The 144,179-nt window shown below is 42.0% G+C and overlaps 1 protein-coding gene across 4 annotated transcripts; it reads right to left on the bottom strand.

The window, feature by feature from the left end:
* Nucleotides 1-23,796: 23,796 nt before the first annotated feature.
* STOX2 (storkhead box 2) lies at nt 23,797-130,701 on the bottom strand. 4 transcript variants are annotated; one of them, XM_050945318.1, is made up of 6 exons: nt 63,879-63,968; nt 63,418-63,489; nt 62,962-63,075; nt 55,898-56,050; nt 39,832-42,097; nt 23,797-29,639 (listed from the first exon to the last, which is right to left on the bottom strand). In XM_050945318.1, exons 3-6 carry the CDS (start codon nt 62,978-62,980, stop codon nt 29,444-29,446), a joined length of 2,634 nt encoding a protein of 877 aa, XP_050801275.1. In that variant the 5' UTR covers nt 62,981-63,075; nt 63,418-63,489; nt 63,879-63,968; the 3' UTR covers nt 23,797-29,443. The 4 variants fall into 4 exon arrangements, with proteins under 4 accessions (XP_050801275.1, XP_050801276.1, XP_050801274.1 ...); XM_050945319.1 differs by lacking the exons at nt 62,962-63,075; nt 63,418-63,489; nt 63,879-63,968 and adding exons at nt 101,809-101,972; nt 129,559-129,652; XM_050945317.1 differs by lacking the exons at nt 62,962-63,075; nt 63,418-63,489; nt 63,879-63,968 and adding an exon at nt 129,559-130,701.
* Nucleotides 130,702-144,179: the final 13,478 nt, after the last annotated feature.

Raw genomic sequence — 144,179 nt, 5'->3', positions numbered from 1 at the left:
AAAGAAAAACTCCAACAGGTCTTAAAAGAAAGCTTTATATAAAAAGAAAGAAAAATAAGTACAAATGTCCTCTCTGTATTAGATGATACAACACAGGGCAATTTCTTAAAAGAATATTGAATAAACAGCCTTATTCCAAAAGAATACAAATCAAAGCACTCCAGCACTTATATTCATGCAAATACCAAAGAAAAGAAACCATAGAACTTACTATCTGATCTCTTTGTCCTTACACTTAGAAACAGAAGACTAGAAAGTAGAACTACTTCTCCAAAGCTCAGAGAAAGCAGGCAGGCAGACAAAGACAAAGACACTCAATTCCCTCCACCCAAAGTTGAAAAAATCCGGTTTCCTGATTGGTCCTCTGGTCAGGTGCTTCAGCTGAAAGAGACATTAACCCTTAGCTATTTGTTTATGACACGCCCCCCAAATTGCAGACAGTGGGGAAGCTTACTGGCGGCGATTTTTTTTTAGAACTTGAAAATAAACAGATTAATACAACACATACACCTTTACATATACTTCTAAGTATATAACTAACAGACTTTTATATTTTAAGAACACTTTTTAACGACTGAATTTTGGGAAACTTTTACGGGAGAGTGCATTAGCTACTTTGTTAGAAGCTTTTGTGATGTGTTGAATTTTAAAATTAAAATTTTGGAGAGCTAAACTTTAACGAAGAAGTTTTTTGTTGTTTCCCTTGGCAGTATGAAGCCACTTTAGTGCAGCATGGTTAGTTTGTAGTTGGAACCGCCGTTCCCAAACATATGGGCGTAGCTTTTTTAGGGCGTACACAATGGCATAGCATTCCTTTTTACTGACTGACCAGTGACTTTTTTTTTTAGACAGTTTTTTACTGAGAAACACGACAGGATGGAAGTTGTGATCTGTTGCTTCCTGCATGAGCACTGCTCCTATACCACGCTTAGATGCATCCGTGGTTACTAGGAATGGCTTGTTAAAGTCCGGGGCCCTGAGCACAGGGTTAGACATGAGCGTTGCCTTAAGTTGGGTAAAGGCCTTTTGACACTTATTAGTTTACTTAACGGCATTTGGCTGGGTCTTTTTGGTCAGGTCGGTTAATGGGGCAGCGATTTGGCTGTAGTGTGGTACAAATCGCCTGTAGTATCCGGCCAAGCCTAAGAGGGATTGGACCTGCTTTTTTGACTTTGGGACAGGCCACTTTTGGATAGCATCCACCTTGGCCTGTAGGGGATTTATGGTTCCTCGACCCACCTGGTGCCCCAGGTAAGTCACTCTGTTTTGGCCTATTTGACACTTTTTGGCCTTAACAGTTAGTCCAGCCTGCCTGATGCGCTCAAAGACCTTTTCCAGGTGTAGTAGGTGTTTGGGCCAGGAGTCTGAAAAAATGGCCACATTATTGAGGTAGGCAACTGCAAATTTTCCCAGTCCCGCTAGTAGACCATTTACCAGCCTCTGGAAGGTGGCGGGTGCATTTCGAAGGCCGAAAGGAAGGACATTGAATTTATACACCCCCGCATGGGTGACAAATGCTGACCTTTCCTTGGCAGGTTCATTTAGTGGTACTTGCCAGTACCCCTTGGTTAAGTCTATTGTAGAGATGAACTGGGCACGTTTTAACTTTTTTAATAGCTTATTGGTACGTGGCATTGGATAGTTGTCCTATAGCGGCTTGGGCATGAGGAGACACTTGGTAGGGTGGGGTTTTGATTGGGTGAGCATTACCTGTATTAATGGAGTGGTATGCCCGTTTAGTTTGTTCTGGGGTGGCTGAGAACAATGGGGCGAAGCTAGTGCACAGCTCCTTGATTTGTTGCCGCTGCAGACGTTCCAGGGTGGTTGAGAGGTTGACTTCTTCCACGCCACCGTCTTTTTTCCCGTCGTAGTAGACACCGTCAGGCCACTTAGCATCATCTCCCTGGACTGTAAACTGACAAACCTGTAAGTCTCTGGAATAGAAAGGCTTGAGAGAATTAACATGGTACACTTTAGGCTTTAGTGAGGAATTGGGAAATGCTATGAGGTAGTTTACAGCTCCCAGGCGCTCTTGGACCGTGAAGGGCCCTTCCCATGATGCTTCCATCTTATGGGCCTGTTGCGCCTTCAAGACCATAACCTGGTCTTCTACCTTGAAGGACCGATCTCTGGCATGTCTGTCATACCAGGCCTTTTGTTCTTCTTGAGCATCCTTTAGGTTCTCTTTAGCAAGGGCTAAAGAGTGTCGGAGGGTGCTTTGTAGGTTGCTTACAAAGTCCAGAATGTTAGTTCCTGGAGAAGGCGTAAACCCCTCCCATTGCTGCTTCACCAACTGTAATGGCCCCTTAACCTCGTGACCATACACAAGTTCAAATGGTGAAAACCCTAAACTGGGATGTGGTACAGCCCTGTAGGCAAACAGCAACTGCTGCAACACTAGGTCCCAATTATTGGAGAATTCGTTGATGAATTTTCGTATCATGGCCCCCAAAGTTCCATTGAACCTTTCCACCAGGCCATTGGTTTGATGGTGGTACGGGGTGGCAACCAAGTGATTCACCCCATGAGTTTCCCACAGTTTTTCCATGGTCCCTGCCAGGAAATTAGACCCTGAATTTGTAAGGATGTCAGAGGGCCAACCTACCCTGGCAAAGATGTCTGTTAGGGCCAGGCACACAGTGTTAGCCCTGGTGTTGCCTAGAGCGACTGCTTCTGGCCATCGGGTAGCAAAGTCCACTAAAGTCAGTACGTACTGCTTTCCTCTGGGCGTCTTTTTTGGGAAAGGGCCCAGAATATCCACAGCTACTCGCTGAAATGGGACCTCAATTATGGGGAGTGGCTGGAGAGGGGCCTTGACCTGGTCTTGAGGCTTACCCACGCTTTGGCATACCTCACAAGACCGGACATACTTGGCAACGTCCTTGCCCATCCCCTCCCAGTGGAAGGACTTCCCCAACCGGTCCTTGGTTCTGTTCACCCCAGCATGGCCACTGGGATGATCATGGGCTAAGCTTAAGAGCTTCCCCCGGTACTTAGTTGGAACCACCAACTGTTTTTGCGGCTGCCATTCTTCCCGGTGTTCACCAGAAAGAATTTCCTTGTATAAAAGTCCTTGGTCTATAACAAACCGGGATCGATTAGAAGAGCTGAGAGGCGGTGGGGTGCTCCGTGCCGCCGCCCAAGCTTTCTGAAGGCTGTCATCCGCTTCCTGCTCAGCCTGGAACTGTTCCCTTGAGGCTGGGGTCACCAGTTCTTCCTCAGACTGTGGACTTGGGCTTGGTCCCTCTGGAAGCGATGTAGGTGATGGGGTTGTTTCCGTTGCTGGTGAACCGCTCTCCGCTGGTGCACCTGAGGGTATTTCAGGCTCTGGCTGAGCCTTTTGGGTATGGCTGTCTGTTGCTTCTGCCAGTTTTGGCTCGCTGCCGCCCTCTGGCGTTGAGTTTGAAGATGTAGTTGCACTTGCTGGTGCTGGTTGCTGTTCCAGTTCCGGGCCTGGGACTGGAGGTGCTGTGGCTGTTTCAGTGGTTGGCATGGAATCTGGGTCCACCACCTCTGTCTGGGTCTCTGGCAACACAGACGGGGCCTCTGTGGACGGCTCAGGAACAGGAATGGGTCTGGAAGCTTGCCTGGTTTGGCTACGTGTAACCATTCCCACTCTCTTGGCCCGCCTCACCTGGTTGGCCAAGTCTTCCCCCAGTAGCATGGGGATAGGATAATTGTCATAGACTGCAAAAGTCCACATTCCTGACCAGCCTTTGTACTGGACAGGCAGTTGAGCTGTAGGCAAGTCTACAGCTTGTGACATGAAGGGGTAAATTGTAACTTTGGCCTTTGGGTTGATGAATTTGGGGTCAACGAAGGATTGGTGGATAGCTGACACTTGTGCCCCCGTGTCTCTCCACGCAGTAACCTTCTTTCCGCCCACTCTCAAATTTTCCCTTCGCTCCAAGGGTATTTGAGAGGCATCTGGGCCTGGGGATCTTTGGTGTGATGGTGGTGTAATGAATTGCACTCGCATGGTGTTCTTGGGACAGTTGGCCTTGATATGTCCCAGTTCATTACACTTAAAGCATCTTCCATCTGATGGGTCACTGGGCCGAGGTGAGTTACTGGAGACTGGTGAGGTTGAAGGGTAGGGTATCTGTGGCTTTACTTGGGTGGTATGTGGGGTCTTTGGCTGTCCTCGGTTGTAGGGTTTATGGTCTGTGTGCCCCCTGGGGTAATCGTTCCCCTTGACAGTAGCTTTTTTGCTTTCTGCCAGTTCCATCCATTTGGCTCCAATCTCCCCCGCCTCAGCGATATTCTTGGGGTGTCCATCTTGTATGTACCGTGTGATGTCTTCAGGAACACCATCCAAGAACTGCTCCATTTGTATGAGGAGGTTCAGTTCTTCCAAGGTTTGAATGTTGTTTCCTGTTAGCCAGGCCTCATAGTTTTTTGCAATGTAGTAGGCGTGTTTGGGAAATGACTCCTCTGGTTTCCACTTTTGGTTTCTGAAACGCCGACGGGCATGATCTGGGGTTATCCCCATCCTGTATCTGGCCTTGGTTAGGAAAAGTTTATAGTCATTCATTTGGTGCTTAGGCATTTCAGCTGCCACCTCTGCTAAAGGTCCACTGAGCTGTGACCTCAATTCTACCATGTACTGGTCTTCGGGAATGCTGTACCCAAGACAGGCTCTTTCAAAATTTTCCAAGAAGGCCTCGGTGTCATCACCTGCCTTGTAGGTGGGAAATTTTCTGTGCTGTGGAGCAATAATTGGCGCCGGGTTGTTAGGGTTGGCTGGCACATGCAGCCCAGCTTTTGCCAACTCCAGTTCATGTTTTCTCTGTTTTTCCTTCTCTTCATTCTCTTTTTGTTGTTTTTCCATTTCTTTTTGGTGCTTTTCCATTTCTCGGCGGTGGGCCGCCTCTCTTTCTCTTTCTCTTATTTCCATCTCTGTTTGTTTTATTTCCAGTTGTCGCCTGTGTTCAGCTTCTCTGACTTGCTCTTGGGCCTCAATTTTTGCCTTAGAAGTCATGATTCCTGTTTTCTTGTGTTGGGGTGCCCTCCGGTGTTTATCTTCTGAACTGCAGGTTCTCTGTTGCCTCCTGAAGTCTGCCTAGCAACAGTGCTTTTAGCTAATTTTCCTTTTCTCTCTCTAGCTAATGTTCAATGAAGGGAACCCAGAAAAACCACTTTATTTGCATGCCTATAAGTGCTGGTACTTGACTCCTAATGGGAGGGCTATTGCATGACAAAAGACCCTTAACATGCAAGCCACAAACTGCCAGAGAGAGCAGAAAAAAAAATTCTCTCTGGTTCCCTTAAAAAACCAACTGCTTCTCTCTGCTAAAAAGCCCTTAGCAGAGAAAAGAAAAATATAATATTTCTACTGGCTTCTGGATTCTAATCCCACCGCTGCCACCATGTAATAACCTTAGTCCCAGATTTGGACCTTAGCGTCCAAAATATGGGGGTTAGCATGAAAACCTCCAAGCTTAGTTACCAGCTTGGACCTGGTACCTGCTGCCACCACCCAAAAAATTAGAGTGTTTTGGGGCACTCTGGTCCCTCTGAAAAACCTTCCCTGGGGACCCCAAGACCCAAATCCCTTGAGTCTCACAACAAAGGGAAATAATCCTTTTTCCCTTCCCCCCCTCCAGGTGCTCCTGGAGAGATACACAGACACAAGCTCTGTGAATCCAAACAGAGTGAATCTCCCTCTCTGTTCCCAATCCTGGAAACAAAAAGTACTTTCCTATTCCCCCAGAGGGAATGCAAAGTCAGGCTAGCAATCCAACACACAAATCTCCCCGATTCCTTCCTCCCACCAATTCCCTGGTGAGTACAGACTCAATTTCCCTGAAGTAAAGAAAAACTCCAACAGGTCTTAAAAGAAAGCTTTATATAAAAAGAAAGAAAAATAAGTACAAATGTTCTCTCTGTATTAGATGATACAACACAGGGCAATTTCTTAAAAGAATATTGAATAAACAGCCTTATTCCAAAAGAATACAAATCAAAGCACTCCAGCACTTATATTCATGCAAATACCAAAGAAAAGAAACCATAGAACTTACTATCTGATCTCTTTGTCCTTACACTTAGAAACAGAAGACTAGAAAGTAGAACTACTTCTCCAAAGCTCAGAGAAAGCAGGCAGGCAGACAAAGACAAAGACACTCAATTCCCTCCACCCAAAGTTGAAAAAATCCGGTTTCCTGATTGGTCCTCTGGTCAGGTGCTTCAGCTGAAAGAGACATTAACCCTTAGCTATCTGTTTATGACACTTATAAACATCAGAAATAAAACATCAATCATAACACCAAATTTATCATTTTGTTTAGAGAAACATCAAGTATAACAACCATTAAATCTCCCCTTTCACCACCATTTATCCCCATTCAACCGATCTATTATTTTTTTGTAACCTGACTGGTATGAGGTATTATTGAAACAGCACCTTGAAGATATTTTCTTTTATCATGCTACATCCCAAAGTTGCTGGTCCTCTTTTACAGATCACAGCCCATTCACCTTAGGTAACTTGTCTAACCAGATCCTTCTCTCACCATGTCATATACCGACATTTTTGTTAGGAAAGTTCTCTGCAAAGATTGATATCAATTAGTTATAATTTTTTTGTTTGTTTCCTTCTTGACCAGGATCCATCGCTTCTATTGAAGTTAGGTTTCGTTATAGAACTTTCCTAGATAGTTGAGAAACATGACAACTAACTTAAAGATATAGCTGCCATATGGATTGTCTTCACTACTGAGGTAATTCGACACAAGTTACAGAACTCCAGCTATGTGGATAACATAGCTGGAGTCAACGTAGCTTAGATCGACTTGCCCCGGTGTCTTCACTGCACTGCATCGATGGGAGACACTCTCTAGTTGACTTACCTTACTCTTCTCGGAGAGATGGAGTACCGGGTTCGACTGGATAGTGCTCTGCTATCGATTTAGTGAGTCTTCACTAGACCTGCTAAATCAACACCCGCTGCATCAATTGCAGTGGCATCGATCTCCCTGGTAGTGAAAACAAGCCCTTAAAGATACAGCTGCCATGGGACAGTGTCCCAGTTAAAAAGTTACTTTTGATTTCTAAATCAGTTAGAAAAGTTTTCTGGTGAGCAGCTGTCCAACTGTATATATTCCATGGCACTCCCAATCAAACTATGAATTTTAAAGCCACCTGTCTCTTAGAATTAACCTTTTCCCCCTCCCCATAGAAGGGATAGAAAAGATTCACTTTTATGGGACAGTTTCATCAACTTTTAGGCAATGTGTAAGCTTGAATTTCATGCAAATTAGACAAATTCATGTACCACATTTTCAAATTTAAGTTGCACAAACTACATGGAGCGAATTAAATGCCCAGTTGATGAAAATAGGTTGTTTTATTCCTATTTCAGTAGTGCCTATAGGCTCTAGCTATGATCAAAGCCATACAAACACGTAGTAACAGGAGCTTAGCGTCTAGGGCCCTGAAAGAGGATGATCTGGCCCTTTTAGAAGGTTGTAACAGGTGTAACCTGCCTCCCAGAGAAGGCAGTAAGTCCAGGGATCACATGATGGGAGCATATGATTCAAAATCAGGCCTGTTTGTAGACCTAGAGTGCAAGCCTGCAGGAAGCAGGAGCCAGCTAGGAGGCTGTTATGTTGGGAATGAGCCTGTTGTAGGAAAACTTCAGCAATGGCAGGATTAAGAACCCAAGGGCATGAGCCAGCTAGGAAGGCTGGAAGATGTGTTTGTTTTGAACTTTACATTAATAAACCTGAGTCCCAAAAGCAAAGACTAACTGAGACAACATTCAGAGGGGGAAGTGAGATTAACTAGGGAAGAAGGCATGGGCAATGCATGAACTGGTGGCTGGGGGAGGCAAGCCCCCAGTCCTGCCTCTTCCACCGGAGGCCCTGCCTCTTCCATACTCCCTGCCAGAGGCCAGAGCCCACCCTTCCCACAGCCAGCTAGTTTCCCCAGCCCTGAAGCACCAAGAGAGCAGTGAGCACGGCCACAGCTCCCCCAAGCCCCGGAGTACCAGGAGGCTGGGCAGCATGGTCACAGCTCTCCCAGACGTGGTGCAAAGGGAGAGTGGGTGGCACGGCCCCAGCCTCCCCAGCCCTGGAGTGCCAGGAAGGTAGGTGGTGCAGCAGCCTGAGCCGGGGCTACCCCACAGGGAGACTGGAGCCACGCCTAGTGGGAAACAGGGGGTGGAGGCTGGGGGGTGGGTGGGGTCACACCTGGCTGTTTGGGGAGGTACAGCCTCCCCCAGCCTATGATACTAGCCACCCATGGAAGAAGGGGAAACAGGCAGTGATAGGGCCTGCTGCCAGATCTGGCAAAAGTCTTCAGTGGAGGGGGAGGGGGTCAGATCCTAGGACATTCTGCTGTCACACAGAGGGGGTTCTATGAAGGGACCCAGGCATTGCAAAATTGAGCCTCATGGTGCCTAACTTTTTAGGATCTAGAAAACCACAAGAACAACATTGCAATCCACAAAGCTGAGTTAGGTACCTTGACCCCTTATACAATGACTAGGGAGAGAGAGAGGTGCCCTAGAACGCGATCCCAATAGCCAGCATGCTAGGCAGGGAGATGCATAAGCTAGTCAATTGGCGATGCCAACCAGTGGAGTATGTGCTAAGCCACACCCTTCTTACAGAGTCAGGCGCCTAAGTCTGGGCTGCAGGGAGTGGCCTATCTTTGCTTACCGATCCACAAATGGGAACCAGTGAGCCATTTGGAGTCAGGTAGCTAAGGCGTTCTTTGCATGGATGAGTTAGGTGCCTGCCTCACTTTACAATGTTTTGGCCAGAGGAGGAGGAGGAGCTGGAGCTGCTGCCACTGCCCACATTGTAAGTGCCAGCGCAGTGGGCAGAGCACTTACCTGGAACGTGGGAGACCGATGTTCAATACTGCCATCAAGCAGAGGGGGAGTAAAGATTTGAAGAGAGCATGATGCTTTCTCAGGACGTCCAAGACTGAAAATCACACTGTTCCGCCCTGCATATCAGCAAGTGGGAATCTTTCTTGTGATAGCTGGGTGTTAGCACCAACCAGCCCTTGGGCCACTCAAGCACTCTCCTCTGGGCTCTGCCAGCTTGTACTTTGCCTTGCAGGTAAACACTTGGTGTACGCCAGTCACCAAACTGCTCAGAAGCGTCTCCCTGTACTGTCCAGCCCGTCACTGGTCACTCACAGTAGTTACCAAGTTTGCTTCTCCCCAGGAAATAGTATACACACACCAACATGTCTGCGTCAACTGAGTATCAGCGCCAATATAACAACGCAGCACTGGAATCTATTTATAGTGAAAGCAAATATAAGTTTAACAACAAAGTTAAAGACTTAAGAGATAGTGAGCAAAGCACAGTAAGAACAGGTTACAAATTAAACAGAACTATAACATGTTTCTACTAGACTAAGACTTGCCTTTAACAGGCTAACCTAGTCTAAAGCAATTTCTCACCCTAAGCCCTTTCTTGCAGCATTTCAACCGAGTTTGGTTCAGATCTAATTTTCATGGGTAAAACTACTGCCCAATTACCCCCGCACACATATGCGGTGGGTTATATGGGCTCGAGGTGCCCGGGCTCCAGGAATATTCAAGGCCAGGTGCCCGGGCTCCAGGAATATTTGGAGCTGGGTCTCTCCCCCGGCCCTGCCTGGATTGGGCCCCGGCCTCCGCGGGTTTCCCCCCACCGCATCCCTGCCTGGAGCGGGTCCCAGCCCCAGCCCCAGCCCCAGCCCCAGCCCCCGCGTGTCTCCCCACACTGCCCCGCCGCATCCCTGCCTGGAGCGGGTCCCGGTCTCCGCCTCCCACCCCTCCCCCTGCGTCCCTCCTCCGCCGCGTCCCTGCCTGCTCTGCTCGTGCTGCCAGAGAATGGCTCCCGGCAGAACTGCTGTCTGCTGCCCCAGGGTCCTAGCGCCTGCCACCCGCTAATGGCAGGGCAGGCTGCCTTTACCCTGCTCTTCTGCCCTAGCCCTGAGCTTCTCCAATGCCCCAAACCCCTCATTCCCAGCCAGAGCCCTCATCCCTCTGCACCCTGATCCTCTTCCCCAGCCAGAGCCCTCATCCCCCTGCCCCCTGAGCCTCTGCCCCAGCTCTGAGTCCCCCCACATCATGAACCTCTCATCCTCAGCCCCAACCCTCATTCCCCTGCAGCCTGATCTTCTGCCCCAGCGTGCACCATCTCCCCCTTCCTACACCCCCACCCAAGCCTGCACCCAAACTCCGTCCCAAAGCCTGCACCCCTCACCCTCTCCTGCACACTCACCCCCTGCCCCAGCCCAGAGACTGCACCCAGCACCCAAACTCCCTCCCATAGCCTGCACCCCTCACTCCTTCCTACACCCCCACCACCAACCCAGAGCCTGCACCCAAACTCCGTCCCAAAGCCTGCACCCCTCACCCCCTCCTGCACACCCACCTCCTGCCCCACCCCGGAGCCTGCACCCACCACCCAAACTCCTTCCCAAAGCCTGCACCCCTCCTGCACCCTAATCCCCAGCCCAGGACCTGCAACCCAGACCTCCCCCCTGAAAGCCCGCCCAGAGCCTTAGTCAGGTGGAGGCAGAGTTTGAGGGGACAGAGTTGGGGGGGCCGGTTCTGGGCACCACCAGAATTTCTACAAACTTGCCTCCCATGCCCACACATGCAGACTAAAAGAAGGGTCCTTGTGCCTTCATCTTATATCTTGAAGTCCACTGTTTTTTCCCCTGGAGTCAGGATGACTCCCTGTGGTTTCCTGCCTGGGGTTCTGACTCCAAGGTGTCTTCCCTTACTCCTGTTTGTTTCACATCCCCCTGTTGACCTGTTACTTTCACAGTTAAATGGGGTTTACTTTGTGTGGACTTTACAATGCTTAATTTATGTTTGAACCAAAGCAGACAATTCCACATCCCTCTGTTTGGCAAAACCAGCCTGCCTGGGACACAGATTCTAAAACATATTTTCAATACATGCATACAACTTTTTAAACCTTACCCGTACATACATCTTGAAATGACTATGAGGATCACTATGGTAAGACACCTAACACAATTCTTTTTGGCTCAGTAGTCTGAAAACATCATGTTAGATGCAGTGAGTTAGTCAGGCCTGACAGGGCTTGCTGTTACAGAACAGTGAACCATCTGCCAGTTGGCATTGAGGGATTCTTAGGGTTACACAGGGTCTCCTGTCTCTCAGCAGAATGTTTGACCAACTGTGCTGTGGGATTCTCTGATGTGGGGCTCCCTCATTCTCTCCTGCAGAAGCTGTTCCACTGTGGATAACAAATGAAAGGTGACTAGAGCAGGGACCCTGGGTCTCCCAGTTCCAGTTGGGTGTTCTAATCCCCACACCACAGTCACTCTTCCTCTGGCCCAATGACTGTTCTACTGTGGAACAGCTCACTCCCGAGAGGTGGCAGATGCTTATCCAAACCCTTTCTCCCCCTCTGATAGAGAGGGGAGAATTTAACCTGGGTCTCCCATAGACCATGTGTGTACTCTAACCACTAGGATTCAAGTTAGAAGGTGGGCGGGGTAGTACCTCTCCTGCCTGCTCAATTTTGAATGGGACCCAATCCAGTAGGGTTGCTCAGAGGCTGCCTACCAGATCAAGCCCAACATACGAGTTAGGTGCCCCAAATGTTGCCCCAGTTCATGAATTGCATTGGCAGATACATGTCCAGACGCCTTGAGGCAGGCAGCAGTGTGCATTCCCAGAGGCACCCAGAGGACTTTTACCCTGAAAACATAGGCACCAGGTTCAGCAGGAATTTTGTGGATCATGGTGCAGCCAAAACTAGGATTTAGGTGCCTAAACTTGAGGTTTAGGTATCTAAGTCTGGGGTTTAAGTGCCTAAATACCTTTGTGGACCTGGGCCTCCTACATTCTGTCCCCCTCCATTTACTTGTCTCGTATCATATACATTTAATATTTCCTAAGCTATAAAACAGCTAAATAATCCCCAAATGCTAATAATGGCAATACATCTATAGCTATGATAACCTGTAATACTCTTCACTCCTCTTAGCTGACGCTTGTAAATTTCTCCATATCCTATGACTGTATCACCTGGTGTCTACCAGTCCTCCTCCTATCCCATCATCTGGTTATCCCAACACACTCCACGCTATTTCCAGTGCCTTTAGGTCTCCTTCCATATCAAGCTTCCCCAACAGACTCCACTGGTCTCATGAATTCCTCTCCATAATTTGAGACTAAGAACAAAAAATATCTGGTCACTGAAAGCCTTTTAGAGAACTCAGCTATCACAAGGGCGTGGGGCCTGCTCCTGCAAATCCTTAAGGCATGTTAGTAGTTCTTCCTCACATAAGTCGTGCCCCTGAAGTCAAGGGAACTATTCATACGCGTACGGCTTGTAGGATAAGGTCCCTATTCATTTGCATTAGTATTAACTATTTGAAATCCAATTTCTCCCTTATTTTTGCCTTATTTTTTCAAATAAGACCCTTCAGGCCTTCCAAGCGAGGACTTCACTGGCAAAAATAGAGTGTGTGAGAATTCACCAGTTAATGTTTGTAGAGCATTTGAAAATACAAACTGCTCTGTACTTTCTAAATACTGATTTCTTCCAGAATCCACACATCTCTCTTTGGGGGATGAGGATCGTATAGGCCTTTTCCTACAAAAGAAGGCTACTTACATGAGTACAGTCCCACTGCCATCAGTGAATTAGGGTTGCAGTACTGGACTCGTGACAACCACCTTTTCTATTTTAGATCCCATGTACATTTATCAGAAGAAACAGAGAGAGCGAGTGTGTAGGAGTAACACTTCTGATATTAGATCATTTCTAACTGCCGTTTCCTTGCCCTCCTATGTACTGCAGATGTGGTCATAAAGGTCAGTTTGGGGCTGATTGTAAGTATCTGAAGAGGAAAGTGTTCCTGTAAAACTTGTATGCTAGCTTGGAAGTTTTCTGTATTTCAGTGTCATCAGGAAACTCACATGACCCCGAGTTCCCTGTGAAAACCAAAATCTTCCCCAAATGCTGCTCGCTTCTATGACTGATGGTAATGACTGTCACTTAAATGTGAAGCAAAGGTTTCATATATCAACTCAGTAAATAAACTCAACCTCAAAACCTGCTGTACCCTTAAGGAGAAGGGGGAGGAAGGGAAAGAACTTGCTTTCTTATCATTTGTCTCCCTGATGTAATAATCTATTATGTTTGGGGACTGCTGCCATGTGCAGACATCTGGAATTCATCAGTATCTTCTGCTGCAGAAGAGAAGTTTTCTGGATACTAAACTAACATGGGGGCACCCTGCAGATTTTAAAAGGGAACAAATAGCATGTTTTTACATGTACTGAAGGAGTTTAGAAAGTTTTCATTCCTGGATGAAATGAGTCCTCAGGGCTTCCAGAAGCTTGACGAATACAAACCCCATGTGTCTGCAGTGAAAAAGAGGTTAGAGGGAACAATTTTCACTTGTATTTGTTTCGGGAGTCTGCTCAAGCAGAGAGGAAGAATGCTGAGAGCTCCAAATTTTTCATTGCTTTTGCAAGCTGGGACTAGTTCCAGGCCACACTGTTTAGAATGACAAAACGTTCCAGACCAAGGTTAACCAAAGCCAGAGAGGACCGTCATACTTTCAAAGTAAAGAGTGGGTGGCGATTTTTATTCCTCCTTTTTATAAATGTTATCCCCGCAGTCCGACTAATAATCAGCCTGACATTTTGAACTAACAAACTGAAGAGCTCCACTTACTCTTGGGTTTACTCTGCTGCTCAGTTGGTAGCTGAAGCTGTCAGTCTGATCTCAGAAGGCATGCTTCTCATCTCCAGCCTCCCAGGAAACAAATATTTCATTTTTAGGAAGACAAATATGCATTAAAATATATGCAAAGATATATTTATGTCTTGTATGGTTGGGGCTTATTTTGTCAATTGTAACATGGCAAGCTTTTAAATAAATGAAGTTCTATCTCCAAGTTACAGCTGTTCATCAGAGATCAGTTACCAAAAAGAATCTGATTTTATTGTTGCCTTGACCCACATGGGGTATCTGAACTATTAACCTGTCCCTGCTAAATCAGGACATTCCTTATTTCTAAAATTCAGCAATAGTCTAAGCAGTTTTACCTGATACCCTTTTATTACAATTTCTGGTTCAATGAAAGTACATTTCACTACAGGAGAACACTTTAAAAACAGGGGAGGAAGATTTTTGAAACTATTTATCATTGTACAAGGGTTTAGTTTTCTGTTAGGCTCTTACTTCTACCACAGAAAGTAGAGCCTCTCTTTCTCTTTTTTTTTTTATAAAGGCATTTTTGAACAATTTGTGATTTGGTGCAGCTGCTGTCTGCTGCGTATCACTGATGTATGAGAACATTTTTTTCCTATATACCAGGTTATTGGTAATAGTAAAACAGCTGCAGAAGAAAGAGATGGCAAATATATTAAGCTACATTAGGTCTGAGGGTTCTCAGGTTTCTTCATTACAAACGAATAATAAATCTGAGTCCCTCCAGAGCCTAGTTTAAAGGGACATTCAAGCAGTTGAAAGACACTAGTTATTTAAAAATAAATAAGAAAAAAGAAAAGGAAAGTGAATGCTGCGTGTGTTGGGGGAAGGGGTCTTATAAAACATAGGGATGTAACTCACTCTGGTGCAGAGCCTGCATGACTCACTTCCCCAGTTAAGTTCTGTCTTGCAGCTGTGTGAGGAGAGCAGCCAATAGGACAAACCTGTGTATATAGGCTGGTGTGGGAAAGAGAACAGAACCCAGTTACACCTGTGGCCCCACCAACCTGTACAGGTGACAAGGAAGAGGTAATATCTGTGGGACATGGGCTACAGCACAGGACACCAGTTTCTTTGCCTTTGTGAGAGTGAAGTGAATTTAATTGAGTACTAATGTTATTATTAGCATTATGTTAGCACCCAAAGACTGAGGTCAGGACTGGGCTAGATGTTATATAAACATGTCTACACGCACACACAGTTTCTCCCCAGAGACTACAATCTAAGGACAAGTAACATATGGAGGGGTGGGGAAGGGATATGTTCAAAATGTGTTTCCTTTATATTTTAGGCTGCAGAGGTCAACCTGGCTATAGTTGAAGTTACCTAACACTTTCCATGGTAAGGCCCTGTTTTCATTTGCTTATAACTTTGCAAACAAACCGTTTGGGCTTTATCTTTTCCATGCCAGTTGTCTGCTTGAGGATAAAAAAATTTTATGGCAAAGTTTCAGTGAAAATGGTTCCGCTCTTTCTGAAAATATTAGGGAGAAATACACTGTATTGCCAATTTACAACAATTCTTCCAACTTATGGAAGTGCTAGAGCTTCTCATCAAAACAGTTGAAATGGGAACTTGAAATTTGGCAGGGGGAAGGGGGAGTCAGGGAAAGGGGAGCAGGGAGGGACTCCTCACGTTTTTTTGCCATTCCTGTGAAAATCTAGTCAAGGTAAGAGTGCCTGAAAATCTGCACATGCTCAGTAAAGGTTTGTTAGAATTTGGCAACTGAATTCTTAAAAGATTCTGTCTTATAATAAGCATGCTCCAGCCTGATGCTGCAGGGGCTGACGACGACTTTCTTGTAATTGCTGCTCTGGTACTGTGCACAGAAACTGAAAGCAAGGGAGACTGTCTCTTCCAAATGCTCTGAAGCCCAGGAAATGTGAAGGAGGAAACAGCTCCCTGAATGGAATGCAGAAGGGCGAAGAACGGGGCCGGGGAAAGGATGCTTGGGAGGGAAAGTGGATAGGAAACTGGAGTTAAGAGCAGAAGGGGTCAGAAGGCAAAGAGGAGTAAGAACAAGAGGGAGGGGAGAGATAGGCAGGGCCTGGGGATGGGGGAATTTAGGAGCAGGGAATAGTGGGGAGGGAGCAGAGGGAACAGAATACAGGAGCTAGGCAGTGTGGGGACAAGCAGGAGCTGGGGAGGGTGTATCAGAGCAGACGGAGACGTGAACATGTTAGGGGATGGGGCAGAACCTGTATTTGTAGCCTTTGGACAAACCACATTTGTAACCACTAGACAATACTCCCCTCCCCTCACCCACAGAAGCTGGAATTAAACCCACTAGTCCTGAGTCTCAACATACTTCTGCTGTCTGGAAAGCAGCTTTGAACTCTACGGGAAAAGATTGGTTCTCCATCCCTCACTAGTGCCTGATCCACATAGCAGTAGAAGATAGTGGAGTCACTGACAGAAGATAACTAACTCAAGTGGAACAGGACTGTGCTATGCAGCTGAACCATGCTGATGAAGCCTATCAAGAGTCTATATGGTTCCACATGTTGGAAATGTTCTTTTTCCAGTTTAAATAAATATTCTTTTTTTCAGACCGGGCTAGCACATGTTTGTAATTAGGAAATTATATTGAAAAAACTAGATTAAAAAAACACCATTAAAGGTTGCAAAGTCAAGCTCTCAAAATGTTAGGGAATGACAGAATTAAAATTGCTCCTGCAACTTTATGTCAATGGCATGATTACAAATCTTTTTTTTCCACAGGACCCCTGTCTCGTTCAAGATGGATTTGCTCAGGAGATGAATCAGGGTTGTGTGGTAAAGTAGGCTATTGTATGTAGGGCTGCTGCCTTACTTGTTGCAGAAGCTGGAAGGTGTGCAGTGAATGAGGCAGAGAGTTCATGTATGATGCTGGGCATGTCACTTAAACTGACCTTTTTACAGGTGGTCACTGTGTGATCCTCTTTTTCTGGGTACCTGATTTGAGATCCTCTGGTCTGATCTGTGGAAGTGCTGAACACACATAATGGCAACTGAAGCCAAAAGATAAACATATGAAGTGCTATATATTGCTAAGTACTTTGAAAAATTGGGACCTGGGTATCTCAAATTAGGCAGCCAGAATTAGTGGATACTTTTGTCCTTACTTGCTTTCTGCTTTCATTCCCAACCTGTAAAATGGAAGCCTCACAGGATGTTGTGAAAACATATTGATGTTTGTGAAGTACTCATACAATATAGTGATAGGCACCATAGGAAAGCTTATGAGGAAATTAATAATTCTATCTTCAGAGCAGAATTAGAGTAGTGTGCAGTAGATAAAGTATCTGAACACAAACTAAAGCTGAAAACAAAATATTGAACAGCTGCTCATTACGTGACCACTGTCTATTGGGTGTGCTGAATGAGGGAGGGGGTCTTGTGGGGAAAAAAAAACACCGTGATCATGTCATTAGAGAGACAAGCTGGGTGAGGTAATATCTTTTATTGGTCCAACTTTCCCAAACCTGAAGAGCAGCTCTGTGTAAGCTCAAAAGTTCGTCTCTCTCACCAACAGTCAAGTTGGCTCAATAAAAGATATTACCTCACCTACCTGGTCTCTCTAATATCCTGGGGCAGATACAACTACAATAAGCACTGCATGCATGTAATCAAAGACAATCTCATAATGCATATCCACACAGGGGTTGCTTAGGCAACCTTAATTCTGGCATTTCCAAACTTTTGGGGTCTTGACTTTGCAATTTCAATAACGTTCTTTTAAACAGAGAGAGAGAGAGAGAGAGAGAGACTACAGACATTGTTGCAATTCACAGCCTAGCAATTAATGATCCCAGGCATTCTGAACAGGGAGCTGTATCACATACAAGATCCTTCTATTCAGTGGTAGCCCTGCAATTTCAGATACACTGGATCGTATGTCCCAACAAGCTGGCTAGTAGGACCCAGAAGGCACAGAAGGAGCAGGATGCTTAGAAACTAGTTTGATCTGACTGTTGCAGGCTGAGGTTCTGTCTGTGCAGGAGGAAGCCTGAACATAAGTGAGGCTGGGCGGCCAGTTCTCTCCGAGAGCAATTCAGCAGGCACTTGGCAGGCACTACAGGGCACCAGCACACAAGAAATGTAATCAAGTTTGAGAGATATCACTAATCTTGTCCCAAGGTTCCCTACATACCACACTAATTTAATGTCTCCTCACATTTATTTAAGAAAAGGAAGAAAAAAAGAATCATGAAACTGAATTTATGGAGACTGATTGACACTTAAGGAATGAACCCTGCAGCATTTTAAGTTTCTTGCATGAATAATTTGCATGTCTCTTGTGGGTTTTTGTCCCACCCTGTGTCCCACATTTGGGCCTTAGTAGGCTGACTGGCACTGACACCAGGGAGGACGTTAGGGGCCCTGAGAAGGCTTTATGGTGCTGCAACATTGGAGACCCACAAACACAGCAGCTAAAAGTGAAAGTGGTAGCAGGCTATTGAGATATAGAGACCTCTGCTATGAAGAGAGACTGATGCAGAAAAAGGCACAAAAGAAAATTGAGGGAAATCTTACACTGAGGAGAAAGCTAGGGAAGGAAATAATTAGCCTCACCCTACCACTGACAGATGTATAGAAGTTTCTGATGATGAACCCTGAGCCAAGGCAGAAATCTTAGAGAAACCTGCCTCTGAGAAATGGGGCTGGTGAGAGAAGAACTCCACACAATGACAGGAGATGAAAAGAAGCTCCTGTTGAACAAAAAGGACTGCACTTGCTGCTTGGTGAGCAGTGTTTTCCCCAGGAATTGAAAGAAAGGGGTGGTGTTCAAAAATACAGGTGTGGGGTGAGGACCGATGGGGGGTGAGACTGTGAGGGCGAAGGTGGGCTGTATGGCACCATAGTAAACACTGAAAAATGTTTCACAACCATTTTATTAGATTTAAATCATCACACACATTTAAGTTGGCTACATAAGCCTATTATGAAGCACTATATCTACATTCTTCTTGGTTTCTTCTTGTAATTTTGCACAACTCTGTTAGTGAACTTCTCGAATGCAGTGTATTCATTTTTGGTGGCTTCTCATATGTCTGGTACTTCGAGTCCTTCATGAAGGCAACTTCTTTCAGAACACAAAATTCTATTCAATGAGGAAAAAATGCTCCACTGTAGCTGTTGTGATTGGGGCCAGAAAGAGATGAATTCCTATTTCTTTCATCCCAGGAAACATAGCACAAAAATTGGGTCGAACCACTACTGATGATAAAAAAAAGTTGAAATCAAATCTTCATTTGTTCATCATATGATATTCCACTCTCTATTCTGTCCTGATCACATGGCAGCCCCATTGCTGGTAATGCCTCACTCCAATCAACCATCGGTGACAGGCATTTGTAAAAGCTACATAGATGTTGACAGACTCCAGAAGTTGGTGGTGTAGAGCTGTAAGAATCGAGTCTGTGTACTTTACTTTTTCAGCTAGCTTAAACAAAACCTTTTTGTCTTTTTCATTTAAGGAGCCAATCTAAGTGTCCTAATTAGTCAACTTCTGAACTGAAGTCTTTGCGTCCTCCAGTACATTTTCAACGGATCTCTCTTCGATTGATCCAAGTGTAGCTTCCATTGCTAGACAGACATCTACTACTGTTGCAGCAGATGCCTGGATGGCATTGTTTAATGACCCAAGTGGTTTCAGCAGTAAACTTACAAAAGAGAATGGTGTCTTCTCTGAACTTGGTAGCAAAAGTAGTTCACCAGCCTCACTACTTAGATCTCTACCATTTCGGTAGATACTTTCCATGGCCAATAATAATGGTTGCAGTAATTTTAAGACAATAGCCAAAGATCGCTCATGAGAAAGCCAGTGGGTTTTCCCGAGTTGGACTAATTTGAACTTCAGTCTCAGTGTATCTTCTATATTTTCCAAGATGTTCAGTCTTTTTGGACTCTTGCTGAAAAAAAAAAAGAGTATAATGAAGACATTAAATTTATGACCCTCTGAAGATTTTGTAGCTTGTACTAGTGCTAGTTGGAATAGATGGCATCTGCAGTGTGTATAGGAGAGATTAGAGTTATACTTTTCTCTGAGCAAAGCCTGTACTCCACTATGTCTTCCAGAGAAGTTTGCAGCTTCATCAAATGCACAAACAGCCATCTCTTTGGAGTTCAATTTACAAGCATTTGACTCTTCTAAGACATGGGTTGTCAGAGATGCAGCCCATGTGTCTTCTGTAGCTTGAACATCTTCTAGAAATTCATCTACCAGCCTACCACTGACATCGGTAACGTACACAGTGACTTAATATTTGACACCCATTTGCATCAGTTAATTCATCAACCATGTATGCACATTTTCTGAATGTGGTGAGATAGTTCTTCACTTTTTCAGCTGCTGAGACTTTCACTGTTCACTATGTGCTTCTAACCAGTCAGTTGAGTTTCTTGCAGAAAGATAGTGAGCATTTTTTGGTCTTTGTTGGAACCAGTGTCCAATTTCAGGATTAACAAATGATAATACACTTAACATTGGCCTCCTCTCTTGCTTAAAGAGAAAGTATGACGTGACAGCCATGTTTGTTTGAATAAACTCTGTCTCCAGCATTTTTAACCGCCTCATTAAGTATTTGTAAAATTGGCTTTGATAATGACTGGCTTATAAGGCTTTCTGCATGTCGATGAAGTCCAGAAGATTGGTGTTTTGCAGCCTTTTCACATAGTTGGTCAGCATTGGCTTTGCGGGTTGGTCTGGCAAACCAAGCTCCTCCACTTTTATTATATAAATCCAAATAAAGCTCCTGGGTCATTGAGATTGCTGCAAGACTTTCTGTACCTTGATGCTATCAGTTGTACCAAGCAAGTAGGTCTTAACTGTGAGCTCCCCATATCATAGTTCAGAAAATTTGTGAAGAGACCAGCATCCGGGTAGCAATTTTTGGAACACAACTGGGCTTAAACAAAACCCACTTACCTTCCTGCGAGGTGGCTTTAGGGTGACCAGATGTCCTGATTTCATAGCGACAGTCCCAATTTTTCAGTCTTTTTCTTATATAGGCTCTTATTACCCCCAACCCCTGTCTTGATTTTTCAGACTTGCTGTCTGGTCACCCTAGGTGGCTTGCCCTATTGCACAGAGGAAGGCGATGTGGTATAAACATCACAAAGCTCTTCAGAGACTGGGATTTTAGTCATCTTCACTCAGCTATAAATATACACAGAGAGGTTTGGTAGAAGAACATACTGCAGGAATAAAGGGTAGTGAGGGAAATGAGGGGGAGGATATAAATGGCAGTGCTGATGAAAGGCTGGGGTATTTAGACACCTTCACATTTTTTAAATCACAAATCCTGAACAGCATTTCACAAGACACCTAATGGCAGGAGCTCCTTTCCTGAAGCTGTTGTTCAGTTCACCTCCACTGAGCTATTTCAAATTAGCAGGAGGAGTTAAAAAGGGAAAGGGATTGAAGAAAGAGGAAGTTTGTACAAAGAGGATGAGATTTTGAGGGAGGGTATAGTAAAAAAAAACAAAACAACAAAACACAACATAAAGGGGGAAGTAGGGAACATCTAGAGCCAAGGAAAAGTAATAAATAACAGAAAATACTAATGGGGAAAATAAGATGCTAAAGAGAAGCAGAATCAGAAGATAATTTGGAAGAGTGAAGAAAATGGAAGAGACACATTATAGAAAAATTAGCTTGCAGGAAAACTCAGACAATGAAAAAGGTAGAGACTCAGATACAGGGGGACATGTGGAGAGAAGGAAGGGCACACTATACATTTAAAAAAAAAAAGTTATTGAGTTGAAACCACTGTGGCCAGACAAGTTGATTCTGAACCAGCTTAACTGAAATTATGTTTAGGCAGAGATCAAATCTCTTGATGAGATGCCAGCCAGAGTCCACATTTAAGCTCCTAGGCAGGAGTAATCTCCTGATATGGAGAAATAGGGAGACACGCTGTGCTACGTCTCTATGCTAAGGTCCATTCCGGTGGGTAATCTATGCTTAAGAGTCCAGGGGTCCAATTAAAGAGCAAGAGAACATAGTTGCTTAGCCCACTCCTGGCCATAGGCTTGGAGCTATTGTTAAAGTGACATTGGGCTATTTTAGCCTGGCCACATGGGTGGGCAGCAACCAGGGACCAGTGGCCAGAATCCTCTTTATCCCCACAACACTCCACTTGCCTCATCCCCCATCTACCCCTTCTCCAAACAGGCAGGTGCAGCCAAACAAGGAATAGTCAGAGCTAGGCAACCAGCTTCAGCCGAACCAGAGCACCCCCATCAAATGGCAGGAAGCTGTCAGATGGCTCCTTCAGTTCAGGCCAAGCAGCAGCCAGCATCAGCAGCTAGCAAGACAACTGAACCGCATCCCTCCACCCAGTCCAGCAGAAGCAGCAGCTCCTCAAGCTGCCACCTAAGTTCTCTCAACACCACGCCAGGGAGATGGCAGAGCATAGCAATCCCTTTGCTTCTAAAGCTCATTCCATGCTGCATCCTTGTCAGGTTTACAGTTCTGCTAATTGGGACACTGGTAAAGCATATTCACATATTCAAATTAAAACATGAAGATATTTGCATGAAGTCTCCAGATTTCTGAACCTTCAGCCTGAACAGGTATGAAGCCTGTTCAAACACAGGTTTCCAAATATAGTTCTAGAAGTGTGTATAAAGGGCCTGGAAACATAATCTAGGTTTCCTCTGAGACAATGTGCAGGTGAAATCACAGACTAAGAGGTGAAAAGCTATCCCGTGAAGTCCTCCAACACTACAAAATACAAACCACCTAAAGGAAAACCAGGAGAGATGTATTTGAGAAAAAAAAAAAAAGCCTTGGGTCCAAATTACTGCTGCGTAACAGTGATGGGGCTACCAGAACTTGACTGTAGGACTGATGATTGGTGGAATGATTCATGAGGTTGCTTTGCCGACAGGCCATTCAGAGCATTTTTCTAAACTTGCTCAATGTAGAGCATATCTACATACCCTTTTTGGGGGGAGAGGGATAGCTCAGCGGTTTGAGCATTGGCCTGCTAAACCCAGGGTTGTGAGTTCTATCCTTGAGGGGCCCATTTAGGGAAGTGGGGTAAAAATCTGTCTGGGGATTGGTCCTGCTTTGAGCAGGGGGTTAGACTAGATAATCTTCTGAGGTCCCTTCCACCCCTAATCTTCTATGATTTTATTAGATGAGGGTTAATTAAAATGTCAGCCAACCCCTACTGAAACATGACTTTTCCTAGTCTCAAACTATTCTTAGGAATGAGATTATGAAAAGCAATAGGGAACAGATGGATGGGTGAAAGGGTGCAGTTCTTCTGGCACTACAGAAAAGAGTATGTGTAATATTACAGTCATATGAATCACAGAGAATTGAAAAGTCAAGGAACAATGGGTGCCAGAACCCATTTCAAATAGAAACTCTTACTTGATATCCAAAACATTAATACATAATGCTTTATACCTGACCTTGGGGCATATGTGAACATTAAATCAGACAAATGGTGGTTGTTTTGGTAGTCAAGCCAACACTCCAGAGCCAAGCCAAAACGTTTAGGGTCAGAATCTCTCCATAACCCTTTCTCCTGCCTTGACTGTTAGAGCAGGAAAACTGCATATGTAAATCTTGTTTATGATTTGTCAAGTCTGTTTCCATCCACAATGTCATCTGCACTTCACCAAAACAATCACCTTGCTAGTGGTTCTTCCTCTTCACTGACCTTCTCTGGCCCACACAGATGGCAAAGGGAAAAAAAAAGGAAAATTGAAATTTGTCTCCAGTTGATTTTACAATGCTTTAAAGGATTTTGCATTTCACCAAAGTCTGATCCACCTCAACTATATTCAGTCATAAATATGTTCATTGTAGTTGCATTAGCCTGTATGTCCAATTCAAATTGGGAGTTTTAATTCTAATACTTATGTTTAGTTTTCATCTTTGCTTCTTTATTACTAGAAATGCTCATGGAGATTTCATTCAGTATGCATGAAAATATCAAGCTGCAATTACCTTTGTTTTTTGAGATGGCAAATTTGTTGCGCATATTTTACTAAATGAGGGCAAGAAACACTGGATGAAACTCAAAATATATATGTGCCCTCTATATCCCTTGAAGGTGCAAAAAAACCCACTGAAAACATATAACCAAATGTTATTTAATATCTTAAAAAGTAACACAATCCAAAATGGATATTTCACACAACACTACATAAACAACATGTACACAATATTACCATATGAAGGGACTTTCAAATATATAGACTTACAAAAATCCCTGTCCTTTTCTCCTTTAAATTATTATACTAAGCATGACAAGTAATCATCATTTACAATATGGTACACTGACACAATAAAAACCATGTTACAAATGTGCTGTTATAAATCAGTAACATTAGGGAAGACATTTTATGAACTGTAATTATTTCATATGAAATACTATACAATATAAACAGAACATCCATCTTGGATGACCTTTACAGCAACCAGAGACCAAGTAATTTTTAAAATTTATTTTCAGTGCAAACACATTTATACAAGGCAGTCTTGGCTGCAAAACTCCCTTCTAAAATACAGTAAGTCCCACTTGCATTTATTAACTCATTTAAACCTAATGCGACAGTCACATTCAGTCACTCACAGAAAGTTACCTGCAGAATTATGATCCCTTTAAACATAAGTCTCCTCTTTGTATAAAAGTAACATCTGTGCCAATTACTCTAAGAGCCCTGTTCAGACCTTTCATACTTTCACATGGGCATCCTTTGGGTGGCTCTTATCCACTGTACAGCTTGAAGAGTGCATTATACTGAACAGAGATTTGACCTTCCACTGTGCAAAACAGATGGCTGTGCATTAGCATCCAGGTGGGGGAGCAGGAGGCTTGCTGACTGTGCATTTCACTACAGATTTCATATATAGGCATGAGAGAAACACCTGTTTATTCAGACAAAGTCATATTTTCAAATCCAAGTGTGAGTGGCCTTCTGCCTCTTCTACATATTTAACCCAGGGAAAGGAAACAAAAACCCTCAGCTTAGAACAAAGCTTCAATGGAGTTAAGGACTGAGTCTGATCTCAGTGTAAATCAGTAAAGTTATTCCAGATATACACCTGTGTAACTGAAGTAAAATTTGAAATGCTGCTACCAAAAAAATAAATAAATAAATAAATAAAAAATTAAAAGAGGTGATAATCCCATCCTCCTTTCACACCAGTGGCACTTCAATAATTCCAGCTGGGCATGTTGTATATAAACAGGAAATTCTGATGCACGAATAAACTATAGACTAATTAAATTATGTATGTTATTTTGGGAAACATTTAAGTATATATGTTTAAAAGAATTAAGTAAAAAATTGCAGCATTTCTCTTTAAACTATATTGTCTTCTTCAGAGGAGCAGAGAGGATTGTAAACTATGGTGTGACACTAGATTAAAAGAAAACTCTCCACTTACTCAGTATAGCAATTTGAAGCATCACCTTGGGGAAAGCCCTGTAAAATGTATTTGAAAAACAAGTTTTTAGTTAAAATTGACTTTTCTGAAACCACTACTGGCAGCAGCCCTATTGCTGAAATGTGACCATTTTTGGCACTTCCAAAATCAGTCCAGTGCAGGACTATAAAGTAGTTTCTCTTGTACTTTAATAACTGTAACACCTCAGAAGAATATTGTTATAGTGTAAACATTAAGCACTTTGGTTAAATATTAAAACATTAAACCTATTGTCATGACTCAAATGAAATAAAGAAACTGATAATCACGATGTTGACTGTGTGATCTTGGACATGTCACTTTCTATGTTTCAATATGTCAGTGAGTAAAATAGGGGTAATGAAATTCGCTTACCTCACAAGTTTGAGAGGCTTAATTAATAGTTTGCGAAGCGCTTTGAGATCCTCAGGTAAAAGGCATGAAATATAAGTGCAAAATATCATCATAGTATATGATGGGCTCCAAATACTGTTTATAGCCTACTTTTTCAAAAAATAAACTACTACCACCAGCAATAAGGTCGACGTTTTCATCAAAAGCTTTGTTTTCAAATAGATTTTACTGTTTGAATGGGGATGAGAATTACTTTCTACCATGTGGGTGTTTACATTGCTCTGCGGAGTCAAATGGGTACTATTCTCTCTCTTTTTTTAAAATTTATTTCTTTATTTACACAGCAAAATTGGCTCATCTAGCAATTGTATATTCATTTACAGCTGAGTAATGGTATTGGGATTCTGTATGCTTGAATAAATTCAGGTTTTGAACAAACTTCCACTTAATTTCCTTGGTTTTTGAAAATTTTCTAGTTTTAAAAAAGGCAACTTGTAATTGGCTATTACTGTACAGCTAACCCTCTTTTTATTGGAAGTCTACCCAGGCTCTTTGCAGGATGGGCACCTCTATATACACTTGATACTAATCTCAAAAAAGTCAATTAAAGTATCATTAATTTCAATGGAAGCAAGCATCTGAGATGCATGGGATTTGGACAATGAAGTGCGCATCATTTAAATGAGAGCTGGATAGCACATAGCTCCTGCCATTCAAGAGAAGTTCTGATGTGATATGTTGGCATAAGTGAAGGCAGAATAGGGCCCAAAGTGTTTGAAGGTTGGCAAAAAAATACCTGGTGTGTCTTCTGTTAAACTCCAAACACCCAATCACATTTCATATACTGTAGGTGTTAATAATCTGCTAAATTACAACTATCATTTTCAAAGGGGTAGCCCTGTTAGTCTGTATCAGCAAAAGCAACTAAGTCTCTAAGGTGCCACAAGGACTCCTCGCTGTTTAATCATCATTTTGACTTTCTACCAAGTAAAAACTTTAGCAATAATAGCAAGACAATGGAAGGTATTAGGCTTCCGTTCACCATTAACAAAATTATGTGGTCTCATCAAAATCTCAAATTATTAAATTGAAAGCCAAATTTAATACAGTAAAAGGAAATCATGGCAATGAAAACATAATGACTTTGCATGCAAGCTCTGACACACAAGAGAACACCATGACCTAATGATTCAGAAATTTTTTAACCTTGCTTTTTACAAAACCCTTTTTTTAATGTTGCTGCATTTCATCAAATTCATGGAGGTAGTTATATATGTAAAAAAAATTACCAAAAAAGTAACGTTGTATTATAATAATACATATTAAAGTGTGCAAAATGCTGACAGACGTGTTGACCCTTTAAAGTTGACACAACACAGATTCAACCTAATCTAATTCTGTAAACCTTTAAATTGTAAGAAGAATGACAGATAAGCAACCATGTAATACAAGGCTATGATTTCATTGAAGGAGTAAGGTGATACAAAGCACTCAAGCTCCACTCCTGCAGTTTTTTTACCAGAACCTCACAACAGAATTTCTTTATATTCCCCCATTGATTTTTTTAAAAAAAGAATTCTAGATCAGAATGTTTCTACCTGAAACTTCTGTTTACATTCCATATTCTGAGAATCACATTAATACAGGTAGTATGCCATGTTAACATTAATATGACATTTTATGTTGTCTGCCGGTCTATGGGAACTTTCAGAAATCACATACCATACAGTTTTTAAGTAGATACTATGAAATTTCTCTGGAAAGATGTCTTTTGTACAGTCAACTACCTGTATACATTTTAGTAAGTTTATAACGAAGAAAACGTTTTCCCCAAAAAGGTAAAGTTTGTCTTTGCTGTTCACATTTTAATGCTGCAATTTGTACTTTCAGATAATCAGCTATAAGTTAAGATATTGTTCAAACATTTTTATTTACTGAATTGATACATACTACTAACATCAGAGCATATCTCAGAAACAAAAATCACAGTCAGCCACTGTATCATATATAATGACGCCTCACAAAAAAAGACTCGAGTCTGCATGTAATAAGCAATCCTGAAGTTACATATTTAAGCAATAAGATGGGACAGGCAAAATATTATTAGGTCATGATAGCATGGCTTGGAAGGCATGATAAGGCAGGAGGCTAAGAGCCAAGTGACTTCAACCAACCAAGAAGCACAATGATTTCCCTTATGTGCACTGAAAGGTCTTATTGCTCTGATGAAATGGAATTTATGCATTAAAAATAAGAAAACCAGTTAGATGTGTGCAGTATAGACATAGGTTCTGTAGGATATGCCTGACAGAATCAGAAACCAATTGCGTCCAGCGTTAGAAAGCCATTTCGTAAGTATGTAAGCTATATCCAACTGTGTAATATACAGCTGTATCTTTACTAAAGAATTCTGATGACAATACAGAACATGAGTGAGGCTCAAATGGTTTATACAAGTTATACATGTCACTAGAAACTTAAGAAAATGTTGATTTTTAATATGTACTGTTGGGTGTCATACTTGGGTCCCAAGAAAACATCCTTTTAATATGTTCATTTTTCTTCCAGTTCTGATAAAATAGCAAATGTGGGAACTTTTAGAGACAGTTTGCTGCAGTATATGTTTGCATGTGTAACAGAACAGAACTTGGCCCTTTATACCTACAAATTACTTGTGGAATTTGCCTATCTGTAAGAGTTACGCTGGAGTAATCAATTTAGCATAAATTACTTTGGAATAACAATTTAAGGGAGTACAAATAAGATACAACACACCTGCAGAATTAGGATTTCTTGATCAACCATATGAACACATTTAATTTCAACTCATAAGTAATTTAAAAAGCTATTCATGTCCATAAAATGCTGAATTGTAAATAACGCCCATTGACTAAAAGGCCTGAAGTTTATAATTCTCTAAATTTCTCTTTTGATAACTACTACAATGCACGCTATTTTCAACAGCCTAATTTAGGCACTCTACTTAAAAGCTATATAAAATAGAATTATGTCCTTCCATTAGAAAGAAATCAACTCTTCAGGCCATGCTTGTCATTTGTATCACAAAGAACTTCTCTTTTGTTCAAACAAATTTGTTATTCTGATTCTTATATCAACAGCACGTTGGAATATCAGATGTGCCACACCAATGAGATCACCTTCCTTAAACATTTGATTTATACTAAAAAAACCTGTTACGCCTTTTCTGTCACTATTTGCTTTGCCTCAACCATAGTTAGACTTCTCCTCCTTTCACCTGAATTCAAAGGCCTACAACTCTGTTTGCAATTACGGAAGGTTAAGTTTTAGACAAGCATCTCATATACTTTTGAAACAAAAAAATAAAATACAACAATTCCCCCTTACCCACCCCACATACTAAAAACATGACCTCTTTTGACTTGCTTTTATAGATTCTTGCAAAATCGTGTCATGAAAACTCACAGTGAAAATGACTGATATATAAATAATTCACAGATAGAGCTGAGGTCTTTACTAGTCATGTTTGGCTTTGTTGTCCCTCAAGGTGACCTGGCTGTTTATTTTTAGTGGTGGCTCAATTTCTGAAATAAAAGGATCAACTCTGTGGCGGAGTTTAACCCTCACAGGGGGCATCACACATCTGTGGCATTTTTAAATGGAGTTGGCAGCTGCATGGACATTGAAAATGCAGATTACACTTACAGTGTCTAGACTTTCATATATGTGCTCCGTTACAATTAAGGGAAGCAAAGGTATACATATTATCCCTACTGCTATTTTGTTGCTACAGAGCTGCAAATGTGAAAAGCAATACCTTGAAATAAAGATTTCTTTGTTGTCCCTACATAGCAGCACAGTTTAAGTAAACACCAAAACTGTGGATGAGATGCTCGATTTTTTCCAAAGATGTAAACATCAGTCCCAGTGTCATAAACATTGCTGTACAGGATGAAACAGAAGAGCTGAGGCAGAATGACTATCAAACACTAGTAACAGAAGCTTGTAGGCAGTTAGCAGGTTTCTGCAGCTTTTCAGCTTCACTTGTTGGAGGGTCTGCAGTTGCTCGAAAGTTGAACATTGGACCTGCGCCACCATGTGCAGGACTCAGGGCTGGGTTCTGACGTCTGTTACTTTCAACAATACTTGAAGTGTTGGAAGCCAGGCTCTCGCGAGTACTAAAAAGCAAAATAAATTAAATAAACAAAACAAACACACACCGCTACCCCTCATATATCTACCGAAGAGGAAAACTGACTGGGGTGTTTTAAAATGGGTTTCCTGTGTTTGCATGCAGTGTCACACCAATGAACCATATCAGTTTGATTATTCACATGTTGCTCCAAAAGAGATTGCAAATGTACTCACTGGTCAACAGGTCATCGCACAGGTATAGTACTAAACAGACCTGAAGTTGTCCCACAAAGTTTGTGAGTCTGAGCCAATATCAAACATCTGGATTATTCATTCAGGCAAATAACTTCCACGTGAAATAGATCACATTTTTTTCCAGTGAATCACAGAATAGTTTCACTGAATCAGCCGTGTGGGTGAATTGAGCTAGGAGAATTCTCCTCTGGGCAGTGTTTTTATGCCTCCCCATCAGTGTATATATTTGCACACAGAACATTTCTGGTAGTTCTGACAAAACTGAAGATACAATTTTCCATTAAAGCTGTAATACTTCAAATTATGACATTTCTTGGCATTTTTTCTAGCAGCTGGCATCTGAGCCTTGAGATTCTGAATGCCCTCCACTATTAGGACTATCAAGATGCAGGATTGGGTCCTTAAACAGCATTAGTGTCGTAATTTCACTTTATCTAATGTAGAAAGTTCTTTTAATTCAAGTAAATTGTTCATCTGTGGGATGACTGTGCACTCAGCCCTTCTGAAAATTAGGCCATTTAATGAGGTATCTAAATAAGGACATAGAAGCCTAAACTTGGGCCACCAATTTTTGAAAATCTTGGCTATTGTATTTAAAGTCAGTTCTATCCCTCCTCCTCCTCCTTTTATATTATACCTCCTCTTTTATGTTCTACTCGTGAGGACATTTGCATGAAGACAGACTTTATTTTTAATTAATCATTTGCTCCTGCTATTTATTCTCCACCTCCAGCCATAATTCTTTGTTAATGATAATTATTTCTGTGAAGATGAATACAAAACCATATACAGAGGAATTAATTCAAGTGTGGAATAAACAGAAACAGAACTACTAAGAATCACTGATGCCTTGCGGAAAACTTTGAGATATGTTATAATAGGTACATTTCTGCTTACCATTGGCCCTCTTCTGCCTTGAATATTGCCCATTTGCTCGAATGGACAATTTGCATACCACTCAAGGTGCGTATGACAGGCAGAAACACACCCTCTCTCATTTTCTTACGTCTCTTCCTAAACTTTTAGCTGGGGATGGACAGATGACTGAAAAACAGCCTTTGTTTTTACAATTCATGAGTTCCTGCTCTTTATTTCTCACATGAAGTCATATTAGTCAATTTGTAACCATCATTTCCAGATTTTCAATTGTTTTTAATTTTGATGTCACAAACTGACCATGACAAAATCTATATCCTGAGATTGCCGTCATCTTGCAATACAAGCTGTGTGTGCAGATTGATGGCAGGGTTAGGTATAACTCCTGAGGAGGGAAAAGCAGCAGAATTGCATGATCTCTTTTTTTATTTTTTATTTTATTTTTTTTAAAAGGCACCTGGAGCCAACTTGAATAGTTGTATCAGCAAAATGTAATGCAAGTCTGATAGAAGTTTTTCGAATATGGATATGTTCAAGAATTTTACAGATAAAATACCTTCAGTGTCTTTTGACTTTAGAAGGAATTCTTTCATTATCAAGATCCTATTAAAGTGTGTTTTTTCCAATTTGTCATCCTTTTAAAATATAATTTTCCTTTTATGGTGCTGAAATGATAATTTTGGTTACTCAGGTGTACTAAACACTCCTGTTTCCTAGAAAGGAACTCCAAAACCAACTTTTTTTTATTGTAAAGTGCGAAGGTAATAATAGTATTTTAATTAGAATTAAAGGGCCAAATTTACTCTCAACTCTTTACTTTAATGGAGTTACACTGGTTTTGAAATTGACCAGAAGTACCCATTTTAGTTATCTCACAATAAAACTCATTCCTTGGGCACATGAAAGCCCTTGAAATATCCAGAGTACATCCTGACTTAAAAAAAAGCAGCTTCTTGACTGTTGTATGTTACTCTTGACTCATTTTAATGACTCTTGCCAAAAAGAGATGTTAAAAAGTGGGTAAGTGAAGGCAGACAAAGAGACGGATTATACAATAAATCTAATTTTAAAAACTGCTATTTCTAGTTCCCATTTAACTTTATATAAAGCTAGTACAGCAGTACAATTCACTGAACTTATTTGTTCCATTATAAAGCTAGTTAAACTTTACGCTGGATGAACCATAGTTACAGTAAGTATCCATTTCTTTTACCTGTTGTTGCAGCAAACCAAGGTCATAGAATTTTGGAAGATTTAGGAATTGATCCATTTTATTGATCACGTGTTATGCAGATACTTAGCATCTTTCCACTATAACAGCCATGTGGGTATACTTGCATTGTATTCATACAAATTAATCTTTTATTTTTTAAATGGAAGTACACTTCCACTTATTCTTACTGTTGCCCATATAGCACTCTGCACCTCCCACCCAAACAATTAGATCTTATTTGGCATACAGAGCTTTTTCTTTCTCCGGGTTGGTTGCAGATGAGCCAGTTGTTATACTACTGTTTGGCTAGCTGGCAGGATTCACGCATGTGACTGTGTACCTCAAATTTGCAGTTCAGTTAGTTCTATCTGCTTTCATTCTTTGCACTGAAGCTGAAAGCTCTATTTCTTTGAAATGTGATGCAGACATGTATTCCACTTAAGTGTGTGGGCCTCAGCATGTCAGAGCTGGAGAATTTTGCCTAGCAATACATATAGAGGGCAGCGCTTGCACCTTGTGGCTTAGCTCCTCCCCATTCGGTTCCTTCACAGCAAACACCCAGAGACTAGACTCCAGTGCAGAGGGGAAGGAGGGTGGGCCATGAAAAATACTTTGGCATCACTCTCAAAGAACCACAGTTTCTCAAAGAAATTACATCTCAAAGAACCACAGCCATTTCTTCTTCTTCAAGTAGACGAAGCTGTGTATTCCACTTAGGTGACTCACAATCAGTACCCACCCCAGGAGGAGGGGCTCAGAGTCTGCCTATACAAGGATTGCAGGACCACCCTACCAAAACTCTGGAAGATGCTATAATGGCATAATGATTAGTAAATGTATGTGTGAATGACCATGTAGCACCCCTGCAAGTGTCCAATATTGAGACATCATTGAGGAAAGCTACTGATATTGCTTGCACTCTTGTAGAATGAGCTCACCGCAGCTGAGGAGGTGGAGCTGAAGTTATCTCATATGCAGTCTTGATACAGGATGTTATTCATTTAGAGAGAGTCTGTGAAGAGACTGCTTGACCCTTCAAACTATCTGCACACGACACAAATAAGGTGAAGCATGAAACAGTTTAGTCCTGTTCAGATAGATGGCTAGACATCACTTGACACCTAACGAATGGATACTCTGCTTCTCTGGAAATGAATGTGGCTTAGAAAGAACACAGGTAAATATACTCTGTGGTTCAAATGGAACGGAGAAACTACTTTAGACAAAAATTTTGAGTGTGGTAGTAAAATAACTTCGTCCTTAGAGACTTGTATATAAGGGGGCTCTGCCATCAGAGCCAACTCCTCACAGACTCTCCTTGTGGATGTTATTGCTACTAGGAACCAGTGACTCTGGAACTAGGGGGGAGGGGAGCGGTGGGCAGCGTGGCCATAGCCCTCCTACTTTTTGGAAGTGGACAGGCCCAGCCCTCCACTTTTCGCCGGGGCACTCTTCTCCCTGAGGCCCACCCCTGGCCAGGCCAACATGCAGACTGGCCAGGGAGCCCAGGTGCCCACCGTGCGAGAGAATTGAGAGCAGCCCCGGCCTGTGTTCCCTCCCCCCGTGCTCTCCGGCCAGCCCAGGGCAGGTGGAGGTGGAGGGTTTGCAACTCTGTGCTAGCTCATTTCAGCTGCTCGCACGACTCTCCCCAAACCAGCTCCTGCCGGGGGGGGGGGGGAGGAGAGGGAAGCGAGAACCAACCACATGCCTCGGAGCTGCCACCCGGCCATGTAGGAGCCGCACAGGCAGATGAAGGGAGCTGCAGACCATCTACTTGCCCTGGGCAGGGACATGGGTGGGGGGTCTACTCTCAACAGGCCCCCAACACCATGGGCAGATGGAGGGTCTGTTGCAGCTCTCCACAGCTGCCTACGTGGCTCTCATGGTGGCTGGGTTGTGGCTCTGAGGCCATGCACCCTGGCCAGAGCCACACGGGCAGCTGTGGGGAGCCTAGGTCCCTCCAGCTGCCCTTGGTAGAGGAAGCGGGCATGCAGGCAGGGGGCTGCTTTTGCTCCCCTTCCCCCAGGCAAGGGTAAGGTCTTGGGATGGCAGAGGCCTCCCCTCTCTGCCCCCCCATTCTTTTGGGAAGGCTCTGACACCCTTGCTAAGAACACAGTTTCATGACACAAAAGTGGAAGGGACAAGATGCAAGGGATTCAAGTGGAGGTCCCACTAAAGCCACTAGGACTGTATTAAGGTCCCACAGAGGAACCGGCTCTCGGACCGGAGGACGGAGACAAAGAACCGATTTTAAGAATCTTGCTATCATGGCATTAGATAAGACTGATCTTTTCTGAACGAGGCGGGGATGAAATGCTAATATCTCTGCCAGATCCCCTTCCAATGAACTAAGCGCAAGTCCAATGACTGAAAGTGCAGCAAGTATTCCAAGATGTCCTGGATAGAGGCAGCACTGCTTGAATTCTGCAAGCCAATGACCACACCAAAAACCGTTTTCATTTCATTGCATAGGCTATTCTGGTAGAGGGCTTTCTAATGTTGAGTAGGATCTATTATACAGCCACCAAACACTGCTATCCTGCCTCATTTAGCCACGAAGCAACCAGTCTGTGAGATGCAGGGAACTGAGTGTGGGATGCAGTGTGTGACCACGAATTTAAGAGAGTTGGTCAGGATGGAGAGGAAGGGGTATAGGAGGCTGAATTGACAGTGCAAGAAGGTTGGAAAACCAGCAGTCTCAGATGGGCTGGGGCAATGAGAATGAGCTTGGCTCAATCCACTTTCAGATTGAGGCTGACTTGTGGGATGACCTGGGGAAAAACATACAGGACAGCCAACTGCTAGCTGAGAAGGAAAGCGTCAGACAGGAAGCCCAGAATGAGAGCAGAACAGGTGATGTTTCCTGTTGTGTCTCGTAGCAAATAGGTAGATCGTCAGAATGCCCCAAGTTGCAAAGGTGACCTGGAGGATGTTTGTCTTCAGAGACCACTTGTGACACAGGGAAAAATTCCTGCAAAGATGGTTTGCAAGCTGATTTTGGACCCCAGGCACATAACCAGCTATCTGAGTAATGCCTTCCTCAACGCAAAACTGCCACAACCTGATTGCCTCTTGGCAGAGCCTCCTGAAGTGTGTTCCTCTTTGCTTATTCACATAATACAATGTGGTGGTACTGTCGGTAAGTATGTGAACCGCTGAGCACCTGATATGGTCCAGAAAAGTGTGACATGCATTGTAGATAGCTCAATGCTCCAGCACGTTGATACACGAGGGCTCCTGCTATGACCATACACCTTGAACTTTCAGCAACCCTAAATGTACTCTCAAACCCATCAGGAAGGCATCGGAGACCACAGACCTGGTTGGCAAAGGCCAGATGAAGGGAATGCCCTGGCAAACATTCTCTGGAGGCATCCACCACTGCAAGGAGTCCAGGACCAGGTGAAGACGACAGACCAATCTGTCCAGTATGTGACGGGTAGGACGGTAAACCATCCTGAGCCACATTTGGAGGGACCAAAGGCAGGTGCAAAATGGACCACGTGGCCCAAGAACCTCAGGCACATCCAAACTGTAGTGGAAGGCTGACACTGCAGACTGAGGCAAAGGTGGCAAATCACCTGAAAACAGTCAGTCGGAAGACATGCTCTCGAACCGGTAGAATAGGGCCCAGATTTTCTAAGTGGAAACCAAAGTTGACTTCAGTGTTTAGGATGAGACCCAGGCGGCCGAGCAAGCACAGTGTATTGTCAATGTGAGCAAGAACTTCCTCTCTGGATCTGCTGCTCTCTAACTAGTTGCCCAGACCCGGAGAGATGTGGATTCCTTTCTTCCTGAGGAACGCTGTCACGACAACCATGCATTTAGTATAAACCCAAGGGGCAGAAGAGAAGCTGTACAGAAGCACAATATACTGAAAATGGCATTCCACTATGACAACTGAAGGAATTTTCTTTGGCCCAGCAAAACTGCCACATGAAAGTAGGAGTCCTGAAGGTCCAAAGTAACAAACTATTCATTTTGAGACAATATAGGAGGATAGCTGATGAGTGATTATTTGGAATCTCATGTATCTGATTATATTGGTTGAGGTCACTAAGGTCGAGACTGAACCTTACCCTGAAAGTGGTATCGAAGCCAGTGTGCTCCAGAGGACCTTAGCAGGTCCAAGTAGCTCATTGTTAATGGGGAAGGCGACTCTCTGAGGGGCAGATGACCTTGGGATATACACTAACTTGTGAGCGTTCTCATGCAGGAGCTCCACCTGGATATCTAGGAAAGCAGCCACATGCCGCAAGAGGTCCTGGTACACCTTGAAATCCTCTGGTACTGAAGGGGAGAAAGAGACCAGCACTGTGGAATTGTCCAGGGACAAAGATGGAGTTGTTAGCTGTGCCAGACACGGATCCTGCTCCAGAACTGATAGGCCTGGGCGGAATGACTCTGGAAGCTCTGCAAGGGGAAGGCTCACTGGTACCTGGGCTTGTAGAGGATTGATGGTCCCTGTCAGAGACCTGGTTGGCAAGATGAGGGGTGGGACCTATGTGACTGAGGAGCATCCCAAGGAGACCCACTGGCATGGATAGGACATTGGTGACAGTAGGCACTGGACCAGAGGCCCCCACCTCGACTGCAAAACAAGTGACAGTCTTGGTACACAGAGAGCTCCATGAATGGCCACTGACTTGGTCAGATGGTTGGACAGTCAGAAGATGAAGATCCTGACCTGGATTCCAGCGACTCCCAGATTTCAGGGGATAAAGGAGAAGCCAGCCCTGAGGGTATGAGCAACCGCTCCAACTCGTCCACAGCCTAGAATGACGAGGGAGCTGGGGCCAGCGGTTGAAACAATACAGGTTGTTTCTGGGGTTGGAAGTGGTGTCAACCCTGAAGTCGACTGCAATACTAAAGTAACTGACAGTACCGAAATGGAGGGCAGTGAGTGCCAGTCACAATTCACAGGGCTGGAGAGGTCCACTGCACAGTCTGGTACTGATCCCACTTCTACTGATCAGGAAAGGGAAACCTCAGGGTATAGTGCCAACAGACTCCCAGGTTCAGTGGCCCACCCAGCCTATAAAAGATGCAGCCTTAGCAAAGTCCTGGACCAAGGATGAGGTCAGGACAGAAAGGCAGAAGAGGTCCCTTGTTGCCTGATATGCTGCTAGTGCAGGAACAGCTAGTGCTGGCATCCCCCTCATTGGTACTAGACTCAATGGATGCCCCAGGGCCCCATAGTCAATGGTATGGTGTCTCTGACTTCCTTGAATGGTCCTGGGAAGCAGTTGATGGACTTGCTCCATCCTGCACACCGGCTGATTCACCCTGTGCCGATCCACACCCCTTCTGGAGGAGGGAGATGAGTCCCACTGGGACCTGGAGCAGGCTTGGTTGGTCTTATGTTATCTTTTCCTTGGCACATTTGATGGGAAAACGACTCCTCCAGCTCTTCAGAGAGGAGCCAGCTACAGGAAGTGAAGCGGCAGCATTCTCAGAACCAGTGGGTGAATTCTGATCTGATGAGGGCCTCGGTGCAAAGATCCCTTGCCACTTTAGTCCGCTTGGTGAAAGATCTGCAAATAGAACACTGTTCCCTGATGTGACTTCACCTAGGCAAAGCAAGCACTGCATGTGGGGATAGTTGTTTGGGATCGCTCCCACACACAATGGACAATGTTTAAATGCTGGTGAGGGCATCATCAGGGAAATACTTAAACTACTGCTAACTAACACCGGGGTACGTCCACGCTACCTGGCGCATCAGCGGGTAGCAATCGATCTATCGGGAGATCGATTTATCACATCACATCCAGACGCAATAAATCAATCCCCAAATGCGCTCCCCATCGACTCCAGAACTCCACCAGGGTGAGAGGCGGAAGCGGAGTCAACAGAGGAGCTGCGGCCATCGATCCCATGCCTTGAGGATGGGAGGTCAGTCGAAATAAGATACCGTGACTTCAGGACTTCAGCTATGCTATTCTCGTAGCTGAAGCTGCGTATCTTACATCAACACCACCCACCACCCAGTGTAGACCAGGCCTAAGTATTAAAAGTACTAATTAACTATACACAACTAGAAACGTGAGCAAAAATAAAAGGTTTGTGATAGTAAAACTACACAGAACTCTGCCTTCAGCCACAGGTGGTAAGACGGAACCAAACGGGGAATAGGGCAGTGCAGTCTCATAGCCAGGGGAGAAGCTACGGTCACAAGGGGTGAGCGCTGCCCCCTTCAGGTTCCGCTTGGGAAAATACTCTGGCTCTGGAGTGCAGGGCTGCATACACTCAAGTGGAATACATTGCTGCATCTATTTGCAGAAGAACCTTAATTACGCTTTCTTCCTTTACAATTATATTTTTAAATGTACTGCTAGAAATAATTATCCCCATTAACGTGTCTTTTCAAAAAATAAATTACCCCAGTGATTTGGTCGATAGTGCAGCATGTAGCTGATTGGCGGCAAAGCAGTAGCTCTAAAAATCCTTGAACCAGGGAGGGATAAAAGTGCCACAGAAGAGTTACCCTGAGCCACGGAGCAGCAGAGGAGATGTGAAACAAAACTGCATTTCATTCCCGCAGTAAGGCAGCTTTCCTTGACCGGCTGTGCTGTGAAACACTTGCTACTGTTTAGTAAGAGGAGGGACAAAGATATGTTGAGGGATCAAGAGGCACAAAGGGCTAGACAGAAGCCTAAAAGTCAACCTACATGACTCTCATTTTGAGCCATTGAGTCAAACTCTGCTCTCAGTTTACACCATCATCATTCTGGATTAACTATCAATGCCAATGGAGTTTTCTCTAGACTGACACCATTTTAACTGAGAGGAGTATCTGGCTGTGTGTGCAGAGATGAGGACTCCTTTGCATACGTTCTGAGGCCCCCTACAACAAACTTTTTTTTTTTTAATAAATTAACAATTTTGAGAAACTAAATCAATTTAAAACAGAAAAAAATATAATTTCCGTTTACCTAACAAGATTCAGATTTTATTTGTTGTAAAAGTGAAGCTGTTAAATAACTTAGGTCTACAATAGAATATTGCGAAAGAACTACCACCTGTAAATTGTTACTTTGTCTTAAAAATCATTGGTCCGGATTAATTTGTTGGTTTCTAGGATACACGAGACTTAATATCCAGTCTACCAGGGCCATGGCTTCCTCTTGGATCAGAGAGGAGAAGCCTCAGTGAAGGATTATTAAACTGGAGATGACACTGTAAAGTCTTCAGGGTGGGCATATATCAGCAACTGTCTCTTCCCATATGTTTCTAAAACTTCTACCACCACATAGAATCCTTACACTTTTTTCCTAGACATTACAGGCTAGACACCTCTGTTGATGCAGTGTTTGGACATTCAGAGACCAAACATCCTTAATACTTTCAGGGCTGTGGTACCTTCCTGAACCTCCGTCCACTCTTCTTCTATGTAGAAGAGACTGCTCTTCATATCCTACCAGTCTGGACTGGTGAGAGACAGGCTTCAGAAAGAAGATTTAAAAAATACCAGAGAAAAGTGTAAGTGGTATCTCTACGTCCCCTAATCAGCTATCTGTAATGTCTCAGCCAAAGACTCTGCCATTACACTGTATCTGTTCTTCTAGTTAATCTTGTTATCTTTGAGGCCCCCCCCATTCTAAATACAACATAAATTAATCAGAAAAAGCGATACAGGAAAGTTTGGGGTGGAGGGAGAATGAGCCTATGGAAAAAAGGCAGCGGTAAGATTTGTTGCTTTTGCCTATCTGAGGGAAAGAAACTAAGCCATCGGTCTGGATAGAGGCTTTCTAAGGCTGTCTAAAATTTTTGCCTAAAAGAATGTCTGAAACAGTTTAACATATTCCCACAATCACTCACTCACATGAAACAGCAATAACTGAAAACAGAGCATTCTAGAGTGGTCCTTATAATTAATTTTACAGTCCTACCGTGGAGAATTGAACCCGCTGTCTACAGTAATGCTGCTGCTGTCCATGCTGTCCAGTCGAGCTGAATGGGTAGCTCTCTGGTTGCTGCTGTTTTCAGTTTCCTTGGGGGCGAGAAGAGTGAGATTCTTCTCAAACTTTCTTTGCAGATCCCTTTCTTTTTCCCGCTCAAGCAGCCACTGCATAGTGCCCACATCATCCCTGGTTTTTTCTTCCTCAGCATTTTTGTTTGTTCCTTCCTCTGAGTCATCATCATCAGAAACATTGTAATAATCAAAGGTGGCTTCCTGGTTCCCAACTGGCTCTTGCTGTCTCTGTGAAACAGGTAAAACTTGTGTAACTGAGGTTACTATAGCTTGTTCAAGTTTCTCACATCTGACTGGCAGTGTGTCAGAGGGTGTCTTTTGATGAGGTTTTAGTAGGGGTGCACTGGACTTGTGATAGCTATTCACAGAGAGTGTATTGTGCAGAGGTTTAAAAAGTGTATCTTTGCTAAATATTTCTTTCCTTTTGTCCAGGCCGCTTGAGTCAGAGTTATGTTGCTGAACTAGTCGCCCATTTGCGATCACCTCAGGAGTCTGGCCAGCAACAACTGGACCACCACTTGGCCCTTTAGGGGACTCCTCTTTGTGTACCCCAGGTTCTCTGGCTATGTGGTGGGACTGTCTTTCTGAGGGAGAGAGTTTTTTTATTCCATCTGTTAAAGTCACTGTGTCATTGTCCTCTTTATTCTTCCCCAGTGGTGATGGAGCAGTAAGTACAGTCTCACTTGAAGTGTTGCATTGAAAATAATCATCAATTGCTGATTTTGTTGTGCAGGAGTTGAGCTCACTATAAGATGGAAAATTCTCTGTAGGCTTGATTTGTTCCAATAAGCCACAGGAATTGGGGGTTTCCACATTGCCACTAACTTTTTCAGGTATACACACATCTTTATAGCTTGCAGAAGAAATAAGAGCCCTTTGATGGCTGAGTGACTGTGAAGGCCTTAAGGTACTGTCATCAATATATGCTTGGCTTGTTGTTTGGTCATCTGGGCTACATCCTTCAGCTACGTCTTCAGGTGTTCCTAAAGTAGCAGAACTCAGAGGTCCTTTAGAGTTGTCCATCGATCTAGACCTTTCCTTGGCTTTGTTAGACCTCTCGTTCCTTGACCTTCTATCTTGTGTATGGCTGTGGCTTCGATGGACCTTGGAGTGGGAGCTTCCCCTTGAAGGTTCAGGAAAAGGCATCTCAGTTCTTCTTTTGGCCAGTTCACCAGATACATCCCATTCTGGTGTCATGGGAAAGTGAGACTCAATCACGCTAGGATTGCTGTGCATGATAAAATTATCTCCTTTGTGTTCTATTATGAAACAGCCTTCCCGTGGGGACCTAGTAAGGGGATCGTAGAACTCATATTCTCTTTCACCTGGTATATCCAAATGAGAACCATCTGAAGGGTCTCCCTTGGACACCCGGGTCTTGCTGTGTGACCGAGATTTTCCATGAGACTTTCTGTGATTCCTACTCTTTTTGCTTCGCCCACTATGGTGAGCTGAAGATCCAGCTTTGCTTCTTTGAGCTTTTTCTTCTTCAAGTTTCTTCATTAGTGCAGTATGCCTCATCACATTTTCCACAGTCAAGTCTGGGTTAATGCGCCTAATAATCTCCATTTCTACCTCCCTAGGTATAGAGGTAGGGGTGTCTTCATCCCTCAAGGGCCATTCCTCAGGAGGAAACTGGGCAGAGAAATTGGCCAGCTGTTTTGCCTTGTCCTTTTTAAAGCTTAGCCGAAACAATTTTAGTCCAAATTTTTTAGACTGCTTTTCTACATCTTTAGGCTTTGAGAGTGTCTCTGCTTTATAAGAAAAATTTACAGTACTTTTACTTTTTTCAGTGGGTGGTACCTGACACAGAGAAGGAGGGCAACATGAGTCCTTACAGTCTTTTGCTGACTTCCTCTGTAGAGTGGATGCATGCATGCTGTGCATGTCTTCTCTGCAACAATGACAAGAGTCGTAGTGGTTTTTGGGTAAAGTTCGGTCCCTGACGCAGCCTGAGGTGGAGGGAGTTATTGTTCCTTGTTGTGGAGAGGTACACTGAGACCTGTCAGGTATCCTCTCATCCAAATGGTACCATTTACTGTTAGTTCTTATGAGGGATGGGGTTATAAAATAAGTCTGTGGGGTCACGATGAAATAGCCATCTGGAGTTGGATATATTTTCCTCTCTCGTACAAGCATGTTCAAGGTATGCCGAAGAATTTCAGGGCTGGGAGTTGGAACGCCTAAAACAACAGTAAATACATATGAGCTACTGTATAATCATGAAAAGTTTTTTGGCTCCCCTCCCACCATCCCAAACAGAGTTTTGCCAACACAAAAGTTACAGTATGCTGAACAAACAATTCAAACTGATAGGCATTCTGTATTCCCACTTATCTCCTACACTTCACTCACATGAATTATTAACTAAATAAAAAGAGGACATTAATAGAGTGTAAAAAAATAACACTCTAGTTACTTCCATTGTGTAGGTGACTTTAAACTACAAAATGGAAAGAATACAAAGAAAAGAGAATCAAGGGAAAAGATTTAATTTTTATTATTCCAGTCAAATATTTACATCCCAATCCATCAATATTTGTGTATTAATTATGATTTACAGCAATGTATAAATAGGTGCAAATAACATTTTTTTTTCAGATAAAAATGCGATAGAAACAAAGTACACCAGAGAACCATACCTCCAACACAATCCAACAGGCGGGACTTTCCCACCAAACCATTCCCCCATAAACAACTGTCCCCATCGGGCTCTAACTTCTTCAGCCTCTCCAAGAAAAAGACTATTTGAATTACATAGATCTATTTTATTCAAACAAACGTGTTGGTTATGCTGAATGATGTTATTTGTCTTTTAAAAACTTTCCCACAAGAGTTGCCTAGCCTTTAAGTGGAGTTTGATGGACCACATGCTTGAGTGCAGATATCAAATACATGCAGAGGGAATACTTTATACTGATTACATAAAATCCACATAGGTCATTTTGTGGACTGGGCCCTGGGGCCTGATCCTATGTTCAACATAAAAATTTCCATTGACTTCAGTAGTGCAGGATCAAGTCCTTAAAACTTCATTCAGCACCAAATAAGACCCTGGCTAATGTGTAGTAGAAGCCAATGGCTGGGCTGCTCTCTTCTGTGTCTCCTCCTGTATATGTAGAAGACACAGAAGAGAGCAGCACAGCCATTACGTACACCCACTCTGAAATGCATACCACATTTCAGAGGTTAGAGTTTGCAGTTACACTTTGCTACTTGTGTTTGAGTACAGCAGGAGGACAACATGGGACCAGCACAGTGAACAACATGCTGTACAAGAGCAAGCAGGCTGTTGTGGTAATTACAAACTGACTTTAAACACTGGCTGTGAGGGGAAAGGACAACAAAAATGTCCACATTTTGGAGCTTCATGTGCTAAAATGAAGAAAAGTATTTCTGATTCCTAAATGACTAAATTAATCTATAGTTTAGGAAGAGGATCAAAAATAAATAAAATAAAATAAAATGGCATGGAACCAACCCCTACTATTCACCACTGCTTTCTTTCAAGGCAAAATGGATGCAGCAAACTAACACACACCCCACAAATGAAATACAATAGTTGAAACAGATGTTTACACAACCACCAAAAAAGAAGAGAAAAAACTTTCACGCTTAATATTGAAGGAAACCTTTGTGACATGGGAATCGGTCGCTTTTGCTTAACGAACTGGAGACTGCTCAAGAACAGTTCATTGGTGTAAGTTAGTCAACTCATTTAGTACTAACAGGATGGGATCAGATCCTGCAGTAAAAGTTCTGGTTTCACCAGCTTACTCTTCAGGGAGATTTACAAAAGAGAGTCTTTTTCCACTGCTGAACAGATTACAGGATAAGCAGCACCAAGGTTTAGGACAGTCCCGAAGTTCTTGTTGCATGTACACCTTAGGGAAGAGAGGGTTTTCCATCTATTTGTTCCCAGGACTCTGAATAATCTAATCCCTGGTCTCATAAATGGGGAGAACAGAACCCTCCTCATCTCTAACCTTGAAAAGCTTTATTTTATTTTGGTTTTTTACAGGGTGTTGAAACATTGGCTTCTGCTAACCCACTGCAGAAAAGACCAGTTGGATTAAGCTCTTAACTGGAATTTACTTGGGAATAGGAGGTAGGGGAAAGAGGAAAGGCCCAGTTGAAGTCCGTTCCCCTTCTTCTTTGATGAACTCAGTGGGCTTCTAACCCATTTTCTGATATGCCCATAGCCTCACAGAAGAGCAACCTACTGGGGAGATCTCTCCTGCATAACTCTAGAGGAAACCTGCCTGTATCTGCCTTGCTGTGGCTCATGTTGGGGTGGATTCTTCTCTACTTCCTCTGCCGGCATCTTCTAAAAGGCCTTTCTAGTAGCCTGGCCAAGAAAGTGTTAATGCAAATAGGTTCCAAGCCTTCATTATATGTGTGACTGCTGCACTGCTTGCTGGTAATAGGCTTTAACCTTCCAAAGGCCAAAAATCTCCCCCACTCTCCACACTGGGAAGGTGAACCCAGATGCTGCTCTCAGTCGGCAGAAGGATTCATTCACTGGAGACACAGATAGCTCTTGCTGCTGAGAGCATTATGACTATGCTGCAGTCTAGGCAGTATCTCCCTCTCCTTTGCTTCCTCAGACAGCAGCCACCATACTGACCAAAGATGTGGGTGTTTGTCTGGAGACAGAACTTGGACTGCGGAAAATGAGGAGGGATGCAAAGAAATGAGTGCCAACATTTCTTTATTCCTCATTAGTTTTGTCTGAGTTAAAAGGACGTGTGGAGCAGTCACCACTCCAGAACTGGCAGTCAAGAGCAAAACAAAACCTTTTGGCATTCAATTACTAAAGGTAATTTAAAAAAAAATTAATATGGAAAAAGATGCAGTGTTTCTTTTTCAAGGTTTGACTGCTTAAAAACAACAAAAAGCAACAAAAAACTCTAGTTCCACCTGCACCATATCAAACCCTTTTGAGTTGCATTTTTCTTGTGGCCTTTTCAGTTAACATTTTAGCAAAAGGCAATTTTAAAATTTCTTTGTGAAGTAAATCATTATCCCCCTTTTTTCTTTCCAGTCAAAAGCTCTCTTACATAATACGCATTTCTTAATAGGAGCTTCTAGAGTGCATTTTACAAAAAATCGGAGTACAAAGTGAAGTGTTTTTCTCTCTTCCATACGTGAAGAACATTTCAATGAGAAAGCTAAACTATTGCTGTCCAAATTTCATTAGAGTGGATTCTAATGTATGCCAGTGTTTCATTATTTTAGCAATTCTAGTTCTATGTTTTTGCACACGCACAGCCCCGAGCCCTCTTAAGTTTTGACATAAGCCAATAGCCAAGATATAGAGCACTCATGCTAATCATTATCCCTAACTCACCCCATTAGTGGGTACTGTATTGCAGTATGTATAGTAACTACTCTCTTATCTGGCTTTCAGTGGTATTTGTATTTAGAGGTGTTTTTACTGGGTCAATTATTAGGAATATTTGTCAGGAAAGGTTTATAATGGACCTGTTAAGAAGTTGAATAGGAACAATATGGACACAAGAGTGAGAGCAGCAGCAAAAAAGAAGTGGGTGGAGAGGAGTACTCAGGGCTTGTGTATACTACCGCTTAAGACACTCAGGATTGTGAAAAAACCACTCCCCTGACTAAGTTAGATCAACTTAAAGTGGTGTCTACACTGCTCTATGTTGGTGGGAGATGCTATTCTGCAGACATAGCTTCCACTTCCTGTTCAGGTGGAGTATTTATGCTGACAGGAGAGAGCTCTCCTATCAGCGTAGCGTGTCTTCACCAGAGGTGCTACATTGGCGCAGCTACATTGATGCATCTGCGCTGACATATACTGCGGTAGTGAAGACAAGCCTTTAAGATTCCAACCTGTCTTCCCCAACCCCAAATTATGGGTCACATACATTTCATGAAATAATCATCAAGGTAAGGCAAGAGAACTCAGATTTCCCCTTCTCCCTTTCCAGTGAGTGTACCCTTGCTACCGGAGATCATCCTTGAAGTAGCAGCAGAGACACACATCATCACCCTGAATGAGCAGGGCACACAGGCAGTAGCAACAAATGGGAATGTCTAAAAAAAGTACTGGAAGGTGGACAACAAGAGCTTAGCACATACGGAGCTCAGAGCCTTGTGTTATCTCCCTGGGCCAACACAAAATAATAATATGCAACAACCCCCCTCCCCCCTGGACCTTAAGCATCTACAATTAAAGAACTTGAAAACTATATTCTCAGCCTGAGCATGCTCTTAGCATAGGGCAGAAGCGCCAAGAATGAATACAGTGCACACAGAGCCTGATATGTATTATCTGTTTATGTTTGGCTCATACTATCAAAGTGCATCTAAGTGCCTGCTTTGCTAATGCTGTCCCTTTCTCCTCTACCCTTAGTTTCGTCACCAGTGACAGAGAACCAGAAAGCCCGACTCTCTCAGCTTTTCTTTGTGTCTGTGTACAAGATTCACTGCACGATTCAATGTTATTGAAGTGCAAGGGTAGTGGTGCACAAGTCCCTTTTCATGCTCCCCTCTTCAGTCTAGAAATACAGTTCCTCATGGAGACACAGTATCTCCAAGCAGGACACCTCACCATTCCCTGTGAAGGACTTCCCTGTACGGGGAATAATGTAGACCTCAATCTTTAATTTTACTTGTTTGTTCAATACTTGTTTAAAAATAGGAAGAAAAGAAAGGAAAAAAGCTCTCTCCTGGGAGCTTTATGAAAGAGTTATTAAAAGAGATTGAAATGGATCTTTTGATGCTGTTATGGTTGTTATGTAAAAAGTATTGCAAATGCATTTAAAAAAATATGTATAACTCACCCAACAGACCAGAATGACTATAAAGTGTTGTGTAAAAGACTCTTTAAGCACTGGTTTAGCTGATGCTCTGTAGATACACTGGGAGACTAACTCCTATAGACACAGAGAGTGAGTAAAAATCATATGAAAATATAACTACCAGGCCTGGGCAGTAAGCAATTTTCCAAGTTAAATGTATGTCAGACTTTTCTTTTCCCCCTCCTACTTGGGGGAAGTTAGCTCCTTTGCATCTCTGATGTAGTCCGAAGATATCCCTTTACCAAATCCACCATACAATCCCCCATTTCTGCATCTCAGCAGCAAAAAACGTGGCTGGGATTCTTTAGAGCCTATCACTACACACTAAAATTAGCTAGTTGTTTTATTATGGTCAGCACTTCTCAGGTCCATTGGAACGAATAAGTAAGTGCACATAAAGGGAAAGAGATCCAGAATTGAATGTGGCTTGCCTGCCTGGGAGCATAAAGCACTGACACTAGGCTGGCTCCCACTACTGTTTTTTAAAATATTTTTGCATATCATACAGTTTAAGTGGTCCCATGATAGCTGGAGGGTGCTTCCTGTAGCCCATATTCTGGACTGAATAAAAACAAAGTATGAAGTCCAAAGGGTTTATTTACACCAGGAAGCACTTTGCACCACGTTAACAAGAAGCAGCCATGAGATATCATCATTGCTACTGAATTGTTTAATTTAATATACAAATGTAAATGATAGAAGGAAAAAATGCAAAGAACAAAACAGTCTGCCAAAAGGTATTTTTTTTTCCCTTTTAAGTTAACACTTTTCTGGTCCTTCTTTCCCATTCCTATTATTTTCTCTTCTTTCTCATCATTTTCCTACCTATCCACTTCCTTTCCACACTCCCTTTACTTCCCTCCTGGTCAGCCATGTTCTTTCCCCCAAAAGAGTTGCAATACATTTCTGTTAGCATTTGGTTTCACATCTGAAGTGGGGAGCATGGCTGAGATTCTCCCAGTGTATTATAAACAATGTCAGCAAAAATATATGACCCTGGGTGGTTAAAGAGAGCCCTCCATCTACACTAGGACTTTTCACACTGTGTAGCTCTACTGCTAGCACCAGATGATGTGCAGGTGGACACAATATTTGACAACAGTAGATAAAAATGTTTTTGGTCTACACTAATACTTTCAAAGTTCCTAGCAGTGACAGAATTGAATAGGGCTAGAGAAACAGTGCAAAAAGCCCTGGGGCAGACAAGGCCATTAGGTGGAAATAGGATCTATCTATTTAAGTTATGATAATGTGCTCATCACTGTCGTATCTGAGTACCTTCTAGAGTTAAAAAGATAAAGTGAGAAAAACCTGTAAAGTGGGGATGAGAAGGGCTCAGTCCTGCTCTGAGTCACTGGCAAAGCGCCCATTGACTTTAATGGGAACAAGACAGTAGTCAAGCTCTAAAAAACCCCATTTTTTCATGTTCCTCTCCATTTGATAGCTCTATTCACTTTGCCTTTTGCAAGTTTTGAAGCTTCTGCTGAGGAGAATGAGAAGCCAAGTTGGTCTTTTTGCTCCTGCAAACAGCTTGGTTATTCTGTGTGCAGAAGTCCAAGTATATGGATCTGCATATTCACTGTATGATTATTGAAAAATAATGGTACAGTGATTATACAAATCTCTGTTCTGATTCTAATAATACTTGTCCATCAAGAAGAGTACAGATATTTGCACATTAGTTTGAGATTAGCTATAGACTGATGATGCAAATCAGATACCCAGAACCAATCAAGTTGCAGAGCTGTTGGTATCGGAAAAATGTTACTGTTATGCTTTTATATCTGTACAGCATCCTGCCATTCTGACTGGTGAAAACAGTTCCATTTCAGTAAGATATATAATTGCCAAAATTCATTTTTTAAAGTCAAGCCCTTTCTGAGTTAGATCTATATCCTCACACCATAGGCTCTTCAGTCCCCATGTAGGTATTTATGATCAAGTCACCCATTAACCTTCTCTTTGTTAAGATAAGTAGATTGAACTCCTTGAATCTTTCACTGTAAAGGCATGTTTTCTACTCCTTTAACAATTCTCATGGCTCTTCTCTGAACCCTCTCCAATTGATCAACATCCTTCTCGAAACCAGGACTAAACATAGTATTTCAGCAGCGATCACAGCAAGGCCCAATACAGAGGTAAAATAACCTCTCTATTCCTACTTGAGATTCCCTTTTTCATACATCCAAGGATCAAATTAGCCTTTTGGCCACAACGTTGCCTGGGAGTTCTTGTTCAGCTGATGATCCACCAAGACCTCCAAATCTTTTTCAGAGGACTGCTTCCTAGGATAGAGTCCCCTATTCTGTAAGTTCAGCCCAAATTGTCAGTGGTGGTGAATCCACCATGACCCTTGGTAAATTCTTCCAATGGTTAGTACCATCACTGTTAAAAATATTACACCCAGGCTGAATTTGCCTTGCTTCAACTTGCCACCACTGACAATTTCTAAATCAAGATTGGATGTAGTGTTTTTTTTTAAAAAAGATTTGCTCTAGTTCAAACAGAATTATTCTGGGGAAGTTCTATGGCCTGTTATACAGGAGGTCGGACTAGATGATTACAATGGTCCCTTCTATCCTTGGAATTTATCAATAACCTTATTTTGCAAGTGGAAAAACTGAGGTAGAGGTTAAGTGACTTGCCAAAGGTGTCAGCAATAGACACTAGAGTCAGAAATAGAAACAAGATCTATTGGTTCCCACAAGATTATCCTTGCAGTGTAGACAATTTGGGCTCAGGTTGGAGCCTGGGCTCCGAGACCTTCTCCTCTCACTGGGTCTCAAAGCCTGAGCCTGAACATCTACACTGCAATTTTATAGCATGCCGCCTGAGACCCACAAGCCCAAGTCAGCAGACCCAGGCTAACCATAGCTACATTGCAGGTCTTTTATTGCAGTGTATCCATATCTTGTACGTTTGGGACCTGGAAGAAGCCTGAAGGCAAGAGAGCAGCAAGAGGGGTTTGCTAGCTAGTGTCCCCCCAACCAGAGAGCTAGGGCCAGAGGGCTCAAAGAAGGAGGAACAGCAGAGGTATTTCCTGCTGACTCTAGGCCAAAGAAACTGAGCTACGGTCCAGAGAGGGCTGAAGGCAGGGGAGCAGCAGAGGAACTGACATGCTGACTTTTTCAAGGCTGCAGAGCTGGACCCAAAAGAACCATGAGAGGGCCAGGGAGAGTGATGGATGTTCCCAGCAGAGAGATGGTGGGCGTGTGGGGGAACCTGCTGGAAACGCAGAGTTGTACTCCAGCTCAAGGGGCTGACATTATTGTCCTGGTACATGGATCGGAGTGGGTTGTGCTGAGCTGGGGCATGGTGAGGGATGCCAGGGCTATATGTTGCATATACTGTTAGGACTATGCTGGGGAAAATCTGGACTATGATTGTGAGACTTTTATTATGATAAATGTATGCAGAACATTTGCAATAACTGAACCCCACAAGGGCTATATTTATACTTGGGAAGACTCCGGAGACTAATTCTGGGGATTTTGAAGGAGGGAAATTGAGGCAGGTGTGCCTGTCATGACGTGGCCTGCCACAGAAGGATGCTCCTGTTCGGGCTGCCCAGTGACACCCTGACAGTGTCCTGTTTATATGTAAACTCCCCCACCATCTCCAGAGGCTGGTCGTCTTTCTTTCTTGTTCTACTCCCCGACTAAATAGAAGCACCGGTAAATATATATATTAGTTTAGAGAATCTGGCATTTAAATACTGCATGACAGCAGCAGTGTTATTTAAGATTATGTAGTGCTTTAATAATTCAAAAGCAGAAACTGTCTGGACATTGAATCAGACATGTACATTTGCTGCATCTCAAGAGAGTCTACTGTGCCTTCCACAGAGCTTCCAGACAGAAGATTATGTCTTGTTTGTTGCTCACAAAGAACAGTGACCCAAGGTGAACTCAGTTAATGTAAAGTACTTCTTTTCATTGCTGCATATACATTGGGCATTCAATGTAAAAATGAATGTACAGGAACTATATATTTTTGAAGTGGACTTCACCTCAGTGCAGCAGCCATCTGAATATCACTTCTTTACTTCACAAGTGAATATTAACACAGGGGCATGTATTCTGTTACCGAAATTTTCAACAGTGTAAGCTGATTTGGTTAACAACATTACAAAAAAATCTGTAAAAACTATTAAAAACAGCCAAGTCATTATATACCCATAAACTTTATCTACAGGCTTTGTTAAAGCCAGGTTCATATTCACTAGAGGGTAGATGCCAAATGCAGGAAAAGAGGTTAAATTCTTAGCTGTTATCCTGGATTTAATAGATTTACATTTAGTATATGAGATTTTAAATCTGGTCAATAAACATAATGCAGGATTTCATAAACATCTTCTTGCATGATTCCAAGTTAGAATATTACAATATTCAAAGTAGTAGTGCTCTCTCTTTAAAAAGAAAGTCTGACAAAACATAATATACATAAATAAGATGTTTATTATTACAACAAACATTTTTTCCCAATACCAGTGTATAAGTTTATGAAAAATACATTTTAAATTGTGTTTAACTGGTGTTAAATCTTCTAAAATGATTTTCTCCTGAGCTGGCACTATGGCTTAACAAGGGATAAAAGAAACACTCTGATTGGCTCATGAAATACTAGTTTTAAGATGTAGAGTGGTTGCTATGTGATGTTATAAATAATTAGCATACCTTACTTCAGATATAGCTGTGGCCCAGATTTATGTCTGCACATTGGCTCAGCAAACTACAGGGCTAGTATGCAACTGTAAGATCCTGCACTGAGGAAAGAGGTTTCTTTTTCCTCAGTCTGAGAATGGCAACTGTGGTTACAAAGTTTACACATGCCATAAAACCCAGGGAAGTACCTGTCTTTACAGCACAAGTGACCTTGTGACTGCTGTGAAGCCAGTACCTATGCCAACTGGAAGGGTTCTCCCCCTTGGTTTAGGTCAGTGGCTCCCAACCTTTCCAGACTACTGTACCCCTTCCAGAAGTCTGATTATTCTTGCATACCTCCAAGTTTTGTCTCACTTAAAAACTACTTGCTTACAAAATCAGACATAAAAATACAAAAGTGTCACACCCACACTATTACTGAAATATTGCTTACTTTCTCATTTTTACCATATAATTATGAAATAAATCTACTGGAATATAAAGACTGTACGTACATTTCAGTGTGTAGCATATAGAGCAATATAAACAAGTCATTGTCTGGATGAAATTTTAATTTGTATTGACTTTGCTAGTGCTTTTTATGTAGCCTGTTATAAAGCTAGGCAAATATCTAGATGAGTTGATGCACCCCCGGAAGACCTTTACGTATCCCCAGGGTACACACATTCCTGGTTGAGAACCACTGGTGTAGAACCAGTCTGAGGAGAAGTAGCTAGGCCTACAGAAGAATTCTGTTTACCTAACGCTATCTAAACCAAGAGTTGGTTGGCTTAGCTATGTCCCTTGGGGGGGTAGATTTTTCACACCCTTGAGTGATGTAGCTGAGTTGACCTAACTTGTTAGTGTAGGCCCTAGACATGCAAATGTTCCTACATGATGAGAGAAAGACAAAATTATTTGACAGTATAGAATTTAGAATTATGTACTCAGAAATGCTCTCCTCTCTCTGTTATTCACAATCCAACAGGGGAAGAGAAACTATTAACATATAAAAGGATATGGGATATTTTAAAACACCTATTGAGAAAATACCAATTCTCAAAAAGCTGGGACTCGTTAATTTTTATAAGGGACGAGGAGACAAATGGAAAGATCAGCTTGCACCAAGAGTGGTCCCCTTCATTGGATGATGTGGCTCTCCCTAAGAGAGCTAATACAGTGATATTCAATATTTTAATTATGTTATGACTGCAAGGGTGGAAGGGAAAGGAGTTCCTTTTTAACAGCAAAGTAGTAGAATGGTGACGGGGAAAAAAACAAAGCAAAAAAATAGTTTAGGACAATAAAGGCTGGAAGATTTTGTTTTTTAATTTGTTTTTTGGGGGGTGAGTGGGGGGATGGAGTGGGAAATGCAAGATAGGCTTTTTCTTAATCTCTGTCTTTCTAAAGACACATACTCTGTGCTGGAAAAAAGGGGGAGGCAGCAAGAGACTGTGCCAACTTGCCTGGGGATAATTGCAAGCACAGACTATAAAATATTCTAGCCCGCTGAATTATTTGTGTGTGTTTTTGTCTGATGGGAACAGCAGAAATACCAAACCAACCAATACTCATGTGCATAAGAAACTCAAGGGACGTATCTAATAATTTAGAATTTCACGTATCTAATCAGGTTTTTGCTAAATGATATGGATTACAAGCTTCCTCCCAATGCTTCAGTCTTTGGAACCTTCCCTATACTTACTAATGTAATGTAGTGTTACCGAACGAAGTAAGCCTGACTTGGAGAAAATAACTGAGACAAACTATACTAGAACTAGAAGTGTGAACTTTGATTTCCCTTTCCACCTTATGCCCCACATAATGGATCATTAACTTTGCAGTATGCAGAGATCACTGGAGAAACTTTATAAATAAAACTACAGGCTGAGACCGAAAACTAGTGTTTACAAAATACACAGTACTTACTGTACTCTCTCCAGATATATCAGATGGCAGAATTGAGCTTCCTTAAAGAACCCCAAGCACTGTAATTATTTGAATGGCAGACAAAAATCTTTATTTTAGACATAGTTCCAAATCCAGAATATTCTTCTCTTTTCAAAAATCTCAAGATTTACCATCAACCATAAGTGAAAGTTCTACATATTATAAGGCTGCACAACTCTATATGCTCCGTTATCCTACAGTCTAAAAAAAAAGAAAAAAAAAACCCAAACCCCAAAACCAAAAACATAGAGACATATATATCTAGCTGACTTCCAAGGCAGAGGAAGATATATATATTTTTTTAATATAGAAATTTAAGTAATTAATCTTTACACCAGCGATAGCAGGTAGGTTAGTAGTATCAACCTGTTTAAAGATGGGGAAACTGAGGCACACAATGACTAAACTTGTCCAAGGTCCCTGAGCAAGCAAGCAGCAGAGCTGGGATTAGAACTCAGGAGTTCCTAATGGCCACAGCTGTCTCCATTCCTTTTATATTACACTGCCTAGAAATGCCTACATAGGGTGCCTTTTGAATCATTCGCCAACCCCAGATATAGGCTGTTGGTATGGAGACAACATGCCCCAGCGCATTATTTTTAATATTTTTCTTTTTTTTAAGTGTTACTGTGTCTGGGATATTTCCATGTCACCATTTTATAAAGAATTATTAACATATACTGACATAAAAGCCTCCTGAATTTAACAAAAGAAAAATGCATTTTTATGAAAGGCCATCAGCAAGACTGGTTATGCTAAAGTGGCTGAATCTATAGCTGCTAAAGACTTTTGGTCATCGTGGGGAGAGATGTCAGCTCCAAGAGCAGACCTCCTGGCTTTTTAAGCTATGGAGAGTAGAAAAGGTAGAAGGCAAGACCAGCACCGGAAGTCTGAAGGTCTATGAAATATGAAAAAAAAACAAACTACTGATCTCCTTTAGATTTAAACATAAGCCCACTGAGGCAGACACTAATATTCTTTATTATTTGTATCATGCCACAGCAGTTTTGGCGGCCTGTCCAAACTGGCTAGGAGGGCCACTAATTCAGTAGGTGGGAATCCTGTTCTTGGAGACGGAATGATTTTGCACATGTACATGAAATGATTGCGTGAGGAATGGACAGTTCCTTTTGGTCTGTAAGTAAATAAAACTCTAAATGACCTAGTAAAAGCCAACATGGAACCTTCCATGTGGAGTAAGTGCACTTAGTTCCTGACACACACTTTCTGTCCCAGTATGCTCCCTTTCCAATTTTAGGGATTAAAAGGTACAGTGCAATCCAGTGCCACATGTACATTGCTGATTAGCTCGTTTGTGCACATTTAAGTGCTATGGTAAGCAGGCTATTTAGGGAATATTTAAGGAGCAGCTGTACCTATCTCACTAAATACAACACTGGTCCCTAAGTGCTTTAAACTACGATCCTGCAGAAGATTCAGATATTTCACAAGAAATATTGATCTAGCATATTCTGAAGTCAATTAAAAAACAGAAAAGAAAAAAACAGGCCAGAATATTATACTGATTTGTAAATGTTCAATATAACCTCCGTAAATTTCTTCAAATCCTTCATTGAGTTAGGAATCAACCCTATAAAGTTTAAATCACGTGAGCAAGCCTCTTGAAGTGAACATGATTACCAGTGAGAGTAATAACTCATGGCTGTAAGGGCTGCACAATCAGGTATTAGGGTTTCTGTCAATTTTGCTTCAAATCTCAGGATTAATTGGAGCTGCTATCTACAGCAGTGACTCTGGACAAGATTTGGGGGTCGTCGTGGATAACTAGCTGAACATGAGTTCTCAATGTGAAGGTGCAGCCAAAAAAACCAACCTTGGGATGCATAAACAGGGGAATCCTGAATAGGAGTAGAGAGGCTATTTTACCTCTGTATTTAGCATTGGTACGACCATTACTGGAATACTGTGTCCAGTTCAGATGTCCACAATTCAAGAAGGATGTTGATAAACTAGAGAGGGTTCAAAGAAGAGCCATGAGAATGATTAAAGAATTAGAAAATATGACTTATAATGACACACTCAGAGTTTGATCTATTTAGCTTAACAAAGAGAGGGTTGGAGCTGACTTGATCACAGTCTAAGTATCTATCTGGGGAACAAATATATGATAATACGCTCTTCAATCTAGCAGACAACAATATAACACAAGCGAACATCTGGAAGTTGAAGCTAGACAAATTCAGACTGGAAATAGGGTATAATTTTTTTAGACGTGTGGGTATTAACCAGTGAAAGAATTTACCAAGGGTCACAGTGGAGTACACATCCTGACAATTTTTAAATAAAGATTGGATGTTTTTCTAAAAAATATGTTCTAGAAATTATTTTGGGGAAGTATATTTTACAGGAGGTCAGACTAGATAATCACAATAATCCTTTCTGGCTTTGGAATCCTTGAATAAGCAAAGTTGGTTATCTACCAAGCTTCCTTTTCTAAAGTAACAAAAATTGTAACCAACCCTTTAGGAGGAAATCTTTGACGGTACTTAAAAAAAAAAAAATCCAGGTTCATATGATTAGTAATACATTAATGCATGGTTACCTGGGAAGCAGGTTGTTAGGTGTTCCATTAGTGCTTCTTGTGTGACTTGTTTTCGTGCAGAGTTCATTGCTGAGATAGCCAAGCAAAGGATTTCCCCAAGTGGAATAAACTGTGACTGACTGATGGGAGACATATTGATTGGTGAAACATCACCTGTAGAAAGAAAGCAGACATTCAATGAAGGATTTCATTTAAAAATTACTCACAGAACAAGTATACAGAGATGTGTCCATTACAATGTACACAATTTTGTATAGTTTATATCACTCTTGTGATAAAATCTTCAAAATAAGAACCACAACTTAATAGAGAAGTCAAAGACAATACATTTTTGACATTGAGGGTGCACTAAAATATTCAGGGAATATTTTCAAAGAACGATCCAATACTTGAACCCATAAAAATTCATGCACACCCATTGCAGCTGCAGAATCCCAAGTTTGCATGTGCAAAGCAACAACTGCACACACAAGCATGAACTTGTGAATGCAATGGGTTCATATACATTTTTGTAGGCACAGCCACAACTCTCTTTTCAAATCCTGGTTGTATGGGTCATTTACAGTTTGTACTACAGAGAATTTTGATTTTTTTTTAAATTGCAACAAAAATTAGAAAAAAATTCTGGAAATTCTGATAATGAGCCATATTTTTAGTTTGCTGGCCAGCTGTATTATGTCCTCTACTCAGTGGCACAAAGGCACCAACTATCTAAAGAGTTATGTTCAGAAGAGCTCCTTCCTTGGTCTGCAGATGTAATGACTTTGCATGACTTTTGTAGATTAAAGAGAGAATTTTTTAAGTTTTGTTGATGAAATATGAACAAGTACAGACTGTTGTGTTATCTGCTTTAGGTGAACCTTATTTTAACTTGCCAGGTTACTTATCAATTAATTTTTCCCATGAAGTCTTTAAAATATATTTTATTAGCCAATACTTTAAGAGTACTGAAAAACTTTTAAACTTAAAAGGTTACAGGATGAGAAACAATTTGATGAGATAAGTATACAGTGCATACACATTTAAAGTCTGCTCTTTATCTCCTGTTTCAGTGGTAATAGTTCCCAGATGGTCCCAAAAGTACGGCAGTGCTTCCTACGTAACCAGCGAAAAAGCAGAAGGATTGGAGGTTTCCTTAACCATAACAGAATACTAGATAGAAACAATGGGCTGAAGAGTTGGTGTTAGGATTCCAATTGGGTTTGCACTACGGTTCAGGTCACAGACCGATCAATCATTGGGTTGCAGGTTTAGATTAAATGGCTTTGAAACTTCATGAGCTGTTCTCATGAGATTTCAGCACATCTGAACAACTAGAATGCAGTTTTGGATCAGATCAGAAACCAAATATATGGAAGTGGGTTCAAATCTATGAATTCAGATCCAATCCACTCCTGAAATTCAAAGGGATTATTAGATGTTCTGAGTGTGGCCCCATTAATTTTAATTATCTTGTTTTTTACTAAGCAGATACAGTGTGCTCACACAGGGCTTGCAAATGGAAAATCAAATGCATCTAATCTTCAACAATACTCAGAATTGTTGTACTGAGTATTTTGTAAAAAAGTTTTCATAACTGCTTTAGGTTAACCCTATGTGTAATCTTTATTTTTCAAATATGCCAGTTGTATATTCTGTTAGACAGTAAGGACATCACAGAAAGATGTGAACAGAGATGCATTAAGGATTTTAAAAAACACACATACAAATATGGAAGTGGATTTAAAGTAAGTTTATTTGTGCTGCATCTCTCTGGAACAGTATTGCCTACCACCTAAATAAGTCTCCATTCCGCAATTGGATACACACTGGCACAGCTTAGAACCTATACAGAGCCCCACTGCCTGCAGTTGGACTCCGTGGGAGTGCAAAGATCTGCCCCATGTATATTTGACTTCAGGACTGGAGCCTTGAATTAGAAGCTCTTTGGGATATTTTTATTTTACCTGTCTGCAAAGTGATTGTAACGTTACTAGATTACTATACAAAGTAATAACCAACAACAATCTGGAAAATGGTGGACATCTGATTAGGAAGAATAGTAGACAGGGTTACACATGACAGAAGGCAAAAGCACGTAGGCGCAGCATTCCTAATCTTTTAAGAGGGGAAAAAAACTGAAGAGTTAATTATACTATTGTTAAGACAAACGAATATTTTATCTGTCAACAGGTAAAATTATTTATATAAACATATGAAGATAAAATCTTTAAAAATCAATGAGACATAAATAAGAAAGTCAGTGTTCAAATGTATCTAGAGAATACTTAGTCCTGCCATGAGTGCAGTGGACTGGACTAGATGACCTCTCAAGGTCCCTTCCAGTCCTATGATTCTATCTACAAAAATGACATTATATTGGAGAGAATACGACATTGCCCTAATAATTGGTCTCATACCTGAAAAGCATCAGAATTAGTGATTACACGCACAAACATGTACACACACTCCAAAGGATTACAACTGAAATACGAGATCTTCCTTTTTAAATAGGCCACTTAACCCGAGGAATCATTAGGGTTTAATAAATGATCTTTTACAATTTTTAATTAGTCTTCTGAAGGAAGAGATTGGATTCAGAATGTTGTGAACTGTTAGTTTCGGTTGGCTGCATACTAGTCATCAAGTAGTAAAGTTCTTTTTATTTTAGAAACACTTGGTCCTTCTTTTTTATGTAGAAATATCTGTGTACACTGTGCATGAGAAACTGTTTTATAACGTATGCAAAGTGCAGACGAGGCCCTGTAAGCCCCAATTTTCAAACGGCAAGTCTGCAAATATTGTTATAAAATTGTGAGCTTAATTTGCATAATTAGTTACCACTAAAGCATCTGGAAATTGGGTTTTTTATGTAAGCAAATCAGGTAAAATTTTCAACAGGAATCCATACACATTTTAAATTCAAAAGGAATGGCTGACATATATTAGTCTTGTAAAAGGCTATCATAATTCACTCCTTGCTAATTCCTTTGAGAGTTGGTTAACTTTGACAAGGCAACCCTCATTCATCTTCACTGCTGTCAGAATTAATTCTATAGTTAAACCTACAGATGCCAATAAACCATCTACTGGAGATAATTTGCAATTCTTCAAAAAGAGGAACAGAACATCTGTAAAACTTACTATAAACCTAGTGATAGAGAGCCACAGAGACCCACACTTATGGAGGTACTAATTTGCCAAGTTTTATCTTAAACACCCTTGGGCTCTGGGAAGTTCCAAGTACTCTGTGGTTGTAGGTAAGTGAAGAGATTCTTTGAACAGAAAGTATCTTATGTTTACAATTTAATTTAATACATTAACACCAATTATATGTATAAATAGCATTTAGCCTTTCGAATACAAGAGTTACAACAAATCTTTTTAGGGAAGATTTGTTTAAAAAAAATCAAATATTCTTTTCCTAAAAAATTTTTTTTTTTGGGTAGACCTCAACACTTTATAAAGGATTCAGCATATGGCTCCCATTAACTCAGACTGATGCTTGTTTCAAGAAGCTTTCCTTTGAAATCAAATTACTAGACTTGACTTTCAAATGTTTATGTTCAAAATTAAAAGGAAAACGGTGGAGCCCAGAAAGCAGCTTTCACCAGCTAACTGTATGTTTTATTAAAATACCATCAGCAGCTAGAAGTACTTGGTTTCAATTCCATTTCAGCTTCCAGTGGAAAGAACCAACAAACTTTTTTTTTTTTTAAAGAATTATAAAATTAAGTTTCCTGGTATTTTCTTATGTACTTCATAAGCATTTTGAAAATGTCTAAGCACAAAAGTAATTAATGGGATCTAGTCTCTCGTTGATGACAATGGGATTTACATAGATAATTACCCTTTTTAATGGCAGCTATTATTTAAAAATTAAAAGAGTCAGTTAAAAGTAAAATAACCACATGCTTAAATAGCATTTTTCTTCCATGGATCTCAAAGCACTTTACAGAGATGGATAAACAGTATTATTTCTACTTTACAGATGAGACACCACGGCACAAGGAGGTTTAAGTGATTACCCCAGGTTACACACAATCAGTAACAGAGCTGGAAGTAAGAACTCATGCTTCAGCGTCCTATCCACCAGATTTGCTATACACCATTTAGTTCAGTATGTCTGAATCTCATCTGCTCACTTTACTGACAAAAAATATTTTTAGTACTGATGCACTAATGACAAAACGTTATGAAAGAAACAGACTGCATTCTGCTCTATGCATTAACAACAAAACTGTCAGCTAAGTTCTGACAATAGAATCTTTATTACTGATTAAGCGGTTAGAAAGAACAGAGTTTGAATTCCAGCTCTCTGCCTCAGTTTGCAGGGACAGCAGTTAGAAAAATCATCTTTGACTTATAAATGGAGCCAATTCAATGCATCCACTGAGAGAGAAAAATATGAAAATACTACAATGTTTTTACAGAGTCACTTTTCAGAGTACAACCACACTTTATTAGAATTTATACACTTATTTCCTCACATATGGGGAAGAAACCCCCTAAGTGCACTTCTGCAGTGCAGTGAAATTAAGAAGCCCAAGTGTAATGAATTCCTCCCCTTCTCCCTGTCACTCAAAGCTCTTTAACCTTTTGTGGTACAACAGTTTTCTCCAGATAAACTTTAAACATATGATTTTATTAAAAAGGAAATTTCGAGTTATGACATACAGCCCTTTCATGGTATCTAAATACCACAGGGAGGGTTCGCATTAGAAATGCCTTAGACAGATTTCCATGCCAACAGACTGATATCTTCAGCAGATGATTGTGACTTCACTATGGGATCAAGCAAAAAGAGAAGCTTGTTTGTGATAATGGAGAAAGCTTTTCTTCAAACAAAAGATCGCTAACAGCAGCAGCTGGGGACAGAGAAAATTACAGACAGAAGAACAAGCTCCTCATATAAATATTCTCTTTTCGAGCTTACCTAAAATCCCGTTTTGAAGGGACAATTCCAAAATCACTTATTGTGAGCCTAACTAGTTAACACTGGTGGATAAACTGAACAAGTTATACATTTGACAGGGGTTACAGCCTCATCCCTAAATTTCAAGGTGAGTTCAATCATATTATTTCCAGAACAGCCCACATCATAGGCTAGCAAACAAACATTTAAAAAAGGCCAATTCAAAACAACAATCTACAAGCACATAGCAAATTGCCACTTTAGGCTATATGGCACCTTTTAACCAGATTAAACAATAGTGAGAACTGGAAGAACATGCAGCTTCTGATAGCATTAAAAATGCTAGAAACATTAGATCTATGATGTATTAATATATAAATGAACATATGAGTCAACAATGTAACACTGTTGCAAAAAAAAGGAAACATCATTCTGGGATGTATTAACAGGAGTGTTGTAAGCAAGACACAAGAAGTAATTCTTCCGCTCTACTCTGCACCAATTAGGCCTCAGCTGGAGTATTGTGTACAGTTCTGGGCATCACACTTCAGGAAAGATATGGACAAATTGGAGAAAGTCCAGAGAAGAGCAACAAAAATGATTAAAGGTCTAGAAAATATGACCTATGAGGGAAGATTGAAAAAATTGGGTTTGTTTAGTCTAGAGAAGAGAAAACTGAGAGGGGACGTGATAATAGTTTTCAAGTACATAAAAGGTTTTTACAAGGAGGAGGGTGAAAAATTGTTCTTCATAATCTCTGAGACTAGGACAAGAAGCTTACTGGCCTTAACTTGCAGCAAGGGCGGTTTAGGTTGGACATTAGGAAAAACTCTGAGTGGTTAAGTACTGGAATAAATTGCCTAGGGAGGTGGTGGAATCTCCATCATTTAGGATTTTTAAGAGCAGCTTTGACAAACATCTGTCAGGGATGGTCTAGTAATACTTAGTCCTGCCCTGAGTGCAGGGGACTGGACTAGATGACCTCTCGAGGTCCCTTCCAGTCCTATGATTCAATATTTTACTGACCATGACTGAAATTTTAAAAAAAAATTAGTTTGCCCAGTCCCAACTAAACATAAACAGCCATGATTGAGCCTTCCTTGTAAGTTAATTTATCATTTTTTTAAATCACATTTTCAGACTTACTTTACTGATATATACATAACATCAAAATGTGGTATCAAGAGAAGACTGCAACTGGATAGAAGGAAAATATTCTAGAAAACAAACAAACAATTTATCCTGTTTAAGTGAAGGCTAAACTTTATTTATTCATGTTTTAGAAGAGCAATCCTAACGGTTGATAAAAATTCCACTGACTACAAAATAAAAAGATATCCCTATGTCTCTAATCAGTTTCACAAACAATGATGGTATAGGCCTCTATATGCTTGCTAGCACAATGGAATCCTAGTCAATGACTGGGGCTCTTAGGGTGTATGATAATAAAATTATTATTATTATTATTATAACAGAATCTTGCATGTATATTTGCTCACCAGCTAGCCAATTTCACACCACCGAAAACGTATCCACACCAAAACATACCTTCTTCTTATAGACATAAGATGCTGTTTCTTAATTCAACTAATATTGCAAGAATGTAACTATACGATATGACCATTCAAACTATTTTTGGCCTTGGGAACTACACAGAAATCCCAGTGCTGACCTACAATATGACAAATATTTGCTTCATGTGTTAACATTCTTAGGGTAGCTTTTGAATGCTGGTAGTGATTAACTCTGTTCCAAGCATGTAAAATAACCTATTCCATCCTTTGGACCTGATTAAAAATGACACTACATATGTAATATACCAAATTTCAGTTACTTTATCAAGATGTGCTGAAGTGCCCACAGTTGTCAGACTGTTGCACGCACACACACACTCAACACATTGTGATCTAAATATTTCAATGTATTTTGCTCCATTCATTTGCCATGGCCAGATAATTCCTGACTCCTCAGCTATGCAATGCTATGATCACAAAGCTTCTTTGAAAATCTAAGAGACTATCCCAGAGAATATCAGGAAATTCCTTTTTTTATAAAATATATGTATATAGTGTGCTTTTAAAAAAAGCTACCCAAACAATTTTTTCAGTTTCTTTTTTCTGAATTACTGTTTTATACTTTCAGCACACAATACATTAAAAAGGGGATTTACCTGAACCCCTATGCTCCATTACAGTTCTATAGTAGCTGTGATGTCACAACATTGCCAGGGCATTACATCATAGTGGAATCTGGCTGGCTGCAGCAGAGATCAATGCCACAAGACCTGAATAAAAATAAAGCATGCTTTTAAATAATAATATGTTGAATGCTCATCTCTTACCAAAACTACTGGGGGCCTCCAGACCATAAATGCTAATGAATTACCAGTGCGAGTCATCTGTAAGGAATTCTATAATACTTGAATCTTCCCATAATTTTGCACGAGAGAGAGAGATACAAACATAGCTAAGAATTAGGGGGGAAAAATCTCTAAAGAACTCTGCAAATATACCTCCTACTCAGTGTTATGAAAACACGTTTTCAAAAATATCTCTTCTTTCACTCTATATTCATGGAACAGTTGGAATCACGCTCTATCACCACCCCCTGTTTTGAAGGCACTCACAGTCTTAGTAAAGCAACTCTCCACTGCAATGCCTCAGGATTCTGCAGTGTCACTCCTCTTCTGCCTGGTTCTCTGCAAAGTGAAGTCATAGGAATGGATCAGCCAACCTGCCTTTGCACTACCCTGCCCAGAATCCTTTGTGAACTGAAATGAGTCATCGTTCTGAGAAAAGCTACAGTACGATGTTCCAAGGTTTCTCCGTATGTCTGTGCATGCTTCTTTGTCTTTGCAACGGAATGTTGCTGCTTTTGTAACAGTGCATCGCTGCACTGTACAAGAGTAACAAACCAGTATCCTTACCAAGTGGGCAAAAAAAGCCACTTACATGCATTAGCAGAGACGAGTTAAAGCTTTAACTCCTAGACAACCTACAAAATTTACATCTAGCAGCATCATACAGACACATACATACACATGACATTTATTTCTAAAATCATTTGCAATTTAGCTCACACACTTACCCGTGTTTACTATAATCACAAAAAAGATTTGCTTTCCTTTTCCATGTCTGGAGAAAGCTGCAGACCTATGTGTAAAACAGATGGTTCTATTGTACACTGGATCAAAGTTGTGCAGCTGTGAACTGTTCGTCAAAAATTCACATTGGGGAACAAGTCCTTTCAAGCTTATGTCTTGTCATCCCATTCACCAGCTAGGTTCACAATAAAGCGAGCCCTGAAATCATGCCAACGAGCCAGCAGAAATCGTCAAACTGCTCCAAGTGCCGAGAGCCAGCGGAGCTGCTGCTGCTTCTGCTGACAAAGAAGGTAACGTTCAGAATGAGGTCACTGTGTCAACATCTCACTCTCAATGTGAGGATTCTGTTTGCTCAGTAAGTGCAGGCTAACTTAGGCTGTTTGGGTGAAGAAGGATGAATTTATTAGCTTTGAAGAAATGTTTTAATTTGGGGGAAATTTTATATCCAACTGTGATTTGTCAAAGAGACAGAAAATGCACAGGAAGCAGAAAAAACAAAACAAAGGCATTTTGATATGGGTTTTTCTTTAAAGGCGTATTTTATTCTGCATAGAATAAAGTGTCCTCACTTTAAAAGTACTTACACTCACAGGTCCATAAAATCCTGTAACACTACTCCTTGATCGTCATCAGACCCCATCTACACTGCAGTTACAACTATGAAAGGTAACACTACAAGACCAAGGTTAAGGCCTTATCTCAACTAGGAAAACAGGTATTTGGATATTGTCTGAGTTACCCACGTAAAGGTAGCTTATCCCATTGTAGATTCAGTTGACCACCTTTAAAATCATATTAGCTGATTTGGCTTAATGATGCTAAGGCCTACCCTGACCAACTAACAATTTTAAAGGCATTAAACCAAATCTGCAGTAGATGCCTACTGGTTTTCCTAATGGCATTAGCTACCCAGAAGTAGAGAATTTGATTAAACCAACCAACCAAACCAAACAATCTTTTCCTAGTCTTGACAAGGCTCTATACTGCCAATTTTTGTAACCTCTGTACCAGCTCATGTGACAACTGTGGGGTAAACTGGGTGTCTTGACACAACTGTAACTATAATGAAGCAGGGGCGTCAGAAGGTATTTGAAGCTCTAAGAACTGTATTTTTGCCATACTTACACCCAGACATTTTATACAAAAAAATCATATCCTGTGGTACTTAGCCAGGAAAACCATTGATTTTAAGAGACTTTTGCCTACTCAAGGACTGCGGAATCAAGCTCAAAGTTTCTAAAAGACAAATGAATCCACCATTGCAAATTGAATTAAACAGGTCTCCCAGAATCTTCCTGAAAAAATCTCTGCAGTTAATCCATCAGATCCACATCTAATTTTCTAATAAATTCTCTTCATGTTTCTGAAAAGAAAAGCTTACTGTGGGCAGTCTTAGAATGGAATTACAGCAGGACATACTGTAACAAAAACAAACAACCAGAGATTTTTTCCTATATTTTTTTTTCTTTTAAAACACAAATTACTATTTCAATAGCTGAAATGGACTGAAGTTGAAGAACAATCCAGGACTTCCACCAGTGATATTATTGCAGCATAAGCTAAGAAAAGGAAAGTCCAAGCAAAATAATATCAACTGAAGTCCAAATTAGTGAAGTGGTTCAATTATCAGGCTCCTCCCTCTCCAACACACACACAGGACAAATTGATAAGCATTCAGTAATAGCAGCAACAGCTGACAGTATGTATTAAATTGCCATTGTATGGCCACCTGCCATATCCGACAATGACATCTCATCTTTTCTATTATGGCTGTATAGTCAGATCTGTAAGGAGCAAAGGTTGTGAACAGACGCCACATAGGAATGTGTAGGCTCCCACTGAAGATTTGTCATGAAACTTGGCCCTTTTTTCAATCAGTTTTTCTTGTCTATCATTTTCAAAGAATTTACTACTTTTATTGATAATTGCTCTCCATTCAGGTCTGTCCTTGGTAATGTCTTCGAAGTTTTCATGAGTTCAGATTCTGTTTAAGGGTATCTTTGAAACATTTATGTTGACCAACCTTCCTGCACATTGAGTTTCAGCTTACCATAGAGGACTTTTTTCGGGAGTGTACCATCATCCATTCTGGTAACGTGACCTGTCCATCTAAGTTAAGCTTTGATAATCATTGCCTCAATGCTGGTTGGTGGTCTTTTTTCAAGGATGTTAATGTTTGACAAATTGTCTTACCAGAGAAACTTCAGAATAGAATGAAGACAGCACACGCAAAATTTTTCAAACTGCTTGATGTGTCTGAAGTAAACAGTTTACATTTCACATCTACATAAAAGGGATGCCATTGCTGCTGCACTGTATATCATCCATTTTGTTGACTGTCCAATGATACGCTGGTTGCGTATCTTGTGGCGAAGGCTTCCAAAAGCCTAGCTTGCCTTTTGTATTCTGTTTGATATTTCCTGATCTCACTTGAAACAGTACTGTCAAGGTATGTAAAGCAACTGACGTTCTTTAGTTTTGTAACATCAGTGCTGATATTTGTCTCAGTGGTGGTGACTGATGGGACTGTTTGGAAGAAGACTTAAGTTTTTTTCCAAGCTGGTGGTGAGTTCAAACTGTTTAGTTGCCTCTGGGACCATGTGAAGAATAAACTTTAGGTCACTTTCACTATGACTAGGTGGAGCACAGTCATCCCTAAAAAGGCCTTCACACACGAGTTCCTCACGGATTTTTGTCTTTGCAGTAAGCCTTACAAAACTAGAGAGACTTCCATCAATTCGGTTCCTTATGTATATGTCCTTTTGAAGGTTGTGAATTGCATAATTCAGAATGGCTGCAAAGAAGATTGATTCCAGCACACAGCCTTGTTTCACCTCATTGTACATGGAGAATGGGTTAGAGAGGCCACCATCTGAGACTACTTGACCAGTCCTGTCTTCATGGAATTGACGTATGATGTTAAAAAAATCTATTTTGAGTTGTCTCCTCCCTGATGGTAATCACTTATTCACATAAGATGGAGCCTAAAGAAAAGAGCCCTTTGTTGATCTTTACCCTAACTTGTACAACACATCCTCCCAGTCAGGGCTCTGAGATTTTATGGCCTTTATCACTGCCCTTCTATCACTAGAGGAAACTCAGAGAAGAAAAGGAATATGTTTGCCTGCACAAAGAGGAGAAAAATTAAAAATTAAAAAACATAAGTGAAATATGATGGGGAGGTTACCATTATGGATGAGACAATTCAAAATAGATTCGTATCACTTCTACTGCATTCCTACATTTTGGATGCTTAATTCAGCTATTATCACCTAGCATTAGAGTGGGTGCTGGAGAAATTGCAGCTCTTTTCTTGTAACTTCTTTTTGGTCCCAGAGATTCCCAAATCAACTTGCTACCTTGGTCACCTTATCCCTAGAGGGATGCTACCTGCTATATCATAACCCTTCCATGCGTCCTCTTCCTTCCAGCATAAACCCCAGTCTCTCCCACCCACAGCCTCCTTATCTCCAGTTTGTTTCTGGACCCTGAGTTTCATTCAGGGCTTTGGAGCAGAGCCTGGAGCAGCTCCGGGGCAGCGGACTTCAGGTTTTTGCCTGGAGCTTGCTCCGGAGCCGGAGCACAGCTCCAAAGCCCTGGTTTCATTACTTGCTGCTAAGCTCTCCCACTGACGGCAACTATCAGTAGCTGATAATATCTGATATGCTCTGAAGCTACTACTTCATATCCAATAAGTCTGGAAAAACATCCGTACTTATTACATATCCAAAAGGTGCCACGCAAACAAAGGAAAAATAATCACCAATCCTACCTAACACAAGGCAAAAAAACAATCGATGCCTCACTCACTAACAGTAACAACCTGGAACCATATGAAATGCTGAGGCACTAAGTTGTTAGTCTTAAACAGCAGAGTCTGACAAAGAAAGGGGGCACTTCTAGAAATGATTATCATCTCTTCTGTGTTTCCTTGACCCCTAAGGGTCTGTCCTCACAGCAAAGAAAAATCCACAGCTGGCCTAGGATTGCCAACCCTCCGGGATTGTTCTGGAGCCTCCGGGAATTAAAGATTAACCTTTAATTAAAGACTGCCATGTGATGAAACCTCCAGGAATATGAACTACCAAACTGGAAACCCTAGCGTGGCCATGCCAGCCGACCTGGGGTCACACCAACTGACTCAGGCTCACAGGGCTCAGACTGCGGGGCTGTTTCATTGCAGGGTAGATGTCTGAGTTTGGGTTACAGTCCAGGCTCTAGGACCCTGCAGGATGGGAGGGTCCCAGAGCTCAGGCTCCAGTCCGAGCCCAGAAGTCTACGCATCAATGAAACAGCCCCAGCCACAGCCCAAGCCCAAATTGGCTGGCCTGGGCCAGTTGCAGGTTTTTCTTTGTTGTGTAGACATACCCTAATAGCTACTTCTCCAAACAGTAGATCATTGACAAGAACTAAGGAAGAGCTATTATAAAATATCCAAGGAATCCTGTAACAGTGTCCTCAACTTCAATGGTAGAGAAAGGGGGTGATCTGCATCGCTCAACAATGACCTCTAAGGAGCGCTAAGTAACAGCGCTGTTGATCTCCAAAAATAATTCTGTCCATTTCTTTCAGTTGACAAAAAATGCAAGGGAAGAGGGTCAGGGGAATCATCTGAACTCCGGAGAGGGTGAAGTGGGAGAGGGAGAGAAAGCAACACCAATAGAAAACAATCACTAATCCATACTATGCCATGCTGTTTTGGAGCAGAAGTTTTATAAAGTACAACAAAAATATCCTTTTGCAAAAAATTTTGGAAACAAAATTAAACTAAACCAATGCAACAAAATGTGTGGGCTGGCTTAGCCACACACTGTTCAGTGTCTAAGGTATTTCCACTTTGGTTTAGATAGAACAGATTTTCAGTGCAGCTGGGGATGTTGTAACTAACAGAAAAGCAAGCCTGATAGTGATTAAAATTCCTAAAGGTGAGTGGTGCCCCTGAATTATCAGGGAGAAGGCCCAAATGAAAACCAGTGCATTTCCATTTCTAACAACAGTGATAAATGGGAGAATTTTCAGCCAAAAGATGGGGCTGCAATAGTTATAGTTTTAAAAACAAGTATGATGACTGGTGAATAACTTCAATTCAAAAGGAGAGTCTGCTACATGCAGTGAAAAGGATCCCCTTAGCGTGCGTCCCATGGCACCACAGCAGCCTTTAACAGCCTAGTCTTTCCTACATCGGAGAGCACTGATGAAAAAGCCAGGCATGGAATCAACTAAAATAGAGCCAAAGTGGTTTTTAAAAAATAAAAAAGGTTAGACACTCCGAAGACTTAGCAGTCAAGAGTTTAGTAGGTCTCTTTTCCCCCTCTGGGTGGAAGGAATAATTTTCATTTTGTCTGGAACTGATGCAAGAAGGAAGAGAGAGGAGCACTGCAACAGTTAGGGAAGCAATTCTGATAAATTATACTAAAGATTAGCTAATCTAGCATATTCTGCATGTATGGCCTACTGTTAGAGGAGGCAGGTCCACTGCTCATGTTATCTTGTGACACATTAAAATTCCTCCATTTAAGATACCCAGAGGCTTGAATCAATGATTGGACCGTGAACACAAGAAATGCTGTACTAGAACGGATCAATGGCTCACCTACCCCAGCAGGCCTTCTCTGATGGTGGCCAAGCCGTCAGAGGAAAATTAAAAAAAAACAACCAAAATGCACCTGGCCGACTGTGCTATAATGCACCATCAGAGGAAATGCCTTCCTGATCCCCATTAGGGATAAGTTCATTCCCTGAAGATCCTCAAGGATAGAAAGCCCTTGTAATTTTTATCCCAAGTAATGAGTATATAAAAATGGCATAGTATTATAAATACAAATGCCAATGTGGGAACCTTCAAAGCAAAAAATGAGTGTATTAGAAAGCCTGGCATTAGGAGGAGAGCAACATAAAAAAGACATTTCTCCTGGGAAGATTCCACAGCACACAGTAAGTCCTGCCTACCAGCAGAAAAGATACGTTATTCATACTGAGTTGAGAGAATATTTCTGGGTGGAGAACACCATTACACAGAGCCTGTATGATACAAATACCAGCTCATGAGAGAAAAAATAAATTCATGAGGGTTATATTTTTGGCTCCCTGGATCAGTAAGATCATAGTGAAGTCAGAATGTTGACAAGGATCAGAGAACACATACAGCAAATTTATATTAGAACAGTAATAATAGGTACCTCCAGCTAATATAAAGTGGTTGTATGCCACAGTGGAACATGGCTGAAGAACAATCTCTTGATCTAAAATATATATTTTTCTTGAACATCTTATTCTCAAGCATAAAATAGGAAAGACTACTGTTGATTCACACCTAAGTAACACATAAGAATTAGTTCAGGAAGTAGTGTGTGGAACCACTAAGAGACAGTAACCATATAATAAACATGATCAACATTCTCACAATGGAACATAATCAGTGGCAGTGTTAATCCCCTAGACTTGATTGTACCTTTAAAACTCAGAACCTGCACAGTGCCTTTCAGCAGCTCAGTACAGCATTGATTATACACAACCTTGTTTGAGGGTGCAATAGATGTACCTGGACAGCACCTTTTGGGAGATTAGAACTGGTGTAGGTGTTAGCCTTCTGAAAGCCCTGGAAGTGAGTCTAACTCTGATGCTGGGGTGCAGTGGCCTCGTGAAGTTTCCTTGTGCCATCTATCCCCTTACCAATGCAGTACCCAGCAATAAGCTGGCATGTAGAATTAAACTGGAGGTTGCGTAAAAGAAATTCATTCGTAATCCAGAACATACAAATGAAATAAAAGAAAGAAAACGGAGAAAACATATGGTATGACTAAATGGTAAAGCAGAAGGTCTTATTTGGGCCTAATGAATTCCTTTTAAAAATGGGAAATCCAGCAAAAGTCATGCTACTAGAATGGAAGATAGACAGGTAAGAACAACGGTTAAGAAGGCTAAGCCCTGGTCTACGCTGGGGGGGTGGGGAAGGGGAGGATCGATCTAAGTTACGCAATTTCAGCTACGGGAATAGCATAGCCGAAGTCGATGTACTTAGATCGACTTACTGTGGCATCTTCACCGTGGTGAGCCGACTGCTGCCACTCCCCTATCAACTCTGCCTGTGCCTCTTGCAGTGGTGGTGTACAAGAGTCGACGGGAGAGTACTCGGGGGTCGATTTATCGCATCTAGACTAGACACGATAAATCTGTCTCCGCTGGATCAATCACTGCCCACCGATCCGGTAGGTAGTGTAGACATACCCTAAGGGAGAATTGCAAGATTAACCAAATAAGACGACAACATAATTTTAGTACCTCAGAAGTAGGAAAGCTGTGAAAAGCTGGGAGTCCTTCTAGATTACTGGGTTTTGGTGAAGCAGAAGGAAGGCAGGTTTGAGTGGAGTAAAAAGCTACTTTGTGGAGGCAGAAAGCTAATCTACATGCACTGCCTGTGCATGTAGTGGGTGCTTTTGTTTTGTTTTCTTTTTGCCCTTATGCACTAGTCTGACCTTCACCCTCCAAATAGCTTATGGCAGCATCACTGTGATATAAAAGATTCAATAAAAGCCTCAGTTAAAAGCCTGACAGAACAATGTGCCTTGTTATTACACCCTGAAGCTCAAACTCTAGTGCTAACGAACCGCCAGAGGGAGCATTTTCTATAGGCAAGTCCTTCTCATGAAAATGCCCAGCTGCTGCTCCCAGCGAGTATTCATTCTTCAACGACTTTCAATGAGTTCTTATATGCTTTGGAGGGGCTTGAAGGCAGGATGGTTCAGAAGAAAATATCCAAACTGCTCCCCCCAGTGACTTATTCCCAAGTGTTCACAACACAAGATCAAAACTAGTTCAAGAGAATTTTCTAGGAAAACTAAAGAAACAAACAGCATGCATATTAATGACCACTTATTCAATACCATTACATTTAGATAGCATGCAAAGGGTTCAACAGTTTGTATAAATATCCAGGCAGCAAAGGAACAAACACTCAAGACAGTCTGTTTTAACAAGACATCACCAAGGCTGCCTTTAAAAGTCCACTGATTCATATTTATTAAAAACTCTTCCACAGAATGAAGGCGTTCTCCAAAACTATCTGAAAGGGTTGGAGAAACACAATAAGAGGCCTTTTCACAATTATTACTGGTATTAAGCCAAGTATCTCAGTAAAGCAATATCCTCTGGAAAATTAGCAGTGAATCTTTGTAATAACTGTTTTAATAATACATAACTCCACAAAGGTTTGGAACAACTAGTTAAGAATCCATGGTGCTGCTTTCTTGTGGGGCAACAGGAAAGTTTGAAGATCTGAGAATTCCAGTCACAGAGACTATAAAAGGTCCCTATGCATTATCGTCCAAAACAGAAAACTAAGTACTAGTTTCTGGCTATGACACCTGTAACTGAGCACTGAAAATTCATTGGGCTTGTTCTTAACAAGTCAACACCTGGCTTAAAAGTTTCACTGCATGTGTGCTATTGCTACCTTTCATTTAAGCGTCATTACTGATGGAAAAGTGCATGAGAATTTCCCCTGAGATTGTCAACCACGACTAACTGATCAGCACAGTCTTGATTTCAATTTGGAAGGGACTGAACATGCATACAATTATTTTACAATATATATTTCCTAAAATACAAAAAAAACCTTCAGAAACCCAGTCAGTCCCCCTAAACATCAGAGGTAAATGTGTTCATAACAGGACTCTCACTTTTTGGAAACTATAAGCTGTCAGTCAGCCTTAGCAGCATATTTTGGCTAAGGAACGCCATCCACCAATTTACTAGTTTTGTTTGAGACTACTGGGGATTAAGGCAAAAAACATTAGCATACCTGTCACTGTCGCCTCATGACAATGATCTACCAAAAGCATAAGACACTAACATCAATCATAAGAATCGATCCACCCTGAAGCTGTACTTTAGCTTACTGTTGTGACATGTACGCAATCAAGCTAGTTGAAACCCATGGTCATTACTTTAGAACTATGTTAGAGGAAAATTTTTCATACTGCTGAAAACTTTTAACTGTAATACTTAACCTTTCTTGCCATATTTTATAACTATTTGTGATGTGGGATTTAAGAATAATGTCTCCCTCTCTTTTGTTAATAATTTTCTTTATCATTCATTGGCTACAGGAGGCTTTAATTTGGACCAAGTTTGTACTGCACAGAAAGACTGTCGACTTGGGGCATATTTCTGAAGGGTATACTTTATAATCATATTGAATTTGTGTTTGCGCAGTCACTGCAAACTGGAATTTCTGTGCCAAGATGCCTGATTTGCACATGCAATCATCCATGGTAAATGCACAAGCAAATGGACGTTTATGAAAAAAAGATGCTTTTAAGAATGCACCTCAGTAGAAATACATATTGTGACAGACCCAGGCCAGTGGGGTGCAGGAGTCTGGTAAAGGGCAAATATACTGGTCACTGGGTGAGTAGTTTTCTGTTCCCTGAGTGACCAGAGCAGGGTCTGCACTAGAGTAGTCAGGAACTTGCTAGAACCAATTAAGGCAGACAGGCTGATTAGAACACCTGCAGCCAATCAAGGCAGGCTAATCAGGGCACCTGGGTTTTAAAAAGGAGCTCTCTCCAGTCAGATGGGGAGGAGCCAGAGGAGAGGAAGTGCCTGTGAGGAGCTGGGAGCAAGAGACACAAGGAGCTGAGACTGACAGGGTGTGCTGCTGGAGGACTAAGGAGTACAAGCGTTATCAGACACTAGGAGGAAGGTCCTGTGGTGAGGATAAAGGTGTTTGGAGGAGGCTTTGGGGAAACAGCCCAGGGAGGTGTAGCTGTCACACAGCTGTTACAAGAGGCACTATAGACAGCTGCAATCCATAGGGCCCTGGGCTGGAACCCAGAGTAGAAGGTGGGCCTGGGTTCCCCCAAAACCTCCCAACTCCTGATCAGACACAGGAGGAGTTGATCCAGACTGTGGGGAAGATCACTGAGGTGAGCAAATCTGCCAATAAGCGCAGGACCCATCAAGGTAGAGGAGGAACTTTGTCACAATATGGAATAACAATTTAAATTATCATGAAGTATTTTAATGTCCACGTGCAGTAAAAAAATGTAACATTTTAATGAGGTACAAAGGAGTTTTACTCAGGAAGAAGAGGGAAAGAGAAGGGTGAGAAGTCCTGGAAGATGTGATGAATAGGAAGCAGGAGGGGAAAAGGAGAGGAGATGGGGAAGAGAGATTCCACGTTAGAAAAATCAGTATTTTTAGGTAGATTGATTCTATTATTTGATGTCTCTCTTTACAAAGCATGAATATGCCAACGAATATGCCAACTAGACATGGATTTCTACTGTTCCTTGGGAAGAGTCTGCTGATGGCTGTATGGCCTACAGAAGAACATCAGAAATACACAATTTCTCCTTCAGACAGAGAGCAGCTTGTCTCCCTCAGCCCACTGCTGCAACCTACAGTGAAGTCACAATACTAGCTCTGTGATATCACTCTATTTTCCACAGCAACAGACTCTGAGGTCACAAATAAAGGATTATGACTTTACTGAAGGATTAAGGAAAATGAGAAGCTGGCCTGTCAGGGAGATGGGTCTTATTCAAAATAACAGGAGCTAAGGGAATGCTGAAAATAAATGGCTTAGTAAAATGTCTCTGCTTGAAACATCACCCCTTTTCAAGGGCACTATAGATATAAAGTGATTCTTCTAAGGCTTCCTAGGGACCCACTGAATTGGCAGCTGTCTCCAGAGCTACCACAAGAGAAACCGATTCTGGAGCAACTTGCAGAATGTTTGCTCCTCCTATCATTTGGTTTCATAAAATGTTTCACAGGTGTCAGTCATACTTGCTGAGAATCCTTTGCTGGCCAGTTTGTACACAGGCTTCAATGGCAGTTCAGAGTAAGTGCCTAATTTGAGGAAGTATCAGAGGGGTAGCCGTGTTAGTCTGGATCTGTAAAAAGCAACAAAGAGTCCTGTGGCACCTTATAGACTAACAGACGTATTGGAGCATAAGCTTTCGGGGGTGAATACCCACTTCGTCAGACGCATGTAATCTGAGGAAATGGCCCAAGATTAAAAAAGGAATGGGAAATTTGCAAGAACTCTGCCTCAACACACCTTTATGTGAGAGAGCAGCTTTGTGAGGGGAATTCCAGGTTAGGAGACAGTATTCCCTGAACAGTTTTATTAGATGCTTGCATCATGGATACAGAATTCATAGCGGATTTAAAATGCAAGAAACAGCAACAATTAGAAGGAAGTTGGAGAATGCACTGCACTTTTCCTGCAGTAACGGGAAGCCATATAATAAGAATTGCTGTTAAAGGAATACAAGAATCAGTTCACTATATGCCAAACGACTTGATTTACTTTTCAATGATAAATGATTTGCTGCTCGATAAATACTCTTATGTATGCATGTTTTCTAAATAAATTATTTATTCAGTTTTTCATTTTAAATTTTTCCAAACCCCCAACTCTTTCCATCTAAAGACCTGCTCCATCCTGGAGTAGATATAGAGCAGGTGAGTATAAGCTGACAAGCCAAATTTAGCACTGACTGGTACTCTGTGGAAACCTACTCAAGTCAGTTTATTAATAGTGACTTAGCCATAGGCCAATGTGACAAAACCAAAATATATTACAATAAAATGAACTAAACCCAGAAATTTAAAATATTAAAATCCATATAAAACCAAATTAAAAAACATAAACCAATTAAAACACATATAATCATTGTACCACTCACCTTCTCCTTATTTTAGCAGCTGACCATGCAAATAAGGCAACTGATCAGATTACAGATACTTTGTCAGTTCCTAACAAATATTCTCTTTTCTGAAAGGTTATAGAAAAAGGCATCCAGGACAAAACTACAGAAAGCCATCTTGACCTCAAGTGGCAATACAAATCACAATATTATAAATATTCCAAATGGACAAAGGCGATTACATTTCCTGAGGAAACCTGAAGGCTTCCATGAAATTGCACAGAGTGCAGAGGCAGTGAATTTGGTCTTGAGCTTTTAAAAGCACCTAGACTAAGAACTGGGCTTTTGATTCTGAGGCATGGTGAAAAGAAAATGGAGGACAAGGAGTCTAGAAAGACTGGTTTATGAGCAGTGACCTACATTGAGATGCATTCTTAGTGGAGTTTTATGGTGCGAAAATATCTTGCAACTTCCCCAGGATTGGGAGAAAAAGGTCTCTCTGTAGCTTATTCCTCCTCAAAGAAGTGATTTTTCACCATTACAAGTGCATGCGCTAGTGCCAATTTCCATTCCACAAATGCGAGAGGTTGTGGGACTCTGTAGTGTCTAATCAAGACTTTAATTGCAATTCCGTGTATGAAGTAGACTTGGTGCACTAGGCAGTAACTGGTTGATCACCAAGCCTCTTCTCTTTACTTCATTATTTTTGGCAAATTTATTTCATGCTTCTAAATATGTTCTGCATTTTTGTAACATGTATCAAAGAACATATTTTGTGCTCTGATCACTGAAAGTGCATCCAAAGATCCAGAGCGCTTCTAACAAGAAGTCCCTGAACTGCATCAGAGTTGCTTATTTCACCACTGAGACCTAAAACTTCCTAAGCCTGCAGACATGCAGACAAAGGGTTAAATTCATCCCCGCTGTAAAGTGACAAAGCTCTGTTGCCTTCAACTATGGGTATGTTTTCACAGCAAAAGCTGTGCACGAACTACCTTGAATCCAACTAGCACAGGTAACAAAAGCAGTGAAGACAGCACAGCACAGATGCTTGCTACGCACTCAGCTTATTAACTTGCTCTGGAGCCAATGCTGCACTATCTTTACTGGTGTTGTTATCCAGGCTAGCGAGACTCAAGCTGGCCCATGCACAACTTTTGCTGTGTAGACATACCCTGAGTTCTGGCTGCTTACTCCAGAGCTGAATTTGGCTCAGATCATCTACATTAAACCAGTTTTTTACCAAAGAGACTAATAAATACATTGTTCAACTAATGGACAACAATTAGGAAACCAAGTGTGCCAGCCTGCAGACAAAAGCAATAGGGCTATTTAAACTTCCCAACAGCAAAGAACAAAAAAATTGGCCTGCTCAGTAGTGTGTCTGATGCCAGTGCAACTTCAGAACCTTCACTATTCTAGAGGGTGCTGTGCACCTCTTCAAATCAGCCAACGTGCAAGAATTATATGAGTAAATTGTGTGAATGCAATTCCAAATTCTCTTCCCCTCCCCTATAACAATTACTCAGAGGCTAGCCCTTTATTATGGGGTTAAAAAAGGATTCAGCACCTTAACTTCACTCTCAGCATTACAAGATTATGCTAAAAACATCTCGTACAACATCATATCAGTCATTCTGCCTGCAGATACAAGTTAAAATGCTCACCTCCAATTCCTACCATATAAACAGAGACTGTATAAACCCAGTTACTGTTACAAAACTTCTTAAATATGACATAGTGGGTAATTAGTTCAAAAGGGAATGAAAACACTCTACACTACAATCTTTCAGAGCTCCAGTTCATAATCCCAAAAGATTCAGAAGCATTACCTCACTGCAGCCTTGAGACAAATTGAGCAATCACTCTGGGTCTTACCCAGCATACCCTAGTCTACACAAAGACAAGAGAGGCGTGACCAATCACATTGTGGATAGCAGGCAGGGTTTGAAAGCTCCCTCCCTGCATTGCCCATTGACATGCTAGCTGGCAGCCTACTGAACTTGTTGTCATGGCAACACATCCCAGCTGCTCTCTGTGGAGGCTTGTTACATTACTTTTTTTCTTTTCACCACTTGCTCTAACTAATTAAAAATTTAGACCTATGTTTTGCATGTTGGATGCAAACAGCAAAAACACAGTTTCCTTGTCTCGGCAGAGCAGAGCTGAAGACGCGCTAAAAAAAAAAAACAACAAAAAACCCTCTGTCCTATGAAGTCTCATTACAACCAATCAACAGAGACACAGCTGGGTAGACGTGGCCAGATGGAACTTGTCGCTAAAGCTAGTCTGCTACAAAACAAAAGCATGCATGTAGCAATAGAGACTCCTCCCCGTTTCTAACATACAAACCTACTCGTGCAATATGCTATAATATCCGCATTTTCTTCCAGGTCAACCTGTTATTTAAATATTCTTCCCTGATACACTACTATGTTACTGATTTAAAGACGCTTCACCCATAATTCCGTAATGTAAAACACAATAAAGATGCCAACATTTCTGGGCCAAAACAAAAGCTATCTAATCCCACATCCCTAATACAGAAGTTGAACACAACACATTAGATCTTTGCAATTCACAGCTCCATTGTTAGCAACAGTGGGCTAGAGTCATCCAGGGTGCAACTTATAAGAAAGTAAATTTACTTTGCTAGCATTAGGATAGGTTTTTTCATCAGCACTCTGCACTCATTGAAACATGCCATTCTCTCTGCCTGTGGCAAAGGGTTATGCAGATTCTTGATACTTCAAAATGCAATAAAGACATGAACTCTTCTCCCTGTCCGTATTACTAAAAACTTAGCAGTGAGATGGAACATTTACTGGAGATTCAGCTGATGCCAAATAGTTTCAATCATAAATCAAAGTGATTACAGAAATAAAATCATCCCTTCTACCCATTACATAAACACAAAATATTGTAATTAAAAATACATCTTTTTAGTCAAACAACTTCTGAATTATTTAGCCTATTTAAAAAAAAATTAAAGTCACAAAATACTCTCCCTAGTAGCAGTTAAGATGGGATCGGTGCTTGCATTAACACTGACTGATTTTCACTCTTGTATACGTTAATGTTTAAATAGGAAAATAGAAAAATAAAAACACATTTTTACACAAGAAAGTTTGAAACACAAACCTTTGAAAACCTGGTATACCAAAAGTTACAACTAAACTTCATCTTCAACTGATATGACTCTGTCCTTAACACACGCGGTAAAAATAGTGGTAAGTATACACACCATCATCCACTGAAAAGTGTGATGGTCTGACAGGACAAACTAGCATGTCAGGACTGTCGAAATTCTGTCTGCCATGCTGGAGTCACTTACCTGCTCAAGCATGCTTTTGCTTGAAGCTGAAAACAGCTTCAAAAGTGGACATAAGAATTTTCCCGCTTGTAAACCCAAAATGGTGTCCACATTGCAAGAGTTGAGGGTTTGGGACTTCACAGCCCACATGATGCAGGTATTCATAGCTGTCATGAGGGTCTGCTAGGCTAGATCTACACTTAAAACGCTGTAGCAGCACAGCCTGACTACTGTAGCGCTTCAGCGTAGACACTCACTACAAGGACGGGCTGGGTTCTCCGTCACTGTAGTTAATCCACCTCCCCAAGAGGCAGCAGTTAGGTCAATGGGTCTACCCTGTGGGTTAGGTCAGCATAGATATGTGTCTCAGAGGGTGTGGATTTTTCACATCCCTGAGAGATGTAACTATTCAGATGAAAATTTTCAGAATAGGCCAGTCCTTAGACAATATCACACTGACTTCATACTCCTCCAGTACCCAGACACAACAAAGGAAATTAAGAATGGATTAGCAGTCAATTAATGACAAATTCAGCCTGAACTTGAATACCCTTTCACTTCATGGGTTCACTTACCCTTTGCATGACTTAAATGGAAGCTGTGTAAATGTTATTAGGGCTATAATTTGATGCATTTAAGTTAGGGTATGTCTACATCTACAATTTTGCAGCGCTGGTTGTTACAGCTGTATTAGTACAGCTGTATAGGGCCAGCGCTGCAGAGTGGCCACACTTACAGCAACCAGCGCTGCAAGTGGTGTTAGATGTGGCCACACTGCAGCGCTGTTGGGCGGCTTCAAGGGGGGTTCGGGGAACGCGAGAGCAAACCGGGGAAGGAGACGAGCTTCGCCGCGGTTTGCTCTCACGTTCCCCGAACCACCCTGCAAATCGCAGGGAAGGAGACCTGCTTGCTCGGGGGTTCGGGGAACGGGAGAGCAAACCGGGGAAGGAGACCAGCTTCGCCGCGGTTTGCTCTCGCATTCCCCGAACCCCCCTGCAAACTGCAGGGAAGGAGACCTGCTTGCTCGGGGTTCGGGGAACGCGAGAGCAAACCGCAGGCAAGGAGACCTGCTTGCACGGGGGTTCGGGGAACGCGAGAGCAAACCGGGGAAGGAGACCTGCTTGATTACCAGAGGCTTCCTCAGGTATGCTGGGATACCTGCTTATTCCACGGAGGTCAAGAAAAGCGCTGGTAAGTGTCTACACTTGATTACCAGCGCTGGATCACCAGCGCTGGATCCTCTACACCCGAGACAAAACGGGAGTACGGCCAGTGCTGCAAACAGGGAGTTGCAGCGCTGGTGATGCCCTGCAGATGTGTACACCTCCTAAGTTGCAGCGCTGTAACCCCCTCACCAGCGCTGCAACTTTGTGATGTAGACAAGCCCTTAGTTAGGAAAGTTTTGAGAATCTATCTTAAAAAAAAAGATAAAGGTCTTCCACTTGAGTGAGGAGAAATCAAGGTAATGCAATACACACAATAGGCTTTTTATCTGATTGATTTTTAAAGGCTTTCTTTTAATTTCAGAACCATTCAAAACAATGGTTCTGAAGAAAAAGATGACTGAATGCCAAAGGGAAGCAAAATCAATGGAGGAAGGCCTCCAAAAACACACCATGAAGAGGGCGAGATCCTTGCCTCTGCTTCAGCCTCCTTATTCCAAATAAAAAGGTCCTGTGTGACATAAAGAGGCCCTAAAAGAAGAGATTATTTACCTGTAATTGGAGGTTCTTCAAGATGTGTGGTCCCTATTTGGATTCCAAACATGGATGCGCATGCGCACCAGGCACCGGAACAATTCTGTAGCAGTGTCTGTTGATCCGCCTGTGTGTCGCCCTCGTGTACAGGCCACAATGCAGCCAAGGACACAGACCTGGTAATGGGAGTGTCCAACCATAAAACAGAGGAACTTTCAGTGAGCTCGGTGAATGTCTATGTGGAAATAGGCATCTTTCATGGCGAGAGCCACAAACCAGGCTCCCTGGAAAAGGAGAGGGACAATCAAGGGAAGCATCACCATCCAGAATGTGAATTGCTTTATAAATCTGTTGAGCACTCAGGAGTTCAGAAGGGGGCAGGTCCCCCACTCTTCAGAATGAGGAAGTATGGGGAATAAAAGCCACAGAGCCTGTAATGGAAGGGAACTGGTTCTATGGTGCTGTTTCGGAGAAGAGAGTTTGCTTCCTGTCTGAGAAGATCACGATGGAAGGGATCTGCCTGGTCACCTCAGGGCAGGCAATGAGAGGGGAAAAAGAGAAATTTGATGGAGTACCCCTATCGGACAATGTCTAGCACCCAATGGTCTGTGATAACCTTGCCCCAATTGCTGGTGAATAGGGCAAGATGGCCTCTCGAAGATGACATGGGGCACCATGAAGGGGAAAAGAGGAAGTTTATGGGTCTCGACTTGGAAGTCAAAACTGTTGTTTAGACTGGCGGTGGTGGAAGGTTGAAGCGGTGGGGGCAGTAGTGGAAGAGTAGTGTGGCTGCTGGGAACGTTGGCGATGTCTGGGCTGCTCCTGCTGGCGTTGAAAATAGAGCAGACAGGGGGCACAGGGACGGAGACAGAAGGATGTTCTTTGTTGCTGACAGCTCGCGGCGTAAATGCCAAGTGATCTGAAAGTGGTGCAAGAGTCCTTGTGAGAATGAAGGGATTCACCAGTCCTGTCACTGAAGAGTTTGTGGGTGCCAAAGGAGAGGTACTCAAGAGCAATCTGGACCTCTTTAGGAAATCTTGACAACTGCAACCGGGAGTCCCGGTGGAGCATGACACCAGTCACCAAGGAGTGGGAAGCAGTATCGGTGACATCTGCAGCTGCCTGAAAGCCCACCTTGGCCATGAACTGGCCTTTGTCTACCAGGACCTCAAATTATTGCTGCTTCTCCAGTGGCAGAAATTCTTTAAACTCCACAAACTGGGAGTAAGTATGAAAATTGTATTTCGCCATAAGTGCCTCGTAGTTGGCAATACGAAACTGGACTCCCATGAACCTTCCTGCCCAAGAGGTCCATTTTCTTCACCGACCAGTCTGGAGGAATAGACTGAAGATGATGTTGGTGAGCACGTTCCATCTCTGTGTGGACCACCAGCAAGTGAGGGAGTGGAGGGCGAACAGTAAGTCTGCTCCCTTTGACAGGACAAAGTATTGCCTCTCTGCCCATTTGGGGGCAGGAGCACAGGAGGCTGGCATGTGCCAGACCATCTGCACTGGCTGCAGGATGGCCTCATGGATGGGAAGTGCAGTGCAAGAGGATCCTTGTGGTTGGAGGATGTCCAGAAGCTGGTGGTCTAGGTCTTAGACCTCCTCCATCGGGAGTCAAAGATCCACTGCCATGCACTAAAGCAGTTTGTGGTAGCATGGATCAGTGGCAGGGTCGTAAACTGGGGGATGATGTAGTCTGCGCCTGGGATCCAGACTGCAAGCCTGGGCAGAAGAGAAGGAGGTGTCCAGCTCCAAGAAACCCTTGGAATTGGAGAATGGATCCGGGAACAGCAGAACTGATGATGCCAGCGGTCCATGGTGGGTGGAAGGCACATGCCTCTTTGGGAGGAAGAGTAAAGGTTCATCCACTGGAGAAAGCAGAATCTAAGTGCCAAGAGGACCCAAATGTAGCACTGAACCTGGCTACGGCAGAAATAACTTCGCAGTGGGTAGCAGCGGTTCCAGGCAGCCCGGCATACAGAGGACCACTTGTGGCAGATCGGAAGGACCCCATGGCGTGGATGGTGCCAGCAGCTGACCGAAGTCAACTGCAGATGTTTTACTGCAGTGCAGACATACCCTCTGAGGGCAAGGCTGGGATGGATGTGCTGCGACAGTGTGGAGATTCTTTAAAATGTGTATCAATGCATCATGTCCTTGGTACTTATATTCACTCCAGAAGGACTTCGTAATTTCCAGCGTAACACTGTTTTGGATTGTTTACATTTTTATGAGGTCCCCAAGTGCTGACAATCAACTCTGCCTCTCTAACGTCATTGAATCACACCACTCTCCCAACCAGGTGCAAAGAATGATGCTTTATTGAGTGCCATCAGGGTGCATTGCTTGGCACTTTTCAAGACTACAAAGAAGATAGTCCCTGCCCCAAGCAGCGTACAGTCTAGTTCAGACACAGCCAAAGCACTTCAGACAAAGACAAAACATTTCACACCTGCAATGGGGTGTGTGAGATAGCACTTGTTTCTTGTCAACTACAATTTTACACATCCTTTTTTTTAAAATTGCTTTAAAAAAAGACTGACAATGTTGGCTTTGGGTTCAACAATTTAATATTTTCCATTATTAAAACTTCCATGTTTCCCCCCCGCCCTCAGGTGCATATGGAAGAACCTGGCAAACAACAAGAACACAAAATGATTGACAACAGCTTACAGCTAAACTAACAACTGCTTAACCAAATTGCATAAGTCCTCGAAGAAGAGCCACAATGGTTAGGTTAAAGCTAATGAGCCTACAGTCTGAAAATATGGTCTCTACTTGGCATCACTTATTGTATCTAAAGAAATTATAAGGAGGGAACTGTTGCACACATATTTATGCAATATTTGAACACAAGTCATCTTTTTTGTCTTTTCACTTTATGGACGAGTGCTTTTAAGGTACTCATTGTAGCTGGAAACCTAAGACAATCTAACTACTTCTACATAAAGGTCTTGCCCAAAACAACAGTTACTGAAATTTTAGTTCATCTCTGGAGGATTACACATTTTTTGTTTCATATTTTCTTCTTTCCCCTGTAAAAAGACTATTACTTTGACACTGGCAACAGTTCAGTCAAGTACTTCATTTATTCTTTCCTCCTACTGGATCCAGGTCCAGAGATCACACAAGACGGCTCTGATTATCAAGCAACAGCAAATATTACAAATGAAGCTTTGATCCTCCCTGCAATGAACAACAGTAAAGCCCTCAGAAGAGTTTGCCTGGCAAGGGGGACAATCAAATGGTATATTTCTATTAAGATACCCTTTCTCTGAGCACAGAGAGCATGGCTACAGAAAAGCTGTGCACCCAAAAACCCCTAGCTCCTGGAATGGTACTTCGGGGCAATTGGTGGAAATTAACGTAATCTTCACTCTGATCTAATCTGCACCAGGAGAACAGCCGGACATCAAGATCAAGGAGTAGAAAGGTGTTTTAAAGACACAATCTAGAACTCAGCATGCCCTAGTCCAGAAGTGGGCAAACTTTTTGGCCCAAGGACCACATCTGGGTGAGGAAATTGTATGCAGGGCAATGAATGTAGTACTAGGGCAGGGGTGCGGGAGGGAGTGCAGTGTATGGTGCAGTGTGCAGGAAGGGGCTGGCAATCTCGTGGTCCGGATTGAAAGCCCTGATGGGCCGGATCCAGCCCGCGGACCATAGTTTGCCCTCCCTTGCCGAAGTGACACACTTGCTCATTTGGACCGTTCATACATATTGTCAAGAAAATTTGAAACTGTAATACTCATCCTATTTTACAGATTAGCCCATACAAAAAAAAAAAAAAAAGTTAAATGTGCCATATCCTCCATTTATAATAGGACGCTGGGGTTAAAGAGACAATATGTATCTGTCTATCAAAATGTTATTACTGTTCTCACAACATGGTACCTAACAGTTTGTAAGGAAATACATACTCACAGGAGAGAAATATGCTAGAAATTATATGTCCTATATCTACATCTAAATTTTGTCTACACTAAGAAATTTGACCCATTGTCAAGATCACATCGGGTGCCTATAATGGATGCTGCTGAGCCAGTGCTGAAAACTATTTAACTACAAGTGTAGACAGGACCAAACCATTTAGCTCCACTTCAGAAAGCATGGCTGAGTCCTGCTCAGGAGACAGTTCAAACCATTCAGCACCAGTTCAGCCACATACATAGCTGATATCCACCTTTAGCAATGGGTAGATTTCTGAATGCTGACAAGGCTCCAGATACCGAACCACTCCAGCCTGCAGGGCTGGCTTTAGGCCGATTCGCCCGATTCCCCGGAATCATGCCCTGCACCTAAGAGGGCCCCGCGCCTTTTTAAATTTTTTTTTTTTTTTTTACTCACCCTGGCGGCAGTCAGCTCCACTGGGGTCTCTGGTGGCCCCGCGCCCCTGGCCAGAGCACTGGTTGGAGCATGGCAAGCCCTGCGGCCCCGGCCAGCAATCCAAAGCGCTGCCGAAGGCTGGGAGCGCCGCCCGGTGAGTACAAGCCCCACCCCCCCAGGAATCGAGCCCCACACTTGCTAAATCTGACCCTGCCAGCCTGCCCAACTGTTTGAAACAGAGACATTGCTAATAATTTATTTTCAGCAACAGGCTTTCCCTCAATTAATATTGAAAGTAGGTTAAGCACTATTGTAGACAAGACATAAGCAATTTTCTATACCATTTCAGAGGGTGTGTTTAGCATTATCTATACTAGAAACATTTTGCAAAAATTCCCCTTTGTTGCTAACATAGTTTTAGTTCCATCAGTGTTAGCAGCATTGGGAGTCCTAGTATAGACACGCCACCAGCTGTCCCTGATGTTTTAAGCCCAGTGTCATCTAATGTGGCTGCTCACAGCAAGTTTAATCAACATAATGATTAATACTCTGAGGGCTCACCTATCCTACAGGTGGGATTTTCAAAGGGGCCTAAAAGAGTTTAGTACCTAAATTCCATTGACTTTAAAACTTAAACCCCTTTGAAAAGACCCAGCCTAGATCTTCTAGCATTTGTCTTAGCAATGGTGAGTAACATTTGCAAAATCTCCCTATAGTGGACAAGGCTAATCATGCTCTCTTAAATGGCACTGAAACTGTTTTACCCTGTTTACCAGGCCACTGAAATGGAATGAATGATGCTCAAGTTACTCAAATGTATAAGCATATCAATAGAGAGCATGCTTTCTGTAAATATGTTTCAACACCTTTTTCCTGACTACACTAGGACATAACCAGTTTCAGCAGTCGTTCAAGGGGATTTGGTGAAAACTATAACCAGAAATGACCAAATTCCCCAGATATACAGGAATTTAAACACGCAATATTAATTATTATAATGGAGATCAATAGAAATTAACAAAAAAACTAAGATCCTGCATTTTTGTTCAATGAGAACTTCTACCGACTTCAGTGCAAGGAATATAGGATCACACTCTTAAATACACAAGACTATGGCTGGTTGGAAAACTTTGATGGAACCATTTTCCAGAGGAAATACAGTTCAGTTTAACTCAAAATGCTTTGTAAAAGTGTGCTGAGTTCACTGAAATTTTTATTTTGGAGGAAAAATAGGGGAAGTTTGTACAAGATAAAAAAAATCCCATTTGGCATTTTCAGAACGAAATGTTTCAACTTTTTCCTTTCAAAATGACTTTCTGTTCAGAAATGTTTAAAATTTTGTATTATAGATTATAAAATTTTAAAAGACGAAATCAAACCAAAATGTTTTGATTTTGTTTACGTTAAATGTTGTGAGTGATCTAAAATGAATTTTTGTTTGGAATTTACTTCACAGATAGTTTAGGTTTTGTTTTGAATTAGAACAAAATCTAATTTTGAAATCGTGAAAACCTCTGCAAAACAGAATTTCTGTTCTCAGCCCTATTCCGTACCATCTACTGATTTTTATGAGACATAACTTTCAATACACATCTTAAGAAGATAATCTAACATCACACTATTTCTTCGGGGGGGGGGGAACAGTCTTAACATTTTAATACTAAACTTTGATTTTACGTTCATAAGATTTGTGGTTTGCCAGTTGTTGCCATATTTCATATCCACATCATTTGAAGGTTCTTGTCCCATTAACTTTCTTTGTGAACTGAATATTCTGTTCATTTGTATGTTTAAAAACATATTGGCAAGTAACAGAATAGCAAGCTTATGATAATATCAGATCAACATAAATAGCTTTCTATTGTTTCTCTCCTCATTAATTTCCAAATTCCCAGCTTCATTTATTTCTCTACCAATAGCAGAAGTTACTCTAAATATGTTTGACAAATATATTTCTACCATAGCTGCAGCTACAGATCTTTAATAAAAACAGTGGAAATATCTAACAAATATTCTTTTAATTTTTGTAAAGCCATTTACCCTGCATGCGCATTTGTGTGGAAAACATTTAAACTGCTCCATTAAAAAAAACCTTCAGTCCTAAGGGAGCTTTTAGAGTTATATACAAAACAGTTTCACAGAGATCGAGGGCATTAAGCACTTCACGCATGCAAGGGAAAAAAAAAGGCTTGAAGAAATGTTCCAAAAAGAAAGCAGGAATATTTTAAGTCTGAGACAAAGATCTCATACAACAGTCACACTGAAAACAAACTGAGAAGAAATTAAAGGAAACAGAAGATAAACTACAGAACAGATCATTTCTAAAGCCTTAGTCAATATCTAATATACATGATTGTCAAAGGATTTTTTTTTCTAATCTAAAATGACATTAACCTTAAAAAAGTAAACCACACAACTCTTGCAGTTCTGCATTGAACAGGTTTGTCCACCCTTCAGAAAAGTTGATAATACCATAAGAACGGCCGTACCAGGTCAGACCAAGGTCCATCTAGCCCAGTATCTGTTTACCGACGGTGGTCAACGCCAGGTGCCCCAGAGGGAGTGAACCTAACAGGCAATGATCAAGTGATCTCTCTCCTGCCATCCATCTCCATCCTCTGATGAACAGAGGCTAGGGACACCATTCTTTACCCTTCCTGGCTAATAGCCATTTATGGACTTAGCCACCATGAATTTATCCAGTTCCCTTTTAAACATTGTTATAGTCCCAGCCTTCACAACCTCCTCAGGCAAGGATTTCCACAAGTTGACTGTGCGCTGTGTGAAGAACTTCCTTTTATTTGTTTTAAACCTGCTATCTATTAATTTCATTTGGTGACCCCTAGTTCTTGTATTATAGGAATAAGTAAATAACTTTTCCTTATCCACTTTCTCCACATCACTCATGATTTTATATACCTCTATCATATTCCCCCTTAGTCTCTTCTTTTCCAAGCTGAAGAGGCCTAGCTTCTTTAATCTTTTCTCGTATGGGACCCTCTCCAAACCCCTAATCATTTTAGTTGCCCTTTTCTGAACCTTTTCTAGTGCTAGAATCTCTTTTTTGAGGTGAGACCACCACATCTGTACACAGTATTCGAGATGTGGGCATATCATGGATTTATATAAGGGCAATAATATATTCTCAGTCTTATTCTCTATCCCCTTTTTAATGATTCCTAACATCCTGTTTGCTTTTTTGACCGCCTCTGCGCATTGCGTGGACATTAAACTGGGCATTTCACAAAAGTTGTCCAACACTTGATTTGAAAAATACTCTTTTTCTACAAGCCAGCAAAACATGAAAAGTGTGAAACTAGTAAAAGTAAATCCTTAGCAAGCTGCACATTTCTGTCATGAAAGAGAATGGGTTGCCCATTAAAAGTCAGTGAGGTAGTCACTCAGGGCAAAACTCTTGGTAAAAAAGAGTGAATGCCATTTAGATAACCCACCATGAATGTTATTAGGGCACTGCAACAGAGCACTGGGCCTTCAGTATGTATGCATCCTAGTAGTGCTCCTGTTATGGCCCTCGGGTCCTTTAAAACTGGGCGCTGTACTTGTTGGTCACATGCCTGCTCACAGTTGTGTATAGGAACTTCCTGCCTCTTAGGCAGGGATGCAGACAGCAGAGATGCAGGGTCACACACACAAGGGGAAGGGGTGGGGTGGGGATCTCCACATCTGCCACCTGAAAAGGATAAAATTTCAGGAAGGAGCCAGCTGGGAAAGAAGCCTCAACTGGGGAGAACTGTGAAGTCCTGGAAAAAGGGCTGTGAGAATGGTGAAGCCCGGGAGACAAAGGCTAAGACAGGGGTCAGCAATCTTTCAGAAGTGGTGTGCCGAGTCTTCATTTAGTCACTCTAATTTAAGGTTTCGTGTGCCAGTAATACATTTTAACGTTTTTAGAAGGTCTCTTTCTATAAGTCTATAATATATAACTAAACTATTGTATGTAAAGTAACTAAGGTTTTTAAAATGTTTAAGAAGCTTCATTTAAAATTAAATTCAAATGCAGAGCCTCCCTCCCCGGACCGGTGGCCAGGACCCAGGCAGTGTGAGCGCCACTGAAAATCAGCTCGGGTGCCGCCTTCGGCACACATGCCATAGGTTCCCTACCCCTGGGCTAAGACAAGACTCTTGGGGTCTTGAGGCTGTTTTCGGTTGCTTCATTTTGAATCATGGCTTTAAATTACTCAAGAAAAGCCTTGAGCAAAGGAACTGGGGCTGTGCAATTGTTTGGAGCATGATTTCATCTCTCCTGGATGATGGATCAGTTGAGCAGTTTACACAGGTATTGTGAGGCTAATGGCCCAGATCCACCTCAGGAAGACAGGAAGCCCCAGTGGAAGACACAGTGAGTGAGCAGAAAGAGTCTCTATGGGTCCCTGGAGAGAAGCAGAGGCAAAAAGATAGCTGGTTCTTGGGACAAAGGCTGGCATGCCTTATCTGGGAGTTCTGCTGAAGAGGGCTGCCTATATACTGTTTGTTCTTGTTGCTGTTTGTGGAATCAGGAAGGGTGTACATTTCTGCAAAGAAACAAGTTGTGCTAGGAAACATCCTAATTGTGTCACTCATTTCTCATCCAAATGAAAAACACCCTGCAAAGACCTGAATTTTGGCTACCCTGGGCCAAAGGGACAATAGATTCATAGATTCCAAAGCCAGAAGGGACCATTGTGATCATCTCGTCTGAACGCCTGTGTAAGACAGGCCATAGAATTTACCCAAAAATAATTCCTAGAGCATATATTTTAGCAAAACATCCAATCTTGATTTTAAAAAGGTCAGTGATGAAGCATCCACCAAGACCCTTGGTAAATTGTTCCAATGGTTAATTACTCTCATCATTAAAAAATTATATTTTATTTCCAGTCTGAATTTGTCTAGCTTCAACTTCCAGCCATTGGATTGTGTTATACCTTTCTCAACTCCACTGAAGAGCCCATTATTAAATATTTGTTGCCCATATAGGTACTTATAGACAGTAATCAAGTCACCCCTTAATCTTCTCTTTGTTAAACTAAATAGATTGAGTCTGTCATTACAAGGCATGTTTTCTAATCCTTTAACTATTCTCATGGTTCTTCTCTGAACCTCTCCAATGTATAAACATCCTTCTTGAATTGTGGACACCAGGACTGGACACAGTATTCCAGGAGAGGCCGCACCTCTCCCAAATACACAGATAACCTCTCTGCTCCTATTCGAGAGTTCCCTGTTTATGAATCCCAGGATCGCTTTAGCAATTTTGGACTTAGCATCACACTTGGAGATCATGTTCTGTTGATTATCCATCATAACCCCCAAATCTTTTTCAGAGTCACTGCTTCCCAGGATAGAGTCCCTCATCCTTTAAGTATGGCCTACATTTTTTGTTCCCAAATGTATCTACATTTACATTTAGCTGTTTAAAACACAGATTGTTTGCTTGGACTCAGTTTACCAAGCAATTTAGCATGCTCTGAGTCAGCCACCTGTCCTCTTCGTTATTTACCATCCCCCAATTTATGTCATCTTTAAATTTCATTCGTGATGATATTATGGTTTCTTCCTGGTTATTGATAAAGATGTTAAATTAGTGTAGGGCTAAGAACCAGTGTCTGTGTGACCCCCACTGGAAATGATTCCCTGTCTAATGTTAAATTTTGAAATCTAACAGTTAATCAATCAGTTTTTAATCTATTGAATGTGTGCCATATTCATTTTATATTGGTCATGGGTTTTTTTAAATCAAAATGTCATGGGACACCAAGTCAAACAGCTGTTTTATATCAACACTATTACCTTTATCAACCAAACCTGTGTACCTGTGTTCTCTTTTTAAAAAAACAAAACAAAACAAAACAGACATCAACTTAGTTTGACAGAATCTATTTGCCATTAATCCATCTTGATTTGCATTAATTACATTGCCCTCCTTTAATTCTTTATTAATAAGTCCTGTATCAGCCACTCCATTATTTTTCCCAGGATCAATGTGAGGCTGACAGGCTTATAATTACACTTGGGTTGTCCTATTAACCCTTTTTAAAAAATGTGGCACAACATTACCTTTCTTCCAGGCTTCTAGAACTTGCGTAATGTGCCTAGACTTATTGAAAAATCAACATTAATGGTCAAGCAATTTCCTCATCCAGATCTTTTAAAACCCTTGGCTGCAAAGTTATCTGGACCTGCTGATTTAAAAACGTCTATTTATAGACATCATAACAACTTTCAGATATATAAGCGGAAAAGCAAAGAGTGTTATCTCTATATGATGAGACTGCATCATCTGTTTTTCCCCCAAATACAGAACATAAATATTTATTTAACACCTCTTCCTTTTTCTGCATTATTGATAATTTTACCATTTTCATCTAGCAATGGCCCAACACCATTGTCAGGATTCTTTATGTTCCTAACTTATTTTTAAAACTCAGTCTTATTGTCCTGACCTCTGCTGGCCATAGATTTCTCCTTGTATCCCTTGGCTTCCCTTATCAATTATCTATAGTTATCCTAACTCCTGAGTTATATTAATTACTATCAACTTTCCCTTTTTTAATACCTGCCTTCATTTCCCCGCTAAACCAGGTTGTTTTTTTAAACAAAGCACAGCCTTCCTTCCTCAGTTGTGGGATTATGGATTTTGGGGCATGTAGTAAAGCGTTCCTAAATTATCCCAATTACTCTTCACACATTCTTCCCATTAAATTCTTCCTCCCAGCTGATTTGGCTCAGAATTGTTTTTAGCATTGTAAAACGGGCCCTATTAAAGCCAAGTATATATAGTACTAGAGCGGACTTTATTCTGCCTGCACATTATATATGTGATCAAGTTATGATCACTTATACCTAAGCTACCATTAACTTTTAGTTGTGTGATCAGTTCCTCTTTATCTGTTAGGACAAGGAAGGTCTAATTTAGAATTCCCTTCTGTTGCCTGGAACACTTGTTGAGTTAGGAAATTGCAATCTATAATGTTTAGAATAGCAGCAAAGAATCCTGTGGCACCTTATAGACTAACAGACGTTTTGGAGCATGAGCTTTCGTGGGTGAATACCCACTTCTTCAGATGCATGTGGTGGAAATATCCAGGGGCAGGTATATATATGCTAGCAAGCAAGCTAGAGATAACGAGGTCAGTTCAATCAGGGAGGATGAGGCCCTGTTCTAGTAGTTGAGGTGTGAAAACCAAGAGAGGAGAAACTGGTTCTGTAGTTGGCAAGCCATTCACAGTCTTTGTTCAATCCTGAGCTGATGGTGTCAAATTTGCAGATGAACTGAAGCTCAGCAGTTTCTCTTTGAAGTCTGGTCCTGAAGTTTTTTTGCTGCAGGATGGCCACCTGAAGGTCTGCTATAGTGTGGCCAGGGAGGTTGAAGTGCTCTCCTACAGGTTTTTGTATATTGCCATTCCTAATGTCTGATTTGTGTCCATTTATCCTTTTCCGTAGAGACTGTCCAGTTTGGCCGATGTACATAGCAGAGGGGCATTGCTGGCATATGATGGCGTATATTACATTGGTGGAGGTGCAGGTGAATGAACCGGTGATGGTGTGGCTGATCTGGTTAGGTCCTGTGATGGTGTCGCTGGTGTAGATATGTGGGCAGAGTTGGCATCGAGGTTTGTTGCATGGATTGGTTCCTGAGCTAGAGTTATTACGGTGCGGTGTGCAGTTACTGGTGAGAATATGTTTCAGGTTGGCAGGTTGTCTGTGGGCAAGGACTGGCCTGCCACCCAAGGCCTGTGAAAGTGTGGGATCATTGTCCAGGATGGGTTGTAGATCCTTGATGATGCGTTGGAGGGGTTTTAGCTGGGGGCTGTATGTGATGGCCAGTGGAGTCCTGTTGGTTTCTTTCTTCTTCAAGAAAGGATCTACAACCCATCCTGGACAATGATCCCACACTTTCACAGGCCTTGGGTGGCAGGCCAGTCCTTGCCCACAGACAACCTGCCAACCTGAAACATATTCTCACCAGTAACTGCACACCGCACCGTAATAACTCTAGCTCAGGAACCAATCCATGCAACAAACCTCGATGCCAACTCTGCCCACATATCTACACCAGCGACACCATCACAGGACCTAACCAGATCAGCCACACCATCACCGGTTCATTCACCTGCACCTCCACCAATGTAATATACGCCATCATATGCCAGCAATGCCCCTCTGCTATGTACATCGGCCAAACTGGACAGTCTCTACGGAAAAGGATAAATGGACACAAATCAGACATTAGGAATGGCAATATACAAAAACCTGTAGGAGAGCACTTCAACCTCCCTGGCCACACTATAGCAGACCTTCAGGTGGCCATCCTGCAGCAAAAAAACTTCAGGACCAGACTTCAAAGAGAAACTGCTGAGCTTCAGTTCATCTGCAAATTTGACACCATCAGCTCAGGATTGAACAAAGACTGTGAATGGCTTGCCAACTACAGAACCAGTTTCTCCTCTCTTGGTTTTCACACCTCAACTACTAGAACAGGGCCTCATCCTCCCTGATTGAACTGACCTCGTTATCTCTAGCTTGCTTGCTAGCATATATATACCTGCCCCTGGATATTTCCACCACATGCATCTGAAGAAGTGGGTATTCACCCACGAAAGCTCATGCTCCAAAACGTCTGTTAGTCTATAAGGTGCCGTAGGATTCTTTGCTGCTTTTACAGATCCAGACTAACACGGCTACCCCTCGAATGTTTAGAATGCTACTTCAAAATTTGGCATGCCAATTGGAACTGAAAGAATCTATGTGGGAGTTCAACCCAATTAGATCTTTATCAACTGAAGAAATTGATGTTTTTGGTGTAAATGCATGTATAAAGAGTATCTGTTTTAAATTAGCACCAGGAAAGGCAGGATCTGCTTCGCTGACAAATTCTTGGACATAATATTTTGTGTAAATTTTGGTGCACCTCTCTCACCCTTCATTCATCTTTGTCATTTATGACAAAGTTATTCTGGTCAAGGACTTGGCCTACCTTGCACATCTGCCCTGGACATGGCACATTCAGATGCTACTAATATACAAGAAAGAAAGACATTCTGCAGGGCGCTTCCTACTCAACTCCTAGGGAAATCAGCAGGAGTGAACAGTGAATGACAATTCATAAGGTGTAGTCAACACACTGCAGGATCAGGTCCAAAGGCTGCCTTTGTGCATGTATCCAGTAACAATAGAGGTCAAGACTCATGAGGCAACTATACTAAAAACTTCTCGGGTGGCAAAACAGACAGGGCCTTTTGGCCTGAAGCCTCAAATCAATGTGCGTATCTAATTAAACTTCACATCATATAACATGTTGCTTCTTCTGCAGTTACCACAGAACTACAGCAATCCATGAGGCTTCTATGGAGTTAAAAAGACATCATATAATGAGACACACAATTTCTCCAAAAATTCATCCAGAGACCTTTCCAAATAGCATCTAGTGCCACAAGCAACTGTCCTCAGGAATGCTCTCTCTAGTCCTGGGATCAAATTTTGTGCTCATTTACTTGTACAATTCCACTACATTTCATAGGACTGCATGGGTACAATTCAGCACTGAATGTGGCTCTGAGTTCTGCCAAAATAAACTGTCAGCTATTTAGATACACTGGCTTCCTCCATTTGCTGATGTTACTAGTCTGGTTCTCTAACAAGAGGCAAAATTTTGACCAAAAGTAACAACGTGACTCACGCCAGATATCAAAAGACAGAGTTAAATATGTTTGAACAATGCATTTAATACTCACATCCTATTTGCTTTCCTATTCAACTATACTTCACAAACAAGCTCAAAATGTAAGTAGGTGAAACTTACAAAGGTGGCCAGAGCTTGCCAGTTCTCAGGAGATAATGAATCAAAAAGTTAACTTTGCTTTCAAGAGGATTCTGGATTGCTGCTTCAGTGAGTTTGTTTTCAGTTTCACTCTGTCCCAGTCCTGGCATATACTGCCACAGAACACACACGGAGATCAGAAAGACTTCACTTAAGATTCAGAAAAGGAGATGAAAAGTAAGGATGATTAGCAGTGTTTTCCATCAAGAAGAAATGGGGGAGGGGGAACAGGCATGAAAAGAGGCCAAGAATACAAAACAGGGGGAAAAAAATAGAGAGTAGATGATATAATGAGAAAGGGAAAATATTGTTCCTAAACGAGAAGGGAAAATGAAGAGAAGAGAGATCTAAAGGGTTATGAAAAAAAAGAAGGCAGAGTGGCAGCTTTTGAATTTCTAAGAGAAAAGCAACTAAGAGTATTAGGGAAACAGAAAGTGTAAAACCAGGAAAAAAATTAAGCTGGAGGAAGAAAAGGGAAAGGAATAATTAAAGAAGGAAGTAAGGGATTCAGGCATGGGTTTTCTTTTAAAAAATACTTAACAGCTGCCCAATTGACCCCTATGCTTTTCTTCGTGGTTGCAGGTAGAGGCCCTGCAGTAGGGGGGAGCGGAAATGTCTCTCTCACGGGAAGTTGGAAATAGGGGGAACCTAGCAACAAAACAAAACAACAACTGTCCATTTACTTACATGGATCTTCACATTTAGCAAAGTGAAATAATTGTTTTGGATCTGCACTTGAATGCCCTCCCCGGAGCAGTGGCAGGATTGCACTCACCAGAAGTTCCTGTAGGACTTCTCCCAGCGCAGCCTTCCAGGGCTTGCAGCTGTGCAGCAGGACCTGAGCCACAGTCTCACCTGCCCTAACCCATCTTACCTGGGGGTATGGAAGACTAATGGCTGCACTAGCCAGCTTCCATCCTGCTTAGGTGGTGCAGATAGCCAAATATAGCTGCTCCCTGCCTTGGACCACCTGGAGGAACGGGGAGAAAGAATCTTCTTGTACTCTCAGCGTAACTCCCTGTGCAGAAATACTCTGTATGTGTGTTGCAGGACTTCCTCCTGGATAATGCAGTCTATGCTTGGTCAGCCATTATTTGTTCATATTCTTCTAGGACAGAATCCTGTTTAGTGTGGGTAGCAGGTAGATTAATACTAAGCCATTAGAGATGGGAAAGTTGACCTAATGCTAAAAACATGCAGAGAGTTCTCACTACCAATAGGACAATAAATTCCAGATTTTTTTTTAAACTGTTTCTCCATTTCTCTCTTAGTCAAGACAAAGATTTAATATTGAGACATAATCTTTCCTTGCACATTTTTTCTTTTAATATTTCTTTTCCTTGGAGAACAAAATGGTTTGACTTGTATCTGAGTCTGTGAGTATGTCTACACTTCAATCAGATGTCTGACTGCAGCATACCTGAGCTGGCTTTTATCCAACTAGTACGTGAGCATCACGCATAGAGAAGCCATGGCAGCACAGACTTCAGCAAGGACTAGCAGCTTAGCTAGGGTCCTAGCAGGGGCGGCTCTAGACATTTTGCTGCCCCAAGCACGGCGGCATGCCGCGGGGGGCGCTCTGCCAGTCGCCAGTCCCGCAGCTCTAGTGGAGCTCCCGCAGGCGTGCCTGCAGAGGGTCCGCTGCTCTCGCGGCTTCGGTGGAGCTCCCGCAGGCATGCCTGCAGAGGGTCTGCTGCTCCCGCGGCTTCGGTGGAGCTCCCGCAGGCGTGCCTGCAGAGGGTCCGCTGCTCCCGCGGCTTCGGTGGAGCTCCCGCAGGCGTGCCTGCAGAGGGTCCGCTGCTCCCGCGGCTTCGGTGGAGCTGCAGGACAAGCAGACCCTCCACAGGCACGCTTGCGGGAGGTCCACCGGAGCCACGGGACAAGTGGACCCTCCGCAGGCATGCCACCAAAGGCTGGCTGCCTGCCACCCCTCCCGGCGACTGGCAGAGTGCCCCCCCCCCACGGCATGCTGCCCCAAGCATGTGCTTGGCATGCTGGGGCCTGGAGCTGCCCCTGGGTCTAGGCAGGTTTGTACAGCCCATGCTGCTATGGTTTCACTGCTATCAATACCCCTACTAGTTAGCTTAAAGCTAGCACAGGTATGTCTACACGTGCCACAGTGACACCTCTGACAGCAGTGCAGACGAAAGCGTGGGAAGTGTCTCACAAGAAAGGGTTTGTAATGGCCCTTTTGCAAACAATGGAGAGAAGTTTCAAGGTCTCAACCCTCCATTCCTGTGCACTCAAAATTCCAAGTGAAGGTCTCATTTAAATTTTATGCAATGTTCTGGGTCTCCTTTGCTGTATTATTTCACTAACAAAACGTATAAGCATTACATATGGAAAACTGATGGGAGATCCCAACATCAACACCTACATGCCAACCACAAGAAACAAGACTTTTAAAAAAAGTGGTTGGTGCACAAAGATAGGACTTTTTGTGCCTACCACAGGACTGCAATTCCAGTTACTCCAGAGTCAGAATAAGGAAATTGTCTTTAAGAAATCATGGACAAATTTAAAAATGAAGCGATAAATTACAAAAAATAAAATAAATAAATATACTCTAACTTCACTGAACAGCGAAATCAAATTGCTATTTATTATAGTGACTGGGCCAAAAGGTTAATGGAATGGAAGGGTACCTAGGAAACACCAGACAGAAGTAATTTTGTTAAAAGAAACCAGTAACATCGTCTTCACTGTCCTAAATGGACTAGACGTATTCTAGGCTTCCCCCACTTGGAGCACTAGGACTCATGTAGCATTCCCCTCCCATTACTTCCTCCCTGCCCCCCAAACTCTGAGCCATGTGGGCCTGGGGAAGAAAGAAATTCCAGGGAGGAGCCAGACCCAGAGAAATTCTAGCTAACAGAAGCAATAGCAAAGAGCAGCCTCAGCAGTACCTCTGCAAGGACCATCAGACACTGATAATGTCATAAAACTATTCACTACAGTTTTCTCTCAGGACGCTGTCTCAAGGGACTGTTTGCACCAACCTTCACCTACCCCCTCTTACAGTCTCTTCACCTCAGACTCACTCCACCTGCCTCCTTATTCTTCCTTCTCCTATTGTCCCTTCCTTTGCCTTTCCAATTAGATAGTCCCCTCCTAATAAAACCATCTCAAGGTATTTTTAAAAAGAAAGGTCAGCCCTCACCCTATTTGCTCTGCTTGTCTGTTGGATCCCTTTCCCCTGTCCTGTGTCTATCTTGTCTATTGGGACTGCGAGCTCTTCAGAGCAGGGATTGTCTATTATTTTTTGTGCCTAGCACAATAGCATGCTGATCATGGCTTCGCCACCTAGGCAGTACTGAAATACAATCAATCAATCTCTGCTCCACACCAGGCCTGCTAAACTCAAGTGGGACCCTTCAGCTTATGGAGCCAAGGTTTGAACTCCTGTTCATGGCCAGGTCATAGCCAGTGAAGGGTCCATGTCTATGGAACTCACTCCACTAGAGGTCAGGCTGAGTTCACATCTCACCGTCTCTAGATAAAATCGCAAGATTAACTTGCTTTGGCATTTTTTCCCTAGGCACTCAAGAAGGCTCTCCTGGAAATTAACCACCACTATCTGATCACTTTAAGCAAGTGTTATAAGAATAAGAAGATAGTTTTTCCCTTTAAAGCATAAATGACGTATTTTAAATTCTGCAGATGCTATGATACAGGCTCATTATATATTTAATACAATAAAGATCCTAGTTCCAAGGTCCTTATTCGACGAACTCCCATTGGAGATCTCTGTTTACAGAGGAGCCGTCGCTGGTGCTGAGAACCAACGTGGAGGCTGCTTTGGCCTTGCAAGCAGTGAGCAGCTCTAGGGTGGGTGAGGGGGCAGCATGAGCCTGAGACATGGGCTGGGTGGACACACTCCTGCTAGGAGGAGCAGGGACCTGTCTGACTGGTTTGTCCTCTGCCCCAGCTCCATGAACTTCTGTCCCAGGGCCAGAGAGGGGGCTGCCCAGGACAACAGGGGGAAGGGACCGGTGAGTGTCACAGAATCTGCCAAGAAGAGCAGTCCCTGCTGCAGGGTCAGTATGACTCAGCCAGGGAGAGGCAAGGCTCAGGGAGCTGCAGACAGGTGCTAGAGCCCAGCTCTGTTACAGAACCGAGTCCAGGCTGAGCCTCAGGAGTGAGTGGATGGTTGCAGCTGGGTCTGGATGTGTATCTGGCAGGGTTCAGAGCAAGGGCTTTGGGGCGAGAGAAATAGCTGGAGCTGGGATTATGGGGCTGTTTGTGTTCAGGGGCTGGGGGCAACTAGCAGCTGGGACTTTGGTGTGTGTGGGGATTCAGAGCTGGGGTTTTGGGTGGACATTTGGTTTGGGAGATCCATGTTCAGATCCAACATCCTGGGTATGTTTGGCATTGGAGCTGGGGAAGTTGAAGGAATGTCTGAAGTAGGTTGTTTGGGATGTGAGTAGTATGTTTGGATCTTGGGGGTTGGATCTGGGCTGCACCCATCACTTCTCCCTGGGGTCCTATGTTTTCTGCTGGAATACTGTGTCCAGTTCTAGTGCCCACAATTCAGGAAGGATGTTGATACATTGGAAAGAGTTCAGAGAAGAGCCATGAGAACAATTAAAGGATTAAAAACATGCCTTATAGTGATAGACTCAAGAAGCTCAATCCATTTAGATTTACAAAGAGAAAGTTTAGCCGTGACATGGTTACAGTCTACAAGTGCCCATATGAGGAACAAACATTTAATAATGGGCTCTTCAATCTGCCACAGAAAAGTATAAGACGATCCAGTGGCTGGACGTTGAAGCTAAATAAATTCAGACTGGAAATAAGGCATAAATTCTTAACGGAGAGAGTAATTAAATATTGGAGCAGTTCAGCAAGGGTTGTGGTGGATTCTCCATCACTATTTTTAAATCAAGATTGGATGTTTTTCTAAAAGAGCTGCTCTAGGGATTATTTTGGGGAAATTCTAAGGCCTGTGTTATTTGGGAGGTCAGACTAGATCACCACAATGGCCTCGGAATTTATGAATATATTATTTGAAAAGAAATAATTCATGAAAACAATAAATAAGAGGGATTTTTTAAAATGACAGAATGATAGTTACTAGAGAACGGAGCTGCTTCAGGCCCGTGTCAGCGTGTGGGAGTGCCTGCTGGACCGGAGGATGGAGACCCAGCATGTTTCATAGTAAAGCTGACAACAGAAATACGGAGACTATATACAGTACCAATACAGTAATTGCAGTATATTTACAGGAACACCAGAAGGTTTCTTCTATAGTGTGCAACAAGAAGATAGAGATAACCTAGCTTCAAAAAACACAACAACATACTTATTTTCCTGATTTTGAGCACCCTCACAGAGGTTCAAAGCAAGGAAGTGACACAAAGAGAGGTTTTACCAACCAAAATGTGTAAACCTTATTTACATACCCACTCCCAGTTCAAGTTGTTTAGAAAACTAGCTCATATGTTTTCTGGGACACTGCCCTCAGCCAACACCTACTAAAAAAACTGTGAGAGAAAAATGAAGTGGCTGACTCAGTCTTTGAAAAATTCAATATTAGCACTGGAGAAAATACTGTGAAAGTATTTTCAGGCATTCATGTGAATAAAAATGCAAATATTCTTCTATAATATTCACATCACACTTTATTAGATTTTTGAGAAAATTAGTGACTAGATCTGTTCACAAAAATGTTTACAGAAAGAAAATGTGGTGAATGCTTGTGCAAATATGCATTTGCAAGAGTATTCATAATTGAAATGCTCACGGGGCCATCATGAAAGGTTTTGTGCATTTGGGAGTAGGGTTGCCAACCCTCCCGGTTTTGCTGGGAGTCTCCTGGTTTCACCGGGAGCCTCCCGGAATCATGCTACATCTCCCAGAGGCTACTGAAGCCAAACTGGGAGATTTTAGGTGCTGAAAGTCTGGCAGCACAGCGGGGCTAGGGCAGACTCCGCACCACCCTCGAAAGCAGCTGGCACGTCCCCGAGGCCCTGCAGGGGGCGGGGGGGGAGAGGAGGTGGCTCTGCATGCTGCCCCCACCCCCAGTACCAACTCCGCAGCTCCCCTGCCCCAGCCCTGAGCCCCCTTCAGCACCCAAACTCCCTCCCAGAGCTTACACCCCACACCCCCGCTTGCACCAGAACCCCATGCCCCAGGCTCAGCCCGGAGCCCCCTTCCACACACTGAACCTCTCAGCCCCACCTCCCAGCCCAGAGCCCACACCCCCTCCTGCACTCCAAGCCCCTGCCCCAGCCCAGTGAAAGTGAGCGAGCGTGGGGGGAGAGCGAGCAACTGAGAGAGAGGGGATGGAGTGAGTGGGGCGGGGCCTCAGGGCACAAGCAGGGAAGGGAGCGGGGCAAGGGTGTTTAGGTTTGTGTGATTAGACAGTTGGCAACCCTATTTGGGAATCAGTGGCTAGGAAGACAAAATATTTATGGCACATAGGTGGCCAAACACAGCACAAAACACAAAATAAGAGTTGTGAATATTCAAAGCAAGTCATGGAGAAAATTAACGAGCAAGTTAAAGTCTGAAATATGTCTGCAGAAGCCATTCATATTTATTTACATTCACATTCATAAAAAGGTGCCTATCCAGGATCCCAGCACTTCTCACATAAACCTGTGAAATCCATATGAAACCTAACAATCTAGTTCACATCTAGCAGCCTCACCATACCCAAGGATCAAAAGAAAGACACCTAACCAACCACAATGCTAAAAATAAATGAAATGATTTAGAAAAAACAATTCACCAAAATCACAAGTCTGTGAGTGGTTAATATACTAACACAAAAAAAGAATTACATTTGTTGAATAAGTGAATATCTGGAGATAGCTGAACCAGATCTCAACATTGACTGGAGCTATTTTCTGTGAGGGACAGGAGGACACCACACAGATATTTTGTTCTGTACCATTTCTGACAATGGCTAACAATATCTTGCCTCAAGATCATGCTAATTATGTAGCTCCAAGTAATTTACAGCTTTGGATGTGATCAAGCTATATGGTGCTAAGCGATGGCATATGTGACAATACTGCTAACATGACAGCTTAGCAATACATTTCACTGTGAGATACATTATAATCAGTATAATCATTATACAGTAGTTACCTTAGTTATGCAATGAAGCGAATTGCCTTGGCTTTTTTATATGAAGGTTACAAGTCCAACATGGTATCTACATTCTTGCCCTTTTTGCTTTAATGTCTAAAGAGTTTCCCATAGGAGCAGTGACATCTGGCATCTTGGGAGATGCTCCTTTTTCTTCTCCCTGCCTGCAAATGGAGAATGGTTAATATTTATACTGGGTGAGATTCTGTGCTGAGCTTTGAAGAGGCTGCACACAACTCACAACCCAGGAGGAGGTGGGCGAAGGTGGTTATATTAACTATTTAAGCCCTTCAGCCACCTTTGCACCCTCCCAACCTCAGGCTGCTCTGCAGCTCCCAACACAACTTAGTTACAGCAGCCTTCCCATGCTGCCGTATGGGCCGCAGCAGTTCTTGGAATCTCTGCAATGCAGCACACTGAAGCCTCACTTCTACACACTCTTCTGTCCTTGGTACTACGGCTTATGAAGCATTCTTGGAAGGCAGCCTTAGAGCTGTTCTTCATGGTCTCTGCACTGAAGGAATAGTCCCCCAGGCAGATCTGGGGCTTTTAATGCCCCTTGACACCACTCTGATCCCTTTGCTCAGTGTCAAGGGGCAGAGTAAGGATGGGACCTCCCCCCTGTATTTAAAGGATAATTAGGCATGTGTTTAGCATTAGTGGTCTTAACGGCCATACTTCGATATTTTCTATCAATTTAGTTATTTGACTGAAGATTGCTTTAAAGTGTTGACTGTGTGGATTGGTGATCTGTCAAAAAAAAATAGTAGTATTGACTTCAAGGACAATTTATAAAATGGTAAGAATGGAAACAGCCAAAGGTCCGGAACTATGGCTGCATTATTAAATGCTCCTGTAATAAATAAAGCAAGCATCACATTCACTAAAATGGACTATGGCCTTCAGGCCCTGGGGAGGTAAGAACACCTATGCGTTACATGTAAAGGATGTTGTTCAGGTGTTATATTTAATTCCCCCACAACTCCATCCCACATTTTTTTAACATGTAATCCTTCCTTCAGATGCGGAAATGTCCCTATGTAAAGTCTTAGAGATCCAAATAGGTTTCCAGTCACAAGTTGCATTTATGTAGCAGTCATCTGCAGCAGTGGCAGTGTAAGGGATGGTAATACCAAGAACAAAATATGTGGTGGACTGATTGGTAAAAGCACAACTGTTTCCCTCCCAACACGTCTCTGTAAAGTAAGCAAGAAGGCAGTAAGGTGCCTGAAAAGGCCATGCACAATCTCTCTCGTGATTTGAAAACATTCTATTAAAACTTGCAGCAAACTTGATAGGGAAACACATGTAAGACAGATACTAAAATGAGAGAGACATCACACCCCTCCTATAGACACATCCCATTCTGCCAGACAGTTTTGCTCCTGTCTAGTACGTCAGCCGCTCTTGTTCCATCTCATAGCTGGTGATTAATTACTCTTCAGCAGAGCAACTCATCCAAGACCGGCCTTGGAAACAGAAAAACACTGAGGGAATCTTACACATCGCTGGGAAGTTCTTTGCATTACCTCTGAAACTGAAGGTAATGCAACAAATCAAGTGTAAACGTTAAGGGCAACATGTTTGATTACTGAAAGTTTGTTCAAGTATCTAAGGCCTTGCAGCAGGGGAAAGTAAAAACAATTATGCTGGTTATATTAACTATTTAAACAGCACTGAGTACACTTTTTGCACCACGTAAATAATACAATAGAAGTTATTCTGATGGAAATGAAATTTCTTTTGAAATCAAATACACAAACAAACCTGTTCTATGAGCAACATGATATTCTGTGACACAGTGTTTTGCTATCCACACTTAGTCTGGGCTTTGCTTCAATAGAATATGAACCGGCCCCTCCACTGTTCTATTATAGCAGAACCTCAGAGTTACGAACACCTCAGGAACAGAGATTGTTCATAATACTGAAATGTTCGTCACTCTGAACAAAACATTATGATTGTTCTTTCAAAAGTTTACAACTGAACATTGACTTAATGCAGCTTTGAAACTTTACATTGCAGAAGAAAAATGCTGCTTTTAACCATCTTAGTTTAAAATGAAACAAGCAAAGAAATAGTTTCCTTACCTTGTCAAAAAAATTTTAAGCTTCCCCTTTATTTTTTTAGTAGTTTACATTTCACACAGTACTGTTCTGTATTTGAGAGAGAGAAAGAGAGACAGAGAGAGAGTGTGTGTGTGTGTCTCTCTCTCTCTCTACTGCTGCCCAATTGCACACTTCCAGTTCCAGATCAGGTGAGTGGTTGACCAGTCAGTTTCCAGCTCTGGCGTTCATAACTCTCGATGTTCTACTGCAGTTTCTTAAGTTGACAGAACCTGTAATTCATTGAATTGCTGCCATCTGTATGTTGTTTTCTTACTTCACACTATTTGTTACAGCTCTGAATAAAAACCAGACTTGCTGTAATTCTAATTTAGAAGACTAAGTTATCCAGATAACGCCATATATGAATGCAATCACCAAGCATCCCTCAGTAAGCTAAATAAAATGTACTGTAGTAATAAAACAATGAGAAGCATTCTTTCAGGCCTATGCAAAGTCTGGTAATAGCTACAATGTATGGAAAAATGTAATATCATTTAGTAACAGTTATGGATGTATGGATAAGCTCAGTATTATTTCACTTCTAGAGGTAAAAAATAGGATTTGGGAGCTGTTTTTCCAAAAAGCAAAATTTCCTTCTGCTTCCCTTATTCTTGATAATCAAGATATTTATTTTCTTTGTATATTTTATTAATTGGACACAGAACAGCATACAAATAGGACTAATAGTATTAAAGAATAAAACAACATCATAATAACTGCCATTCTTAAAATACTGAATGGTTCAGAGGGCTGCTAATGAGATATATTTCTAGATGACCTAGTCAAATCTGGCCAAAAGTCAGTAGCGACAGAAAGATGGGTGGGCTCTATGAAGTAAGCTGACAGTTAACACCAATAAGAGGCTCTGCTGAGCCCTTACTCAAGGCAATACATAATTTACACAATATAGCCCTTAATATGTATCAAGATTAATGCAAAAATAAAATTAAATGGAGCATGTGTGTGTACACAACATAAAAACTTTACAAGTCACAACATGTCCCCAAACTAGAGGGCTGGTTTGTGTTCCCATTTTGACTCTCCAATATTTGTTAGTAAGCCTGTGGGAACATAAGCACATGATAGTTTGTGCAAGCTAACTGAGATTAGTGAAGACAGAGCTTGGCATCCAAGTCTGCGAAATTCTGATTGTAAATATATAGACGTTTTCAATCTAGATCGCCAGCCTAAACTTAGAGACATTTTGTACAACAAATCAAGTACCGATTTAGGTCATGAGTCTGCGAACACTTACATACTTGCTTAACTTTACTTATGTGAAGAGTACTATTAACTTCAATGAGTTACTCACAGGAGTAAAATGAAGCATGCGCACAAGCGTGTGCTGGATCTGGGCCTAAGTGTTGTCAGCTTAGTTTATTTTTTTAAGAATATATTTAAAATTAAAATATAACAATAAGAAACCAGTCTGGCCATTTGTTGTCTTTTCCAATGGATTTTTTAGAAGGGGTTAGGAGGTACCAGATGAGTTTCTCAAAGTGGAAGATGTGAAGGACTAGCTAGGAGGGGCATGGATGTGTATGGAAAATGTGGAAGATGCATCATTTAAGATGGGTTGGCCTTTAATACCACATGGCAGCATATAATTTTCATGAAGGGAGCCGAACTTTCAAAAAAATGGAAAATGCAGCAGCAGACCTGGACTTTTACATACTTAACAGAACCCCTTTAACCAGCTGTTTCTGAAAATCAGGAAGATCTGGGTTATAAGGGACTATATGCTTATTCTCTGTCCTAAATCTGTGGCCAGTTGACCCCTTTTGCACATTTAGACCAAGAACAAGTGATCTGATTTTAAAAAGTGTTGAATATCCAGCTGTTCCCATTGTATTTAGAAGCCTAAATATGGATTTAGAAGCCTGACTTTAGTGTCCTATTTTTGGAAATCTTGGTTTGAATAGTTTTTTTGCTACAGTAGATAGTGATTTTCTATTCACTGTATGCCTATATATTTTAATTCAAATATTAAAAAAGTCTGACCACTCTCCCTAAAAAAAGTGAGGATACTCAGAATTAAAGCAAAAAACTATGAGCTCTGTTTCTCAAAGTTGGACCTACATTTTGCAGTGTAAGTGGCACACAATATAAATAAAAAAATCCAGATAAACAAACAAACCATCCAACAAACTTGTATCTTGACATGGAAGATCAGTTACCAGAAGAAGTTTCAGCCTTAACCGTGAACTTCCTTTTTTCCAGTTGACAATCTGAACCACAACTTCATTTATTTTTTTTTTTTAAACTCTCTCAGCTCCATGATTGCCCACTGGAAAAAGTTCCCAGGATTTCTGCCTTCAACTGCCCTGCCCATTGTACCCTCTAATTCCAATATCGAGCAGAAGTTAGGAGCTCCGCCTGCACAATTGTGGAGGGGAGGGAAGGTGCAGTGTGACACTCTGACTATTCAGATACAGTCCATACAATGAAAAAGTTTAAGAATCTCTGCCCTGCTAAGCCATACAGAGGTTGCACCAAACATGACCTTCTTTATAGCTACATGGGATCTACAGAAAAAAAACAACCCATACTTTACTATTGTGTCTCTTGCTCTTCACACAATAAAAACAATACCAAGAACCTACATGGGCACAGCTGGGTCCAAATAACTAACATTAATGATAGACACGCATGCCAGGCCTCACTACATACATGCTGCTACTCTCGTTTCAGGCGGGTTCTACAACATAGAACACAGTGAGCATGAGAGGACTCAAATTAACGGCCCTACTCCCATATGCTACATTTACGAAATCCTGATGAGGCAGTAGCCCAGTCCCAAGCACCTTGCCATGGCAGAGCAGAAGACATCACTGAAGATCTGGGCTTAGTGATATATGAGGCGCATACCCTCCCTATGCCAGCGTCCAGTCACTCTCCGCAGAGCAACAGAACTGTACCAGAACTGCTGCTGTCGGGGTGCTTTGCGGCTCCGGAGAAGGGGAAAGAATTTGCTCTCATAAATAATATATAATGTGACTGTATGATGTAAATCTCCCTTTTTTCCACTCCCCCCACACCCCCGCAAATTCAGTGTGTGGATGTACAGATGTTGGAGATGAAAATATATATAAACTACAAACTTCAACACTTTGGAAACTAAATCCAACAGGCTTTGGCCTTTTTCAGTTCTTTTGACTATCTATTTCTGTGTGTTGTCTTTTCCAAAGTAAAAGTAATCAGAACAAAAAAAAAAAACCTGTAATTCTAGGAGCTGACTCTTCAGAACCTCTTGCACAGAAAAGCCATGTGCTTATGATATTTCACTCCAACTCTAACTTCCTAAAATGCAAAGCAATTTAAATGTGTAAGTCTCTTAGCTTTTGCTGAAGATATGCGCATGCGATAAGACAGGTATAATTGTTCACAGCACTATCTTAGTGAAATCATTTAATGTAAACATTTGCTAACACTGCACTTTAAACACTCCATATCAGAGTTGTTGGAACTTTCAGTAGAAATTACACAGACATTTGCTTCCTTTGTGGTACATTCCTTGAATATTTACACATTCAGGATTATCACTGGTCCTGAATTAAACAAGTTATCCTAACACCCAAAGTATTGACTAGGCAGTTGCACTTCGCCATGGAGATCACTTCTAAGGGGTTGTTATGGGTTACACAAGTTATCCTCTTTTACCACTGAAGAAGTGGGGAAAAAATCTTAAAGAAATGTTCTCACACAGTTTTTCTGTTGGGATTAATACAACAAACTTTTTATTTGTAATTCTGAGGCTTTGTTTACTATGGTACAGTAGTTTTACCATACCCTAATTGTTTAATAAGTAAGTTAAGTCTTCTAGAAACCTACTTGTGACTTTTTCTTAACTTTAATAGCTTCATGGGAATAATTATTAGGGAAAAAATCCTGCTTGGAACAAAGTCCCACTAAACACTGGATTTAGCCGTTGATTGCCTCCAAAACTATACAGTTACTCTCATTTTACTCATATATTAATTTCTGGTTCAACCTGCCACCACAAAAAAATCCTTATTGAAATGAAGAGGGAGTTTTGTGTACAAAATCAATGGGAGGATATGGCTCATTCATAAGAGGGAAGAGTTATTACTTTATGGTACCATCTACTTATTTAAGGCCAGATTCTGATTAAGTAGTACCCTACCCTGAGAGCAGTACCATTCATTTTAGTCTGGGACTGCTCAATGTGAGAAATGATATCAGAATCTGGCCCTTAAAATTAAAATAAAAATGAGGAATGATCCTACACATATCCAGCATTAAAAGTCTGCTGATTTCAATGTTTGCAGTTGATCTTTGATCTTTCATGGTTTTTTGACCATGATCAAGTGAACTGTGAATTTGCTCTCTGGTACTTCGTCTGGGGGGGGGGGGGGAGCGCGGAAATATCCTGCATTTGCAACGGTACGGGCTCAGTTGGCCTGATTCTCCTATCACACTGGTGTAAACTGGGAGTTACTTCATTGTAATCAATGGCATTAAATTGGTATGCGAGTACAAGTCCTCTAATCTTAGTGCCATGATAGAAAAGCCAATATATGGAAAGAAAACATGAAAAATATTCACCCATGTATTGCCACTTCTAAGGTCAGCTGCTGAATTTATGACTCACTTCACTATCTAAGATTACAGAAACTTTAAAGAAAAAAAATCAGTAAAATACAAATAAGTAAGTTTATGGGTATCTGATATACTCTTAATATGAACCAGAGCAGCAAACATATTAAAAAACTTCTAATATGTATCAGAATGATGCAGGCCATTGAATCAGAATACACCTACGTTGAAGTCATTCTGTGTATTTAATTAAGTACATACTATGAAGACAGAGTTTTAAAAGTATGCAGACCAGAAACAGGAACATGGAGAAGTCAGCCTCCTGTGATTAATCTACATTTTATCATGGTGGTTAACAGAATTTCTACAGGTCAAAGAAACAGCAGCTGGTTTTCAGATTCTTGTGTTTGAATTCTTGTGTTTTCCAGTTACACTTATTTTTATATAAATGGCCTTAATTTGCTGTAATTTTTTTGTACTTTGTTTTGTACTCTGCATGTCATACTACTTTCACTATTTTTCTGAACATTCATGTTTTTCTTTTGCTAAGAAAATATTGCTACAACACTGACTGTAATTACTGACATCAACAAAGTCTAAATTAAACACCTGTGCATGTGCACAATCCATACATCAACAGCACATGTTCATGTCAGTTTCTTTTCCACAGACAGTATTTGATACACAGATGCTCAGATACTATGGTGATGAACATGATATAAAAAAAAACTAATCAACATAAAGGTGCAAGTTAAAGAGAGGAAGCCTGCACTTTTAACTTTAAAAAAGGATAAAATTCTAATTATATGAGTCATATATTGCATCTTTACCTCTGTTATGCACTTGCATTCAGTAACACTATTTACTTCAATCAGTGTTGTATATTTTGTATTTTTGCATCATCATTTATAGTCATACAGGAAAAGCCTGTTGTCATTTGACATATGGTTGTGCAACACTAGCAAAATTCAGTCTCCTCAGTTGCCATCAAACCAAAAATGATAAGTTCAGTTCATGTATCCCATGCAGAGTTTGAGTTTCTAGGTTCATGCTTACCAAGGAACAGTGCTGGAAAATTCTGGCCTATGGCAACTGAGGTGAATAATTACATCTCTCTAGGGACCCAATCCTATTAAGTACTCAGCACCTTCAGCATGATGAAAATAGTTCCTTTGGGGGAAAATGGGGAACAAGGCCCTCCAATCCTGCAGTCTTTTCACAGGAAATTTCCTAAGATATCAAAGGAAGTTTTGCATGAGGACGGATGAAGAAGTGGAGGAGGTGGAACTTGGCGGCATCCGGACACCAAACCCAATGCCCAGTATGAATCAGGAGTTAAGTATAATGTTAACTAGGAAACAAATTTATTCCAAGCCTTCCCTCTAAGATGAGACCTGGGATACAGAAGGGGTTGTTTTTTTTGTTTTTGTTTGTTTGGTTTTTTTAGGGAGAAAGGTGAGGGGAAGAAAATTGGATGGAGAAGGGGATATGTGGGAAATGAAATTGGTGATTGAAATAATAGAAGTTAAAATAAAACATTCCTTTGGGAATATCACAACCTGCTGTGCAAACAGAGAACGTGTGATGATCACCATGCTATTAATATGCATGATCAGAAGATTCTGGAATGTTATATGAAGAATTTGGGGAGAGGGCTGATAGCAGGCTATGAGTTTAAAGTGTGTAAAGCCTCTGATCTTCTTCAGCTCTGCATATTTTCCACATCTGTGATAAATGATCTTCAAAAGAGGTGTCGGGTGGCACCCAAAACAAGCAGATTCAACAAAAAGTAACACAGAGTTGCCACTCTGATTTTCACAGGATTGTGACATATCGTGTAAGGCTAGCCCTTGCACTCCCTCCTCATGCACACAAGTGCCACAATTTATTTCTGGTAAGAAAAGGCCCTTCTTTAAAGCTATCATCATCATCATCATCATCACCACCATCATGACAGAATTCTCTATCTTGGGATCTTGTGCTTCCACAAAGAACTCTCCTAGCTCTCAAAAGTATGGCCCTCCAAAGGACTAGTAGATAAATCCCTCCCCCTTTCCATCCATTTAAACTGCCACCAATTCAGTCCTACTTCGAACCAAAACATATAATGTCACATAATGATAAACTGTCACAACATTAACTTTCGGGGGAATAAAAACCATTTTTTATTTTAAATTAAATATATTTAATAATACATTAAATAAACCTATTTAAAATTAAATACGAAATGATGATGACCTATGTTAAGGCCAAAACTTACTATATTCTATGAAAATCATTTAAATTAAAAATTGATATATTAAAGCAGTACACGTTTGCTGTCAAGTTTTAAAGAAAGTCAGTCCCCTGAACTGAAGGAATTTACTGGCTAAGCACCTGGACCCAGAGTTTATTGGAAGTGCTCAACCAGCTTTGGACAGAAGCGGACTCTTCTGTAGACGGAGAGAGAATATTTTCTTAATTTCAATTTATTCAACTAGTTCAGTTTAATGGATAGTTTATTCAAAGTTGAGAAACCACCTTTGAAAAGGCAGGCAGTTTGTTTTCCTCTTTCAATCTATTAATAAAAATGGCGTGAGAGGATGAGATTCACTAGTTTTCAAATCTTGAAGGACAGTGACCAGAAACAATTAGTTGAATTTACTGACTTTAGATAATACTTCCTTTGTTTAATAAATCAGTTTCTTTTAAACAAAAAAAACAATGTTTTGATGAACTAAACTTTTTTTAATGTATCCAGTATATTTAAGATATTTCTATTTAAGTAATAAAAACCATATTAAGTGGATAATTTATGATTTATAATGGATTTCTAATTTCCATCCAAATGCAGCTGGACACAACTGAATAAAAAAATTAATCATCATTCACCTTTCTTTTAACAGAAGTGCAAAAATTAAGAATCTGAATAAATTTAAGCTATATAAATGCTTAAATGGATGTATACATATATAATGCATCACTCTTGGTTAGCAAAAAGTACCACCAAATTATACCAGCAAATGAGAACCAACCTTTCTTCAGAAAAATAACTAAATATTACAAGTGCAAAACAAGATTAAAATCAATGATTTAAAAAATAAGATTTTCTGCTTGCCTGACTTAAATTTGGATCACCTGTGAATCTCGATCCTCATGACAAAATAGCAACCCTAATGTTACCACCCCTTACATTAATATTAATATAATACACGTGTTTAATGCTTCTGATCTGAAATGGGCAGACTTGAAGCCAGTATGCTGAGCACAAATTAAAACTGAATTTAAGTGGAACGTGTTCTTGAGGTTCCTCAGGTATGTTGCCAATAGTGAGCTGTCTGACGATATTCAGCTGTATACAACATTGGTTTAACACCAAGCCAAATGTAAAAACCAGCAGCCAAGGTCACAAGGAATTTGTGGCATTCCTTGAAAGGCATTGCCCCTACCCCCCCATGAACCAATGAATGAATTAGGATGAAGCATAAAAGTAAGTGCTTTTTTTCTTGACTTCTTAACTAATTAATCTTCATTTAAATATTAAATCTTACTTTAAAAATTATCACAATATAACTGAATACAAGTTACTAAATTGAAGCATTTTTCATTTTACTCTAGTGCATTTCTTGAACATAAAAATGAAAACTTTAGGTAAAATGGTATAATTCTTAATGATTGGATATATTGTATTATTGGGCTATATGTTACTCTGACTGTAATAATCAATATTAGAATAAAATTGCTATCCTATCAGTATATTAGATTGAAGCATTATTTTACTTCCCAAACTTTGTAAAGCATTTAGAAATCCTCAGATGAAAGGAGCTGTAGTCCTGATGCAGATATGCCAAGTTGTCTTGGCTAAATCACTTTGGCTGAAATCTACAGGTGAGTTAGGGAGGCAATATTTCCTGGGCCCAGGACGCAAGGCTACAACGCTGCTCCCACAGCATCAGTAATTCTGCCTAGGACTCTTCCCTGACCCACTCACATTACAACCCTCCATGCCAACCTTGTGCTGGCCCTCGCCACTAAGGGGGAATGTCCTTGCCTCCGTTTCTTTATCTGTCTGCTGAATGACCCTCCTCCAAAAGCAAGCCTTCTGGATTTGAGTGGAAAGCTACTCACGTGTTCTATTCCAAGCTGCATTAACACCCCCCAGTAGCTTTTATTACCAACAGGAAGGACACAAGGTGCATGTATAAAAGAGAAGGCTAATGTGTACGGGTGGGGCAACAGCAGGGATGGATGCAGTATGCTTCCTAGGCCTTGTCTACTTTGCCACTTTACAGCGCTGCAACTTTCACAACTTTACAACTTTCTCGCTTGGGGTGTGAAAAGAACACAGCCCTGAGCGCTGCAAGTTTCAGCACAGTAAAGTGCCAGCTGGTAGCTCTCAGCGCTGGTAGCTACTCCCCTTGTGGGGGGGTGGGTTTTTTTTTTTTTACAGTTCCGGAGCTGTAACTACACAGCCATGTTAAAGCGCTGCTGGGGCAGCACTGTAATGTTGGTAGTGAAGACATATCCTTAGTTACAAGCCAGCCATAATTTTACTTGCTTGCTTTTCTTATCAAAGGGGAAGAAATTAGTCCTAAGGGGCCCCTCACACATTATTATTGAAAATGAAACCAAACATCCAGATTTTGCAACGTATGGGATTTAATAAATTTTCTTAAAATGTATTTTTAAAATGATAAATAGGCCAATATGGCAGATTATAGATCTGATGAACAGCTACTGCATATGGTTTTAAAATGAGCATTATTTACATAGCTGTTTCAGTCTCTCGTGTAAACAGATATTTAAGGATATGTTTAAAAAATAAATTTCCAAAAGATGCTTGAATTTTATATTAGGAGTTATCGGATCACATTTATTAGACTAATTTAATTCCTTAGATTGAAGCTAGGTCTGAATTAAACAAAAGGGAAAAATTCTCAAGAAAATGTGTTGCTAGACATTTGGTAGAGCCGGTTGGAAAACAGAGAAAAACTATTCATGAAAACATTTGCTTTTGTTTTTTGTCAAAATTTTCTTACCAGACTTACTTTTTATGATGAGCTCCTCTACGGGAACCAACTCCAGTCCTGCAATTTGATCCAAGAGAGAGACCCCTACATTTGTGGAGACCTACACTGGCTCTATGGGACCCCACATCAGCACGAGGGTCCCTCTGCAACGATCAGGGCCCAAGTCTTAGGCCCTTCTTAGAATTTGTCACCATTTCCATTGTAATAAATATAATACATAAAATATGTATTTATAATGGAAATAAATATATATTACAGGCAGGCCCGGTAGCCCTGCCCATTATTAAGGCTATCTGACACTTGCCATTATAAGACCCTGTTAAATTTTTTTGGTGATTTTCTCTTTGAAAAGTTCTAACTTCTTACTCATGCAGGGACTTAAAACTTGGCAGGAGACGACGACCTTTGTTCAGGGAAGGGACTTTTGCACTCCCAACTCCAAGGCTCAAGTTGATCTGCAGTGTTCCAAGGCCGGTAGTGTCATACAGGCCACTGCACTGGAGCTACTGAGCACAGACCCTCTTGCTGATCCATCCTCCGTCAGTACAGAAGGTAGGTTGATGCCAAATCCATGGGAAGGGGCTGTTCTCCTTAAGCCCCAGCATATTAAGGTTACGATGAGGCAGGGAACCTGATTCTATCTCCTACTTAGTTCTTGGGTTGAATCTGTGTTAATGAATCAAAATTGAGACCAGAACCTTGGGCTGAGCTGTAATTTAGGACTTGTACCTTTAAACTGGTGTATTTACCCACAAACTTCTAAAGGGTAGAGCAGAAGCAGTGGATTTGAAGCTGGCATTGCATGTATTTCAGACGATGTTTAGGCCACTAAACTCTTCTCTGCAGCTTTAATTTTCTCCCTATACCTATGCAGCTCTCACTCCTAAAAACGTTGATCATATGGACATCTTTGAAAAATACTTCAGTTTCACCCCAGACCAAATTATTATTTATACATGGGCTTATTGATGGTAGAGCAAGGTCATCACAATATCTAAGAACACAAATTCTCAGTTGGTAATCAGGGGAACAGAATTTAGTATCTATAGGCTTTGAAGGATTAGACATTTATCTGTAAATGTTGATAAACACTGATTTCATTGTATACACACAAACCAACAAAAATATTTCCATTGATGAGAATCAAAAATTACAGATAGGCAAAATAAGTTCTCAAGCAGCATTTTTTCTTATTTGATTTAAGGATATTTACTTTGTCAACATCACATCTCAAAATACACAATTTGTGTATTTAACAGTTATAAAGCTAACTTTTTGAATCTCAACATCTAGTGCCATTAGATAATTGTCTGACCCCCCCCCAAAATTCCTGCAACTGTGAAACTTTAAATAAATGCTTAAAAATGTCAAAAATTATAAAAAATAAAAATCAAATTCTATCAAGCTGCACTATAATAATGAGATTGATATTTCACTCTAAAATGCTGCATTTTTGGGGGGCAGGCAAAATGTGCATCACAACAAAGTTTTGTACATCACTTGTATAAGACAAAGTGAAGCAATCCAATTTATAGTATCTGGAATGTTCTCTATGTGGTCAGAAGTTCATTTTTCTGAAACTAGGTCACAGGCCATCAGCAGGAAGATGGGGGTGGGGAAGGAATGAAAACAACATAAGTGGGCATGCAAATTAGTTTAGATAATAGTTGTGATGAACTCAGATCTTTCGTACAGATCTTTGCCTTTTCCAGGGCAGCATTAAATCAATACTTTAAAATTGTCTATTAAAGTCTTTACTGCCCCAAATTTTAGAGACCAAACTTTTCACAAAGGTCAATTTATCTTTAACTGATCCTGCTGGGGAAGGAAATGAAAACAGAAAAAACAAAATGAAAATGTTTAGAGATTACCAAAAGTTTCTCCTTAGTGGCTCTTGCAATGGGTGGGATTTACCCAGTACCTCAAAGCGTAGTAGGTGCTCCACAACCAAGCTAGGAGGACTACATCTCTGCCCTGAGGAACATACTCTCTTCTTAATATACCCCCCAGGAAGGTCTCAAACTATTTCACCCTGAGCATCTCAATCAAATCAGTAACTGCCCTTGTGAGGCTTGAACATAGTAAGTGATGGGAGGAAGGTCAGCTTCAAAATAACTTTGCTATATTGATACAGTCACACCAGTGCCCTCTTGACATAATATTCAACGTAATTAACAGTTGATTAGAGCTAATTAGGAATAAATAGGGTGACCAGATGTCCTGTTTTAAAAGGGAGTCTTGTTTTTTTGGAACTTTTTCTTATATAGGCGCCTGTTACTCACCACCCCATGCCATTTTTTCACAGTTGTTATCTGGTCATCCTAGGAATAAAGCACTTTTATTCCAGAAGAAGAGTGTCCACATGGCACAAATCAGGAATAGTTAATCTGCTATAAATGCGCGCTATTTTATTCCAGATTAATTTTCACGTATAGCCAAGCCCTAAAAAACACCAGATAAAAACAGAATTTTCCTGTCTTTGCTCTCCAAACTTTATTTCTGTTCTAAAGAATCCTGCATCTTTCTATTGCATTGGGGGGGGGGGCGTAAAATAAATATGAACAATTTTCACAAAGAGGGCCTGACCCTGATTTATTTTGGTTCAAAGGGCCTGATTTTACTGGGAAATGCAGGTGCTAAGTATCCCCCAGAATCTGGCCCTTTGACTGCTATAAAGAAAAAAGAACTCCATATAAATACAACGTTATAGTTGGTTTTCTATTCAAATACATTCTCTCTTATTTTCAACTTTCAAATCCTATATCATCCAGCTATTAAACTATCAAGATCTATTTGTTTGGTACTCCTGGAAAATCATAACTGCAGATTAAATTTAAAATAAGTTACGTATTTGCAACTATTCCAGGAGTTAATGTTTCCTGCTGAATTAACAGGAGCCCCTCCTCACTCTTTTCAAATTACCGGAATCACATCATCTACAATTTGATGAAAAATAGAGTTATTTTTGGTTTGTGAAGAGTTGGTTGACATGGTAAAAGTGATAACAATCCTTAATAACAGTCATTCCACATCATTTACTGCTGGTATTATGAACAAGTAGGATTGTTTTTCAGCTAGCATGAAGGAGGGATGGAAATTTCTAATGTGCGCCACAGAATCCAGAAGTTGGTTTGAAGGATTCTATTTGCAGAACCTCAATTTTTCTCTGCACACTAAGGAACATATTCTGGCTGCTCATCATTATTTATATTACAATATCACCAGCTGAGATCAAGACTGCTTTGTGGGAGGCACTGCATAAGCACATGATAAGAGCTCTTGCACCAAAGAACATACTGTATATACTCATTCATAACCCGAATATTTTTGGTAAAAAAGGTGACGCATCAAAGAGCAAGGGTTGGCTTATAAAGGGTCTACACCAAAATTTGATGATTTTAAACTTTATGGAATCGTTGAATTGAATAATACGGGGATAAACAACCTATGGCACGCATGCCAAAGGTAGCAGGCGAGCTGATTTTTAGTGGCACTGAGGCCATGGCTATACTGGAGAGTTGCAGCGCTGGTGATGGGGTTACAGTGCTGCAACTCACTCTGTGTCCACACTTGCAAAGCACGGCCAGCGCTGCAACTCCCTGGTTGCAGCGCTGGCTGTACACCTGGTCTGCCTGGGGTGTAGCGATTCCAGCGCTGGTGATGCAGCGCTGGTCATCAAGTGTGGACACCAAAAGCGCTTTTATTAGCCTCCAGGGTATTAGGAGGTATCCCAGCATACCTTTTCAGCCACTTTGCTCATCGTTTCACACTCCACTGCCCTGGGCTCAAGTGACCCGCCCATTAAATGCCCCCGGAATTTTAAAAATCCCCTTTCTGTTTGCTCAGCCAGGTGTGGAGTGCAATCAATCAGTGACCATGCCTCCACGCCCCAAACGTGCCCCAGCATGGAACAGTTCCGAGCTGCAGGACCTCATCAGTGTTTGGGGTGAGGAAGTTGTGCAATCACAGCTGCGCTCCAGCCGTAGAAATTATGATACCTATGGGCAGATATCAAAGTCCTTGCTACTAAGGGGCCATGAACGGGACGCGTTGCAGTGCAGGGTAAAAGTAAAGGAGCTGCGGAGTGCCTATTGCAAAGCCCATTAGGGAAATCGCCGCTCAGGAGCTGCCCCCACGACCTGCCGTTTTTACAAGGAGCTGGATGCCATACTTGGGTGTGACCCCACTGCCAATCCGAGGAGCACGATGGAGAGTTCAGAGCAGAGAGAAGTGGGGGAGGGTGTAGAGGAAGCCGACAGTGAGGCTACTGGGGTGGGGGGAGACACCCTGGAGGCATGCAGCCAGGAGCTCTTCTCAAGCCAGGAGGAGGCTAGCCAGTCGCAGCAGCTGGAACTTGTTGGTGAAGAAGAAGCAGAGGAGCGTGTTCCCGGTAAGCAGATTTTATTTTTAGGATGGAACTGTTTTTGTGAGAGGAGGGTGGGGGTTATGGCTGCCTGCCTGCATGCCTAAATGTGGAATAGCCCATTGATTTGGTCTATCACGTCTCTGTAATCGGCCTCGGTAATCTCTTCAAAAGTTGCAGCCAGAGCGTGGGCAACGTGCTTGCGCAAGTTTATAGGGAGAGCCACTGTGGCCCTTGTCCCGGTCAGGCTAACTCGTCCACGACACTGTGCCGCGAGGGGTGGGGGACCATTGCTGCACACAGGCAAGATGCATAGGGACCAGGGCGGAATCCACATTGCTGTAGAAGCAGCAAAGAATCCTGTGGCACCTTATAGACTAACAGACGTTTTGGAGCATGAGCTTTCGTGGGTGAATACCCAGTTCCTCAGATGCATGCATGTGGGTATTCACCCACGAAAGCTCATGCTCCAAAACGTCTGTTAGTCTATAAGGTGCCACAGGATTCTCTGCTGCTTTTATAGATCCAGACTAACATGGCTACCCCTCTGATACATTGCTGTAGAAGACCCTCCCTCTCTTCCCAGGTAACACGCAGCAGTGATATATCTGGCAGTAGAAAATCCTGTTGAAAATGTAGTGATGATTGTTCAGTGCAGGTCCCCAACTGTCTGCCCTCTGCTTTCCCCACTGCAGGTCCCCAACTGTCTTCCCTCTGCTTTCCCCAATGCACAGAAACCCCAGCACTCAGGCAGTTCCCCTTCCCAGGTGAAGTCGTGGCAGAAACACCCCACTTCTCACCATGCCTATGCCTTCGCTGCCGTGGCCTCTCTGTGCTATGTTAGGTATGTGGGAATGATGCTACAAAACGTCTACAAACTCCTTCACTGTGATAATAAACAATGTAGCCTCTGTATTAAATGTTTCTATTTATGTTTTTTTAAGTGTCCTTGAATAATCCAGCCCTATCACCGCCTACATGAAGATTACAGAACTTGAGGAAAAATCCTAGAAAATCAAAAGAAGATTTGATCAAAGCAGTTATGAATCAGTACGCCAGAGACAGTAAGAGGCTGCAGGACTGGAGAGAGAAAATGCATGAGTGGAGACAAACACAGAGCAGGAGAAAGGAATTTGCTACCAAGAAAAGCACAAAGCAGCTGATAAGCCTCCTGGCTCGCCAAACTGACTGTATGCAGTCTCTCGTAGCCATGCAGGCAGATCAGTACCGTGGTAACCCTCACCCCTCCCAAAGCTCTCTCCCTTGTTCCTCAGTGTTTGCACAAAACACCTTTCTCCAGCAGCCTGGTTCTTACCACCACCAGCTGCCTCCAACACCTGTACGTTCACCTACCAGCCCTGATAACTACAACCCTTACCCTATGCACTCAACCCCCATCACGATGCAGCATATTAATCCTGAAGTGCAGCAGGCACTGAACAGCAATCCAAGCAGGACATATTCAAACCTCTGAATGTACAGTCCACCACCCTACCCCCCTGCCCTTTTATGTACTGTATTTGAATAAATGATTTCCTGGCTTTTAAAACATTTTTTATTATTGCAGAAAGTGATAAATACTGTACCCCAAGGGAAAAATGGGCACAGCAAAGGCACCAAACATTACTGTTGGCTTTCAGCCTCAAATTGCTCCCTTAAGGCATCCCTAATCCTTGAAGCCCTTTGCTGGGCCTCTCTAGTAGCCCTGATCTCTGGCTGTGCAAATTCAGTCTCTAGGCGTCAAACCTCAGAGGTCCATTCCTCACTGAATCTTTCACCCTTCCCTTCACAAATATTATGGAGGGTACAGCACGCGGATATAACAGCGGAGATGCTGCTTTCCCCCAAATCTAGCTTCCCGTAGAGACATCTCCAGCGCGCCTTTAAACGGCCAAAAGCACACTCCACAGTCATTCTGCACCGGCTCAGCCTGTAGTTGAACCGGTCCTTGCTCCTGTCAAGCTTCCCTGTATACGGTTTCATAAGCCATGGCATTAAGGGGTAAGCGGTGTCTCCAAGGATCACAATGGGCATTTCGACGTCCCCTACTATGATCTTGCAGTCTGGGAAAAAAGTCCTGGCCATTAGCTTCCTGAACAGGGCACTGTTCCGAAAGATGCGTGGATCATGCACCTTTCCAGGCCATCCTGAGTAAACGTCAGTGAAATGCCCACGGTGATTCACAAGCACTTGGAGAACCACAGAGAAATACCCCTTGCGATTAATGTACTCTGATGCCAGGTGGGGTGGTGCCAGAATAGGAATATGCGTCCGATCTATTGCCCCTCCACAGTTAGGGAAACTCATTTGTGCAAAGCCATCCACAATGTCCTGCACGTTCCCCAAAGTCACGGTTCTTCTTAGCAGGGTGCGATTAATGGCCATGTAAACTTGCATCAACACTATTCCAACGGTCGACTTTCCCACTCCAAACTGGTTCGCCACCGATCGGTAGCTGTCTGGAGTTGCCAGCTTCCAGATTGCAATAGCCACCCGCTTCTCCACTGGCAGGGCAGCTCTCAATCTCGTGTCCCTGCGCCGCAGGGTAGGGGCGAGCTCAGCACACAGTCCCATGAAAGTGGCTTTTCTCATCTGAAAGTTCTGCAGCCACTGCTCGTCATCCCAGGCTTGCAGGACGATGTGATCCCACCACTCAGTGCTTGTTTCCCGAGCCCAAAGGCGGCGTTCCATGGTGCAGAGCACGTCCGTTACTGCCACAAGCAATTTAGTATCTTGCGCGTCAGGCGAATCAATATCATCGTCTGACTCCTCACTGTCACTTTGGAGCTGAAGGAATAGCTCCACTGCCATGCGTGATGTGCTGGCAACATTCATCAGCAAGGTCCTCAGCAGCTCAGGCTCCATTTGTAACAGAAATCGCGCTGCAGACTCACAATGGCGCCAAACTGCTTGGAATGTGTAGCAAAGCACCACGGAGCATTGGAACAGGAAGCGGAAAGACCCGCACCCTTCCGTCCCCTTCCCACAAGCCACAGCGCCAAAATGGGACGAGGTGCTCTGTGGGATAGCTGCCCACAATGCACCACTCCCAACAGCACTGCAAATGCTGCAGATGTGGCCACAATGCAGCGCTGGTAGCTGTCAGTGTGGCCACACTGCAGCGCTGGCCCTACACAGCTGTACGAACACAGCTGTAACTCCCAGCGCTGCACAAATGTAAGTGTAGCCATACCCTCACACTGCCCGGGTCTTGGCCACCAGTCCAGGGGGCTCTGCATTTTAAATGAAGCTTTTTAAACATTTTAAAAATCTTATTTACTTTACACACAATTATAGTTTAGTTATATATTATAGACTTATAGAAAGAGACCTTCTAAAAACGTTAAAATGTATTACAGGCACGCGAAACTTTAAATTAGAGTGAATAAATGAAGATTAGGCGCACCACTTCTGGAAGGTTGCTGACCCCTGATCTAATTCATTTTGTTTACTGGGAGCATCTGCAGGCATGGAGCCCCTCACCCCCTGTGGCCACGGTTCGCAGCTCCCATTGAGGAGAGCTGAGGGGCTCCATGCCTGCAGATGCTCCAAGTAACCAAAATGTCTGACCCACCAGCGGCTTACCCTGATGCCCAGGAGCCAAAGTTTGCCAACCCCTGAAATATAGGGTCAGCTTATGAAAGGGTCATATAGTTTTTGCTATTTTTCCCTAACCATCTTGGGGGGTCGTCTTATAAATATACAGGCTAATATACAGTACTTTAAATGGACAAACAGAAGAGGGTGGGAAGACACAAATAGGTAAAAAAAAATTCGCCCCAGGTAACAAAGTCAGCCAGTGGAACAGATCGGAATAGAACCCCATCTCCTGACTTCCAATCCCATGCCCTATCCACTGGACCATGGTGCCTCTCACACATGAGGCCCTCAGTCAGGGGAAGAGGATAGGCACAGTGAGCCCTTCTTTTCCCACTCTCCCAATGTCCCTGTGCAGGGGCAGCAAAATCCTAGTGCTTATGCACAGACTATGAGGTGTGGCAAAGTGTTAGTATTCCTAACTGACTAGACATCCCAAAGTGGGTATAGTAGAGAATTGGCCAAGATCTCACCCCTACCAACTGGTGGCTATTGATAGCCCCCAAGAAGAGCACGCACTAGATCTTTTTAAAGGGTAGTTGTAGTTGCCGTCTCGGAGCATTCTCCCTCAGAGCCCCAGAGCTGCCTTTGTCCTCAGCGAACAGAATGCCACCAAAAACTTCAGCAAGAACACTGACAGAGATACACAGAGTTGCTGTAGCTTTAAAAAGCCACAACATAACCCTGTTTTTCCACCCATGTTTCATCTCTTTCTATAAAAACCACCCACTATTACAGGAGTTCAGGGTGAGATTGTGGAGATTTAGTTTTCAGTGTCAAATGTGCAATTTTTTAGGAAATTAAACCCAACTTACTTCATGTAATATTGTTCATCTCTCAACTGTTTTTTTACAACAAAAGGGCATCCTTCATTTCTATATGCAAATTTACCTCCACTCCACCCAAACCAGATGTTATCCAACTCTGATTATTTAAAAATTATTGTAATTAGTAACACACAATGATCAGCCGTTCTCCCCCCCCCCCCCCCACTCGATTTATGTATAATGTTCTTTAAGCGAGAAGTTAATCCTAAATTATTTTAAATTCCAGGCATGCTTTATTTTCTTGGTCTGCCTTCACTTTAGGTCTTGGTCTCACACAAGCCCTAAACTAGACCACAGTTTCTCAACACCCGTTTACCGTTGCTTGGCCTCTTCCAGCTAGCCAGACCATGTTAGATTTGAGTTCAGAGGAAGTTAGATTTGAACTCTATTTAAACATTCTGAATCCAATAAAAAATGGCTTCCTTTAAACGTGGACTGGGCCACTGCATCCCAGATTTTGGTATCAGGAGATTGCGATACCTGGAGTGTTATAAGTAGAGATAAACTGCAAATTTGTACAGACTGAGGAAACCTGCAACATACCTGTGCCAGTCTACAGAAACCTCCCAGAACACTGCAAAAAAAAAAAAAAAAAAAAAAAAAGCCCAACTCTTTGGATTTGGAAGAATGCCACAATATTCTTAGGAAAGTTTCAGCTTTTTTTTTTTCTTTCTTTTTTTTTTTTAAACCTGGTGCCCCAGTATTACAACTGTACACAGAATTTTACAGGAGAAGGTAGTTTAATTCTCCCTCTGACCCTCTGTGCTTTCTAAATGAGTGCATATATGAATTAATTCTCATTGTGGTGGCAATTAATATGGGCACTGGGCTGGACCTAAGGTGAATCTTCAAGCCTCAGATTCCTCCATCTCCCTTCACCATGCAACACATTTTGCAAAGATGTGGTTTATATTCAGTTCCAGACTGGCAGGTTCATCAAATCTGAGATTTAGTGGACATTAAAAGAGAAAAATCTCTACAAGAAGGCAGAGTGTAGTTTCTACTTGTGATTTTATTTGGAGCTGACTGTAATCTTTTATGAATACTTTGTGTTTATATTTTCTCTGATTCTTGGGGCAGGGGAAGGTCTGTATACTGATGGGGTTATTGCAATATATGCATATATTGAGTTAATTTAATAGCAGGATTGAGAAGAAATGCACCTTGGAGTGGTGTAGAAACAGATATACACTTCCCAGAGTACGCTTCAAAGACAATGCAAGAGCCATTAATTTGGATGCTCTGGCTTTAGGCCCACCCCCACCGGCTCCGACCCCCTGCAGTGCTCATTAAAGATGGGGAACGTGAGCTGGGAGAATGAGAACTTCGGCTGGATTTAAAGAAAGGCCATTAAAAGATAGGGGCAGCGGGAGTTAAGGACAACAGACTAGACTCCCAGAGGTTATGGGTCTGGGTTAGACAGATGTGTCTAGGACTCTAAGACAGACAGGAATGCATGTAGACCATTTGTTGTTTTAAAATCCACTAATCAACAGTAAAAACTAAGCATAATTTAAAACAACATTTTAGTTGTTTTCGTCACTGTATTCACAAATGGTCACAAGCTTTTGAAGGGAAGAGCCACGGATATCCAAATCCAGTCAGACCTGTTGCACAGGCATGCTTGATACACAGGTAACTATAGTCTAGGGCCTGGTCTAAGAGTGGAAGAATTCACTCTACCCGAGGGGAAGGCATGAAGCCTGAGACCTGAGAGAGTGCACTCAGAGATACCATAGAAGAGGTCAGAGATACACAATCAGGGTGACCAGACAGCAAGTGTGGAGGGCAATAGGTGCCCATATAAGACAAAGCCCTAAATATCAGGACCGTCCCTATAAAATCCGGACATCTGTTCACTCTATACACCAGGGGTCAGCAACCTTTCAGAAGTGTTGTGCCAAGTCTTCATTTATTCACTCTGATTTAAGGTTTCGCATGCCACTCATACACTTTAACATTTTTAGAAGGGCTCTTTCTATAAGTCTATAATATATAACTAAAATATTGTTGTAAGGTTTTTAAAATGTTGAAGAAGCTTCATTTAAAATTAAATTAAAATGCAGAGCCCCCTGGACCAGTGGCCAGGATCCAGGCAGTGTGAGTGCCACTGAAAATCAGCTCGTGTGCCACCTTCGGCACCCGTGCCATAGGTTGCCTGCCCCTGCTATACACGATGTAACAGTGAATAGTGGCATCAATGTTGTAGGATGGTGACAGTGGAGAACTTCCAATAAGTGAGCACAGCAGTAAAAACAAGAATTGTAGAAGGAAAAATCTAGAGAAAAAATGTGTTGTGCTCTTTTCAGGAAGAAACTAGGAAAAGATAGGTAAGAAAAATGAGCTACGAGCAGCTCAAGAAAGATTAGCTAGCAGAGTTATAAGAGAAAGGAATCTTCTCTAAAGAACTGAAAAAGTCAGAGCTGGTGGCTTTGCTGTTTGAAGCTGACCAGAGGCAGAATGGGTACCAGACCAGTACACGGTAGATGGTCCCAGTTCCCTTGTGGGGCAGGTGGGTTCTCCAGAGGACAAAATAGATGGGTAGGGCCAGGGTGCTGGAACCATTTGTACAGTGGGGGTGCTGAGAGCCAATGAACCGCAGTATAAACCCTGTATACAATGGAAACCATTTCAAACTAGGTGGTACAACAGCACCCCCAATACCCCTAATTCCAGCACCTATGGGTAGGGCCGGGAGCTTTGACGACAACTTTCAGAGGAAAATGAAGAAGAGGGTGTCAGGAGTGTAGGCAGTGAACAAAGGAGCAATTGGGCCACATCCAGACTGGGTTCACCGATCCAGCAGCAGAGGAGGAAAAACTAGTTTGAGAGAGAAAAGCTGCACTTGGAGGCCACACAGCTTGCTGTTTGGAAGCCAGAGAGACCAGAGATGAGGTCAGAGGTGCAGCTGGCCCTGCAACCGTATCATTAACAGGTTCAAGATTTTTACTGGTCCATTAATGGGCTCAACTTAGATCATTTCAGAATCCACGGAGATTGGTACAGTGCATCACTATAAAGCAGCTGGGTTGGAAAGTGCCTTAGTTTCAAGCTTAGACAAAGTAGGTGATGTAATGCTGTTTATTTCGCTAACAATTACAGTACAGAAAATTTCAGGCCAGTATATGTACCTTCAAATAATCAACTGAAGAGAGACACGTTAGCAAGCCCCAAAGTGTTCTCTATTGTGCAGTCCCTCAGCTACAGTAACTTGTGTATTCTTTTGACCACCAAGCCTCTATGGACATCTCCCATTCGTTATTAATTTGGAAGGGTCAAGCTTAAGAAAAGATCTAGGATTCTTCAATTCTCTCAAATAACTCCCAGGCTCCCTCTGTTAAATGAAGCTGAAGAGACAGTACTATGCTTTGTGTCAAAATGTAATCCCTCAAAAGAAGTAAAGAGAGGAGCAAGCTTTTTCCTTCAGAAGCGAAGTTTGCACTGGGCAAAAACTGCTTGAATTGTGTCCAGTTTTTTTTTTTTTTTTTTTTTTTTTTTTTTTTTTTTTGCTAATAAACTTTTTGTAAAGATAGTGGCTCATAATGGAACACCAACTGGCTTATACCAGAGCTAAATTTCATCCACTATGCCATTACTGTTAACTTCTGAGCTATGAACTAACTGCAGACATCTCAGAAAGTAACCCCTCTGTAGTTCCAGAAAGTACTCATTTAAAGTCCTTCAGACATGCTCTCATGCTGTTTACATTAGACTGTTTCTTTATGATGAAATGGGATAGGTTTTGCCAACCTCAAATTAGTAAATTACCTGGAACCCCAACAAGCTTTAATTAAAATAGCACAAAGAGTTGGAATGGTATTCATATATAACAAATATAAAAGCCAACCCAATCCAATTTTGGTAGTCCAATATAATAGCTGTGTAATCCACAGCACATGGATCATCTCTCCTGATTAAACAAAAACCAAACAAACTCTCTTTACAAAAAAAAAAATGCTTCTGACACTTGATGAAGTATATACATTACCCTATGTGGTTTTTCAGAGTCCCCCTTCCTGAATCTAAGTAACTTTCAGTCTGCTTGGGGTTTTATAGGACTTTATTTTCCTTTTGATTAAGTAATAATCAATAAAAATATAAAAAGTAAAATCTCTTTTTCGGTGATGTGTGCAAAATTTATTGCACCCATTTGTTCAAAATCTCTCATATGCAAGGGCAAACACCTTTATTGTTATAGTTTTCTTTTCAGCAATAGAAAAGCTTTTTTCCTTAGTCAGTCTTTCACTGGCAAATTCATATTCAGCATAAACAATGAACACATTGCATGGCCTTTGAATCCAGTGGTTGCTAGGAAGCCTGAAGAAACTCTGAATTACAGCAGATTAGATAGCCAGCACTAAGAGATTATTCACCATAAAAATGTGAGATTTTTCTAGATTTATATAATTTTAAATTCATTCTTCATTGATCTGCCAATCTCTTTGTGGGCTTCCCGACATAAATTTCATCCATATTTGCAATAACTGCCACAGTTTATGGGCAGTTTGCCCTGAAGGTACTGAAAATGCTAATACTAAACATCAATGTTTCTTACTATAAATCAAATTTCAAAACTGGTTCTTCTTCATTATCAATGAAAATATTTTTTTTTAAATGGTGCACCATCACTTCTCTAGTAAGGAGTCTGCATTTTTCCAAAACTTTACTTGTAGCACACAATTCTTCATAGCACCACCTATTTTGTATTGTTTAAAGGAATAATGTGTACATACCGGATTTTCCATAAACCAATTCAGAGTTATATTTAGTGTTTATTTGTTTAAGATTTTTAGTGTCATAGTAAAGAGTCATTTGCTCATTTGCCTATCCCTATCTTATATCCCTGAAATAAAGCAATCAAGCCAGAAAACAAGCTTTCCCTCTCCTTCCCCCACTCTCAAACAATGCAGCATTTAATTGAAAAGGACAACAATACTAATGGTGATTAGGTTAAATGTCTGGACAAACAGAATGCAGAAGTCTGAAAAGCCTATGCATTTCAGGCACTTTCTCCTGTACAACATTTTGGGTGACAAAGAATGTATTTGTAGTCACAGTCACAACTTTTATGCAAGATGACTTCCTATGGATTTCCTGTGAGGAAGAAATTACTTTAATAGATCTGCTTATATATAGTACCCTTTCCTCCCAAACCTACTATTTGGAAGTGCATTGGACAGTGCTCATTTAAAAAAAACAAAACAAAAAACAAAAAGCAAGCCACTCACAAAAAGACCACAATTACATTTCCTGCTAAAATTCTACCTACTTAATTAAAAAAAAAAATTCTGGTTTTCATGTCCATTTTGCCTATAATAACTTTAGGAGATCACTCATACTAGATGTGACACCTGCTTTTCTTCCTCCATTATTGTGTTATAACATTAGAAATCAGTCTCCTGTATAGTCATAGCTGTATCATGACTTTCTGGGATTATTTTATAACACATTTATAATGGATGTTACCCTTCCACCCGCATCTCTCACACACAGACACCTACTCTAAAATACACATTTGATCTTAAGGACGACTCAAATTTGATCATACAGACCCTGTCAGGATAATGCTTTTGTGCATTCAGACTGTTTCCAGGAAGAATGTATCTGAGTTGCACTCGTGTGTTAAAATAAATAAAAATAACCCCCCCACCAACTGTCAGAAAACACTGCTGAAAGATTCTTTAGCTTCAGAACTGGTTTCCATACTAAAAGAAAAGCTTAAAAGTATTGTTTGAGATAAAATTGACAAGGTGCATCTCAAACTAAGAATATCAGAAAAGTCATAAAGAATAACTGTTTAGATTTTAGAAGTACATGCTGGAGTGAGATCTGGCTTGCATCACCACTCAAAATATATACAGTACCTACCACTGTAGCTTTCTTCAGCTGCTTAACCATAAGTTATACTTGCTTTTTCCTTAAATATGAACCGTTCCACGACAGAGAAAAATCAAGACGACTATTGCCAAAACAGCACAATATCCTTATGAAGGCAAATTTGCAACTTAATGCACATTATTTCCTTTAGGTTTTGGGGTTAATTACAGAAAAATCATGAGACAATTTTTAAAACACGAAAAACCACTCCTGGCTAAAAGAGACATGTTTATTAGGAAGAACAATAATAAAGTAAGAATGTAACTGAAAACCACAAGCTTTGATTCAACCTTTCCAGCATAGATGGGATTGGAACTGTTTTCAACTATGCATGGTAAAATACCTTCATCTTCTTTCTCCCTCCTCTTTTTTCCTTTTAAAGGAATCTGCCTACTCAACCTAAATTAAGCCTTAGAGGAAAAATGTGCCTTCATGATAAATTGGTATTTGACATCATAGTAATGAAATGTTCTGTCTCATCAACACAATAATCAAACAGTTGAACAACAAAGACGACTTCCAGGATTCTTCTTCCCCCCCACCCAGCATTCTCTCAAGCATTCTTCCTGTGTTTATCGAATTTCTGAATTACACGGCTGATCAGATACATTTCAAAATGAACAGGCTTTCATTTAGAAATATGGAGGCTTTTTTATTTACATAAGACACTAATTTGAAGAGTAAACCCTTCCTTATTTTTGCCTCTGTTTTTACATTTTTGTGCTTCTTTTCTGCCAAGCACAAACGTTTTGATTCAGGGTCCATTATTTCCATACAACTTCTGTTTAAAACAACGAATTGATGAATAAACACGTACACATGTGCATGCACACACACATTCTTTATAACAAATACGGCATTTATATTCATTTTCACTATGGATACACGTCTCTGTATGGAAATATGCTTCTGAAACCTGACGAGCTTGGAACAGGGCAAGAGCATTCACAATTACAGGTGACACTTCTTTAGAAAATGCAATATAGATATGCCCCCATTGAGATAATTGTACCTGACCAGTTGGAAAGGGAATGTTTGGTTAGGTAGTAAATATTCAGCACATACTTATTCGTAAGCACAAGAGCAAAGGGGCTGCTCTGATCATGACACCCAAGTCATTTTTATCTATTCTGAGCTGAAAATATAGATACGAAAATTACTTCCTTTCATTTATTTTATTTTTTACTAATAGATTTTAAACACCATATTGAGAGGGCCCTGCTGTGAATCTTGCTGAGGTACAAAATGGTGGATATCTGTGCCTTTTTTTTTTTTTTTTTTTTTGCATTATTCACAACTTATGCTATCAGTCATATTATATCCTTTTACCTATCAACACAGTATTTTATAAACCAGCCAAATAAACACCCACCATTGAGCCTTGCAATAAGCACAAAAATGCTGTTACAAACCTGATGTCATGTAGCCCCGTGACGCCTGGGCAATAAAAGCTGGTGGGAAGTGTTTGTGCAGTCGGTAGTCCTTTTCACTGCGGGACCTCATGCGGTCTGAGGCCCGGTCGGAGAAATCTGAACTAGGCCAGGCTCGCCGTAAGGTTGTACTCCGTGTCTTCTTCATTTTGAAGCTACCTGCAGTCTAATCCTCCAGCAGCAGTGGCATGAGTCAGGCCTCACGGTGTGCTTGCGACGCTTCGTTTCATTAGTCTACTACAGGCACAGCTTGGGTAGAATCTGCAAACATTTTGTCACTACCTCTTCTGTGAAGCAAACTGCAGGTCTGTTCCTTTTTTTCCCCCCCCTCGAATGATCCAATTTTTACACACGTCCCACAATGCATTACACTTCATTTGCAATCAGTCCAGCTTATAGCTTCCAGATTCATGTGGAGGAAAGGCACATTATGTGGCTTCTCGGGCAAGGAGGGTGAGGGGGTAGGGGATTGCAGCATGAAAAGCTCTGGGATCCCAAACAATAGCTCGATTCAGCATAGGAGTGCTTAGTCAAGTGTGAGCCAGAACACAAAAAGACCCAAACAAATTAGGAAAGCCCCACTGCCTTTGGTTTTGACCAGAAACAGAGAGCGCCCAGGAACTGTAAGAAGCACGGTCAGATCTCCAACTGCACAGGATTAGAATGACGCTTTGATAACAGTGAAAGTCATTTTTCTTCACCTATCAGAATCCAAGACAAGACTCCATGGAAGCATCCTAAACCACTGCAGCAGTAATCATTCGATCAATCTTCCTGTTAGCAGCACCCACCGCTTTTCCATACACACTGGATGTACATGTGTCTCATTCACACATCTAGCACATATGACCTACAAGAAGCAGCAACTGTATTCTTGTAGAATCCGGGAAACACAGATGGTCATAATGGCTGAGGCGTCTGTCTTATGCCCTCCTTCAGCAGTTTGCCAGTTGTTTCTTTTGTGTGTGTGGTTATTTGTTTTAAGGGACAGATGTATATTCCTCTCTAATGCACTAGCTCCTGCCGGCTTGGGAGGATAGGCTGCAAATTAATCCAAACATTTGCTTTCAGTGAGTCCACCGTGTATAGTCTGCTCAAGTTGCCACAGCTCCTCCGCTGAACAGTTCTCCGCCTTGAAAACAGTGAATAGCTATTGAAGGGCAGGAAACAAGGCAGCCACCCAGTCTCATGCTAATCAAGAAGCTGTCTTAAGTTAGATCCACTGATCCTGTCAGGCTTCACATTTTAATGTGAAACACCCTTGGGCTCACTCAAACCTTGGCTTGTGCCCCAGCCTATAATCAGCTTGCATATATTTTCATACAAAGCTGTGTGTTATTAGGATAGTCCATCCCCCCTGAGAAGGAAGGAAAGAAAATCTGTTGTTTGGAAAGAATATTTGCTGCAGAACTTCTTCCTCTGCACAAACCCAATGGATTGCAAGTCAAAATGAGGACAGCAGGAATCGGTTCATCTGACAGCTGCAAACACATTCCATCGTAGAGGAATCAAGCTGTCTTGAAACTATAATGGAAACAGCTACTTCACTCTCTCTTCTCTAGTCGTTAACCACTACCAACTGGCTAAACAGCAGGAAGGCCTGCAACCTCTTTCAAAATCAAGGCTCAATACAGCTGTTTCTAGTCCCACAGCCAATCATTATAGGACAACAATGCATGCAGTGGGGGTGGGGAGCAGAAAGACAAAAACAGATACATTTCAGCTTGGGCTACAAGTCTGGAAACACCCAAGTTGCTGCTACGTGAGAGTTAAAACCCAGTTTAGTGAGAGTTGTGGTCTTTTGAACTGCACACTTTTTAGCTATGATTCTCAGTATTAGGAGTTTAACTAAACTTCACTCTGATTACAAAAGATTTTAAGGGTATTATAAAATTTAATACTACTTAGCCCTTCCATAGTGCTTCACTTCTTCAGAGTCCTCATATACAATTATGACCCTCCCTAGACTGCAAGGCCAGCAGGGACTACTGTGATCATCTAGTTTGACCTTCCCCAAAATAATTCCCAGGGCATGTCTTAAGAAAAAATATCCAATCTTGATTTAAAGCCTGGCAGTGATGGAGAATCTACCACAACCCTTAGTAAACTGTTCTAGTAGTTAATTACCTTTTTTTTTTTAAACAATAAAAAGTCTCATTTCTAGTCTGAATTTGTCCAGCCATTGGATCATGTTATAACTCTCTCTGCTAGATTGAAGAGCCCATTTTCAAATATATGTTTATCTACTGTTGGATTGCTCCACATCTATTTTTAAATGAACTTTTATAAATCACCAATTCAAATAAACTGAATTCATTTGTTTATTTTTTTGCATGGAACCAAAAGGGTTAACCCTCACCACCAGTCATAAACACACACACCCCCAGACAACGCCGCCACACCTACGGACTAATCAATCTTTCGGGGGTTTTTTCTTTGCTGTGCTTGTAGGTCATGAGGAAGCTGCTTCGCAGTACTGATGAAGAACTACTCTCTGACACAGATGGATTCCAAATGATCCACCTCTCCCCTCCACACCCCCAGTGCTGTTTCCTGTAATTTAACAAAATGATATACATTAACAATTAAAACCATATATCAAAGAAGCAGGAAATGCTCCAATAGTTTCCTATTCTATAGATAACATAATATTCACCCTAACACAGAAATTCCAGGTTTCAGAGTGGTAGCCATATTAGTCTGTATCAGCAAAAAGAACGGGGAGTACTTGTGACACCTTAGAGACTAACACATTTATTTGGGCATAAGCTTTCGTGTGCTAAAAACAACCCACAAAAGCTTATGCCCAAATAAATGTGCTAGTCACTAAGGCGCCACAAGTACTCCTCGTTCTTTTTTACAGAGATTCCAGTTACTGTATCTGAATTCCAGATGCCATCTTGAAGAAATATTTAGGCTCAGATTTTCACTGAAATATGAATTTATAGACTTCTAAAAATATATTAAACACAGAATTACTCCTTAGTGAGGCTTTTATAGTGGACATATATTTGTAATGGGATAATGTGAAGAATCTGCACTGTCATCTGAAGTTCACTATAATGCAGCGTTTTAAAAAGTTACTTAAATTAAAACTCAAATTAAAATTTATTATTGCAGCTTTAATTTACTTCTTTAATATGTTACTCTTTCCTCCTAAAGGTATTTCACATTTTCAAAGGATAGCTAATTAGAGTTCTGTAACTTTGACTGCAACTCCAACTGTTTTAATAGTATTAAAACTCTGAGGGCTGGAATAATAAACTGAGCATCGGGAGTCAGTAAATATGCAGTTAAAATCTCACATCTAACTTGTGTTGCTTTGGGCAAGTCACTCACTGCCTCAGTTTCCCTACCGAGGCAATGCAAATAAGAATTATTTGTAGTTTATATGCTCCTCTCCTCTTGACACCAGTAAGAGTTACATGACTAAAACTCCACATATAGCTTTCAAAATGAAACACTGGGGGATTCTTTCCCATTCACCCTTATTTCCCAACAAATACGTGTAAAAATTTAAAGGACGACATTCAGGTCATTTTTCTATACTGCTACAAAGATGCATGTTTCCTTTGACACTTCTCCTTCATGAATTGAAGGCAAGTGAAAATGAAGATCAGCAAAGATATGACCGAGAGCTCCATTTAAAAAAAAACAATTAGATAAGATTTTTTTTAAGCACACAATTTACTAAACAGTCTGGGTTTCATCCCCTATAACTGTATGATGCTTTTGCTGGCCAGTGTTTTCAACCTAAAAGCAGAAGCCATAATAATTAGAACTCTCCTCAGAACTCTTAAGCTTTGTGTAGCCTAGAAAGTGGCGGGGCAAATGGGATAGCTCAGTGGTTTGAGCATTGGCCTGCTAAACCCAGGGTCGTGAGCTCAATCCTTGAGGGGGCCCACTTAGAGATCTGGGGCAAAATCAGAACTTGGTCCTGCTAGTGAGGGCAGAGGGCAGGACTCAATGACCTTTCAGGGTCCCTTCCAGCTCTATTTAAATAAACAAAAAAAAATAAAAAGGGACTGAGTTAAGGTCGGGATTAGTTAAGACAAACTAGCTAAGTGTGATCTAAAAACAGCCACTTTTCCTAGTGCAGATATAGATCAAGTCATAGCCAAAATCCTAGGCTGTAACTCTACCAGCTAAAAATTGAGCTAAAGATGTTCCCTGAATCTACATTAGGAAAAATATGTTTGAGTTTAGGTCAGAGTTAGCCAGTTCACATTACCTATCCCTAGCCTAGACAAAGCCTTAAATGCCAGTCTGATTTATTATATAAGACTTCATAATGTGCTTCTGCACATGAGAATGGAGCTGCTATTCTACTGCTCCTAAAAATAAAAGGATGGCTGGACAGATGAAAAATAAGATTAAAATAAAAAGACATTAGGAAAAAGAGACAGTCTGAGGCAAGGGTCTAAATGGAGTAAGTGACAAGGGGGTGGGGGGAAACAAGGTAAAGAAATAAGCTTAAGGGCTTGTCTTCACTACCAAGGTAAGTCGACCTAAGTTACAGTATTCCACGTAGCTGGAGTCAGCGTAGCTTAGGTCAACTTACCATGGTAACTTCACTGTGCTGTGTCGAGGGAGACGATCTCCGGTCAACTTCCCTTCACCTTTCCAAGAACAGTGAGTAACGTGGTTCACCAGAGAGGGCTCTGCTGTCGATTTAAGCAGGTCTTCACTTCACTGCATTGATCTCCCCCTAGTGAAGACAAACCCAAAGTGAAGAGGAGAAATAATAGACTAACAAGTAGGGCCATACAAGCAGGGATCCTGACATTGGCTTCCCGCATAATGATTCCCTACTGAAAATTACTGAGTTGAATTTTAGAGTCTACCCCAACCGATCAATTTTTACAAGAATAGGGATATAAGGAACAGCTATATTAAACACAAAGGCCTGCGTGCTCATGCCACTGATAAGCAGAGTATTTAACTCTAATTCTTTACTAATAGCCTGAGAAATACATGGACAGCAATTAATTTCATTTTACTTTTGTTTACCTTAAACAGTACACATATCTTACATGGTAACCTGACCGTTTAATTTCCTGATAAGTTCTATGCACAGCAGATACAGGATGTTTTCCTGGTAATATGTAATTTATATGGTTAATATAAGATCACATCTTTTCTTCTGAATGAGTATGTGTGTTTTCATGGTTACTGCTATTGGTACAGAGTATGACATGAGCTGCATTTTTGTCCTGGTACAATTTAGAGCAAATTAATACAATTGTCCCAGAAAAAACAGTCAAAGTCAGATTTCTGTTAAAATAAATAAATAAAACCATCACCAAACTTCTCCTTCCCCCCCTCCCTCTGGTGTTTTAGATATCTGTCTGAAGCATGTTTTAGAGGCCATCTCTCACTTGCAGAACCCTTATTAGAGTGGCCATCTATGCCTCCCTCCTCCTTGTATTCAATTTCTCAGTCTTTTTCTAGGCCCAAGCTGAAAAGAGTTTTCTGACATATCTGAAAGATTTCCTCTTTTGAAGAGAGAAATCCAGAGCAAGTTTCCTCCTGCTATTGTATCTGTTTGAAGCCAAAGGGTGTTAACTAGAGTGAATCAAACATATAACTTGAACACCTAAGTTTAAGTTTTGGCTGTTTCGTTTGGGGGGTCGAGGGGTTGAGGAAGAGCTTCAACCAAACTTGTCATGACCCAATTCAGCTAAGGATGGGGGAGAGGGGAAGCCCCCTGCATATGGATATTAAAAAGGTAATGGAATTTTGCTATTTGCTCTAATAGATATAGAGGATTGTCATAGTATAATTCCCAACTCTGGACCTTAGCGTCCAGGATATGGGTACTAGCCTAAAGTCTTCTAAGCTTAATTACCAGCTTAGATTCTGTAGCGCTGCCACCAATCAGGAATTCCAGGGCCTGATACCCTCTGGTCCCCCCAAACCCTTCCCTGAGGACCCCCAAGACCCAGATTCCTTAAGTCTCAAAACAAAGGGGAATAAACCATTTCCCTTTCCCCTCCTTTCTTCCTCCCAGCTCTTTCCCGCCCTGGGTACACTAGGAGACCCACCCCAAGAGGAATGTTACCTTCCCCCTCCCTTCTTCCCTGGAGAGAGATACAGAGGCCATGGCTACACTAGAGAGTTGCAGCGCTGGTGAGGGGGTTACAGCGCTGCAACTTAGGATGTGGCCACACTTGCAAAGCACGGCCAGCGCTGCAACTCCCTGGTTGCAGCGCTGGCTGTACACCCGGTCGAGTCTCGGGTGTAGGGATTCCAGCGCTGGTGATCCAGCGCTGGTCAGCAAGTGTGGACGCCCACCAGCGCTTTTATTGACCTCCGGGGTATAAGGAAGTATCCCAGAATTCCTGTCCACAACAAACCGGAAGAAAGGGAGAGCTCGGAGTTCAGCCAAACTGCTTATTTAAAAAACAAACACAGTTCCTGTTTGCTGAGCGAGCGGAGGCAGGCAGGGGAATTACTGTGGAATGTTCACAGCTGTTTGCTTGAAGAGAGAAACAGCACTCTCACACGGCAGAGGGGGAGGGGGAAGCCCGTGTTGAGCAGTTGCTTATCTGGTCTGACGGGTATTTAGAAGTACATAATTTGCATTTAGTGAATGAGAGAGCAGTGGGGGAAGGGAGTTAGAACTTTTAAAATGATTGAAGGTAGGCACTGTGTGTCTTCCAGTCCTTAGAACTTGCAAGGCAGGGAGCTGAGAACAGTGTCAACTCCAAAAATCCATTCTGTCTGTCTCCTCCACGCTCCCTGTCACATTCCACTCCACCCCCCTCTTTTGAAAAGCACGTTGCAGCCACTTAAATGCTGGGATAGCTGCCCACAATGCACCACTCCCAACAGCGCTGCAAGTGCTGCAAATGTGGCCACACTGCAGCGCTGGTAGCTGTCAGTGTGGCCACACTGCAGCGCTGGCCCTACACAGCTGTACGAACACAGCTGTAACTACCAGCGCTGCAAAACTGTAAGTGTAGACATGGCCAGAGATTAACGCAGAGAGCAGATTTTTCTTCCCTCCTCCCTTTCCTTTCTCCCACCAACTCCCTGGTGAGTGCAGACTCCCTTCCCTGGAGTCTTACAAAAGATAACCAAAAAATCAATTAGATTCTAAAAAAAAGAGGAAAACTTTAATAAAGAAGGAAAAACATAAAAATTGTCTCTGTAATCAAGATGGTAAATATACAGGGTTTTTTAGCTTATAGACAATAGAAAGAAGCTTTCTCCAGCAGAAACACAATTTAAGCTACTTCCAGCAAGTACACATCTGCAAATAAAGAAAAACAAGTTAAAAGACTATCACCGCCTTTGTACTTACTCACTATTCTGAATAGATAAGAGACTGTAGCAGGGAGATTGGCAGAAACCTGGTTGCACCTCTAGTCCCATCCAGGACCCAGAGAGAACAACGCACAAACCCAAAACCCACAAACAAAGGCTTCCCTCCATCTAGATTTGAAAGTATCTTGTTTCCTGATTGGTCCTCTGGTCAGGTGTTTGGGTCCCTGTTTGTTAGCCCTTTACAGGTAAGAGAGACATCAACCCTTAACTATCTGTTTATGACAAGGACAAAGGGTCTGGTTCTGATTCATGACTCTAGGCCCTTTCATTACTGAGAGAGAGAGAGAGAGAGAGAGAGAGAGAGAGAGAAGGCCTTGACCAGGTTCAAGTAAAGTTGTTGTTCTTGATAGTTACTGTTACTGCTGGAGTCCCTTACAATGGCTCAGCTGGTTGGATCTCCCACACACAGCATTAAAGAAAGAGGCAGAATCAGGGGTGCACTGGCCACAAAGATCCCGAAGTGTTTTGAATTGAATCAGAAGAAACCGACAGCCTTAACATCCATTCCCTCACTTAATTTGTGTAATTACCAGAAGCAGACTGCCTACAAATGGCCACTTCAAAGATGCTGGCTTGGCATTACACATTTAAAGAGAATGACTTAGAATACCTTTAATATATCCTAAAGCAATTTTTTTTATTATTAAGTAAAAAGTGTGCTAAACACCTCGAACTCCTGGTGAGTTTACTGGGAGTTAAGGAAGCTCAGTAACTTGCAATAATTGCATAAAAGTTTCAGATGCTTTCATGAGTTATCTGTTTTGGTCCTCCTTCACATTTAAACAAAATGAGCAAACAAGTATTCCTAAGCATTTCTACTGCATTTTTGATCAGAGTCCTTTACAAAAACTAAATAATCAACCCTCTTTGACAGAATTAATTATTACGATCCCTGTTTTACAGATATGGAAACTGAGACAGAATGAAAAGTGTCTTGCCAAAAATCAGAGAGCAAGTCAATGTCAAAGTTGTGGTTAGAAATCAAGAGTCCCTGACTTCCAATTCACAGACCACACTTTCCTTGATTTATGAAACATGTGATCACTCCCATATGGCATGGTGTGTCCAGTGTTGGCAAGATGCGGATTTTGAAGTAACATTATGGTCCTCTTTGAAATTAAAAAAGTAAAACCAATTTGCAAATAGAAAAAGGACAGACCTTTAAAATAGCAGAGTTGGTGGGTGCTGCCATTTTAGCTTTTGAGGCCTAAGGGTCAACTGGCTCAGATTCTAAATGAAATGAGAGTTTAAACTGACAAGACTCCATCTTGACAGTAAAATCAAAATGGGGGAAATAATCAAGACACACATGAACGGCAGCTTTACTCCTCATTTTAGGGAAAAAATGAATCTCAACGTTTGTATACCTGTACACTCAAGGATTCATTTCTACATTACTACCTTGCCTTGCTCATTGCATATAGTGAATCAAATGTCTCACAAGGAGGAAATTGAAGCAGCTTTGCTTTATTACCATTGGCTGAGTTTGATAGCTGACAAGCTTCCAACACAATCACAGGAATCAGTTTTGGAATGGTGCTTAATTCCCTGCAAAAAATGCTGACATTTCAGTCTCTATACTGTTAGCATGTAATGAGAATCCTTTCAAAGCCTGTAGAAATAAGCAAAGAAGAATATGAGAGTTTGTGTTTGTATTGCAAAGGAGATGGCAGTCTCTACCAAACAGGCAATATAGAAATAGGGTGACCATGTTTCCTGGAAAACTACAAATAGCTCCAATTTTCAGGGACAGTCCTGGCCTCCTGGTTGTATTTACAAAACTAGGGATTTCCTAAGTATTTCAAGCTGAGATGTGGCCTAGGTTTGTCCTAAAGTTACTGTGCAGCTGGAAAACACGGTTATTCACCTTTCATAACTGTTGTTCTTCAAGGTGTGTTGCTTATGTCCATTTGATTGTAGGTGTGTGTGCTCGCCACAGGTACAGGTGCCAGAAGCTTTTCCTCAGGGGTATCCATAGGGGACCGGTTCTGGCGTGGCATGTGTAAGTGTCAGTATAAGGGGCGCTGCCGGCCCCCTCCCTCCCTCAGTTCCTTCTCGCCAGAACTATGACAGAGGGGAAGGAGGGTGGGTCATGGATTGGAAATGAGCAACACATCTCAAAGAACAGTTACGAAAGGTGAGTAACCATTTTTTCTTCTTCAAATGCTTGCTCATGTCTATTCCATTGTAGGTGATTTCCAAGCAGTACCTCAGGAGGCAGATAGGAGTTTATGGACATGTCAATTGCAACACAGCTCTGCCAAATCCAGCATCATCCATAGCTTGCTGGGTGATGGTGTAATGTGTTTTGAAGGTGTGTATTGACGACCACACTGGAGCTCTGCAGATATCCTGGATGGGGACATGAGCCAGGAAAGCGGCCAACAATGCCTGAACTCTCGCCAAGTAAGCAGTTACTATTGGCGGGGGCATCACCCACGCCAATTCGTAGCAGGTATGGATGCAGGTAGTGATCCAGGACGAAATCCTCTAGGACGCCCTTCATTCTGTCAGCCAACGCAATGAAGAGTTGAGTCGATCTGCAAAAAGGCTTACTATGCTCTAGGTAGAAAGCCATGGCATGCCTGATGTGTAGGAGCCTGTCCTCGTTAGATACACGTGGCTTTGAACAGAACACCAGGAGGAAGATGTCCGGGTTGACATGGAAATGTGACACCACCTTTCACAGGAAGGCGAGATGGGACGCAACTGGACTTTATCCTTGTAAAACACCATGTACAGGGGCTCTGACGGAAAGCTTTAATCTCAGAGACTCACCTTGCTGATGTAATGGCTACAAGGAATGCGACCTTCTATGACATATGGGAGAAAGAGCGCAAGAGGCTAGAGGCTTGAGAGGACGACTGGTAAACCTGAAAAGGACCAGACTGAGATTCCATTGGGGGAACCATATCGCGGACTGGAGGAAACATTCTCGAGACCCTTGAGGAACCTGATTGTCATCTTATGTGAGAATACTGATCTACCCTGGATGTGCAGTTGGAAGGCTGATATGGCCGCCAAGGGCACCTTAGTCAATGAAAAGACAAGGCCCTGTTGCTTTAAATGCAGAAGGTAGTCCAGGATGGATTGTAAAGAGGCACTGGTAGGGGAGATATTCCACTCCGAAATCCAGCAGGAAAAGCATTTCCACTTCGCAAGGTAGATAGTTCCAGTGGAGGATTTTCTGCTTTCCAGAAGAACCTGCTGGACCTGTGTGGAGAAGGCCTGCTCCTCAGGGCTCAGCCACACAGCATCCACACCGTGAGGTGGAGAGAGGTCAGATTTGGGTGCACCGACCCTCCAAGATCCTGAGAAAGATCTGGATGGCCAGGGGAATCCATGGGACTGTCACTGCCACATCCATGAGTGCACTGAACTAATGCTGGAGAGGCCAGGCCAAGGCAAACATGACGACTCGTGCCTTGTCCTTGATCTTGAAAGGGATCCTGCTGATCAGTGGGAGTGGCAGAAAGGCATACATAAAACCTTCTGACCAAGACAGACAGAAGGCATCCAATAGCGAGCTGCAGCCGAGGCCTTGTCATGAGCAGAATTGATGGCACTTTCTGTTCTGTCTGGTTATGAACAGGTCCACTTGGGGAGCTCCCCACTTTTAGAAGAGCATCTGGGCAACCTCCGAGTGGAAGGACCACTCATGGTGAGAGAAGAAGGACCTTATGAGGCGATCTGCCAGCATGTTCCAAATACTGCGGAGGTGAAAGGCTTCTAGGCAGATAGCATGCTGGATGCAGAAGTCCCACAGGCAAAGAGCTTTCTGACACAGGTCAGACGATCAGGTTCCCCCTTGTCTGTTGATGTAGAACATGGAGGCCGTATTGTCTGTCAGTACTTGCACCATTCAACCAAACAGAAGGGGAAGGAATACCTCGCATGCCATGCAGATGGCCCTAAGCTCTCTGTTTATGTCAAGTGACAGCTCCTCCTGTGACCACAGTTTTGAGGGCATCAAGGTGCGCTTCGCAGTTGAGGTCAGACACATCTGCCACCAGGGATTCTGTGGGCCATGGAGCCACAAACGAAACCCCTTCCATCACCAGATCTGGATTGCACCATCATTGGAGGGAGCTGCGTACCTGGGGTGGAATCATGAGGAGCCTGTCCAGGGGGTGTCTGAGGAACAGACCAACAGCCACATTTGAAGGGGCCTCAACCACAGCTTGTGTGCTGGACTACGTAGGTGCACACAGCCATGTGCCCTAGGAGTCTGACAACAGGCCCAGGGCATGACAAGTGGCTTGCAACACCACGATACTAAGTTATTGTGCCTGCCCTTTTGGGCAGCCCTTAATGAGCCAGTCATCCAGATAGGGATAGTTCTGGACCCCCTGACAGTAAGCTGCGATTACTGCCATGCACTTTGTAAACACTCTTGGTGCCTTTGCTAGGTTGGACAGGAGCACTACGAACTGGTAATGTGTCTACTGACCAAAAACCATAGCAATCTCCTGTGGCTGGGAAATATTGAGATGTGAAAGTATGTGTTTTTCAGGTTGAGGGCAGCACATTAGTCTCCAGAATCCAGGGAGAGGATGATGGAGGCCAAGGGGACCACGTGGAACTTCAACTTTTTGAGATATTTGTTGAGGTCTTGTAGGTCTAAGATGGGGCATAGACCCCCTTTGGGCTTCAGAATGAGAAAGTACCAGGAGTAAAATCATTTCCCTATTTGTTCTATGGGGACTTCCTCCACAGCCCCCAGCTGCAAGAGGGCTTGTACCTCCTGGGCAAGTAATTGCTCATGAGAAGGGTCCCTCAAGAGGGATGGGGAATGGGAATGAAAGAAATTGGAGGGTATACACCACTGCCACCGTATTGAGGATTCAGTGGTCCATAGTTATGGCCGTCCAAGTGGGAAGGAAACGTAACAAACGGTGGGAAAATAAAGGGTAAGACAGAGCCTGTTGCAGGCTGGGAAATCACCCTTGAGCGTCCCCTCAAAATGATTGCCTGTTCCTGGGAGGGGCATGGCTCGAGCCCAAATGAGCCCCCGTTGTAGGCGGCTGGCCTTGGCGACACCTATATCCCCTGCTCTTTCTGCAGGATGGTTCCACTCTGGTCTGGCCCATGAACCTCTGCGTTTGCTGAGGTTTAAATCTCTTCCTAGCATGGGCCTGGATGTACAAACCCAATGAGCAAAGAGTGGCCCTTGAGTCTGTTAGGCTGTGTAATCTGCTGTTTGTTCAGCAAATAAATAGGGCTGAGCCATCGAACAGGAGGTCCCAGAGGGACTATTGGACTTCCACCAACACCCTAGATGACTGAAGCCATGACGCCCTTTTCATGGCCATCATGGAAGTCATTGCCCTGTCTGAGGAATCTGCCGTATCTGAAGTGGCCTGGAGGGAGGCTCTCATGATTGCCCTACCCTCATGTAGTATGGCATTGAACTCTTGCTTAGCGTCCTGCGGGAGCAAGTCAGCAAACTTGGCTGTGGACTGCCATATGTTAAAATGATACCTGCCAAACAAGGTCTGGTGGTTTGTGACACGAAGCTGTAGGCTGGCTGTAGAACACATTTTCCTGCCGAAAAGATGAAGTCACTTCATGTCTTTATTTTTCGAGATTAAGCTGGTCTGCCCCTGCCTCTCGCACTCGTTGACAGCCGTGACCACCAGTGACCCGAGGGAGAAGTGTGTATATAAGTATTCAAACCCCTTTCCAAAAACGTTATACTTGTGTTTTGCCCTCTTAGAAATGAGGCAGGGGTGACGGGCACATGTAGACCCATCTTTGCTGTGGCCACTGCCGCCAAGTCATCAAATAGGGAGTCTGCAGGTTCGGACATCTCCACCTCCAATCTCAGGTTGGCCGCCACCCATTTAAGCAGCTCCTGATGGGCTCTGACATCATCTTGAGGCACAATCTACGACAGACCTGCTACTGCTTCATCAGGCGATGATGAGGGGGAGGCCACGCAGCATGAGGGGAGGGTTCCATGTCCCCTGCCTGGAAAACCACATCAATCAGAGGAAGTGGCTCTTGGGCCCCTTGGATGGACACGACATCTGAGCCTGGGAATGGCTGAGACACCAAGGCCGAAGGTCTTTCTCATGCCCCTGAGACTGAGCGGTGGGCCTGAGGTCCCCCAGCTTGCCTAACTGCCCAGGAATTATAGATTTGCCAGGGCCCAGGCCACTGACCCTGTGGCCACATGCTTGCAGGCTGGCTCTGGGAAGAACCTGCTGGCTGTGCAGGTGGCAATTGGTCCCTGGGGACTACTGACTCCTCGCTCTCAGAGCCCAAGGAGGAATGGTCTTCCTCTGGTGACCACAGTGTCGCCATAATAGGGAGACTTTCCCCTATGTCTGGCAGTCTTATGCCTGCCAATCGAAGAGCGGTATCAGGAGCCCACTGACCTGTGCCATGTATCTGGCAACTTGCAGTGCTGCTCAAAGGCCCGGTAATAATCTGAAGAATGATGCCACCCGTTTCGGGGACGGTGTGCAGGCTCTGGTGATTGGGACTGGGATCACGGGGATCGTCTATGACACTCCGGCGACCAACATCTGGGCTCTGGCGACCAGTGATGGTCAGGTGATTGGCATCAGCCTTCCAATGACCGGTGTCCGGGCTCCGGAGATCAGTGTTGCTCTGAGGAGCAGTGCCAGGACTCTGGAGAACACCGAGGAGGCTCTGGTAAGTGGCATCTGGGAATTGGGGAGCAGCACCTTCTGGATGACTGCTGCCAGAGTTGCGGGGATCAGCAGCGTGCCTCTGTGGCCCGGTACCACAAATCCAGTGACTGATATATGGATCCCAGAGACCGGTGCCTGGAGCGTGGTGACTGATCCCAGGAACTCACCAAGTGGCAACGAGTCTGTGATTTGAGAAGCGGCTCTGGAGATCATTGGCATGGTCCTGGTGAGTGGGATGAAGTATGGTGCTGTGGCGGTGACTTCCTCAGAGGTGCCACTGAGGGCTTTCCCCTAGAAACAGATGGGCAGGAGGGGTTGTTTGGCCTCTCTTCCCGAGAAGTAGGTGGCAGTGGGAGGGAGAAGATGTTTTTTGCTGCTTGAAAGACTTCTGGGGTGGACGGCCATGAGGTACCACGTACTTCTACCACTACCTGGGGTAGAAGACAGATTGCACGACAGACTAGGCCCAACAGATGAGGCTGCCGCTTGGCTATGCTCCAGTAATGGCAAGATGGTCCAACTTAGTCTAGGCTCCTCTTCTCCCATATCTTTACCCTTACGGGACCCCAGGGAGCGTCCTCTCCTGGATTTTTGTGCCTTTTGGCGCCTTTTGGC

This window comes from Gopherus flavomarginatus, chromosome 3 (assembly GCF_025201925.1).
Source record: "Gopherus flavomarginatus isolate rGopFla2 chromosome 3, rGopFla2.mat.asm, whole genome shotgun sequence".
Lineage (NCBI taxonomy): Eukaryota > Metazoa > Chordata > Testudines > Testudinidae > Gopherus > Gopherus flavomarginatus.
This window is presented reverse-complemented; position numbering and strand designations above follow the sequence as displayed.

What these genes read in the sequence shown, in the direction of transcription:
- STOX2 (XM_050945317.1), bottom strand. Translation starts at nt 129,724, where the DNA reads ATGAAGAAGACACGGAGTACAACCTTACGGCGAGCCTGGCCTAGTTCA. An exon ending in CCTAACAACCTGCTTCCCAG is followed by an intron (nt 42,098 to 55,897) that starts GTAACCATGCAT and finishes CTGTTGTTTTAG; the next exon opens with GCGTTCCAACTCCCAGCCCT. An exon ending in AGCGGGTTCAATTCTCCACG is followed by an intron (nt 29,640 to 39,831) that starts GTAGGACTGTAA and finishes TTTGCTTTTTAG; the next exon opens with TACTCGCGAGAGCCTGGCTT.